The sequence below is a fragment of the Sarcophilus harrisii genome, chromosome 4, assembly GCF_902635505.1.
Source record: "Sarcophilus harrisii chromosome 4, mSarHar1.11, whole genome shotgun sequence".
NCBI classification, from domain to species: domain Eukaryota; kingdom Metazoa; phylum Chordata; class Mammalia; order Dasyuromorphia; family Dasyuridae; genus Sarcophilus; species Sarcophilus harrisii.
The window spans coordinates 372,897,364-373,016,827 of NC_045429.1; the positions used below are offsets into that span (position 1 = coordinate 372,897,364).

Here is a 119,464-nt window from a genome sequence, read left to right on the forward strand (position 1 = left end):
ATATTTTTGAGAATGGACAGGGTGAAAGGAGAAAGAGAATAAGATAAACAGATAAAAAAGGATGGAGAGAAATACATATTTATCATACCTGTGGAAAAAAAATTCATGACAAGTTTTTCCAATAAAAACTTCATTTCTTAACTATGTAGAAAAGTGAGTAAAATTTGTAGTTTGATTCCTCAATTGATAAAAATGGTCAAAGGATATGAAACGGAAATTTTAAGTCAAAGAAATAAAAGCTATCTATATCCATATGAAAAATGCTCTAAATCACTATTAATTAGAGACATTAAAATTAAAACAAACCTGAGCTACCATCCCACTTATCAGATTGGCCAAGAGGACAGAAAAGGAAGAAGACAGTTGGAGGAGATGAGACACTAATGCACTATTTGCGAAGTTATATATTGATTCCATCATTCTGGAGAGCAATATGGAACTATGCCCAAAAAATGCCCACTATGCACCCTTTGACCAAGCAATAACACTGTTAGGTCTAGATCCTAAAGAGATTTAAAAAAAAATAAAAGAAACAGGATCTATTATATGTAAAAAATATCGATAGCAACTTTTTAGTGATGGCAAAGAATTGGAAGTGGATGGGATGTCCATAAATTGGAGAATGACTGAACAAGATGTAAATGATTGGTCGAATACTATTGTGTCAAAAGAAATGTTGAACAGGATGCCCTCAGCAAAACCTGTAAAGATTTACACGAATTGATATAAAATGAAATGAGCAGAACCAAAAGAATATTGTATATAGTAACAACTATATTGTGTAATGATCAACTGTAAATGACTTAGCTATTCTCAGAAAAAAATATGATCTAAGATAATTCTAAAGGACTCATGATGAAAAATGTTTTCAATGAAAAAAAAATTCTCTTTTCATAGAAAGAACTGGTAGAGTCTGAATGCAGATTGAAGAATACTTTTTTAACTTTATTTTTCTGGGCTTTTTCACCTTGTGTTTTCTTTCACAATATGTCCAATGTGAAATATGTTCTGCACGACTGCACATGTATAACCTACATAAAACTGCTTGCCTTAATAAGGGAGGGAAGAGGAAGAATGAAGAGAATTTGAAAGTCAAAAATTTTAAAAAGCAAATGTTAAAAATTGTTTTTCTATGTAAGTAACATGGAGGGGGAGGAATAAAATATTAAGTAAAAAGAGAATTCTCTTCCTAAATATAACTGTAAAAAGTACATCTATCCATTGTGCTCTAATTTTTTTAAATGGCATAACTTTCATATTTAGGTAGATAACAATGCAGAAATTATTATGGTATGGATATAAGTTACTAAACATTTTTTTTTTTTGCCAAACTGTTGTCCAGTTTTACTATCAGTTCTTGTCAAATATACAGTCCTTCTACATGACCTTTCAGTAGCTTATATATTTTAGATGATCAAACACCAGACTATCAAATCCAATTCTTTATCATTCCTGTTTACCTATTTTTACAAAGACCTATGGATTTGATATCTAATGCTTTATATGTAGTTTGAGCTCTCAACGTACTTCTTCAATTTTTTCAGTGTTTCCTATGAAATTATAGAATTTTTTTCATTCAAAATAAATATTATATATCTTTTCTAGCTCTATAAATTAACATGCTAGTAGTTTGATTGGTATAGCACTAAATCTATGAATTCATTTCAGCAGTATCATCAATAGTTTAACTATAAAAAATAATGTCTCCATTCATTTAACTTTTTCTTCATTTCTATAGTGTTTTTTATCATTGCATTAATGTCTTTTGTTATGTGTATTGACAGATTAGATCCCAAATATTTTTTGCATTTTGTGTTTTCAATAAAATTAGTCTTGTTTCGTCTTGGTTTTTGTTTTTCCTATTTAGAAAGGCTGACTTTTTTGTGAATTAAATCTCACTTCTTTTTTGAATGAATAATAATCTCAATTTCTTTGCTGCTTCTGTAACCTTACAACTATGAAAGACTTGGTTCTTCTCAGTGATTCACTGATCCAAGGCATTCCCAATAAAATCTGGGTAGAAAACATCATTTCCATTCAGAGAGAGAACTAAGGAGACTGAATGTAAATCAACACATGCTATGTTCACTTTTTTCCCCCTTTTCTTCTGTTTTTTTTTTTTCTTTCATGATTTTTCCTCTGGTTCTGATTTTTCTCTCCCAACAAAATTCATAAAGAAATGTGTATTAAAAATGAATGTACATGTACTAAAAAAAAAAAAAAAAAAAAGAAGAAGAAGGAAAAAAAGGGGGCAGATAACACAGTGGATAAAGCACCAGCCCTGAAGTCAGGAGGACCTGAATTCAAATCTGACCTCAGACACTTAATATTTGTTGGCTGTGTGACCCTGAGAAAGTTACTTAATCTCAATTGCTTCAGCAAAAAGAAAAAAAAGAAAAAATTGTTTTTTTGTTATTTTTGATGCATTCAGAAAGTGTTGTTACCTTTTCTGTGTATCATGAACTCCATTTGGCAATCTAGTAAAAGCCTGCACATCATTTCTCAGAATAATGGTTTTAAATTTATGAAAAAAAATACATGGAATTACAAAGGAAACCCAATATACTGAAATATGGATGTACTTTTCACCATCCAAGTCCATGAAACCCTTGAAATATATCCATTGACCCCATGAAAATTTGCAGATCCCAAGTTAAGAATTCCTTCTCTAAGCCTATGAATTAGAATGCTGGTACTAATCTACATTGGTAGAAGGAGTTTCAGCAATGGTAGTCCTTTAAGCCATTGAAATTATATATTCTGTTTTTAGAATAAAAAGAAATTATGAGAAAGGGATACATTTTCAAACTCAATTTAACAAACATTTATTAAATGTCTATATTATACTGGTATCATGTTATTAGATGCTAAATTAATAAAAATATGGAAAAATGTGTTTCCAAGTAGCTTACTTATTCTACTTGTGCAAATACATATACAGGTATAAATAAATAAATACAATACATAAAAATTAATCTTAAAAATAGGAAGTGATAACTGAAGGGATCAGGAAAGGTTTTAAATAGGAGACAGTTCCTTAACTGAGCTTCAAAGGAAATTAGAGATTCTATCAGATAGAGGAGAAAAGAGAGAAAAGAAACCTTTCAGACATGGGGAATTACTTATTCTTCATACAAAGAAATAGGAGATGGAATGTGTATCTGAGAGTTTAAGTGACTCATCTATGGTCAAACAGCCAATTTCTATTAGAGAAAAGAATTTAAATCTAGCATTTCTGATTCTGGGACTGTTATGCTATGTAGAAAGTAAAACGGTCTCTCCAAGACTATAAAGTATAGAATAATTGATCATCTTCATTAGTAGAGTGTTTCCTTATTGGGAGTTCTCTGTGCTGATGACATCATAGATGCAGTACCTCCCTCTAATATCCTCCTTCCCCAACTCCTGCCAAAAAACCATTAATGATGCAGGAGTCTTTATTTTATCACTTCCTAGTTTAGGTATCAGCACCACATTTGTCTGATGAAAGAAATTTTATAGTTTGCTTTCTTTCCCTATTATTAAGAATAATTTGTGTAATATAGGCATTAATTGCTCTTTAAACATTTTATGGAATTCACTTACACACTAATCTGGACCAGAGTTTTAGTCACACTCTTTTTTGATAGTAACTTGTTTATTTATATATTTCATATTTTAAAATCAACTATTAATTGGTTGATTTCCTTAAAAGTCTCAGTATTGCTAGTATGAAATGGTATGCAGTAGATCTTCAAAATTCTTTTTATTTCTCTGTTATGAATTCAACTTATGGTTTTGTATTTTATTATTAGACTTTTTAAAAAATAAAGTCAACTAAGGTTGATTGACTTTATTAGTCTTTTTACGGAATCCACTTTTAGTTTTGCTTACAATTTTTATGGTCTTTTTTGTTTTCCAGTTTTTAAATTTTTATTCTAATTTCCAAGATTTCTTCTTTTATGTTTATTTGGGATTTGTCAATTTCTGAATTCCATAGTTTTTAATTGCAAATTTAGTTCCTTAATCCTCTCTTTTTCTATTTTGTGAATGTATCATCTTATTATTACAACTTTTCCTCTGAGGAGTGTTTAGTTGCATCTGCCTCAAGCTGGTATATCATCTCATGATTATCCTTCTCTTTCACATGACTATTTATTGTTTTGATGACTTCTTTTTTAACATACTCATTATTCTGGATGTCATTGCTAAATGCCTATTTCAGTTTCTATATTTTACTTCCGTTCTCTGCATTAATTATGCTTTCTATTGTGATATAGTTTGCAAAGGATATATTTAATATTTTTGCTTTTGTATTTATAATCTTACTGTTCTATATCATATGGCCTATTTTTATATAATCACTATGTCATACTGAGGAACATTCTTTAATGCTTCTATTCAAATTTAACTTCTTCAAAGATCTTTTCTGTTCTTTATTTTTCTTTTTGTTTATCTCGTAGTTGTATCCTATTCTGAGAAAGCATCAATAAACTTTTCTCCAATTATCATGTTATTATCTTTGTCTTTTTGTGATCCAAATTACCTTTCCTTTATGAAATCAAAGTCACTTAGTACATATGAATTTAATATTAACATTATTTGGTAACTTTAAGTACACTATAGCTTACCCATTTGACTATTAATAATATGAATTTTAATGGTTGCTTTGACTGAGAGCACAACTGCAACAGATATTTATTTTTAAAAATCACCTGGTATATAATAAAATGTTTTCTAGAATCTCCAGGGGTCCTCAAACGTTTAAAATAGGAGGCCAGTTCACTGTCCATCAGACTCTTGGAGGGCCGGACTATAGTAAAAACAAAAACTTTGTTTTGTAGTTTCTTTAAATAAAGAAACTTCATAGCCCTGGGTGAGGGGGATAATCGTCCTCAGCTGCTGTATCTGGCCCGTGGGCCGCAGTTTGAGGACCCCTGTAAAATACTAGACTCTTATTTTCATTCTGCATTGTTTATATGTACTTTTGTATATGGCACATTTTTTCCCATTGTCATTCTGCTTTTCTTTCTATTACATTATTTAATCATTTTTACCTTTAAGGTTATAATTATCAGGTTTGTATTTTCTTCTAATTAGTTCTTTGCTACTGATTTTATATCCCTCCTCTTTTAAATAAGGACTTTGTCCCTATAATTGTTTTTGCTTATATTGCTTTGATAATACTGTATTCCCACAACCCATTTTCTCTATTCTTCAGCTTACCTGCCTTATCCTAAATTCCTTGAATTTACTTAAATGCTAATTATTTATTTATTCATATATGTATTTACTTATCTCTTGGGCTCGCTTTCTTCTTTTTGAACTTTTTCTTTCCATGCCTAATGAGCTTGTGATCCAAAATCTTCCCTCCAAACTCTTAACTTAAATAACATTCTTTTGTGGTACTCTTTGCCAAAGTGCCCTCTAGTTCTTATCACAGACAGACATCTATCCCTTATCATACCATGGAAATACACTTTAATGGTACCTTTCCATTTCCCTTCTAGAGTAAGAACCCATCTATTCCAATTTGTTTTCTCCATTTCTTTTATCCCATTTCCCCACAATCTCCTTCATTTATTGAAAGACTAAAAAGATTCTTCTTCCTTCTCTGTGGGCTAGAGATTCATTTACAATTTCTCTCTGTTTCTTGCCTCTTTTCTTCCCTGCATTGCTCCTTTCATAAAAGATTAATTTACTTATAGCAGAACATAAGATATAGTGCAAAGAAGATTAACTCATCTCTTCTTTCCCTGATTATTTTAAAATATCCTGCTTTATCATTAGACGGTTAGATCCTTTTTATTTCTTAATGATTCCTCTTTATTCCTCAGTAATTTAAAATAGCCTGTAAACATGAAGGAAATTATTTCATGAATTAGTCTTTTCTTAATTATTAATTCATTTGTCTTTTTGTATTTCTCTATTTTGAAATATTTATGTGGAATGTTCTGTTTTCTGTTTTTTTTTCCCCCAAGAATCAGGTCAAATGATTCAAACCAGTTCCAAATGTTCAGTGATGAAGAGAGCCATCTATACCCAGAGAGAACTGGGAACGGAGTATGGGTCACAACATAATATTTTCACTCTTTGTTGTTGTTTGCTTACATTTTACTTTGCTTCTCTTTTATTTTCTTGTGTGGTACAATAATTGTATAGATATGTATACATATATTGGATTTAACATATATTTCTATCATTTAATTAATAGATATTTGAAGTACTTGCCATCTAGGGGAGGGTGTGGAGGGAAGCAGGGGGAAATTGGAACACATGATTTTGCAAGGGCTAATGTTGAAGAATTGTCCAACGTTTTGAAAAATAAAAATCTTTAATTAAAAAAAAAAAAAAGAATCAGCTCAAATCCCACATTCTCTAAGAAGTTTTTACTAGTCTCTCCAAGTATCAGATGCCTTAAGTATCTTCCATATAATCTATATAATTATGTATCCATCTAGTTGTTTACATATTGTTCTTCTCCTTTAGAAGATAAACTTCCTAAGAGGGTAGACTATGTTGTTATTCTTTGTACAGTGCCTATCACAAAGCAAACAATAAATGCTCGTTTGGCTGACTGGTAAATGTCTCAATACTTAGTAGCCGTGACTCCAGCAAGTCACTTAATGCTGTTTGCCTCAGTCTCCTCATCTGTAAAATGAGCTGGAGAAGAAAAGGACAAACCACTCCAGTATCTTTGTCAAGAAAACTCCAAATTAGGTTACAAACAATTAGGTCTGAAATGACTAAAAAGCAACTAATAACTAGGATCATGGGAAGAAAATTTTCGGAGCTAAATTTAAAATTTAGAATTAAAAGAATCAAATTCTGAAACACATTTCAAAGTTTTCAAGTTTCATTCATTAAAATAAATGCTGGGAAATACAATCAGAGTACCGTTATTCCCAATTTATATATAAAGAAACTGGGATTATATTCCATTGAAACCTGACCAAAGGCTGAGATACATATAGCTTAAGAATTAAGCAAAATAGACCTGAAAAGGTATCTTACAACTTGTACAGATGAACTGACTGGAGGTAGTTGTCGATTTATTTTGCTACTGCAGCTGACTTCCTCTGTCCTGTTTAGGGTAGTACTTTGAAGGTAGGAGAAATCTGGGTTTGACTTCTGTCTTTGACACTTAATATCTGTGTGGCCATGGAAAGAAGTTAACCAGCATTCATTAAATATCTATGTGCCAGGCAATATCCGAAGAGCTCTGGATAATAGATGCTATTAGTATTCCCATTTTACAGCTGAGGAAACTGAGGCAATAAGTTGGGACTTGCCTAGGATCATATCGTTTGTAAGTATCTGAGGCTTGATTTGAATTCAGGTCTTCCTAACTCCCAGCCTTTATCTTCTCTCCCAGCCATTTAACTGCTCTAAGTAAGTCTTTTAACTTTTCTGAACCACTTGTAAAATGCAAATAAGAACACTTGTGGTACCTACCTTGTTGGAGTTGTTGGGAGGCTCAAATGAGATCAGGTATTTAAAATGTTTTAAAATTATATTACTTGTGTGTATATATACATAGAGATGTAAATATATATATATATATACATACATATATTTACTGAAAAAGACACAGAGAGACAGAAACAAAGAAAGAGAGATGGGGAGGAAGAAAGAGAGAGAGAAAAAGAGGAAGGGAGGGAAGGAATCGGGGAAAGAGAGAGAGAGAGATTGTTCTTCAACAAATAATAGAGCATAATTTCCAACTGTTTCAGGGATTGTCTCACTTTTGTCTTCCTGCCCCCTTTATCTAGCACAGTGTCTGGCACATAGTAGGAACTTAATAAATGCTTATTAATAGGTTATAACTGTGCTTTCCATGTCCATATTGGCTCATTATCCTGTTTAACTAGGATGGTCTCTCACACTCCCCTAACCTTTATTCAAGTAACTGTCGACTTTCCTCTCCATTTTCTGATTCTAATTGGTCTTCTCTATCCACACAATTACTTTCTTGATCCTCTCAAACAGAACAGTTTGGAATATTTACTTTATTCTGATCTCTGTAACTGTCTGATTCCATCCCCAAAAAGTTGGGCACTGCCCAGGGCTTAAATGTCTTTTCCCTCATTCTGTTCTCAGTCCCAAAGCTAGAGAACTGATCCTTTCTCTGTTCAACATCCAACAACTGTATTCCTAACTGGTGAATTAGCTTGAAAATGGGGGCTATTGGTCACAAAGTGAGACTGGCTGAGAGGCTTTAGATGTATCCATCATTGCTACTGGAGAAAATGTTTTAAGACATATTTCCAATAATATCAGGTGAGAATTGCTATCTTTCCAGATCATGAATTAGGATAGAATTATTGCTGTTTTTATTTTCTTATGACTATTGTTATTCATATTAGGACGAAAGGCAGCATGATTTGGTGGAAGGATCTTGGGCTTGCATTCAACACAGACTTCTGTTTGAAGTCTATTTCTGACAAACTGTATAATCATGAAGGAATAGGACACTTATTGCCTTCAAGCTTGAGTTTTCTAACCTGTAAAATGAAGCTGTTAATACTTATTGTACCTATCTCACAGGGTGCTTGTGAGGGACACATGATTTAAATTTATAGTGCATAAATATGTAAAGTATATGTAGTATAAACATAAGAATAACTATATAAATGTATGTGAATCATCCTTAACAACAATGTTATTTTTAAAAATAAGAATAATAACAATAGCCTAGAAGAAATAATATAACTTTCAAAATGGTTTTAGTGTATATACAGGCAGTGTCTTAAGACCTGAAGAAATGTTTCAGAGAATAAAAAACTTAAAACAAGTTAAGTTGTTTTCGCTATTGGTTCAGTGAAATGGTTATTAGGCCTGAGGAGGATGCTACTTATCTAAAAGATTGTGTTAAAAGTAAATATGAAAAAAAGAAGTAAAAAGAAAAGAAAAAAAAATCATGTAAATGTATGGTATTTATCAGGCACATCCTTACCACCCACCTCCTTCCTAAATAAGATATTTAGCAGAATAGCATTTGCTCATTTACTTTATTCCCCAAAGTGTTAGATCTTAAATTAGAGGATTTGGATTTGTCATAGTTTTGTTACTTACTGTCTAACCTTGAGTAAGTCTCTTAAAATCTGTGGGTCTCATAATTTCCTCATCATTGTAAAATGAGAGGGTTGGATTAAATGGTCTCTCTAAAGTCCTTTCTACCTCATAATCCAATAATAATGAGTCAGTAACCTCTAAATTTGCTTCCAATTTGATAAACCAATCAAAAAGGATTGTATTATTTTTTTAAATTACTTTATTGACATATTTTACATCATTTTTACTTTCTAGTATGTCATAATATTTCCCACATACACATTGATAGCCATCCATTATAATATTCCTTTAAAAAGAGAGAGAGGGGAAAAGTAGGTCAGCAAAACTAATTGGCATTTTTCAAGTCTTGTTGAATATGCAATGTTTTATACCCAGTGTCCTTCATAATTCCCTTTCTGCAAAAAGAGAGAGATTCAACAAGGACTTATTAAATATCTACAATGCTCCAGATACTGTGCTAAGAGCTGATCATAAAAGTACAGAATGAAAACATCCCTACTTAAAAAGCTCTTATATTCTAAAAGGCAAGGTGAAGTATGACAAGAAATTGTTCTTTTTGTTCAGTCAATTCAGTCATGTCTGACTCTTGGTGACCCCATTTGGACTTTCTTGGCAAAGATATTGGAGTAGTTTGCCATTTCTCTCTCCAGAAGTACCTATTTAAATATAAAGTGAATAAATATAAATATATACAAAATAATCAAGTACAAGGTAGTTTGGGAGGGAAGGTATTGGAAGGGAAAGGAAGGTATCATGGAAAAGAAAATGCAATTGCATCTTATAAGAAAAGAGGGACCCCATCATTCCTCAGATACTTTATTAGCTGCATGACCCTCAGCAACTCATTTGAGTTCCCTAATTTTAATTTCTTCATCTATAAAAAAGGAGAATAATAGGATTTATCTCACAGGATTGTTGTGAATGAAATATCTGTGTATCACTTTGCAAACCTTAAGACACACAAATGCTTTTATCATTATATTTATTCCTAATATCATCTGAATCTCATAACCCCATGTTGGAAATAGTCTTATATTAGTGGTATATATCATTATTCCCATTTTTCAGTTGAGGAAACTACAGGTCTATAGGGCTAAATAATGTGTCCAAATTTGCATAGCTAATAAGTGGTGGAATCATGACTTAAACCAAAGTTTCAATGAGTTTATTTATTTTTTTGTGTGTGCCATACTTTCTCATGTTAAAACAGCACACAGAAACTAGGGGATAATCTGATTCCCACAACTTTGATACTCAGTCACTTTAAATTGTCAAATTTAAATTGGGCAAAGTTTGAGACATCGAAAATAGTAATGCACATTATTAGTAACAACAGGATATTATGAATATATAATATAGAAGGAAGAGAGGCTTAAAAACATTCCTCATTTGCTATCTTTCCCAAATCCCTGTAACCCCTATAAATCTATTCCTTCTTAACTTTTTTTGAAACCTAGGAGTAAGAGGGAACAACAGAAAGAATGTTAGATTTGGTATCAGAGGATTTTAGTTCAAATCCAAGCTCTACCATTTTAATTACCTTTGTAATCTTGGAAAAGGTTTATGCCTCAGTTTATAGGCTGGTCACTTAAGTAACCAGGATTTTGTAACATGAACTCTAAGGTCCTTTCCAATTCTAAAACTATGTTGCAAAATCTCAGTTGGATGATATAACAGAAGCTATCTAGTTCAATTAGTACCTGAACAGTAACCCTTTCCACAACAGCCCCAATAAGTAATCATGAAGGGAAATTCAGCAGACTTTGATTCAGATGACCTTGATTCAAATCTGACCTATAATGCTTACTACCTGGATGATGATTTACATGTCACTTAATTTCATTAGGGTCTCAGTTTCCTCTTCTGTAAGCTTAAGGTCTATGATCTTGTGAATCCTACTTTTGTTTGTTTGGTTTTTAAGTTTTATTACTTCTGATAGTCTATCTTTTTGGTCTTTTATTATTTATTTTTTTAACTGAAAAAAATTGAGCTCCAAATTCTTTCCTTCCCTCCCATCCACTAAAAAGGCAAGTGATATTATATCAATTATACATATAAAATCACACAAAAATATTTCCATATTAGCCATATCACAAAGAAGAAAATGAGAAAATGGTAAATCAATTTGCCCTCAGTTCATCACTTCTTTCTCTCAAAGTGGATAGTACTTTTTATCATGAATCTTTTAGAACTGTCTTAGATCATTGTATAAATCACAATAATTAAGTCTTTTACAGTTGATCATTATTATAATACTGCTGTTAATGTGTGTGAATGATCTCTTTGTTCTGCTTACTTCCCTAGGTATCAGTTCACATAAGTCTTTCCATGATTTTCAAAAAACATTTCTTATAGCACAGTAGTACTCTATCACAATCATAAGCTACAATTTGTTTAGTGATTCTCCAGATGATAGGCTGTCCTTCCAATTCTTTGCCACCACAAAGAGCTGCTACAAATATATTTTGAACATATGGGTTTTTCCCTTTTTCTTTCATATCTGGAATATAAACCTAGTAGTGATGTTTCTGGGTCAGTGTGCACAGAAAATGGAAAAGTTCCAAATTGCTCTACAGAATGATTGGATCCATTCCCAACTTTACCAGCAGTTCCTTAGAGTTCCTAGTTTTCTTCATCCCCTCTAGCTTTTATCATTTCTGATATGTATGAGATGGTACCTCAAAATTGTTTTAATTTGCATTTCTCTAATCAACACTGATTTAAAGTATTTTTATATGACTATATATAGCTTTGATTTCTTCTTTTGAAAACTGCCTGTTTATATTCTTTGACTATTTTCATTCTGCTATACATTTCTGCTTTAAGGATGAGTATATCCTATTCACATCACAGTTATAATAAATGTGTATTTTCCTCCCTCTTATTTTTTCTACTTATTCTTCCTTCTTTCTGTCTCTCTTTATCCTGTCCCTTCTCAAAAGTCTGTTTTGCTTCTGACCACTGCCTCCCTTAATTTGCCCTACTACCTTTGATCATCACCTCCCCTTTTTCTTATTTCCTTCCTCTAGTTCCTTGTTTGGGCAAGATAGATTTCTTTAGCCAACTGAGTATATGTATATATACTCAAAAAACATATATATATATATATATATATATTTGTGTGTATGTATATTCTTATATATATTCTTCCCTCTTTGAACCAATTTTCATGAGAATGTAGTTCATTGTCTCCCACATATACCATCATTTTACTCCACTGTAAAAACTTTTCTTTGCATGCCTTTTTTTATGAATTAAATTTTCTTAAATTATCTCTCCTTTTCCCCTTCTCCCAATGTACCCCTTCTTTGTCACCATTTCATTTTTTTAGATCCCAACATAATTGACTTAGACTCATGCCCTCTGCCTATATAGACTTCTCACTGACCTAATAATGATAAAATTCTTAGGAATTACATGTATCATCTTTCCATATAGGAATGAAAATGGTTTAACTTTATTGAGTCTCTTTTGATTTCTCTTTCATGTTTACCTTTTGTGCTTCTCTTGAATCTTGTATTTGAATATGTTTTTCTATTTATCTCTGATCTTTTTATCAGGAATGCTTGAAAGTCCTTTATTTCATTAAATATTCATTCATTCATTCTCCCCTGAAGGATTATACTCAGCTTTTCTGAGTAAGTTATTCTTGGTGATGATCCTAGCTTCTCTGACTTACATAATGCCATATTTCAAGCACTTTGCTTTTTTAGCATGGAAGTTGCTAAATCTTGTATTCTTCTGATAGTGGCTCCACAGAATTTGAATTGTTTCCTTCTCATTGCTTGCAATATTTTCTCTGTGACCTGGGAGTTTTGAATTTTAATGCCATTATTATTGTATTAATATTCTTGAGTTTTTATTTTGGGATTTTTTCAGGAGGTGATTTGCAGATTTTTTCAATTTTTATTTATCCCCTCTGATTTTAGGATAACAGGGCATTTTTCCTTGATAATTTCTTAGAATATGATGTGTATACTCTTTTTTTAAAAAAATCACAATTTCCAGATAGTCCAGTAATTTAAAAATTATTTCTCTTTGACCTATTCTCCAGACCAATGATTTTTTTTGATTACATATTTTACATTTTCTTCTATTCCTTCATTCTTTTGATTTTGTTAGATTGCTTCTTGATGTCTCAGAATCATTCACTTCTACTTACCCAATTCTAATTTTTAAGAAACTATTTTCTTAAAAAAATAAATTATTAATATTTCCCAGATTGTTTTTCATTAGAAATTCTGGAAGTATACAAGAAAAAAAAGAGGAATTATTTTCTTTCTTGAGTTTTTGTACCTCTTTTTCCATTTAGCCAATTCTACTTCATAAGTTTTCCTTTTTGGTGAATTTTTGTGCCTTTTTTGCCATTAGGCTAATTCTATTTTTAAGGTATTACTTTTCTTCAGTATTTTTTGTGCCTCTTTTACCATTTACTTTGAATTTCTTTATATAATTTTCTTTTATCACTCTCATTTCTTTTCCCAATTTTTCTTCTACCTCTTATTTGATTTTTAAAATCCCTTTTTAACCTCTCCTAGGAATTCTTGTTGGGCTTAAGCTTAATTCATATTGTTCTTTGACATCATTATCTTGATTTGTCTTGATCTTTCCTGTTACCATAGTAACTTTTAATGGTCAGGATCTCTTTTTTTTTTCATTTGATTATTTTCCCAGCCTATCTATTGACTTCTAACTTTATGTTAAAATTGGGCTCTGCTTACATGGTGGAGGGAGTACTATCCCAAGCTGCAGGTTTTTCATGCTGCTATTTTCAGAACTAATTTGGGGAGAGAGTTCAGTTCTTCCAAAGTGGTATGAGCTAAGGAGAGCTGTGGCCATTGTTCTGTGTTCTGGCTTTTTAGACAGGAAGAGACCTTGTTCCCCTACAGCCAAAAGGGCTAGTTCTCTTGGCCTGGGAATTGAGACTAGGTCCTCTGTTCTCCTGCAACTCCATGCATCAGTCTCATTTTTGCCTTGGAACTTAGACCCCTGCTTCCTTTGTGGATGACTGAAAGCACTCTTGTACATCTGGAACCATGACCAGAACCTCTATCCCTCTGTGGTCACAAACACAATAGGCTTTATATTATATAGGCAATGGAACAGGGTTCTGAAGCCTGCAAAGGGCTCCCAACTATCTCTTTCTGACCAGTTATCTAAACTCCTTACAGTCTGTGGGCTGAGAGCTACCAAAGCTGATGCTACCATTGATCAAGAACCTCCAAGACCTGATACTTGTATTGCCTTGACAGGCCCAATGACCACCCGTGTGATAAATCTTACAAACCTATCTTAAGGCTAGAAAATTGTTTCACCTTGACCTTCAGTTGGTTCTCCCACTCCAGAATTTTATTTCAGGTACTATTTTAAAATTGTCTAAAAGGGAATTCAGGAGCAATTGTTCTACCCCCTAGCCCTTCTAATTCTTTTCATATTTCTTTTCACATCACTCTCATTTCTTTTCCCATTAAGTTTTTCCAAGAATTCTTGTTAGGCTTGAATCCAATTAACATATTTCTTTGAGGCTTTGGATATAGCTGTTTCCAAGTTCTTTTTTGTTGTTTATTCATTTTTCCCAGACTATTTCTTCACTTTGAACTTTATGTTAAAATCGGGCTTTGTTCACTTGTCATGGGAAGGCACTGTCCTGAGCTTATTCTGGGAGTTTTAAAGTTTTTGGTTTCAAGGTGGGGTGATCCAGGGAAAGATATCCTTCTGCTCTCCTGATTTCACTCTGATGTTTACCCACAAACAGTCCCTGTTCTTCTGCAGTCACAAGTTCTTCTTAGCCCTGAAACTTTGACCAGAGTCCTTGATTTTCTGCAGCTACAGGTGTTAATACTCCTCTCTGCCTTGGAATTGCAACTCAGAATTGAATGTGGGCAATAAAGTTGTCAATCAGGGCCAGCTGCACCCAGCACCAGACAAAAGTCCTTTGTAATCTCTTTCTGACCAATTACACTACCCTCTTGCCATCTCTGGGCTGAGATCTCCCAAAAGTTCTTCTGCCACTGCTTATCCCTAGGTTCTAGGCTGGCCCTCACACCAATTACAAAGCTGGCCTCCTAAATTGTCTCAGGCTGGGAAAATGTCTCACTCTGACCTTTGGCTGGCTCTACCACTCCAAAATTCTAATTGAGGCATTATTTTAAAGTTGTTTGGAAGGTAATATTGGGAGAGTACAACTGGGCTACTGCTTCTACTCCAATACTTCTAGCTCTGTTCTCTGAACATTTTTATTATTTCAATTAACAGTCATTCCCCGAGATCTCTCCCCTCTGACCTCTAACATTTTAAGACAACAAGAAATAAGAAAAACAAAATTAAAAGAAGGGAAAAAAAGAGAATATGAAACATCTCATCAGAAAAACTGACCTGGAGAACAGATCGAAGAGAAGCAATATCAGAGTAGTTGCCTGAAAATTATGGTTAAAAAAAGAAGCTTGATATGATATTACAAGAAATTATCAAGGATAATTGTTTTGAAGTTGTAGAATAGGAAGGCAAGGCAGAAATAGAAAAAATCCTCTGATTATCAACTGAAAGAGATTTCAGAAGGAAAACTTACAAGAATATCATTGTCAAGTTTCAAAGCTCCCAGGTAAAGGAGAAAATATTGGAAACAACAAGCAAAAAATATATAAATAATAAGTAGCTACAATAAAGATTACACAGTACCTAGCAGCTACTATGTTGAAGAGTTGTAGTATTTGGAATGCTATATTTTATAGAGCAAGAGAACTGAAATTATGAGAAAGGATAACTGACCCAGCAAAGTTAAGTATAATACTGAATGAGAAAAAAGGATATTTAATGAACTAAAAGACTTTTAGTTATTTGTGACAAAAAAGCTAAACATAATGGAAAATTCAATATGTAAGATTCAGGAGAAATATAAGGTAAACAATGAAGACCAATTATATGTGAAAGTATTATCTACTTTCATGATTATCATCATTATTTGAATAATTTGAAAGAAATACTTTGGCTAAGCTAAGTATGATAGGTGATTATAAAACATAAAACTGTGTAGGGAAATATTAAAAAGGAATAATTATACAAATGAGGCATAAAAGGAAAAATTAATAGAGAAAAAGCTAGTGGGGGTAGGTAGTACTGGAACTTTACTTTCTCATCAGGAATATCTAGATGGGGATATATCTAGAAGGGGATAAAAATCTAAATTGAGAAACAAATAAGAGAACAAGGAGATGGGCTTGGGGGGGATATGGGAAATACTCTTGGAATGATAAATAGGTTAAGGAATAGGAAGGCAAGGTAGTGTTAGAAATTAATGAGAAGAGTGAGGAGGGGATACAAATAGGTTGAGAAAGATAGTGAGGAAAAATGGGAAGGAAGAAAATACAAGTGATTATTGGTTAGAATGTGACTGGGATAAATTTACCCATAAAATCAAAACTTATAGCAGATTAAAAATTTGAATTCAACAATTTGTTGTTTTCATAAAATGCTATAAAAATGAGAGATACATACAAAAATAAAATAAAGATTAGGAGTAGAATTTGTTATATAAAAAGTAGGGGATCATGATACAAGATAAAGTTAAAGCTAAAATAGATTTAATAAAAAAAAAAGCAATATGAGAAAACTATGGAGAAAAATAGTACTTGATATTGACTATTTAACTACAAGTATAAAATACCTGAGAACATACTTGCTAAAACATACACAGGAATTATATGAACATAAATATAAAATACTTTTTATATAAATAAAGTCAGATCTAAATAATTGAAGTGATATTTATTGTTATGGTTAGGTAAGGCCAACATGAAGAAAAAATGACAAATGCCATCCCAATTAAATTACTAAAAAACTATCTAAGTATAGGAAAAAAAATTATAACAGTTCATTTGGAAGAACAAAAGGTCAGGAGCTTCAAAAGGAAGTTTGGGGATAAAAGGGAGAGGGGAAGGCTGTAAAAGGAGCAAAATCAGTAGTATAAGACCTTAAATTATTATAAAGTAAGAGTATTATTGAGTATAAAATGGATAATTTTGATAAAATTTTAAATTAAAATTTTCTTGTATGCAAAGCCAACTATGTACCAGAAAAAATAGGAAATAACTAAAAGAGGTAAAGCATTGAATTGAGGGAAACTTTCTGTATAAAGTATGTTAGTTGGAATCTAAAGGAAGTCAAGGAGGTCAGGGAAGGAGAGCATCCACATATGGGGGATAATTAGGGAAAATCCCTTGAGTTCAGGTCTTGTTTGGTAAATAGCAAAAAGGCCAGTGTCATTGGATCAGAGTAAATGGTGAGGAATAAAGTATAAAGAGATTGGAAAGGAAGAAAGAGGCTAGATTATGAACAGTTTTGAATTTTGTAGTTGCTCCTGGAGTCAATAAAAAGGCACTGGAGTTTACACTTAACTCTTATAAAGTCTTTTCTAGTTGCTTGCTTGTGCTTACCATTTTATTTTTCCTTTTACTTCCATGTTTGTATTCAAAGTTTCTAGTCACCTCCTGTTCTTTATCTGGAATTCTTGGAAATCTTCTATTTCATTAAAAATCTGTTTTCCCCCAGTTATCTCTTCAGAATTTCCCCATTGCAGTTAATTAGTTTTATCTCAGGTTGGCATAAGAAATTAAATGGGAATTTTGGGGGAGTTTTTCAAGGCCATCACAGATAACACAGAAAAAAATTAGAAACTCATAAATGTGTGTGTGTGTGTGTGTAGTATTGCATAGTGTTAATGTATTTTATCTTTTAATATCATAATAATTCATACTTTTTTTCTGGTGCTAATGGAGGGTCAAAATATTTTACATGAATTATGCACATTGAAGGGAGCACCAAGCCCCTAATCCCTGCAATATGGAATAGATAATAACACCTTAGCTTTTGAGGATGAATTATTCTTGGCTGTGAAAATACTGAAACATAATAAGTCAATATCATACAAAATTTAGCAGTTAATCCAAAAAAGAAGTGGAAAGGAAGAAATATAATCTCCCAAAAGCAAAAGATGGAAGCTTACAACCAAGAATAATAAGATAAAATATGAAATAATAAGATAAAATATTTTATCCCTCAGACAATGGGAGAAAAGGTCAAGGTGGGGTGGAGGCTTCTGAGTTTAGGGTCTATTTAATCTTGTGTTTTGCAGTTTGCACTCCTGTACTGACACCTTGTCTATTAGGAGTTGCCCTTTCTCTGGAGATTGTAATAAATCCTTTTTTTTTGCTTTTTAACTTGAGAGTGTCTGATTTTAATTTGGGTAAGGGTTGCTGTCCCATACATCTCTGATCCAGTACTGTTCCATGATAAGACAATGCATCTTTTGATGCCAGAATTTTCTGTGACTGTACCCATTCCTGGAATTCTTTCCCTCATCATTTCTGCCTCCTGTCTTCCCTAGATTCTTTCAAATCCCAATTAAAGTCCCGTTTTTCATAAGCCATTCCCAACCCTTTCTAATTCTAGTTCCCTTCCTCTCTTAATTCCTTTTTTCGGGGGATAAAATTTTTAATTTAATAAATAACTATTTATCCTGTAGTTAGTTTATTTCCACATATGTTTTTGCTTATTGTCTCCTTCATTAGATTATGAGCTCTTTGAGAGCTTTTTGCCTTATTGTAGCCCTAATGCTTGGCACAGTGCCTGACACATAATAGGCATGCAATGAAATTGGGATAGCAATTCCTAGCTGGAAAGAAACATGTGACAAATTCACAATGGACACTCTCTTTGCCAAAAGGCAAGTTTATTTAAGGGAATAGATTATAGACACCAGTAGGAGGTAAAGTGGGCATCAGGAGCGGCAAGCATGAAATAAAGTTAGGAAAGTATATAGTTAACAGGGAAAAAGACAAGTTTCTCAGGGGAATTCACAATTTAACCTGGAGAAAGGAAATACTCCATGAGATAGGAATAAACCATTGACTGGCAGGTTAAACTGATTAGAGTTATCAGAAAGGTACCATTAAAGGGAAGGCACTATGAGGGAGAGAAAGAATCCTTCATAGTGGGCTTAGAATTGAATAAAACTTAGCAAATATCTTCTTCATAACCAGATCTTTTATAGTGAAAGATATTTGCTAAAATTTTTTCAACTTTATTAATTAACCTTATTTTTAAGCCCCTTATTTAATACAATTTATATTTAATATATTATAATTATATTTAAATAAATATATTAAATAAAATTTAATAATTTAACCTTATTGAAGCCCTTTATTTAAGTCCTAAGTCTTCCCAGGAGCAGAGACAAGAGCTAGAAGGAATGCACCTGGCAGACCAGGTCCCAGACCTGTCTAAATCAATGTCTCAATGTCTCAAAGGTTGTTTAAAGATGTACAGAGGTTTGAGAGATAGAGAAAGGAGGTCCATCTGCACAATCACAATTATTCTATACAACTGGTTTTCTGGGAATTAGTTTTATCTGATAATGGCAAAATGGTCTTCTTCCTGACAAAGGAAGATAATCAATTCATGTCACATTTATTTATTATAATAAGTGCTTATTGATTGACTGGGTGAGAGTCCTTGCTTTAGGACCCTGTGGAAGATCCCATTTCCCACTCCCACTTCTGGTCCTCATGGGGACTAAGTCCACGATCAAGTACCCAAAGGTTTCCCTGAACTCATCAATCAGCCAATATGTCTCTCCAGATAGATCAGTACAAAGTAGATACTCCCCTGATCCAAAGCCAGTACTTCCATGGTCTTACACAAAAGTCAAAAATACAACACATTATAGTTATTATCGATGTTTCCACTTTTAAAACATTCAGTGCTATATTAAACCCATAACTTTTACAAATTGTATTTCAGGGGTGTGTTGTTTGGGATTCAGCTCTATTCTAACTGAGTTAATTTAAAATGTTTTCTCTCAAAAGGCCAATTCCCTTCCCAACTTTGATTTCTGCCTCAGACTGTATTATAATCATTGATTTACTCTGTTGCTTGCTAGCTACCATCTCCCCAGTGGAAGCTATCTCTTTCAAAAATTCCCTGAGGCCAAAAAAAAAAAAAATCTCCTTAATTTGAGAGAAATACAGAAGGATTCTAAACCAGTTTTGCAAATATCATTTTTGTTTTTCCTTTTTCTCAGGCTCCCTACTTTCCATTTAAAAAGAAAGAATTAAAAACAACAACCAAAAAAACCCCAAACCAAACAAACCAACCTTTGATTCTCCAATCCCTAGGAAGCATCTCATTGTAGTTGTGGATGGTGAATACATTCTTTTCTTTACAAACAACAAAAGGGTTACTGTATAAGGCAACCAAAGAGGAAAAAATGCAAATTAGACTCTGGGTGTGATTGACTCCCTAGGCTGTGGCCTAAAGTGCTAACTTGGCTTTTTCTCTTGGGGCCCAATCTCTTGTTTTCTATTGTGCATACCTAGGTAGTGAATGTCACAGCTTCAAAGAAAGGGCATTCAAGCAAAGCCCAGAGTCACCCTTAGGTCTGTCACAGTTCATTTCTCCAGTGAGGCAAAAAAGCAGAGCATTGTTTTCAGAATACCCAGCAACCTGAGAGGGGAGAAGTGTCTTACATAGAATTATAGAATTGGAAGGTACCTTCCTTAGAAATCACCTGATTCAACCTGTACCTGAACAAAGGGTCTTTTTAGAAAAAAACTTTTCCTAATAGTAAATTAGTTAATCTACTTTCTCCTGGAAATCTCTATGTATGTGTGTTATGTATATATATGTTTGTGTATATATATATTATATATATATATGTGTGTGTGTGTGTGTGTGTGTGTGTATAGATATATAAATAGGATATCTATACTTCCACAGACACTTAACTTTTGATTTCATCGCTATGGGGAACTCCCAGGTGAGGAAATTCCATCTATCAACGTAAGAACAGCACTTTCCCTGAAATTTATAGTCTTAAAGAGTTGCTTAGAGTAATGGAGTCAAAGTCAAATAGAATGGGGGACATTAAACAATACATAAATATCCTTTATGGTGGCATATTGACTTAGAAAACCACATATTAGCATTATCTATGTTTTATTATATTTTCATTTATTTTGCTAAATAGTTATCAATTCTACTCATTTACTAAGTCAGTCAATTGACTAAGTGGCAAAAATGAGGAGGAAGTGAATGTTAGGAATGGAATAAAGTCACATTCAACTAAAATGCATACATTTTTAAAGTGAAAGTCAATTCCTACTTGTACCAGCAGGCCGACCCCAGAGGTCAGTTACTTCTTCCCTTTGGGTCTAGGGGCAACTCTAAGAAACTTTCCTACAGATAGCAATCAATAATGAACAAGGGAAGCCTATCAACTGGCTATTAAGAATTTCTTAGTTTTTAGACATGAGCACAAGAACAGTTGGTACAAAATCATCTGCAAACTTGGGGCACTCTCCCACAACTTTATCCGGCTCTCAGGGGGAAAGAGGGCTCTATACGGTAAAGGGGTAAACTATTAGTGCCTAGTTCTAGAAACCCTATTCCTCTTTTTCCTGAGTCTTTATGTTTCCTTTAATTATACAGCTTTTTAATGGATTCCTTGTGGAGCCCTTAAAACTGCCTTTCCCCCATGTTGCCAGTTTTATTTTGGCTCCTTATGTAGATATTAACATTTTGGGTTCCCTGCTAGGGGTGTCTATAAGAAATACAGATTTTTCTGACCTTTTGAAGTTCAGAAGGCAATCCTCCGGCAGAAAGAAGCTCTTTTCTTCCCCCTCAAGCATTTTCCTCTCAGGCTCTGGGCCAGAACTGTTTCTAAATATATAAATGAAGAGATAGGAGAAGACATCCATAATCTGTCCCTTTGTGGATGGTCCTTGGATGTTAGATTTTTTTTTTTTTAATGTATCAGTCAGTTGCACTATCTTTTTTTCCAAGAAAATTCTATTTGTCATATAATGATGAGGTCTTCAATAGTGTGTTGGAGGGAAAGAAACAAAAAAATTGATCCCTGAGGCAGAGAGGGAGAAGGCTCAGATGAGAGATCTGTTTAGCTCCATAGTCCACCCTCTGGGGAGGTCATCCAGTCTGAACATAAAACATAACCAAGTTATGTCAACCCCTGGAGACCCACCCTCTGTAGAGGTCTCCAGCTGTGTCACATTGCCAGGCCCTGTCAGAAATCCCAGTCATGTCCCTGAGGTTAAATTTTCCCTATAAAATCTACTTATGGGCCATCCCATGGCTGTTGCCTTCTTTTGGGTCAGTCCTTCAAGGCATTCTGCCTCTGGGTGTCTTTCCCCTTCCCCTTCCTTATGCCCCGTGGTATCTCCCCTAATTCCATTAGGCTTCCTAACCCCAATTCTCCTCCTTACAACTAACTCTTTTAAGGAGTTAAGTCCCTTTCAGGATTTAGCTGATATGCTCTCCCCTCCCCTCCCCCAGGATGTTCTCGTTCTTCTGGATATTTGTGATTTTCACTGAGGAACTTGTCTTTATATGCTCTTCCACTCTCATATTTACCATTTCTGATATCTATTGTATCTCTTCATTTTGTCTGTAATCTATTCCTCTAAATTAATATAATATTTGTAAAAATTATTATTCAATAATAATAAAAATAAATAATTAAAAGTGAAAAATAAATAAAATAAAAATTTTAATAATAATAATAATAAATAATAAAATAAAACCTTCCGCCAAAGAGAATGGCCATTGTGAATTCTCCAGTGACTGAAAAGTTCTTACATCATCACCCACATCACTTTGGTCCTTGAACCACATTATAAAAAAGATGACCCTGAAAGAGTGTCAGGAAGAGATATATGGGATACTATCGTGATGCGAGAAACAGAAAATATCTACAAAAGGTTATTTTTAAAGACAACAACAGTTAACTAACTGCCTGTGTAATATTGTAGCTCTGCCTCCTTGAGTCTCACCTGTAAAACGAGTTAATTAATACAGTTGATCTCTTGGGCCTCCCCCAGCTCTAGGTTATTCTGTGAAGTTAGTACATTGTTTCAGGGCAACACTTGGCCATGTTGTCAGGGATTCCTCAGAGAGGAATCTGGAAGCCTTGTGACCTTAAGTACTTAAGTGACTAGGAATCTATGTCAACAATTTGAGCAACAGATTTTTCAGTATCTTTTAAGAAAAAGAAATAAACTAATGTGAAGGCCTTAGAAAAAGCTAGCCCAATTTACATGGCAGGGACCTAGGAAATATAGATTTTATCATAGGTAGGGTAGCAAAAGACTGAAGTAGGAATTATTGCCTGGAGAGAATAGGCCTGAATAGAATAGAATGCTACATAATGGAGGGGATTGTGAGAATGGGTTATGGATGGAAGTAAAACTAAGGAATTTATCAAACCTTACTATCCATAAAACAGAGAAGAGCTTCTCTGGTTTTCTTCTTCATACCAATTTCTTCTTCTGACTTGCAGTCTCTTAGAGTTATAAAATATAAAATAGAAAGGTACTCTGGAAGACTAAAAATAATATAGTAAATTAAAAAAAATACAAACACACAAATGGAAATCACCAGTTATCCTTGACTTGAAAAGGTTGATTCAAAAAGTATGAGTTAAAAAAAAGAAAAGGAATACCCAATTCCGTGAAATATTCACTATAGCATAGTTAACATACAGAGGATAGAGACAGTCAGGGACATTGTATCACAATGTAGGGGTAAAATTTGCAAGGAAGAGGGAAAAGAAAGTAAGAAATATAAAGTGTAAGAAAAGAGATGGATCTAGCAGGTATTTTAGTTGAACTATAGTATATTTAATATAGTATGGACTATATAGTATATATATTATAGTGTGATATAGTATATTATTCCAATAAACTAATATTGGAAATTAGAACATATAGTAATTTTCCTCAAATTAGAGGTTAAGAGAGAAGATTAAAACAGAAAAGCCAATGAATAGGTTATGGCTATGAATGTAATGTAATACTATTGTTCTAAAAGAAACAGGCTGATTTCAGAAAAACCTAGAAAGACTTAGATGCTGAGTGAAGCAAGCAGAACCAGGAAAGCATTGTACACAACAGCAGCAAGATTGTGCGATCCATCAACTATGGTATATTTAGCTCTTCTGAGCAATTCAGTGATCCAAAGCAAACTGTGGATGGAAAATGCCGTCTGCATCCAGAAAGAGAACTATGGAGATTGAATGTGGATCAAAGCATACTATTTTCACCATATTTTTTTCCCCTTTTGCTCTGTTTTTTTTTTTTTTTCTCATGGTTTTTCCCTTTTGTCCTGATTTTTCTTTCCCAACATGACTAATATGGAAATATGTTAAAAATGAATGTACAAGTATAACTACCATGATTGCTCATTTGGAATGGGAGGGGAAGATGTGAGAGGGAGAGAGAAAAAAATTGGAACTTGAAATCTTATAAAAATTAAAATTGAAAACCATCTTTACATGTAAATGGAAAATAATATACTATTAAAAAAATAAAGTAGCAAGAATCACAGTGGATAGGGCATTGGACCAGGAGTCAGTAAAACCTAAGTTTAAATCTAGTTTTTGCTATTTTAGCCTTGTGACCCTGAGCAAATCATTTAACCTTGTCTATTTCATTTTTCTCAATTGTAAAATGGGATTAGTAATAGCACCTACTTCCCAGAGCTATCAAGAAGATAAAATGATATAATATTTGTAAAGTGTTTTACAAACTATAAGTGCTAGCTATTATCATTAACAGGTTAAGGAAGATGTGGCCAAACATCTTTGGCTTCCCTACCTGTTTATTGGTAAAGTGCCTTTTATATTTTGTGAGCCCAATCATTAATAAATAATTATGGAATGAGGGAACAATGATGAGACACATTCAGGAAAAGCAAATGGAGAAATTATTTTGATGAATAGACACTTTGAGATGTTTCTGTGATGGGAAGCCATTATGCTGAAGATAACAGCATTTTATCTACTAATTCTTTCAGTTGCAAAGTGAGTTAAGTCATAATCCTGCTCTGCTCAAGCAGCATTTACCAGCTTGCTAACTCTGCAGGGAACCCAGATCAACAGAAGATACAGTTAGTACTGCCAAAGAGGTGATAATAATAATAAAAGTAGGTGACATCTATGTGGTGTTTTTAAATTTTACATTATCTCATTTAATCTTCACAATAAATCAACAAGGCAGGTAAACATATGTATCATAATTATCATTTTACTGATGAGAAAACAGAAATTGAGAGGTGATGCAGTATTAGAATCAGAATTTTAACCCTGGTTGTCTTATGTAAATGCAAAGCTGTTTTCTCTACTATAAACTCCTGTCACTGTTGGGTATTTTGGTTTGTGCTTGGTTCCACCTCTGAGGTCAAGCTTCTGTGGCTAACTGGTATATCCATCACAAATACTTCCAAGAGTTAAGCAGTGCTAAGAAATTAAGCAGAAAAAAGAGGTAAAGGCAAGAGAGGCCATTTTCTTGTTTCAAATAAAACAACAAAGACAGAAATAGAAAACCATGCCTTTGATATGACTGAAAAACCATAGGAAAGTGTTGAGGGAGCAGATTCCCAGGAAGGTTAGTCAGATAAATCTTTCCCCATGGATAAGCAGACTTTGCTCTTTCTCCTTCAGTTCCTTATCCTTGTCCCCCACTGACAGGTTCTCAGGGTTGGAAGGAGCCTCAGAAATCATATAACCGACTGTATCCCTAAAGGGCATCAAATCTATTCTCTAATCTTCCCAACACAGGATCATCCAAATCAGACTTGATTCCCTCCAGTGAGGCAAAACCCATCATGGTACAGGATACTATGATAGCATGGAAAGAACATTGCTCTGTGCTAGAACACAATTTTGCTGCTGATTTGGAGCAATCCCACTTCACCTCCCTGAAAATCCATTTTCTCATCTGGGGCTTGGATTTAATGTCTTCTAGAAAGGTCCTTTCCAAATATATGGTAATGATCTCACAATCTCCCAAAGTTAGCCTATTCAATTTCTGGACAGCTGTTTCCTTTTCAACTGACTTTTTTTTTTCTCTGTGAAGTATCATTACAGAGTTGGTTGGGTTCTAAGAAGTTGGAATGACCTCATTTTGCAGATGAGATCCCAAGGAGGTAAACTCCCTAGAGTTGGTGAACACAGGGAGTTGAAGTAGAATAATATATTCAGAAAGCTTTTCATTGAACCATATCATTAGCTCCTGGGTTCTGCCTTTGGGTCCAAACGGAAGTCTATTCTCTTTCCTGTAACATCCCTTAACTTACACTTACCTGGTTTTTCATATCAGGCTTTGACACCTTCCTTCAATTTGTCACATCCCCCTTAACCTGTTATCAAGAATAGCTAGCATTTATATAGCATCTTACCGGTGTGCAAAGCACTTTATAAAGCATAGGCAAAAGAGAAATCGAGTCATTGACTAATACAATAACCAGCTACTAAACCGTTCTCCAAAGTTCTCAACCAGTTAAATAAAACCCAAAGCAAGAGTGAGTACTCCTCCCTCCCCCTCCCTACCCGTCCTTTTGGGCTCTCGAGCCCTACTGCTGTTGCCCCCCATGCTACTGCCGTGGCCCCCTCACCCCCACCCTTTGGCCAGCAAACAACGTGATGGAAAGAGAAAGGATGGTTGGTTTTTGATGGCTACATAGGGCTCTGGAGCAGAAGGGGCCCGCACTGCTGCTGCCCCTCATCCCCACCTTGACCAGCAGTGTGATGGAGAGGGCAGGGGGAAGGAAGGCTGGTTTCTGGGGTGGCTGCTTGGGGCTCTGGAGCAGAAGGGGCCCGCGCTGCTGCCCCCTCCCCTCCCCTTGACCAGCGCGCCGCGATGGAGAGGGCCGGGAGAGTTGGCTTGCTGGTGGCTGCTGGCCCGGGCTGCTGCTGCGGCTGCGGCTGTCGCTGGCCCCTTCCTCCCCTCACGGCCAGCACGCGGGGATGGAGAGGGAGCAGAGGGTGGCTCCTCTGGGGCCGCTTTGGGCTCTGAAGCAGGAGGACGACGTGCGGCTGCTCCGCCGCTGCGGCTGCGGTTAGGTTGCCAATCGCTGACAAAGGCAGCCTAATGAATCACTCCGGCAGCGCGCGATCATGTGGTGCCGGGGCCGGCGGACCCAGGGCAGCCAAAGAGGAAGTGCGAGCTTGTTTTCTTTCAGTTTCTGAGCTCCCAGCCTAGCAAGATGAAAGGGGGCGGCGGCCGGAGCAGGAGCAGCAGCGGCGGCAGCGGCGGCCGGAGCAGCAGCAGCAGCGGCAGCAGCAGGGGGAGCAGCAGCAGCGGGAGCAGCAGCAGCAGCAGCAGCGGCGGCGGCGGCGCCTGCAGCCTCCGCGGACGCAGCAGCCCGAGGACTCCATGAAGTCCGAGCGGCGCCTGCAGCCCAGTCCCGCCGAGCCCTCGCTTTTCTGATGGAGGTCCCTCAATGGGACCCCCTGAGAAATGACTCCCTGCCACCCACCCTCACTCCAGCCGTCCCCCCCTACGTGAAGCTCGGCCTCACCATCGTGTACACCATCTTCTACTCGCTCCTCTTCGTGTTCATCTACGTCCAGCTCTGGCTGGTCTTGCACTACGGGCACAAGCGCTTCAGCTACCAGACTGTCTTCCTCTTCCTCTGCCTCTTCTGGGCCTCCCTGCGGACCATCCTCTTCTCCTTCTACTTCAAAGACTTCGTCGCGGCCAACTCCCTGAGCCCCTTCGTCTTCTGGTTGCTCTATTGCTTTCCCGTGTGCCTCCAATTCTTCACCTTGACCTTGATGAACCTGTACTTCACGCAGGTGAGGTGGGGGGTGGGGTGGGGGTGGGGGTCCGCAGCCCCCGAGGGGCGGGAGAGCAAGCCTTGAGGGGCTGGCAGACCTGTCAGTCAGTCGGCATTATTCAGCATCTATTATGGGCTAGGCATTCTGCTAAGTGCTGGCGTTACACAGAAAAGCAAAAAAAACAAGGGGCTCACTGTTCGCCGAGATGCGGACAATCATGGACAAACAAATATAGATGGAGGATAAAACTGTCTGTCTGTTAGTTTGCACCTGTCCAGCTTCCCTGTACACCAACTCACTAACCCAACCCTTCCTGAAAAACAGGGGCAAAGGGCATAAGGATTTCAGTTTCAAGATTTGGTTTCTAGGACAGAGGAATGAGCGGGTAAAAAGGGAGCTGAGTGTGTTAGCATTTCTGCCATTCCACCGGTAACCCTTCTCACGAGGCTCCCCATCTTTATCCTATTCCCCATTCCCCAAGAAACGAATAAAGGTGTGGAGGAGAGTTTATAGGTATAAATTATGTTTTCCCCTTAACCATCACTCTTGACAGTTTAGTTGTTTCCCAGGACTAACCTCAGGATCTGAGCTGAGATCATTCTGGAGCGGTTTAGGGGCATTTCCCACTTTGGGAGAAGAACAGATTCAAGGGTCAAAGTTGTAGCTTCTTGAAGGCTAGAATCTGTTTTTCAAAAGTTAATATATTTTTGTGTCCCCTGGAGAGTATTTCTGGTCTCCCTTCAATACAGAATTCCTCCATGAAGTTACTCTTGTTGGGGGAGGGGGGAAACAGAGGGGGCTGCTTCCATTTCATATTCTAAGTCCAAACTCTTCTCCTTGGGAGCATTTTATCACCTTTTACCAAAGGACTCTTAATGAATTGAGACCTACAGGCTCATTCCCCACTGATTGCTACACAACCCTGAAGAGCAGTAAACACTCATCTCCATACCTAATATGAGGTTAGGCGGGATGCCTGAGTAAGGACCTGGTTTCCTCATCATAGAGGCCAAGGGAAAAGAACTATAAAATTTGGTTGAGAAACTTTTATAGGAGCACAGGACCAATTTTTATGAGACTTATTATTAATAGCCCAATTTAAGGACATGCTGGTTGACCCTGCCATTGCTTTGACATCAATTTAGAATTAATAAAAGTCATTACAAAGCATTTTCCAGTTAGCATATGAATTGCTACAGATAGACATAAAAAAGTGACTCCATCATAACCATCCCCTATTATTTCACTAAGGCACTAATATTTCCTCTTTCATTAAGAATCAGACCAGAGAAAATGACCATTCTCTTGTCTTCTGATGAGGTGATGAAAGGTTATGTTGTCTAACAGGCTGAGCCTAGTCATTTCAGCGAGTTCTTCCTTTGGTGCCATTAACTTCTTGACCAACTCTTGTGTCTTTAAATACAGAAATGTATAATAATAAATAATAAAATTATTTTTTATGGAATAGAACTTGTCATACCTGCCCTTTCTCCTGTCTTCTTTTCTCTCAACCTCCTTCCACTCTCCATGTAGTGAAAACAATATTTGAATGAAACATTTTTGTATGAGAAGTACAGCATATTATTAATATCTACTAAATATTAAGGCCAATGATCAAAAGGGAATTATTCTTGGTACCTTTCACTGGTCTGTTCATTCATACAGCCATTTATTTATTTATTGATTGATCAATCAACAATCATTTGAATGCCTACTATTTGTCAGGTACTGTGTTTAGTGTTGGGGAGAAAGAAAGGAAAAAAGGAAGAAGAAAGAAAAAAGAGAAAGAAAAGAAGAAGAGAAGAAAATATGTTCCTGAGGCATTTATAATCTTTTGGGGATAGTTTTAGCTTATTTTTAAATTTTAAATTCAATTTTATTTTCAGCTCCAAATTCAGAAGTTTACATTGCATCATGGAAAACAAGATGTACAAATATAAGTAAATACAGAATGAAGACAAAGCAAATACAAGGAATTTTATTCTTGAAGGAGGACCTGGTTGGGAGGCCTTATCTCGTTCCTGGCACGTGACCGAGCTTTCAGAAAGCTAGGGATTCTAAGTAATTTGGGAGAGAGTAGAGAGTGTAGGGGGACAGCTTGTATTATGGCATGAAGATGGGAGCTAGAAAAAGTGGCAGGTTATTAGGACCAGGTTATACTAAAGAGTATAAATACAAAAAGTAAGCTAGGCCCAGATTATGAAAGAACAAAGGAATTTTGTATTTGATTCTAGAGATAATAGAGAGTAATTGACACTCCTAGGACTGCCTATGGATTAGATTCTTTTGGTTTCTCCAACTCTTCAGCATATATTTATTGAGCATCTGCTATGTTTATACTACTGTGATAGATACTAAAGAAGATTTTGTTGTTCATTTGTGTCCAACTCTATATGATCCCATGGACATTTTATATGAAGTTTTCTTGGGAAAAGTACTGAAGTGGTTTGCCATTTCTTTCTCCAGGGCATCCCCATATTACAGATAAGGAATTAAGGCAAATAGGAGTTAAGTGACTTGTGAGGGTCATATAGGTAGTAAATGCCTGAGGCCAGAATCAAACTCAGATTTTCTAGACTCCAGGCCCTGTGCTTTGTCCACTATAATACCTAGTTATCCCCTACTAAAGAAAATACAAAGTTAATAATAATTGATATGGACATGGTACTTTTATTTTATAAAGCACTTTATTTTTTCTGAGCTTCACCATAAACCTTTGTACAGCTACCACAGGTATTACTATTCCCAGGCTCAGAGATATTATCTAACTTGCCCTTGGTCACACAGCTTAGAGAGTCAGGACTTACATCCTGATCTTTTTGATTCCAAATCTAGCACTTTGTGCAAAACTGAAGTCCTTTTGGATTTCAGTCTAAGAGTGTTAAATGATATATATATATATAAATTATGCACAAATGAATAAAGAATACAAACCGAGATGAGTTCCAAGGATGGTAGGAAGGTCCCTAATGTCAAGGAAGGGGGACCCTTAAGATAGGCTTAGGATCATAGCTTCAGAGCTCAAAGAGATTTTAAAGGTCATCTGGTTCAATCATTTTATGGTTGAGAAAATGGAGACCCAAGATCACACAAGTAGTAATTGAGAAAATTGAGATTTGCACTGAGGTGATAGGTCTAATAGTTTTAGCAATCTAAGAATCTTTAGAGGTAATCAAAGCTAAATCTTGAATTTTATGGATCAAGACTTTCCCTTTGCCTTTCCCTTGAAGCACATTGCCTCCCTTTCTTGGTAGAAATGGCACTTGAACTAGAGGAGTGAGTGGAGAAAGGACTTTCAGGGGTTTGAAACTGAACAAAGTCCAGAAGATAGAAGTGCAGGGGATCATGTACACATTTCTTTGTCAACATATGAACTGTATGTACTTTGTCCATTCAAATACTATGCAACCCATACATATAACCTGTAAATAAAAGGCTATTAAATAAAAAAAAAAAAAAACAAAACAAAAAAACAAATACTATGCAAGTTCACAAAATTAGAATGTGGGACTTGGTAATCATCAGGGCCTCTTCTGGCTTTAAAATTATATGTTTCTATTGTATCATAACTTTAAATGTCCTTAATATTAGAGGTATTATCGACTTTTTGTTGGGTTGCAAAATGAATTTGAGAAATATGGAGTTATGTAGGTAGATATTACTGTATGGAATGGTGGATAGAATGCTAGCCTTTCTTATTCATTCATTCAACAAATACACAAAGATATATATATATATATATATATATATATATATATATATATTTATAACACAGTAGAAACTTAGGTACTAAGGGAGATGGCACAACTAGTGGGATTAGCACTAGCAAGAGAGTTGGGGACCTGACATTGGCCAAGTCATTAAAGTTCTTTTAGCCTCAGTCTTGTTGATATTAAATTATCAGAGCTTCTTAATTTTTATTTCTCTTCCTTTCTTCTTTTCCTCTTTTCTTTTTATTCTTCCTTCCTTCCCTTCCTTCCTTCCTTCCTTCCCTTCCTTCCTTTTCCTTCCTTCCCTTCCCTTCCCTTCCTTCTTTCTTCCTTTTCTTCTTTCCTTCTTTTCTTTTTTCCTTCTTTCCTTCCTTTCCTTCTTTCTTTTTTGTGTGTCATGGACCCCCTTGGCTGTCTGGAGAAATCTATGGAAGCCTATGAACAATGTTTTTAAAGAATTGAAGTAATGCTAAATTTCAATTAGAAGTTAGTGAAAATAAAGATGTCATTATTTTTATTCTCCAAGTATGTATGTTCCCTGAATTCTGTCTTTGGATCTCCAGAGAAAGGGAAAGGGGTTCTGAGAATTCTAGATCTGATACATGATCTCTAAGATTCCTTTCAACTCAATAAGCCTATGACTCTTTTAAAAAGCTTTGATATAAAATTCAATATATAATTCCTTCCTCCCCACTTTTTTAAGGGGGAAAAAATAGTGGAAGGAAAAAACAGGAAGTTAAGGTTGCTTACTAATGATAATATGGCAAGTAAACCTGAAGCATGATGAGAAAGAGCTTGTAGGTCTTTGCTGCACCATCTGCTGGTTAATAAGTAAATACCTGGCCAAGGGAAGAGTTCACACCCATACGGTGCTTTCTTTGGCTGAAGATGTAGCTGGGCAACAGCTCTCGCTTGGGAGGGAAGCTTAGGGGGGTCGTGCTTTTGACTCCTGTTCTCCTAGGTCTGCAGAAAGCATTTAGCTTGGTAGCAAAGTACTTATCAGCCTAAAGCATAGTCACTCCCTGATTAAAGGAGGCGGCATCTCAGATTTCTTACAGATCAAAGGCATTTCTTAGTTTTTTAAACAGATAATTCAGATTGCTAGAGAGTTGTTTAAAGTTGTTTACAAGCACTAGGAAGAGAGCAGTGTTGATTGTAGGGTATATTTTCTTTTGATTCCCTTAGCCCCAATTCTGGGTAGATTTTTGGGTCTCACATAGAAGGACCATTGTCTTATATTTAGAATAGAATAGTAGTTTCAGAGGTTGAAGTGGTAAATACATACACTTCTGAGATGAGGAAAGTAAGACCCAAGAAATAATTGTCTAAGATCATTCAGTTAACGACAGAGCTGAAATTAGAACTCATTTATATAGTGTTTTGAGGTTTGTAAACTGTACATCTTATTTCATTTGATTCTTATAACTCTGTGAGTTAGATACTATGCTTGTTTTTCTGATGGGAAAACAGGCGGATAGAGATTGACTTGTTCAGGGTTACACAGGCAATAAGTATCTGAGTCTAGATTTGAATTCTAGTCTTCCTGAACCCAAGTCCAGGATTCTTAAATGTCACCTCATTAACACATGTGTATATACACACACACACACATTTTAATGAGATGATATTTACATATATTTATATGTGTATATATACACATATATGCATAATATGTATATGTATATATACACAAATCTAAATTTTTAGATATATAATATTTTAAGAATTACAAAGTACTTTACAAATATTATCTCATTTTATGATTATATATTGAAAGATAGGTGCTATTATTTTTATTTGTTTTACAAATGAGCAAATTAAAAGAGATAGCTGTTAAATAATTTGTACAGAGGTCTGAGAATAGATCTCTGGGTCCAGTGCTCTATCCACTGTATCATGTAATTGCCGATAACAGATAGCATTTATGTAACTAGCACTTTTTTTTTTTTTTTACAAACATAACTCCCTTTATCCTCACAATAACCCTGAGAGATTGATGCTATTATTATGCCCATTTTACAGATGAGAAACCTTGAGGCTCAGAAAAATTAAGTAACTTGTTTGAGATCACACAGTATCTGAGGCTGGATTTGAATTCAGGTCTTCTTAACTTCAGGTCCAGCTCTGTATTCACTGTGCCAACCAGTTGCCTCAGTTTCCAAAATCCCAACTTTCAAGTTAATTATGCTTCTTTTGCTTTTATTATCATGTTTGTTCCTTGTAGCTTTTATGAGGTAAATGGATTATTTACCTTCTATAGATGGAAAGAAACAATGAGGAAATGAACGAACCAAATAAACATGATTTTCATTTTTATTCTTTCAGCAAGTACTTATCAGTAGTACCTTATCATAAGTATGTCATATGAGAATAAGGAGGTGATGAGGTCATATGGGGAAATAAACTGCACTGAAGGTCAACAGATTGTAGGTTCCACTTCTAGATGCACCTTGGATTAGTTGTATGACCCCAGGCAAAGTATTTCAACTCTGTGAGCCTCATCTCTGAAAGGAGGAGTTTGGATTAGTTAAGCTATAGGATCTCTTCCAATGAAAATTAAATTCCATTATTAGTTGTATAACCCAGACCCTGCCCCCCAAAACTACATAGGGACACAAGATAAGTATGAAGGAATGAATACATGTTAAAAAAAAAATCAGTTGATGCTACAAGGATTAGGAGAAGGAAAACCCTGGGATTTTGAGGTCAGAGCAGCCTCATGGAAAAGATGGATCTCAATTTGGATGTCTCTCTCTCTCTACTCACAGCTAACACCAGGGTAATTCAGGGCTTCATCTGCTCTCATTTGGGTTATGATAACAGCCTCCCATGTATCTGAATTTTTATATTTGTTGTTTCTTACAATCCAGACATATTCTTCAAATAATTGGGCATTTACTCTGTTTTCAATTCTTTGCTGCCATAAAAAGTACTAATGTTTTTTTGTCTTTGACTTCTTTGAAGGTAGGTGCCTAATAGTGAGGTCTTTGGGTTAAAAATAGAGGAATTTTAGTTACTTTTAGGACATAATTCTAAATTGTTTCCTAGATGTTGGAAGTGTTTCACCAATCATATATTTATATGCTTGTCTCCCCTACAGCACCCCAATACTAATTAATATTTTATCGTCTTTTCTGACATTCTCATTGCAAAATAAAGCCTCAATTTGCATTTCTCTTCAGTGATTCAGAGCAATTTTCAATAAGGTAATCAATAGTTTACAATTCTTTTGAGAACTGTTCATTTCTTTTAACCACTTATCTATTAATGAATAGATCTTGGACTTATATGTGGATTTATGATTACTAACATATCTTGGATATATAAGTCCATTAGTTATGGATTTGTGATTACTGACACCTTGGATATAAATCCATTATCTGAGATTTTTGTTGCAAGCTTTTTTTTTCTTAGTTGGCAGTTTCACTTTTTATGCTAGCATGATTAATTTTGCTCACACAAAAGATTTTCGACTTCATGTAATCAAAATGATGTTTTATGTTTTGTGAGCTTCTCTATCCCTTATTTGGTTAAGAAATTTCCCCTTAGTCATAATTGTGAAAGATAACTATCTATTTTCTTTTTATTGATTTGACCTTTTATGTTTGGGTAGATTATTTGTTTAGAATTCACTGTTATTCAGTATATGGTCTTAGGTGCTACTCTAAACCAACTGTTTACCAGTTTTCACAGGTATTCTCAAACAGAAAATAGTTTACCAGATAGTTTGTTTTGGGGTTTAACAAATACTGGGTTACTGAGTTCAGTTGTTTCTGGCTCTTGCTTCATTGAGCTAGTTTTCTGTTAATTAGTACTCCCAAATTTTGATGATTACTGCTTTACAATATAACTTAAAGCCTGAAAATGCTTTCTTTTCCATTTCTGCTTATTTTGTTTATAGCCTATGAGAGTTAGGCATTTTCCCTTTTTCAAATACATTTTGTTATTTTTTTAACCTAATTCCACAAAATATCTCTTTAATACTTTGATAGACTTAAAATAAATCAAATTAATTTGTGCATATTAGTCATTTTTATTACATTGACTTGACCCAGCAATAAGTGGTGAATAGCTTTCAAATTATTTAAATCATTCTTTATTTCTTTAAAGAGTAGTTTCTGTGAGTATATTTATAGAAGTCTTGAGTATATCTTGATAAACTGACTCCCAGATATTTTCTGGATTTTGTAGTTATTACAAATGGGATGTTCCTTTCTATTATTTCCTCCTATTTTGTTATTGCTGTGTATAAACGCAAACAATTTTTGCAGATTTATTTTAAATGTAGCTACTTAATTGAAGCTATTGTTTCATTTAGATTTGTTTTTTTTTGATGATTCTCTAAGATTATATGTATTTAAATATAAAATGGCCAGTGAGTGCCCTATACATCGATATCAGTGTCTAAACTCCACATTTTTTTCTTCCTTGAGAAAGATTATTTGCATCTTAAAATTTTCACTCCTAAGAACTTCCTATTCTTCTTAGTCTGACTTTTCCTGGAGTATTTTCTATCACAGTCTAAATAAAAATCTTTGCTATCTTGTCCCAAATAGACTATTGTAATGCCTTTAACCTCCAAGACCAAATAAATCTTCAAGCAAAAAGCTATGTATGCAGTTTCCATCATGGCTTTAGCTCAGGTTCTTTCTGGCTATGGTCTGAGAATGACTCAGACCAGTATTTTAATCAAGTAGAGATTTAAAAAAATCATTCCTGAGGGGCCACCATTCCGGAAAGGACTCACACAACTTTTAGCAGTCACGGGTTTGTTTCTTCAATGGCTAGGAAAGAACCTTCTCCCAGACCCCTCAGACTTAGTGAGTGTTTGAGACTAGATACAGCAATAGAATGTGTTCAGCTTCCTCAAAATCCAACTTGCCTTCAGCCTCAGGCCAAGTATGACAAGTTCTTGCCATTATAGACAGTAACTTTAGAAAACAGTGGAAAGCTGAAAAATCTTGATGCAGAATGAGGAAGTAGTAAGGGTAAATGTACTAAGAGTCAGGAGATTGAATTATTTTGTCCTAATTTTTTTTTAAATCTATACACAGTCACTGTTAACTGAGAATACTCCATAAGGACATAAATAGTTATCTTCCTTTTTTTTTTTTAAACTGGAGACCACTGAAACAAGTTCAAGGCAAAATTAATTGTATTAATTTCAGTTATTTTCCTATTTTTAAAAACAGATCACTGAAACAAGTTCAAGGCAAAATTAATTGTCTTTAATTATATAATAAATTCATCTCATATACCTGAGGTTAGAACTTGATTCTACCCAGAAGCTTCATTCACTGTTTAGCCATAGGACTGACCTACAAAACTCCCAAGATCTTCAAAATGCTTGAATGCTATCAAAATCATATTAAAACATAACTGGGAAATATCTTAACAAAATAATACAACATAAATAAAGTTAATTTGTGGTTTTCTAAGTCAATATTCTGGCTGGCAGGGATCTAGGTTTGTTTGACACTTTTGGTTTAGATATAGCTATTTAACTGAAACTGTTGTCTCATTTAGTTTATTTCTTTTAATGATTCTCTGAGATTATATGTATTTAAATATAAAATGAGCAGTGAGTGCCCTATGCATCTACACCAGTCTCTAAAGAGTTCCTCATTTTCTTCTTCATTGGGAGAGATTGATTAGATCTTACAGATTTCATTCTTAAGAACTTCCTTCCTACTCTTCTTAGTCTGGACAAAATGTTTTGTCCAAATTCTAATTTCTGACATAGCCAGGATCTCAAACCCCTTTTACCATAGTGTACTAGTAGGAGAATTTGGCAAGCTCTCAGTTAAGAACATCTTCCACACTTAAATTCTAGTGCTAGGGAAGGACTTGGAGAATATTTATTTTAATTTCCTTATTTCAAATGAGCAAGCTGAGGTCTTTAGAGTTTAAGCAACTTGTCCAAGTTCATATAGCTAATGGATGGTAAATTTGAAATTAAAATCTGTTTTCTGATTCTCATTTCTTACTGTAGCATGCTGCATCCACGAGACTTCAAAGTAAAAACTAAATCATCCAGGCTATGTTATTTCCCCATCAGAAGGGGAACAATCTAGGATTTGGAAGTGACCTTAGAGGCCATTTAATCCAACCAATTGCTACAAGTCATGTGAATACAGATTATGTCTAGTCTTGTCTTTTGTTCTTTTTGCCAATTTGCAGATGTGAGGTAAAACTCAGGGTTGATTTGATTTGTCTCTTCTTCTTAGTGTTTTGGAGCAAGTCTTCATATGGATGTTAGTAGTTGGGGTACACTCCACCAGACTCACAGGGCAGGAAACTTAGTTTGATACCTTGAGCATTCCTGGGCAATTCCCCATTTTGTCAACCAGAATTAAAATCTCATTTCCCATTACAAATCAATTAAGTAAAAGCAAAGTCTGAGAGCTGCCAGTCTAATCACTGAAGGAAAACAACTAAAGCCCAGGAATTTATACAGACTTTCACAGCTCATTCTCACTAGTGCTTACCTGTCTGCCCACCAATCAGGAGGCTGCTTTGCCTGTAATTCTACATACCATGACAGTTGAGGTAAGATTTCTTTTTTTCCTTCACTATTTTCTCCTACTTCTCCATAGTACAGACAGGCAGGAATTAATGTGTAGGATAGGGAGAGAGAATCTTATTTTGGATTGACTATCTAAGAAGAGCTCCAGACCAATTTAGAGAGACCATTTACAACTAGAATGTTAAAGTTCTGCCATCTGGCAGACTTTTTCCCTGCACCATCACAAATAAGATTATTATGTTATTTTAAATTTTCCATTAGTCTGATCTTGAAAAATGTCAGCAAACACAAACATTTCAGTATATAAAGAACAGAAAAAGAAGATTGTATATGAAACTGCAAATCTCCATTATGGACACCTTGGATTTTTTAAGTATAAACTAAATTCAGCACACTCATTCTCAATCTGTCCTGCTTAGTTGTTTTTTTTTTCCCTTCTGAACCTCCTTCTGTTCTATTTCTAAAAATACTTCATTGAACTTTTTTTTCTTTCTTTCTTTTTTCTTGGCATTACTATAACCTTTCCTTCCTCATCTCCCCCAGCAAAAACAAACAAACAAACAAACAAAAAACTTTCCATTAAAATAAAATAAAACAAGTTTATACATTGGCCATGTCTGAAAATATATCTTATTCTTTATCTCTAATCTATCACCTCTTTGTCAAAGATGTGGGAAGGATGCTTCAACAATTGTCTTCTGAGTAGTGATTTATCTATATTAATTAGAATTCTTAAACCTTTCAAAGTTGCTTTTTGTTTTTAAACGATGTAGTCATTGTATAAATTATTCTTCTAGTTTGGTTCTTTTTTCCTGTGAAAAACTACTTATTCAGGCCCAAGGACAGGACACAGACTTATATTAAAACCTATCCCTACACCTCATTCCCCCTCTTTTCCATCGCTATAGAGACCCCAACTCCAGGCAATGGATTTTCCTCAGGTGTCTAGAGCCAGCTTGGCTATAGCCCTTCAGGAGCAAAAGCCTGCTTAGGGCTGCAACTCACCAGTAGCATGCTGAGGGTTCTGAACCTCAGGGCCAGAGAGAACTGAGAGACAGAGGGAACAGGACCGACCACCAGGACAGAGCATCATGTGCATGGGGATGAGTCCTGAGGTCAGCTGGAGCCAGTTCTGACCATCCAGATGCCAGCTGGAATTAACACTGATAAACCATGAATTTCTCTGAGCCACTTTGAGATTCAGTCTCCAAGGTTGCCAACTCAAGATGCTGAGTGGTTAAATTTAACAATTCAATTCAGAAACAAGTTTTGCAAGCCTTCTAGAGAAAGATCTCCAAATACAAAGAAAAGACATTTGAATAAAAACCGTCTATTCCATAGTCACTAGAAAAAGGAGGAGAGAAGGGAATAATGTTTCCTGAAGCTCAGGATGACTTATCCTGAAAACGTGAATTTAACCATACAGAACAAAAGATGGACATTCAATAATAAAGATTTTATTTTATTTTTTGAATACAGGGAAGATTTATTTTACATTCTTACAAGAATGGGTGCCTCGAGGGGTATTCACTTTTGAAACTCCAAAGGCATCATTTTATTTCCTATCCTAAAGCATAAATTTCTCCCTGATTCCCCATTATATTGGATGTTACAAAAGTTACACATCATGAATCTCCATCCCTCCAGTCCCTGCCCCAAAGGAACTTCCTTTCTACAAGTGGGGGAAGGTAACAAAGGAAGACCAAGGGCAAAGAACAAAAGATTGTTTTCAAATCTCAGACCATTACCCAATAAAAAAGACTTTAAAAGATTTTGAGAAAGAAAATCAGATCAAGAGATATTAGTTTTCTCTTGAACACTCCAAACAAAAGAAATGCAAGAAGAGTGAATAAATGCAAGCAATCAAAGACAGGAATAATAATAAAGTGACTATAAAAAGACCAGTAAGAGATTTCTTTTTAAATGTACCCAAGGAGATAGAGAGATCAAGGAGAAAATCTGAACGAGGTAACAATGAAGAGACAGACGGGTATTATGAGCAGACCCTGGCAACATCCTGCCTAAAAGTGAATTGCTTTTTTTGTGAGACTAGATTATAACATGGGAATAGACATTGCTCTGGAAATGGGGCACAATGAAAAGAGGGAATCCATGGAATGAGCCCTAAAAGGCAGTGACAGAAAACAGCTAGAGGGGAGACCCTAGAATGGATATCTTGAAAATTTTGATAGTATAGAGAATACAGAAGAATATATATATATATATATATATATATATATATATATATAATCAAGATGAGGGCCTAGAGTAAACAGAAGAAGATGGGCATTGAAGAGAGTGAGAGAAATCTTTTTGGAAAATGGTATAAAAAATGAGAAATTTAAGAACTAAGGAATAGGATAGTAGAAGGGGAGGAAAGGAAGGAGGGCATATCAAACAAGAAGAGGGGTTCAGGGACGAATGAAAGAGAGACAATGGGAAAAGACCCATATTTGAAAAAAAGATTAAAGTAAAGTAATACAACATAATTGTATCCAGGATAAAGAGGGAAGTGGTCAAATTGGAAAAAAAAAAAATCTTTGTATCAGATTTCTCTGATAAGGGCTTGATATACAAGATGTATTATATATGTATGACTAATAATGATTTCCCAATGGATTAATGGTCAAAGGATATAAACAAACCTCAAAAGAGCTATATTTATAACTGCATAATAAAATTTCCTAAATAACTAATGAAAGAAATGCAAATAAAAACAACCATAAATATTTAGATAATATTTTTATCATATTGATGTGATTAAGGTATGAAAAATTAATATCTCCCCCAATATTTAGATCTATCTTTATTTCTTTCAAGAGTATCTTGTAATTATATTCATATAATTATTAGGAATGTTTTGGTAGGTAGGCTACCAAATATTTTATATATTCCATAGTTATAAATGAAATTTCTGTTTTTAACATTTTGGCTGGGCTTTATTGGTAATATGTGGAAAATTTTATTTGTGTTGATTTATTTTATAACCTACTTTGTTGAAGTTATTGCTTGAATTAATTTTAGTTGATTCTCTAAGGTTTTTTAAATGGCACGTTTGTGTAAAGTGGCAATTTACTCTTTGCATGTTTATTACAATTCTCTTTTTTTATCTTATTGCTATAGTTAGCATTTATAGAACTCTATCAAGTTATAATGATGGTAATGGACATCCTTGCTTTACTTCTAATATTATTGGAAGGGCCTCCTTTAAGTTTTATTACACATGATGCTGGCTTATTGCTTTAGATACTTACTAGTCAGTATATTAAGAAAAGCTTTGGTGCTGGCGCTTTTAAAAAATGTTTTAACAGAAGTGGATATTGCATTTTATTTAACGTTTCCCCGTATTTATTAACCTAATCATATGGTTTTAAAATTATTTTGTTTTTATTATAGACTATGTTTGTAGTTTTCCTTATATTGACATAGCAGCTAGATGGCACATTAATAGAGTGTGGGCCTAGAGTCAGGAAAACTGGAGTTCAAATGTGGTTTCAGATCCTTACTACCTGTGTGATCATTGGCAACTCATTTAATCCTGTTTGTCTCAGTTTACTCATATATAAAATGAACTGGAGGAGGAAATGGCAAAAGTACTCCAGTATCTTTGCCAAGAAAACCCCAAATGTAATGCAGAAGAGTCAGACATGACTGAAACAACTGAACAATACTGAATTAATCATTTATTCCTGTTATTGATCCAATCTGATCACAGTACATAATGTCTTGAATTTTACTAATATTTTATTCAGTATTTTTATGTTACTATTCATTAAGGATGTTGGTCTATAGTTTTTCTTCTATAATTTGCTGCTCCATGATTTGGTTATCATAACCATATTTGTTATTCTAGAAGGAAGGTGATAGGAGTCCTTCCTTTTCTATTTTTGCACAGAGTTTATGTAATGTTAGAATTAATTGTTCTCTAAACACTTGATAAAACTAACTTGAAAATCTAACTCTTCTCGGGAATATTCTCCTTGATAATTCCTTAAAGGCTTTTTTCAGTTTTTTTCTGAAATTAGGTTATTTTAAATGGTTGTCTTTTTACATCAGAAAAAGTAGGAGTTTAATTGCTTAAAAGAATGAAGAGGTGGATAAGATATAAAAATAAGAATATTGAAAGATGTTTGTGAATATATTACCAAGATTTCTTTGGACATTCAGAAATAACAAAAAAAGCTGATTGAATGTGATGAAGCTTCTGATTAAAAGTGAAATGGTCTCTCCAATGTTTTTTTTTTTAATACACATTTAATCAGTAATCATTTATTAAGTACCTAATATATGCTAGACACTATGCTAGACATTGAGGAAACAAGACAAAAATAGAACAGTCCTATTTTAAAGAGATTATTAACTGATAAATACTAATATGTTATATATACTTGTTATATATATAAAATGTATATGAATATAGATAGATATATGTAATTGTAGTTTATAAGGCAATTTAGGAGTTAGACACAACAAATGAGGGAATTCTGTAAGGATTATATTATCTAAGAGTTACATATTATATCATATAATAGTATAGCATTATGTAAGGGAAAACAGATTGTGTGAATAGATACAGTAAAGAAAGAAGAAATATATATAAGTAAAAGCAAATAGACAAGTTTGGAGAAAAAGTGTAATTAACCTGTAAAGATAAGCTGCAGGCAGATTGTAAATGGTTTTAAAGCCACAGAGGAGTTTGTTTTTTGACCTAGAGCCAATGGAAAACCATTTGAGTTTTTTGAGCTGGTTCAGTGACCTAATCAGACCTTTTGTGTGGAGGATAAACTGAAAAGAAAAGAAATGATCAATGTACCAGCCTATTTATTGCCTATGAGAAACATTTAAGATAATATATTTACAACTATTGTTATAAATTTATAATGTATTTTTCTATCTTATTTTATGTGTATATTATACGACATTCAAAAATAATTTTTTTCCTATTTAAGAAAAAGATATAAGGTGCAAAACCAACAATTTTGGTCACTGGAAATTGCCAATTATTTTGCAGTACTTTATTATATTGAGAATATTGTCTTTCTTGAGCTTTTAGATAGCTACTGAATGAATACAAGAGACCCACTTGGGTTTTAGTTGGGATTTTACATAGCTTGCATTTTAATTCTTTGGTTCTTTGCTGTTTCTATTAATTTATAGCATTATTTTAATAAATGTTATAACCCCAATTTACCAAAAAAAAAAAATCAGTGCTTGATATAGGGTGATAGCCTAGGAGTAGAGAGAAAAGAACCAATGTGGAAGATATTGGGTAGATAGAATCACCAAGACTTGGTGATGTACTGATAAGGGATGGAAGTAATAAAGGGTTGAGAATCATTAAAATCCTGAATAATGAATAAATTCTGCCTTAGACTTATTGAGATATTGAGGGGACATCCAGTTGGAAACGTCCATTAGGCACTTGTGACCTGGACTGGATGGGACTCAGGAAAGATAATTGAGAAACATCTACTTGGAGGTGATAGTTGAGTCTACTAGAACTGATGAAATCACCAAGAAGGAGATAACAGAAATAGAGAAACAGAAATCTGACCTGAGAAATAACCCTGGGCAGTATCTTAAGTATTTCATGAAATAGGTTAACAAATAACAATAAAGGGACTTGCTAACCTTTCACTTTATTTTTATTCTGTGTAAGCTACAAGATAGAATATAACCTGAGCTATATCTATCTTGCCAAAAAGGTAATTTCTTGAGATTGTCTTCTGAGAAAAAAGGGATGTAGCAAAATACATATACACCTTCATTTACACAAACATACACACACCATAGAACTTACTAGTTTTCCTTCAGAACTTTCAAACAAAGGGCATTTTTTTGCCTCTGTCCCCAATGATTAGAGATTTATTAGGGATAGAGGCAGTCTTCAGAACCAGAAATACATGAATTCAAGATTCTGATACATACTAACTTTAATATTGAACAAGTTAACTTCTCAGTGATCTAGGTCAGTGTTGTCAAACTCAATAGGAAAGGACCCGTGTGGATCACATATTGACTTAGAAAATCACAGATTAACTTTATCTATATTTTATTATATTTTAATTTATTTTGTTAATCATTTCCCAGTTACATTTTAATCTGTTTCTGCTGCAACTCAAGGCCTGGATTTGGCATTTCTCATCTTGGTATGTCTCTTAGACTGAGTTGCAGCAAAGTTACTGACCCACACTGGTGGAGGGAGTTTCCTCATGGGGAATTGTCTATATCAGTGAAATATCAGGTCCAGTCCTTGCCAGTTCCTGGCACACTGCAGCTATTTAATAGCTATTTCTTGACTTGAATTGTGTGAAAATTGGGTTCAGGAATTCATGCTACAGAGAATAATCTCTGTTAAATCATATGATGATCAAAAAGCCTGTTACCAGTGTTATTCAGAGACACAATTCTATTGTATTGAAAAAGGGTCAAGACAGCAGGAATGAATGAACTGGATGCCAGGTTCCAGGATGGTGAGGCTGAATCAGTCAGTGATACTTAAAAGAGATTTCTCCATCTTGAAAAAAGGGTTTGTTTTCTTTTTCTTTTTAAAGCAGCCCATACTTTACAGAGCATGCTATCTATATAATACAAAAATCATATTGTAAGAAGCATTGCTCTTAATAAATTAATGCATCATTATAAATGGTCACTGTCTTTGACTTTGCAGGTAAATGACTCCATACCCTGGGATGGGTCACTGGGCTCTCACTCTCAACAGCTGTTAGGTAATATGGCCTCCTGTAAATGGCCTGTAAAGTGTGACTGGCACCAGCAACTGAGTGGAGTGGGTTGTCTTGTGATCAACACTCATTCCCTTGAATGAATTGAAGATCATACCCCAATATTGTCTTAATTATTCTGAGACCTAGATTTGTTTCCCCCCGACTTGATAACTCATATATGTCCGTTCTAGGATTTTTTGGCTTTCTTATAGTCCAAAAAGATTTTGTTTCCTTTAAAATAAAAACAATGATGAAATAACAAAGTCTAGCAAATATAATGAGCAAAATCACTCAGTTGAAAATATCAAAAGGATGCTGCAGATAATGAAAAGGTTAGGGTTGGAAGGAATCTTTGAGTTCATCTCTTTTGGCTTCCTCAAAATGAAAATGAATAAACTGAAGCTCAGAGTGTTATAGAATATTGTTCAAGGTCATACAGCAGAGTCAGGATGTAAAGCCCAATCTTATAACTCAAGTTGAATTTCCTTCCTTTCTCCCTCCCTTGTACCCTCCAAAGTAAATATATTATTGTCGCTATCAAAAACAATACTTGCATTTCCCAGTATTTCAGTCTCCTTTTACCTAATGAAGCTCTTCCTTGTAACAAACAGAATTAAGCAAAACAAATAACCTTGACCATGTCTAAAAACAAATTCCATGTTTTGCACACATGATCCACCACATCTTTGCTGAGATGAGGGAGGTGTGCTTTGCTGCCAGTCCTGAAGATATAGTTGGTCATTGCATTGATTAAGAGTTCTGATGACTTTCAGGATTGTTTTCCTTTACATTATTGTGGTTCTAGTGTAATTGTTTCTTTGGTTCTACTTATTTTTCTGTTAGTCTGTGTAACCCTTACTAAGGTTCCCTGAACTCTTCATATTCATTATGACTTATCATCCAATAGCATTCTACATATTTCAATATTTCACAGGTCATAGCATTTCAGCCATTTCCTAATCAATGGGCATTACTTTGTTCCCAGTTTCTTAGCTCTAAAAACAAAGAGCTACTATAAATATTTTTCTGCATTGCTCAGTTCCACAGGAAGTGCTTCACTCCAACTCCCTCTTCCTCCCACATGTATAAATGGGACCTTCTTCTCTGATTTTAACTTCCTTGGGGAAGTTTCCACTAAGTGTGGAAAGTTTTCAGTGGAAAGTCAAAGAAATGAATTTACTAGTTCAACCAAATGCTATCTTTTTTAAAAAGAATACTTTTTCATTGGGAAGAAGATGGTTAGTACCCTTTTTAAAATGTGTCAAAACCAGATTAATAACTCCTGCTTTATTTTTATTTTTGCAATTTTTTAATTTTATCACTTTGGCATAATGAATAGATTTACAAATTTCAATTAATGATCTGTATATCAACCAATATCTACTACAAAGATTTTCTAATATTGCTCAATGAAATAATTGAGGAACAAGATGGTCTAGTTTGCCGTCTTATAATTAAAAGCAGATAGTTGGATGTCATAAGGAGAAAAATATACTTCTGTGGTTCATTGAAGCAGGATCCAGCCTGTACTTTTATTTATTTTTGATTAAAGCTTTTTGTTTTCAAAATATATGCATAGATAATTTTCAACATACACCTTTGCAAAACCTTGTGTTCCAATTCTTTTCCATTTTTTTTCTTTCCTTTCTCCCATCTCTTCCACTAGACAGCAAGTAATCCAATATATGTTAAACAGGTGCAAATTCTTCTATATATATTTCCACAATTTTCTCACTGCACAAGAAAAATCAGATCAAAAAGGGGAAAATGAAAAAAAAAAACTAAGTATACAGTAACAAAAAAGTGGAAATACTATGTTATGATCCACACTCAATCCTTCTCTGGGTACAGATGTCTCTCCATCACAAGACCATTGAAAGTAACTTGAATCACCTCATTGTTGAAAAATGTCCATCAGAATTGATCATTGTATAATCTCACTCCTTCACAAATCTTTTGGAATTGGTCTAATGACCTCTATGTTGAAGAGGGCCACATCCATCAGAATTGACCATTGTATAATCTTGCTGTTGTGGCGTATAATGATCTCCTGGTTCTGCTCATTTCACTCAGCATCAGTTCATGTAAGTCTCTCTAGGCCTCTCTGAAATATCATCCTCTCGATCATTTCTTATAGAACAATAATATTCCGTAAAATTCATATACCATAATTTATTCAGCCATTTTCCAACTGATGGGCATCCACTCAGTCTCCAGTTCCTTGCCACTGCAAAAAAGCAGCCTGTACTTTTTTGGAATAAAATAAAGAATTATTGAGATAGAAAGTCAGAAGAGAAGATTAGATATTAATTGTCCATATCCAACCATCTCTTTGGTAGATGCAGAACATTTTCTCCTTATGACATCCAACTATCTACTTTTATCTATATGAAGGCAAACTAGAGCATCTTTTGTCTCAGTTCTTGCACTGCATGGGTGTTTCTTTAAAAGGCTGAGGACTCCCGCTGCATCTGAGGCTATCACCAGGCCTGCGGAACTGTATCTTACTACAGGACTTTGTAATCTGACCCTGGAGGAAAGAGTGACTTTGCACAGTTCTGTGTCACTTAAATCTAATACACTTGCAAGACAAGACATCACTCTGCTGCTGTGATTGGCCCTCTTCAGCAAAGGACAAACAACAAAATAACTTTTACCTGATCAGCACTGATCTGTTTCTAGAAAAACCTTGGGAATGTAAATCTAATTTGGTGTTAATTGGTCAGGGATTGGGGATATGCAGAATATTCTTTTCCAGTCCGGAGCAGCCACAAATAATATTGAAATATCCCCAGTATTTAGGTCATTTTCCTGATAGTTAGTGGGAGTTAAAGAAAGGAAAGGAGACACCATATTAATCTCTGTTTTAGGATTATCATTTAGATTAGATCAGGAATGGTTTAGAACCAGAACCAGCCTTACGCTTCAGATCATATTTCACTCTTTAGTTTACTGTGATACAAAAAGATGCCCTTGGAATTGGGAAGGAAGGAAATTTGATGCCCCATTAAATTTGATTTCTTGCTCACCTGCCCTATCATTGACTAGCCTATGGCCTTGAGGTGACCATTTCACTTCTTATTTCCTACTTAGTTCTTTCTGTAATACTCAGATTAATAATTAAGGCCTACCTCTGAAACAGTAAAGTGGTAGCCTCTTTCTTAAGCTATCATGGATGAAAGATTGCCTATCCGTGCATCAGACTGGTAGCATCATTGTAAGTCTCACTGAGATTGCTGCAATTTCAGTTCTTAATTCATTCTCCGGTTACTCTTCTGGCTGGCCCTCCCAATTGTGACAACGAGGTTATGTTTTGCATCTTCAGTAAATTCAGTCCCTTTGACATTTGTGGGTGTTAACTGGCCAGACAGGGAGAAGTTAAGAATGAGATGTTTTCCATAGCAGACTGGAACTACCTGGCATGACCTAATATGAGCCACCCATTAATGATGGTGAATTATATAAGAATTACATAGCAAGGAAACCTTGTCCAATTCAATGCTATCTGGCAAAACAAAGTAAACTAACATGTGTTTAGCACGTTAAAATATATGTTAAATATATGAAAAAGCTGAAAAATACATGCTTTTTCAATTTTGATTCTTTTAAACTTTAATTTTTTTCTATTAACAAGCATTTATTTTCTCTTCCTTTTACCTCCCTAACCAATACATATGAAAAAAAAGAAAAGAAAAGAAAAGAAAAACAACCACAAATCCATATAACATGGTGAAGAGGATTCTGGGAATATGGTAGAGTAGGTTGATAACTTTCAAGCTTTCCAGATTTCTCCCACAAACAGAACATATTTGTTCCTCAGGCAAACAAAAGTGAAAAATCAAGAAGACTTGAGGGTTTTCCTGATACAATGGGAATCTGAACAAAGACCCTGGGCTGGAGATTAACTCATGTGAAGTCCAAACATCTCAAGGCTATCTCAGCTAAAACAGCAAAGGGGACCCTTGGGTTAGCTGGGAGTGGGGAGAGTCTTAGCAAGAACCACAGAGACTTTCACCTCCTGGGCTGTTTGAAGAGTCAGGGTTTGAGTCCTCTCGCTGATTGGGAACATCAGGTCCTGCTGTGCTGCTGAGACAGGACCTGGTCCAGAAGGAACCAGCACTTGGTGAGTGCAGGAGCAGTAGGCAGGAACACTGCTGGCTGTGGGCACTTGCTGAAGGGTGGAACTCTTGGTTTGGGGTTTCTGGTCAGAGCAGAGGTAGGATTTCCATGATTAGAGATGCTTACACTAATACTCTTACTTAAAAGGAATGAACCAGCAAAGAAGAAAGAATCCTATCATTGAAACATATTATGGGAACAGGGAAGACCAAGTTCATCTTCAGAGGAGGACACTTGAATAAAAACAAATTTCTACCCCAAAGAGCAACATAAAAAGACTCCCTGCCCAGAGAGAATTTAGAGAACAGCTAAAAAAAAGAATTTAAAAAATCAAATGAGAGATTTTGAGGAAAAATTAAAAATAAACAAAAACCATCTGAGAAAAACAAGAAGATTATGAAAAAATTGTTAATCAACTAGAAAAGGAGGTACAGAATCTCAAAGATGAAAATAGTGCTTTGAAAATAAGAATTGGGCAAGGAAAAGCCAGTGAAGGTATGAGACCAAGAAATAACAAAACAGATTATAAAGAATGAGAAAATAAAACAGAATGTGAAACATAAGAAAAAAGAGAGATCTGGAGAACAGATCAAGAAAAGAAAAATGTAAGAGTGATTGGAGGGCCAGAAAGTTGTGACCCAAAAGAGAACCTTGATAAATAATTCAGGAAATAATCCAAGAAAGTTCTGAAGTAATAGAACATGAGGGGAATGTAGAAATAGAAAAAAAAATCCATAGATCACCACCTCTAAGAGATCATTTGTGGAAAACATACAGGAATATTATTGCTAAACTTTGAAACCCTCAGATCAAAGAGAAAATTTTGCAAGAAATAAGAAAAAAAATTCTTCAAATATGCTGGAGCTACAATTAGAATTATACAAGACTTCTCAGCAGTTACAATAAAAGACTGCAGGGAGGAACAGAGAGAGAGACAGAGACAGACAGACAGACAGAGACACACACAGAGAGACAGAGACAGAGCAAGACAGAGAGACAGAAATAGAGAGCTTTTTAAAGACATCATACCCCATACCCATCATTTTCCTCTTTGTTTATAGTATAAGCCTATTTCTAATATCACTGGGTCAAAGAATGTTCAGTTTAGTTATTTTAATGGGTATAGTCCCCAACTTTTCCAGAATGACTGGAACCATTCCCACCACCACCAACAGTGCATTAATCTGTCCAGTTTGTCACAGCCCCTCCTATATTTATCATGTTTCCTTTCTGTTGTCTTCTTCATTTTTATTTGTGTGAGCTGAAATTTAAGTTACTGAGAATTAGAGAAATGCATATTTCTCTATTAGTGATTTCAAACATTTTTTCATGTGTTTATTGATACCTTGGACTTCTTCCTTGAAAACTACCATTCACCTGCTTATATCTTTTGTCACTTGGGAAATGGCACTTCTTATATATTTAAATTCAGATATTCTATGTATTGGAAATGAGACCTTAATCAATGAAATGTACAGCAGAAATTGTATCTTGGATGAATGAGAATATAGAGTGATGACTTGGACACACTATATTAATTATTTAAGGCACAGAATGAATACATAAATATATAAATATGTAACTATTATTTTTGGGGTGATTATATTATTTATAAATATATAAAATATATAAACTTTAAGCTATTTAATAGAATACACAGTTCATATGATGATCCATTAATAGACTCCTTTTTTCAGATCTTCCTTCCCCAATAATAATAAGAAATTAATAATAATAACAATTCCATAATAGCTATATAAAGTACCTAATAATAATTGTAATAATAAACTAGGCAGCTTTGTTAATTATTAGCCAGTTCCTAAATGGCTGTCCTAGGGAAGGCCAGCATTGCTATAGATGCTCCTTTTTTAATAGGCTCCTTTTTTTCAGGCCTCCCTCCCCCAATAATAATAATAATAAATTAATAATAATAACAATTCCATAATAGCTATATAAAGTACCTAGTAATAGCTCTAATAATAAATTAGGCAGCCCTATAAATTATTAGCCAGTTCCTAACTGTCTGTCCTAGGGAAGGTCAGCATTGCTATAGGTATTCTCCAGAGCATTTCTAGTTTATTTTGTTCTTTGCTTTAGACCCTCCTAATTTGTCATATTTAATTCAATATTGTTCCCCTTGGTAGAATCCATGATGTAATAGGAACACTAAATTCCAAATTGATATTTAAATTAGCACTTGGTCACTTGCTACCTTTTAATAAGAGGTTAAATTATATAACCTACTTGGATCTTGGTTTCCTCAGTTCTAAAATGAAGGCATTAGCACACAGTTTAAGGGTTCTGGACTTTGGGCCCAGGAATTTATTTTTTAAAGAAATATTTTTATAATTTTATTTCTACTCCAGCGTTCTCCCCTGTGCCCTCTTCTTTTAGATTATCTCATTTGATGAACTCATGAGCTCCTATTGGATTTAATGATCCCTCCATGCTGATTGATGATTATCAGATCGATTTATTTAACCCAAATCTCCAGATTTTTATCTCTAGCCCTGTTGGAAATCTCAATTGGATGCCCTGAGGAGGGAGGGATGAGAAGGAAATATGCACTTACGTAACACCTACTATATAGCAGGAACTGGGCTAAATACTTTAAAAAAATATTATCTCATTTGGCCCTTACAAGAATCCTGGGAGGTACTGTTATTATTATTTTCATTTTACCATTGAGGAAACAAGTGATTTGCTCAATATCACACAACTATTAAGAGTCTAAGACAAAATTTGGATTTTGAATTGCGACCAGTGTCTCTGATTTACATCTCTCCTCATTCCAGTCAATCCTCCATGCAACCATCAAATAATCTTTCTAGAGTTTAGTTCTGACCACATCAATCCCCTCTGTTCATTAAACGCCAATGGCTTCCTATCATCTCCAGAATAAAATATAAAAATCTCTGTGAGACGTTCAAAGCCCTTCATAACTCGGCCATCTTCCACCTTTCTAGTTATCTCATACCTATTCTGCCACCACGAATTTCTCGTTCCCTGAGATTGATAACAATTTAGTATTAATATGATTAAAATAATTGACCAAAGTAATGTTAAAATTAAGTTAATATGATTAAAGTAATCAAAAATAATAATCATTAAATATTTATTTAATAATAATGGCATTTTATTATTAAATATGTATTTAATAATAAATAATATTTTATTATTAAAACAATTGAACAAAGGAAAATGGTCAGTAGGCTCAATTAGCACAGAGGGTATTTGTCAAAACTAGAGTAATTTCACCAAAAGAATCTTTGGCTGATGTTATTGGGATGGGAGTAGAGAAGGAAGAAGGGAGAGGGAACACTACTGAGGTTGAGTCATTCTGATACCTTGAACCTCCCTCCTTTCTCACGCTAGACCTTGGGGAAGAAAGTACTGGCAATCTTCTACTTACAAATGCCCAGTCTTAGTCCTCAGGTTCATGTTTTACCTTCAATGGGACAGAAGATCCAAATTGTTTTTCCTTAGTTACCACTGCTGCTTGAAAACAGCTCTTTTAATTTCTCAGCCCCTTACCCATCCATTCTGCATCCCCATATTTACCTTTTCCACCTCTTCTTGGCTTTCACTCTACCCTCACTCAAACCCACTTTACAGCTCCTCATTCTCTGGCCCCAGATTTTGGCCACGTTAGAGGGGCTGTGCTGAGGAACCCCCATTCCTTCTGTGAAGTAAATAGGAAGCTTGGACTGAATTGGGCAACCTGAAATTGGTGCTGAAAACCAGTGTTTCTTTTATGGTTTTGTTGATTGGCTAGATTTAAGAAAGTATTGGGGAAAAAGTTAATAATGTAAATTAAATAAAGATTCTCTTAGTGTTGGGTGAAATAAGCAAAGGGAAAGCCTACATTGTGATTCCTGAAGTGATCTGTTGTAAAATAATAATTATTAATAACTCATGATTATAATATATATATTTAGAATAATGTAAATAAAATCTAAAAGTGTTTTCCAGTTACTTTTTTGGAGATCCAGTAAATGTTAAAATTTACTAGCATATCCCTGCTCTACTCTCAGTCAGGAGAGATGTGCCTAACATTTTGAGTACCTATCATAAGTGGTGATTAGATACTATTAGTATTACACTTCAGATAAAGGTTTTATTATAATAACTGTTTTTACACTCTTAATATAATTTATTAATATATTTTTAAAGAGATCACTTTCACTTCCTAATATTAACTCTTTCCTCTCTCCCCTGCATAAAACACTCCCTTGTAACAAATCAAAACAAATCTCCAGATCTTTGCTTCCATGATTCTTTCTGAACACCTCTAATATGGCCTGAAAACACGTATTACTTTATGCTCTTGACAGTTTTCACAGATGTTTTTATTTGATCCTGCAAGGCAGGCAGAACAATTATTTTGCTTGTTTTATGGATAAGAATAGCTAACATTTATAGAATTTTTAAAATGTAGAAAGCATTTCGTCTTAATTAGTTTATTTGAGGAAGCCAATAACCCTTTGAGAAGGAAGATGCTTTCCTCATTTTAAAAATCCAGGCTCTGTGGGTCACACAGCTACAAAGTATCTTAGATGGAACTAAACTTTGCTGATGACCAAATGTACAACTCAATCTAGCAAGCCAGGCTGCCTTTCAGAAAAAAGTCCTGAGGTTTCAAGATCTCTTAATCTTCCCTGAGGTCCCAGGACTAATGAGCAGCAGAACTCAGAATTTCTGACACTTACTTAGGTGTGCTTTCCATTTGTTGATTGCTTTGGAAATGTATCAACCACTTACGTCTTTGTTTTTATGGGAAAATATATTTCACAGTTCCAAGCAACCTGATTTACAATAAGCTTTTGAAGCATGACTCATTGGTAAATTGAGGACTGTTTATACACGGAGTCAGCATTATTTAGTAGTGTGTATGCTTCTATAGTTCCATACAAATCCTTTGCTTTTGCATAGCTTTTTGCAAGTGACTCTGTAACCCAAAGGACTCAGTAAAAATTAAGAGAGAGGGGAAAAATATTCAAGTCATGGAATGGAAAATTGGGAAGACAGTTTCTTATACAGAGAAATTCTGTCAAATGACCGGAAATATTAATCTAAGGACATCAAGGAAGTTCATCTGTCTGAGGAAGACAGTTGAGCTCATTTTAGAGAGAAGCTACTTTTAGTTTATCTCCTAAATCAGGACAATTCCACTGCCCAGTCAGGTTTCTCTGGTTTAAAAATGGACTGAAGCTGAAAGACGAGCCTTGTCTCCTATACTAGACAGGTGTGTATGTCTGGCAGGTTGAGGATGAGACTGTTCATAGAAAGGCCCCATCAGGCTGGGTGTCACTTCTAAGTAGAGAGAGACATAAGAAGAAAATTCATCAGACTGAAATGCCTAAGACATCTCACCTCTCATTACCATGTTCAGGTGATCAGTGCATAGGACTTCAGAGACTGTGGGAAAAAATGGTATCTATATTTAATATATATTGGACTACTTGCCATCTAGGGGAGAGGGTGGAGGAAAGGGAAGAAAAATTGGAACACAAGGTTTTGCAAGGGTTAATGTTGAAAAATTATCCATGCATATGTTTTGACAATTAAAAAGCTTTAATAGACATTAAGAAAAAATAATAACATTTAATTTTAAAAATAAATAGCAAAAAAATACCTGTCATAAGACTGTCAGGATGGTTAGAGGTAGAGACCACATTATAGGTGAATCTTTTGTCATAAATAAAGGTACTTACTTAGCCTCTGTGGAAAAAAAAAAAAAAGAAAAAATGGTATCCTTTGGTTTTTGAATGGTTTTAGTCATGTCCCATTCTCTGTGACTCCATTTGGGGCTTTTCTTGGCAAAGACACCAAAGTGGTTAGCCATTTTCTTCTTCAGTTCATTTTACAGATGAGGAACTGAGGCAAATAGGACTGAGTTACCTGACCAAGCTGACACAGTGGCCACATTTGACTTCATGAGAATGATTCTTCCTAATTCCAAAGCCAGTGTTCATTGCACCACCTGGCTGCTCCTTTGGCGTGGCTCCTTAAATTACAGAAACAATTGTATTTCATTTTTTTACCAACTCTCATTTTCATTTCCAAATATATCGTCCTTAAATATATCCAAATATATAGTCCTTAAAAGACCTACTTTTGCAGTTTTTCAAAAGCAATCTAGCTTTCTCTTTGTTTAGTCTAGAACCCAGTTCATCATACATTTGCACTGCATGCTTAAGATACATGCATGATGAATCAACCTCTAAGTTGTTGACTGAATAGCATAGCAGATTACTAGATAAAGCACTTATTAAGTTTTATGCTAAGCACTGAGGATATAAATATAAGCAATCAAGGTAGTACCTTCATTTATATTCTTATGAGGAAAGAACACATGATGGAGATCTGGGAAGAAAGAGAATGGCAGGATGAAAAATTGCTGGCAAAGAAGTAGAGATATTCAAAAAGTAGATCGAACCAGATGGGAAATAAAAAAATTTTAAAATGCCTTCTTCCTTCCTTTCTACCTTCCTTCCTTCCTTCCTTCCTGCCTTCCTGCCTTCCTGCCTTCCTTCTCTCCCTTTCTTTCTCTCTTTCTTTCTTTCTCTTTCTTTTCTCTCCCTTTCTTTATATTGTCTATAGTCTAGAAAATATATTTGGCTTTTCATGTGTGTATAGGTAGATCAAATTATCATATGACTATTGATATTTCAATTCTGAGATATTCTGGGCCTTCATATAAGCAGCCTAGTATCATTTACAAACATAAGTATCTGTAATATTTTAACTTTAAACAAATATGTGGATAGTACCTAAAGGTTGTTTATAGTATTTTACCATTATAAATAAAAATAACAAATGAATATTTTTGTACAGTTATGAGTATTTTTATGTGAATATATTCTTTTTTGTATTTATTGATATTTTTCAATTAAGTTCTAGTAATAAGATGAGTTCCAAAAGGCATGATCAGTTTAACAAATCTATTGGATCTTTCCAAATTGATCTCCAAATTATTTATTTGTGCACTTCTCTCAACAATGTGCAAAAGCTTATCATATTGCAGCCCTGCTAAGGTATTTTATTGCTTTTTGCTATTTTTGCCATTCTTGTTAGTATAAAGTGATATTTTAATGTATTTTGATGTTCATTTTTCTGATTATTAGGGAATATGATCATTTTATATGTTTTGAACACTGTATTTTTTTTCTTTTTTAAATAATTTTTTAACTTTAAGTTTAAATATAAAATGAGGAAAGAAAAGATTATCATGTACACAGCAGATCATAAGAAAGATTCAATATAAAACATTATATTTCCATTTCAAGAAACTGTTGTCCAGCTTTTCTTTGCTTCCTTGTTGGTTTTCTTTAGTTCTCTGCTGTGCTTTTTTTTTATATTATTTTTTCCTGTTCTTTCCTCTACTCTAAAGAAGGCCACAATTAAGTGTGAATATATATGTATGATTATATATGTGTGTGTGTGTGTGTGTGTGTGAGAGAGAGAGAGAGAGAGAATGTGTGTGTCTGTGTGTATAGTATATATATATATATATATATATATATATATATATATAATTTTTGGTATATACACATTTATAAGCATATTTCCATTGGTCATCTGTTTCTCTGATGGTTGATTGCATCTTCCTTCATTGGAACAAGTCTTTCCAAATTTTTTTAAATCAACCAGCTCATCATTTCCTACTCTTCCGCACTTTTCCAACTGAATCACATCCTATCTGAGAGATTGATTGTCTGTGAAGGTTCCTTCTTCCCACCCCAGTTTTCTGCATTTGTTCTATTTTTGGCTTCACAGGTTTTATTTATATAGGATTTTAATTTGAAACAATCAAAACTATCCTTGATATACTTCAACAATGCTCTCCCTTATAATATGGTTTAAGGTCTGATGCTGCTGAATTTAGTTCTTCTATTTTTTTTTCTGATTTCTTTGAAGTTCCTGGTCTTTTGCTCTTCTAAAGGAAATTTATTATTTTTTTCTAATTCAGTAAATTAATTTTATAGTAATTTGAGATAATAGATTAGCTAAGCAAAATTATTATTTAAAAAATTATATTGGCTTTTTATCTATCCATGTGTTTTCTTTTTAGAAAATTATCTTTTCTCAGCAATACAATCATCCAAGACAATTCCAAAAAACTTGTGATAGAAAATGCCATCCATATGCAAAGATAGAAAACTATGAGTTTTGAAAGCAGATCAAAGCACACTATTTTCACTTTTTAAAAATTTGATTTTTTTCTTTCTCATGGTTTTTCCTTTTTGTTCACATTCTTCTTTCACTACATGACTATTGGGAACATGTTTTATAAAATTTCTATGATGGCTTATATCAGGCTGTTTACTGTCTTGGAGAGGAGAGAGGGAAGGGAGGGATAAAAATTTGAAACTCAAAATCTTATAAAAATGAATGTTGAAAATTATCTTAACATGTAATTTTCAGAAAATACTATTGAGGGGGAAAGGAAAATTATTTGTTCAAGTGCTTTGTTCCATTGCAGGGTCTTTTCATTATAAAATTCCTCAGAAATTCTGTATGTCAGAGCTTTAATTGATATATTTACTGAAAATATATTTACATCAATCTATTTCTTTCCTTTTAACTTTTTATTTATTGCTTTTTGTGATGTAAAATCCTTTGTACAACAAAATAACCTCAGAAAAATTCTTCTTCATTGACTCATAAGAATATTCTTCTCTGGAATTGAAACAAATATATTATTTTAGGTTTTTTCCCCCATTTTATTGGATAATTCAGTCCCTTACATTTAGTTTTACAATTTATTTATTTCAAAGGAGCATATATACTTTTGTACTATTTTTGTTATTAATTTAAATTTAACAAAACCACTATAAACAAAATTATCCTGTCAAATTAATAACTATATAGGTTTCTTTAATGTGGACTTCCTCTTATTCAGAGATAGGAACTTAGTTTGTGGATTACCCCCATCTTGTTTCCCTTCTGTTTCCTCACATTTTTCTCCTTTCCTGAAACACCTTTTTAAAACTCTTATTAGATTTAGCAATTTAATCAGTACAACTCTGAGAGTATTCTTGCATTGTTTGCAACTGGTTTATCTTGATTTTAATTGCCTTGAGTACTTTCTTTTTGGCTGCTAGACACATGTTGTTGAATATTTACTAGAAAAGTTACTTATAGCTTCATGCAAACCTTTCATATGTCTCTTTCTTGCTTTGAAACTGTATAGTATTTGCCTAGGCTATTAATTATTCGTGCCTGGTTTATACTATTCAGTTTTCTTCATTTGCCCCTTGTCTTCCTTAAGAAGTCATCTATGATTCTGATTAATATTCCAAATTAACTCCTGTCTTTCATCAAAGCTTGATCTATTTTCTCCTTAATAATATAATATTAATGTTTAACTATAGCATATATAGGAATATTGACTTTTGTGATCTTTTTTTTTCCTACTTCAGAATCTTTGAATTCTTTATTTCATCTAGGACAGCTTGCTTTTGCTAATTTTTGGAAGTTTTTTCTTTGATCTCATAAAATATAGTTTTGTGTTTGTTTTCTTTTTTCTAAAGTAGCTAAGATGCTAGAAATCCTAACATTTCAGCATTTTGGTGAATCCTCCAGGTCTGTCATTTGAGTCTGCATGATTCCCAAATCTTTGGGTAGATAAATCATTGATTTTTATCTTTATTGGCTATAACTCTTTTTCTTCCTCCTATTAAGTCTATAATTAGTTGATTCTGTCAATTCTTAAAAAATTTCCTATCATTGACCATTTTCATTCTCATCTCAATTTTTTAAAAGTATCTTTTAATTATAGTTTAAGTTTATCTTAAGATTGTTAAACGTCCTCTGTGGTTCTTTTTCAAAACTTCAATTTAATAAACATTAATAAGTACTGGACTAGGTAATGAGGATATATAAAGACACAAGTCAGCCTTTAAGGATCTTAATTCTCTTGGAGGAGTTTTTTATTTTGTTTTCTTGCCATTGTAAATAATGACTTGACTTTCAAAAAGTGTCATGTTTTATTTGGGAATTTCTCAGAATTTCTTCTGTTGTTCCTTTTTCCATCTGTGGTTGTTTCTAGAATTTTAATTAAATTAGCTGCTCTATAGTTTTTGTATTTTTAAATGTGTTAAAATTCTCTTTGTTCATTTTCTATTTCGTATTTTTGTTGCTTTTAAAAATATTTAACTGCTCTTCTCTGTTGTTTTTCTGGTTATTACTGTTTGAAAAAAAGTTTTTATATCACACAGTATCTTGTATATAGTAGGTTCTTAATAAATATTTATTGCTGAACTGTTTTTTGAGGGATATGTGAAGATCCTGACTTGCTTAGAGCTCTCAGTCTGCCATTCTTATTACTATATCTAGGAAAGAGGTATTACTTAAGATGAGACTTGAAAAAGAGTGTGCTTCCAAAAGAAAGGTGGGGACTGATGTAAATGTGCCCTATTCCCAAATCTGACTGAGATTGCTGAGGTTTATCTTGTTTGAAGATTGGAAAATAGATTAGATGACCTTTGGGAGAGCTCTTGTCTCTATGATTTCTTGATAGCAAATAAATCAAGGATGGTTTTGCCTCTAGGATAACCTGAAACTTCTCAGCCCTCCATAGTCTGACTTTGCTCTAATTTTCCAACTTTATTTCTTATTTCTCCCTTTTGTTCCCCTATTCCAGTTAAACTGGCTTACTAGACTTTGTACATTTCATATCTGCAAGGATGAAATTTATATTGTTTTTTCTACCTCATAAGCTCAGTTCAGGTGTGTCCCCCTTCTCCATAAGGCCTTTCCTGGTCCTCCAATAATTAGCACCATCTCACTCTTAACATTATTTTCCTTGTGCTTTGTCTATACATATATTCATATATGTTGTATTTAGTTGACTGTAAGTTTCTTGAGGACAGGAACTATTGTTTTTTTTTATGTACTTAGAAGTATCCAGTACAATGACAAAAAATGTTGGCATTTAATACTTGTTTCTTAAATTTAATTAAATTGAAGTTTTGAAAATAAATATTTCTTTCTTTTTTCTTCTCCCTTGCCCTTTCTCTTTGTCATCCTCCCTCCTTCCCTCCTTCCCTTTCTTCTTTCCTTCCTTCCTTCCTTCTTTCTTTCTTCCCTTCCTTCTTTCTTTCTTTCCTTCCTTTTTTCCTCCCTCCCTCCCTCTCTTCTTTCCTCCCTTCTTCTCTCTTTCTCCCTTTCTTTCTCTTTCTTCCCAAAATTATGATTTGAATGCATTTCATTGGCATTTCACTTCATTCCTTCATTGAGGAAATCCCTACTATTAGTAAAGACAGTATTTTTAACTATAATTTATTCTTAGAATAGGGATTCTTTCTCTGTGCCCCATAGACACCTCCCCCAAGGAGTGCATTATATATATCAAGAAGTCCACGGAGTTGGATGAGAAAACATTTACATCTTTATATCAGTATATCATTTTCTTTTGTAATCATATGTAGTTTATTTTATTTAAAACTATTATTCTAATAAGGGATTCATAGACTTCATCAGATTACTCACCAACGAAGTTCATCAGATCTTTAAGAATTGCCTGGAATCCTGAGAAGTTAAGTGATTTGCTCACAATTGTTCAACCAATGTTTGTCAGAGGGGAGCCTTGAAGAGTGGTCTTGGCTGAGCTCAAGTCAACTCTCACATTTATGTGACAGTCTGTTAAATGAGTTTCTTTTATAAGTATTATCAGCAAAGCTACCATTTAAAACCAAGTAATCCAGGGGAAAGTTATTGAACTCAGAGTGTAGAAAATTACTTTTATAATATTATTCTTCAGAGTTTTTACTATAGTAAAGAGATCTACAAACTGGATTTGGAGATGTAAAATGCATGTTTGTTCTCAGCTCTGTCACCTGTGAGGTCTTCAACAAGGCACTGGATTACATCCTCTGTAAAGTAAAGAAACTGGATATTTAGGATTTCTTGGCTTATAAACTCCAGAAGAGAGTTAATGAGAAAGATATAAAACAATAGGCTAACATTGTCTAATTAGGCATGGATTTGAGATTCCCTCAAATTGAAAAAAAAAAAAGAAAAATATCTTGTTCTACCTTTTAGATGGGGGAAGTGTGGAGCTGGGGAGGGGAGAACTAATCAGACATCAGTCCTGTACAATAGCAACACACATTATTTAAGCATCTATTATGTGTAGAGTATTTTGCTAGGTATATATGGGTGTTAGGGGCCTACTACAAAATTTAAATAAGACTATATTCTTGTCCTGGAGACATAGTTTCGTATAGTATGACAATAAAATAGATAACTAGGCATGACAAGTATATAAAGAGCTTCTGAGTAAAAAAATGAGAATCATGAAAGACTTTTAGAGGAGATGACATTTGGGCTTTAAAGGATGGGTAGAAATTCAGCTACTGAAGAGGAAAGAAAGAAGTAAGATATTTGAGGCATAGTGAATAATTTTTAAAATTTATTTTATTAATATCTTGTTTTTATATCATAGTCATTTCTTAAGCACATATATACATATATGTCTTAAATTTGATGTGAGTGAACTCTTTTTTGACCTGAGTGAACTCTGTAAAATTATGTAAAATCACAAAAATCATTTCCCCTTTGATGTGCAAAAAAAACATAGACACCAAATGCTTTCACATCCTTTCAGAGTGAGATAAAGAAAACCATTCAAGGGCAAATCAAACTCCTAGTGATCTTTTAGGGAATCACATCCTCAGGAAAGATTTCACATTCAACTGAGAAATCCTGGATTTCTCCAGAAAATAAGTCTTCTGCAAATCACCATTCTGCCTCAAAATTCTTCCATTTCCCTAGAATAAGATGGAGATTAGGATATTTTATTCTTTATTCTCTTGGACCATTATTGCTTTTCAGCCAATGTTCAATTTCTTTTTAGTGAATTTTGGATCACTGTGGGCATTGTGCATATTTTCTGAGAATAGTTTGAACAGAAAAATCAAAGTACAGGGTGTGTTGGAGGTACATATGAGTTAATTTCATGAGAAGGCATAAAGAATAATATAAGATAAAGCAGGAAAGATAACCTACCTTCCCCCCCAAAAAAATTATTTAAATCCTTTGTTGGGGCTTCATTTCCAAATGTATACATCATCCCTCCCTAGAGAGACATTCACTGTAACAAAGAAGAAAAAACAGGTCAGCCAAACTAACCAAAACACATTAGGTAAATTTGTACATGTGTGTGTGTATTTTTTCCATATTCACTCACAATTCCCTCCTACTGGAAGAAGGAAGGTATGTTTTTTAAATCTCTTCATTGTGGCTAAGCTTGGTCATTAAATGAATAGTTTTCAGCTTCTTGGGGATATTTGTTGCTGTTCTTTCCATTTTCACCGCTGAAGCCAGCCAATTTGACCCTTTACTTTTGTTCTTTATTTTTGTGTCATTCCTTCCTTTCTTGGACTGAAGGCATAGTTGTTGGTGTTCCTGTTGCATAGCAATTGCTTGATGAGCCTTGACTCTGACTTGAAAAGTGGGGAAAATTTAATGGTTAACCCAAACTTCCAGTCTTGTTAAATTATCTCCTGTGATGTCATCCCCTTCTTTCATAAACACGTAGCCAGATTTTTAAAGTGGTCCTGTGCTCCAAACACCAAGATACTGCTAAAAGAAGGAAGAAATGCTATATTTACATGTACTCTGCCACTGACTGCTTTCTAACTGGTCCCTTAGTTAAATGAAGATAAGAATCTCAGAGACTAAGTGTTAGGTACATACTGTGTCTAGTAATTACTTGCTGATAGATGAATATAGCTAAGATTGACAGGTAAACTTGGACCTTATAAAAGGCCAGTCTTATTTTAGAAAGAAGAAAACAAACAAAAACAATTAGTATTTAAATAATCTGTTCTTAAGAAGATCACAATCTAATGGGAGAGACAGTATATAAACAACTATGTGTCTATGTACAAATAAACTGAAAACAAGAAAATAGGAGAACATGAGAAAGGCCTCCTGTGGATAAGGAAATCCTATTGTTTGTCCTACATTCTCAAACAGGACCATGAGATCAGGAAGGTGATCCATGACATGCAAGTGAGTGGATTTACGTGAGGGAGGGCTGGGCAAGGTCACCTGCCTTATGTCCCCCTCCAGAACCATCTGGGACCAGTGGCCAGATAGAGATTTTAGCTAGGCCAAGAAAGCCAGGAGGCAGGAAAAAAGGAGATATCAATGTATTCCAGGCATGGGAGGAAGCGAGCGAAAATTTTCAGAGTTGGGAGGTGGAATGTCCCATTTGAGAAACAAGAGATTGTAGAGATGAAGGAATGGGAATACAGTAGAAGTGTCAAAAGACTGGAAATTGGGGAGTAAGGGGCAAATTTATGAAGCATTTTGAATATTAGGGGACTTTATATTTGATCCTAGAGGTGATAGGCAATTATGTATTTATTGAATGAGCAGAGTCTTGATGGGAACCAAGAGTCAAAAGTGAGGAGAATGGCCTTCTAACTATGGGAGAAATCTTGGGGAAAGGAATAGAGATGGGACATGGGAAGTTGTGTATGGGAAACCACAAGAAGGCCAGTTTTGTTTGAACATACAGTTCATAGGGAAAGATAGTGTATAATTATCCTGGCAATTTAGGTTGGGGCCAGATTGTGACGAGGTCTAAATGTCAGGTAGAGACAATGAATTTTTTAAAATAGAGGAATGACATGGTCAAAGACATATACTTTAAAAATAATAATTTGGTGTAGGGGATAGAGCATCAGCCCTGAAGTCAGAAGGACCTGAGTTCAAATCTGGCCTCAGACACTTAACTCTTCCTAGCTGTGTGACCCTGGGCAAGTCACTTAACCCTAATTGGCTCAGCAAAATAATAATAATAATAATAATTTGGCAACTGTTTGGAGAATGGTTTGGAGAGTAAAGAGATGAGACAAGAAGATCAGTTAGAAGCCTCTTGCCAGAATCTGGATGAGAGGTCACTGAGAGCCTGAGTAGTTTGGTATAAATAGTGATGATGATGATGATGATGATGATGATGATGATGATGATGATGATGATAGTGATGATGATAGTGATGGTGATGGTATTGGCCAACATTTATATAGCACTTGCTGTGTGTGCCAGACATTCTGCTAAGCACTTTACAAATATTATCTCTTTGGATCCTCACAACAACTTTGGGAGGTAGATGCTATAATTATCTCCATTTTACAGAAAACTGAGGTTGAGTGATCTCTCCTGGGTCACACAGCTAAGCCCAGATTTGAACCCATCTTCCATAGGCCTGGTGCCTTGCACGGCCTACACTACCTGGTAGCCATATGTAAGGAGAAAGATCAGATGTAGTGGAGGTAGAATAGACAAGGGAAGGGAAGGGAAACTGAAGAATCAATGAATGAAAAAGCTTATTTTGCACTGATATACCGATACAAGCTGACAAGATTGTTCTTGCTCTCAGGAGCTTATATTCTAACAGAGACAGGCTTCCCACAAAAAGGAGCTAGAGGGCTGTAGGCAGTACAATCAGTGAAACTATAGAAACTATAATTTTTATTTTTTATTTTTTTATTATAGCTTTTTATTTACAAGTTATATGCATGGGTAATTTTACAGCATTGACAATTGCCAAACCTTTTGTTCCAATTTTTCCCTTCCTTCCCCCCACCTGTCCCCTAGATGTTAGGATGACCAATACATGTTAAATATATTAAAGTATAAATTAAATACAAAATAAGAAACTATAATTTAAAAAACAAAAAGGCCCAGCTCAGCAGTGGCTTTAAGTACCTTGACTTCTCTTTATGAAGCGTTTAAGCAAGTTGCTCACATAGGGATTTCTTGAATCGCCTTTCACCATCTTAAATACTGCAAAGATTTGTTGTTGTTTTATCAATCATTCTTCAAGAGGAAATGTCATGACATCCAAGTAAATTGGATTTAAATGAGGGAGGCTGTTCGAGGTCTCCTGCCTCACTTTTCCCCCCAAAGCCATATGGGTCCAGTGGCCAGAGGTCGATCAGGACAGGAGAGGGCCCTGGAGGTAATGGGAAATGTGAGCTTTTTTAAGCTCAGGACTTTAAACAGATCTCAGTTTAACTAGACCCATTCAGTGATTAAGGCTAGGTAGCAATTGAGGCAAAAAAAAAATCCCCTCTTTTACCTAATCCCCTCAATCTAAATAAATTAATAAATCTGAGAGAAGAAGATCCTCATTTAATACCAGGGGGATACCAAGATGGTCCATGGTAAGAGAAGAGGAAAACCCCAACTGTCATGTTCGTTTTAAAGGGGTTTTATGGTTTAAAGTTTAAAAAAAAAAAAAAAAAAAAGAACAGTTTCCTCCCTCTTCCTCATTACTCTGAACTCAATTAGGCCAGTTAGGGGGACATTCACCAACTCTGTCTTCAGTTCAACCAACAAGGAACTGTGAAAAACAAAATTAAATTTTCAATGATAATTAAAATGGATCTTGTCATTGCAAAATCTCATTATCAGTGACAATAATGATGACCCGGCTTTTCTAAGAAAGTGTTTGAAATGAAAGGGAACTTGCTGGTTCTCAGGGCTTAACACAGTGCCTGATTCAGAAGAAAACCTTAATAAAGTTTTGTTGACTGGTTTACTGATGGAGAAGATAGGTTTTGGAGTCCCTCCTATGAGGGGAGTTGTTTGGATTTTGTCCAATTTCTTTTAGTCTTAATTTTCTCTGTGGAAAGGATAGTGGCTGTGGGATCTGAGAACCTGGATTCAAATTCCACCTTTGACTTTGAGCAAATCACTCCTGATTTCCACCAATGTAAAATGGATTAGATGGTGTCTGTACCTTCCAGTTCTAGATGCTGGATGGGAGAGGGACATATTCATTGTGGAGTCTCTATCCCAAACATATACAAAAACTCCAGATATACCAGTGGCCATTATGGCCTAATACTTTATTGCCATAGCCATGGGAGCCATTTTGAAAAATTTGGAGGGCCCCCCCCCCTTTTTTCAAGCAATTGTAGGTCCTGAAATTGAGAAAGAAAGAAATTACTCACATTTACTCCACTTACTGTTTCTGGGCAATCTTTTTTATTCACTTCTTAATTAACTTCCTGTTGCATTCAGTGCTGCAATTGTTTGAAACCTTCTCTATTCTCCCAAACTCTAGCTCATCCCTCAGTCCCATTTGTAGCAAATGACATCATCCCCTGTTTCACTGAGATCAAGGCCATCCAATGGAGACTTTTTTAATATCCTGCTTCCCTACTTGAAAAATTTCTTTAATTCCACAGTCCTCTCCCTGTATACCTCAAAGGAATGAGATATGCCCAATTTCTCTGTATTCATCATTCCATGTCCTCCAGAAATTATTTCCATTGTCTTTTTCTCTTGTTTCTCTATTTTTAATTCTCTCTACTCAAAGGGCAGCTAAGTGGTCCAGTGGATAGAGCACTGGGCTTGGAATCAGAAAAACTCATCTTCCTGAAGTCAAATGTGACCTCTGATACTTACTGAGTGAGTCACTTAACCTTGTTTGCTGCAGTTTCCTTATCTGTAAAATGGAGGTAGAGAAGTCAGTACTTTTGCCAAGAAAACTGCAAAATGGGTTCATGAAGAGTCAGACCTGGCTTAAACAACTTAACAAAAACTTGTTTTCTCCTTGTCAGCCCACAATCATTCGCTGCTCTCTTCAATATCTAAGTTTGTTTGTTTGTTTATTTATCTGTCTGTCTGTTTATTAAATTAATTAATAATTAAATAAATAATCAAAATTAAATAAATAATAATTTAATTAATTAATTAATTAGTTATTTGCCAGGTATTCACTTTGTCATTGTGGGTCTCATTCCTCCTTTGGTATATGGCTTTCTTTCTCCTTAAACAGTCCCTCAACCCTCTTTCTCTTGGAGGAGTCATTTCCTTTCAAACTGGCTTTCCGGAGAAGAGATAATAATGGCTGCCGAGCCCCTGCAGCATCACTTGACTCATTTGGATGCCAAAAATAACCCCAGTGAATTTTTCTCGTTGCTTTGAGAAGTTGTTAAAAATAAATCAATAGCGCTCTCTCTGTGTATACTGTGAAGAAGAAACCCCCAGCGAGAAAGATAAAGCAGTTTTCAATCTTCTTCCTCCTCTCAGTTCTTTATTTGTTCTATTCAATATAGTACTCAATAATAAAAGGGAAGCAGTTTAGCAGGTTGATTGATCTATAGTATTATCACATTTAGTAGCCTTAAGAAGTTAAGTAAATGCATTTTGTTTTCTTATTCATTTTCTTTCCTTATGCATCTGATTTTTCTTGTGCAGCAAGATAATTGTATAAATGTTTACATATATTGAATTTAACATATATTTTAACATGTATAACATATATTGAATTGCTTGCCATTTAGGGGAAGGGGTGGAGGGAAGGAGGGGAAAATTTGAAACACAAAGCTATGGAAGGGTCAGTGTTGAAAAATTATCTGTGCATATGTTTTGAAAATAAAAAGCTTTAATAAAAAAGTAAAGTAAATCCTAAAAAAAGAAAAAAGGTAAATACCCCTCAAGCCAGTTACACTTAAAACAAAAATAATTCTCTTATCACCTGGAAATAACTTTGCTATTCTCCTTTCCTTTATCTCCAAACTGCTGGAAAGGATGACCTAAATTTATTCACTTTATTTGCTCATCATCTGCTCATTCCTTATTCTTGAAATTTGGCTTTTGTCCCTGTACTTCCAAGATCCTAGCCATCCTCTCTTTTTCTCTGTCTCTGTTGCTCTCTGTTTCTGTCTATCTTTCTGTCTCCATATATGTGTATATACATATATATGTATCACATATACACATACATTATATATAATATTCACATGTACATATATATATATAAATATATATTTATATACACACGTTTCTTGGTAATTTTATCAGTCTGAAAAATATCAGGGAGTTTTAGTAAATTGTAAGTTCTAAATTAGTCAACAATGCAACAATCAAAGCTAAGGCTATCTGAGGCTGTTAGGAGAGGCAATACTTTTGACTTAGGAAAGAAGGGTCATACAGGAATCAGTTGAAGAAACTGGGAATGTTTAGCCTGGAGTAGGGGCGCAAGATAGCCATCCTCAAGTATTTGAAAGGCTGTTCTTGTGGAAAAGGTTCAGTTTGTCCCCAAAGGACATAATTAGGAGCAGTGGAATTTACTAAGAGACCCATTTAAGCTGGGAAAGTCAGGAGAGACTTTTTTTTTTTTTTAAACAATTTGGAGAGTTTTGTAAAAATAGAATACACTGCCTCTGGGCAGTCTCTGCAGTCTCTAAGCAGAGGCTGGATGGCTACTGGTCACATGTGTATTAGAATTCTTGTTCAGAAACATGTTGGAGCTGATAGCCACTGAGGTCATGCAAATTATTTAACCCCTATTTGCTTCAGTTCCTCATCTGTATAATGAGTTAGAGAAGAAAATAGCAAAGCACTTCAGTTCTTTGCCGAGAAAACCCCATAGGGTTACCCAGAGTCAGATGTGACTGAATACATCTCCCTACCACCAAGTAGTCTTTCCTTATTTCAATTCCTCTTGTACATTAAAAGTACTGCATCTTGTTTTTTTTTACCAAAACTTTTTACTTTCAAAACATATGCATAGATAATTTTTCAATATTGACCCTTGCAAAACCTTATGTTCCAAATTTTCCCCTCTTCCCCCACCATCAACTCCCCTAGATGGCAAGTAATCCAATATATGTTAAATCCAGTATATATTTATACAATTATCTTGCTGCATGAGAAAAATCAGATCAAAAAGGGGAAAAAAAAGAGAAAGAAAAAAAATGCAAGCAAACAACAACAAAAAGTTAAAATACTGTGTTGTGATCCATATTCAGTTCCCACTGAATCTCTGGGTACAGATGGCTCTCTCCATCACAAGATCATTGGAACTGCCCTGAATCATCTTGTAATGTGATTTTCTTAACAGTCCCCAGCATAGACTCTCAGGCAAGGCAGCTGTAGCCCACCCAAGTGGTGGCTTGTCTTTTCAAAGCAAAACACAACGACTTTTCCCCCCAAAAGCCTGAATTTTTCTACTTGATTTTATTTGACTTCCTGTAATTCTGGCAATAAGATTAATTTGTGTTAAACATTCAAGGCCTCCATTTCCTTTTTTCTCACTCTTTTCTGAACCCTATTCAAACTGGCTTTTTGCATCATCTCTCAATTAAAACTGATCTCTCTAAACTGAAAAATCTAATGGCTTCTTCTCACTTTTTGACCACTCTGCATTTGGCAGTGGAGACCACCTTTTCTTTCTAGATTATCTTCTTTCTGGACATTCTGAATTCTATTCTCTCCTAGTTCTCCGATTTGTCTGGTAACTCCTCCTCAGTCTAATTATGACGTCATCGTGTCATATTCACTAACTGATAGATGGATACCTTGGCTCTGTCCCAGGCTGTTTTTCTTCTCTTTTTTCTCTGTACTATTTCACTTGGTAACTTCATTAGAGTTTAAATTTAAACAAATAATTTACATATTCCCAAACACTGGCCAATCTGCCCAAATTAAATCCTAAAGCAATTTTTTTTTTCTGAGTGTCTCTTAATTATAAAGAAAAAAACATTGTTCAATTTGGACAAACACCTAAAATATGACTTTTTTAAAACCAGAAATTAATGTATTAAATTGAAAGTCTACCTATCCAGCCCTAGTCTGGTAAATTCCTTAGACACTGGCCAATCTAATCTGCCCAAATTACATTCTAAAGTAATTCTTGTTTTTCTGAACCTGTCTCTTAATTATAAAGAAAACGAATGATCTAATCATCATTGTTCATTTTGGACAAACATTTTAGCAAAGGTCTAGTCCCACATCACCAATTGCTTATTAGACATTTTGAATTGGATATTGAATATTCAATATGTCCAAAAGCAGAACTTAGTATACTTCCCCCAACATTTACCCTTCTTCCAAACTTCCAAATATTATTATTGAAGAGAATACCAACTTTCCAGTCACTTAAGTTCCCAATTTCATTGTTCTTCTTGGGACACCTGTCTTGAACTCACTGTACATACATCCTCCCATAGCCAACTCTTCAGACCTCTCACCTGGGCAATTACAGTAGCTTCCTATTATTTTTCCTTGTCTCAATCTTCTCTTCATACAGTTGCCAAAGTGATTTTCCTCAAATGCATGTCTGATCATGCTGCCCTCCTACTCAACAAACTCCCTATTGCCTCACAGATGAAATATAAACTTCTATTTTATTATCTAATGCTATTTAAAACCTGGCCCTTTTTTCAAGGAGAAATTTGTCTTCCTGAAATGTAGACACACCTCGATAGTACTTTTTAAGACATTTAATGCTTCAAAATTATACTTTTAAATACTTCTTATATCTTCAAACATATTGTGAGACAAATGAAATACTTAATTTTAGAATGTTAACATAAGACTTTAAGGATTTGACATCATAAAAAGACTTCCAATGTTAATATAATAATTTCTATAGTTTTTTTAAAAAAAAGTTGTATTAAAAGTGTTTGTCCAAAATGAACAATGATGATTAGGTCATTCTGTTTTCTTTACAATTAAGAGACAGGCTCAGAAAAACAAGAATTGCTTTAGAATGTAATTTGGGCAGATTAGATTGGCCAGTGTCTAAGGAGTTGACCAGAGCAAAGCTAATGACTTTTTTGTATAAACTGAAACATTCAGCTTTGCTTAAAAAATAAGTAAATTTATACATATATATATATATATATATATATATATATATGTTTTCATTGCCATTAAATAAACTATTTTATTAATCTTAAAAAAACTGGCCCTTTCCTACTTTTCCCTGGCTTTATAACATAGCCATACTGCCACTCCATCACCTTATACCCTATCCTTTTTTCTCAGTCCCTTTGCTCTAGCTGAAATATACTTCCTCCTTACCTTCGCCTCTTGAAATTCCTAATTTCCTTCAAGGCTCAGTTTAAGAGCCAGCTTCTTCATGAAGCCTTTTATGGTCTCCTTCCTTGCCACTACCCTCTCCCCAAACCACTCTGCATTTATTCTGTAGAGATTTCATTGTTGCATGTATATTGTTTCCTCTGTTAGAATTTAATCTCTTTGGGGGCTTCTGCCTTTTTATCACCAGTGCTTAGCAGAGCACCTAAAATAGACTAAATAATAAACATGGAATGATTTCAAAACTTCAAAGACTTCTGGTTGGATTATGGTTATTTTGAATGCATAAGTTGTCTCACTTTATAAAATGTAGACTCGTTTGGAGTACTTCGTTCTTATCCCTATATCAGCATCTGGCACAGTGTCTAGCACATAATAGATCCTTAATAAATCCTTGCTGATTGTTTGACTTAATTTTTACCATTTTTTTTAACCTGATTTCTTTTTAGTATCCTGTGAGATGATGTTCATTGAGAAAATAAAGGTTTTTATATAGGATAAGGGAAGAAGGTGATTTTTGAGTGATCCAGACAGGGTGCCATGACATTATGAGTACTTTGGTTTAGTTACAATTAAATAAGTTTTTGTGCACTAGTCTGGGAACTCTAACCACCCCCTTGGAACTTCATTCCTATGAGTAAATGTATTCAGAATTCCAAACAACCTACATACAAACTAACTTTTGGGATACAAATGATTTGGAAGTTGGTGGTTGCATATATGTATATCTGGCCTAATTTGACCCTTAATAATTTATAAAACTGTGCTACCTTCTTTAGTCTTGTTGGATTTTTGTGGTTTGTGTGTGTATTTGTGTGTGTGCTGAGTAGGAGACTATATATATAGATATAGATATAGATATAGATATAGATATAGATATAGATATAGATATATAGATATATTTGGAAATAACATTTAAAAATACCAAGAAAAAAATTATTAAATTGAAAAAATAAAATTTTCTAACTCAGGCTAGGGGGTACGGTATTGCTGGGCCTGGAATTAAGAAAACCTGAGCTCAAATATGACCTCATATACTTACCAATTGTGTAAGACCTGGGCAAGACAACAAATATTTGGTACTGAAAAGCAGCTCTGAGCCACCTTTGACATGGAAGAAAATGTCTTAAGAGAAGCTGAATACATTAAGGTCAAGTAAGATGTTGACAATTATTTGAAACCTCAAATTTATTCTGTAATGTCACTGCAAAGGAGCTGTGTTCCCATCATTCTATGAAAAAGTCTGATGGAGTAAAGGGCTAGCAGAGAACAATAGAACCCAAAGCAAGCCCCAGCTGATTCCATCTCAAGGCCACATCCCTTTTCTGAGAAAAGATGGAATCTCCAGATAAGGGGATAGCCTAATATTAAATTTGCTTGATCTCAACTACAGGATAAAGAAATGAGATGATAGTTTCAGAATAAAAGGAAATAATTAAAAAAAAACCATAAAATTTTCCTCATGCAGATCTTTATTTCTCATGGTTATAATTTTTCGCTAATATTTCATTCATTCAACTAATTACTCAAAATATCTTAGAGATTATGCTTTTGTTTATCAGGTTTATTTAAAATTCCTGAACTTTCCACTTACAGTATTAACAAAATCAAATCCCTTTATTTCAAGGTCATTTTTGGCCTTTGAAAATAAAAGGGCATCAAAGTTTGGGAATGAATCTTTTTTTTTTTTTTTTTTAAATAATGTTCTTTTCCCTTGGTGGATTGACTAAGTTCCCAGTGACCTCATTAAGGATTTATTAGTTCATAGAACTGCATTTTGTCTCTTGGGACTAATTTCTGTACTCTGGGCCTGCCAGGCAATCTCTTATCAACTTCCTAGATCTCTTGAATAGTTTGTATTTTGCCTTTTACTGACATCAACAAGAATTCCAAAAAGAGAGGAAAGAGATTAGCTCCACCGTTGAGGGAAAGAGGCAGTTAGACAAAGAGAATTACTTTTTAAATATTTCATAGGGTTCTGACAGCTATTTTCAGTATTTAATTTAAATTTCTTTTTCAATCAATGTATGGGAAGAGTAGTATCTGACTCTTCATGACCCCATTTTTGGGGTTTTCTTGGAAAAGATACTGGAGTGGTTTACCTTTCCTTCTCCAGCTCATTTTATAGATGAGGAAACTGAGGCAAATAGGGTTAAGTGACTTGTTTGTGTCTTACATAACTATCAGATTTCAACTCAGGTTTTCCTGATTCTATGCCTAGTTTTCTTTCTTTCTTTCTTTCTTTCTTTCTTTCTTTCTTTCTTTCTTTCTTTCTTTCTTTCTTTCTTCCTTTCTTCCTTTCTTCCTTTCTTCCTTTCTTCCTTTCTTCCTTTCTTTCTTTCTTTCTTTTTTTCTTTCTTTCTTTCTTTCTTCTCTCTCTCTTTTTTCTTTCTTTCTTTTCTCTCTTTCTCTCTTTCTTTCTTTCTTTCTTTCTTTCTTTCTTTCTTTCTTTCTTTCTTTCATATAGATAGTTTATGCTATACTATAGCATCTAGCTGCCGTTGATTTAAAAAGTTATTTCTTAATTTAATGATTTTTTTCTCTTGATATTTTTAAAACATTCTATTTATTTTCAAATATATCCTCTCTCTGTACATATCATCCCCTACTCAACAAACCTTGAAGCATTTTTTTAACCCAAATATCCATGATCTTTTATCATCATCACAGTTTTACTTACAATAGGCATTAGGGATTATAGGATCAAAGAGTTTATAAGAATGGTTTTTAAAAAAAAATATGGAACAAAGGTTTTGGAAGGATGGATATTGAAAACTTTCTTTGCATGTATTTTGAAGAAAAAATTATCCGACCTAAAAAAATGATTAAAAAAGAAAGGTAAGATAAAAAGCAGAACAGCAAAGCTAATCAACACATTAGCAGTGTCTGACAGCATTTGTAACATTAAATATCCATAACCCCCCCACCTCTTTATTGAAGGGGGATGGGAGTGCACTTCATCAGGAAATAACACATTTTTATGTTTTCTATTTTATTTTTATGGGGAGATTTTAAATTTGAAATGCTCATTTCCATTTGCAATGAGCTTTTTACAGATCATATAATAATGGTGTCTTTTATATCCCAAGAAGACACACCCTGGTGACATACTATTGTTAGTAGAGTGTGGGACTTGAGGTATTTTTTTTTCTATGGGATTTGCACTGATGACTCAGTGTCTCCCATATGACTGAGAGCTTTTGCAAAATGAATGGCTAAATTAGGATTGCATTCTAAGATTATAGAACAGGAGGGAGCTAATTGGCCTGCTTTGAAACAAAACCTTATGAACCTGGAATTTTCTTGACCATTATGTTCTAACCAGATGAGCTAATCTATTTATTCTGCTCAAGATCCACTCTGGTAGTGCTTAGTGTCCTGGAAGTGTCCTGAGTTCCTGAAGTCCATGACAGGAGGACATGCCCAGAAAGGTCCAGCCAAGCAGGAAAGTGCAGTCTTGCTGACTACGTGTCTTTTGTCCTGGGACTTACCTAGCTAAGTTCAGAGAGGCTCATTGGCAGAATGATGGCTTTGACTAAATAATGCATTGTATTTATTTTTGACCATGAAAACTCATGAAGATTAAGGTGTGGAGGATTATAGAGTACCAACATGTACAAAATCACAGACATACTGAAATATTTATTAATCTACTTAGTAGTCGGCACCATATGTTTGGCATTTGAATATTTCCTAAATTGCATTTGCATGACAAAAATAAAACCAATATTGAGATAGTATATCATTTTGTATATATTCTACATACATCATCCCATTTCCTCTTCACAAATGCCTGTAAATTATTATAATTCCTTTCCGAGAATCAATGAGGTTAGTTGATTTGACCATTGTCACATGGGTGGCAAATAAGATTCTTCAGCTGTCAGGTATACCTTAGAGATCACTTAGTCAACTGCCACCATTTTCAATATGAGAAAAATTTATTCTGGAGGAGAGAAATGATTTGTCCAAGATCATATGCATAGGAAGTCACAGAAATAAGAATCAGGCCCGGATTTTGTAACTCCAGATCTTTTTCTTTTTCTCCCATTCTGTTTTGCCTTTGTGACTTCATAAATGGCAAGCTCACCTCTTCAACAAGATCATAAGCCCTATAGATTTAGATAGAGGCATATAGATTTAGTTTTTCCACATGGCTAGCAAATGCTAGGTATACATAGCAAACATACATTCAATCCAGCAAGCACATATTAAGTGCTTGCTGTATGCTAGAAACTTTGCTAGGTGCTTTGTAATATAAAGGGAAAAAAATGAAATAATTCCCACCCTCAGAAAACTTACATTCTGGGTCTAGGAGGGGAGGGGAAATGGGGAATGAATGGCATGGAGAAAGTTGGTGACCCCATTTGGGGTTTTCTTGGTGAAGAAACTTGGAATTTTGTCATTTCCTTCTCTGGCTCATTTTACAGATGAGCAAACTGAAAGATAACTGACTTGTTTAGGAAGTGTCTGAGGGCAGATTTGAACTCAGCAAGATGATTCTTCCCGATTCTCTCCTGGTCTGGTGCTCGGTGCACTATGGCGCTCCCTAATGGCCCCTAATGCAAAATACAGACAAAGTAAATAGGAAAAAGACTGAACTCAGATTGGCAAATGGTAAAATGGTAGGTCTTGGACTGTATGGCCAATGAGGCCCTTTAGCTCCAGACCTGGTTCTATCATCCTAATTTCATAGGGATGGTGAGAGTCTGCAATAACAACCTGAAGTCACTGAGCGAAATTACCAGATGTGGCCTATGAATCATGCTAGAAAGTTTCCAAGAGATACTTTGTTTCATTGGCAAGGGAGAAAGCAAGATTTTGTTATTAGCTCTGTCTCTGTGTGTCTCTGCCTCCGTCTGTCTCCCTTTTCTCTGTCTCTGACCTCTATTGTCTGGCTTTCTCTGTTTCTGTCTGTGTGTCTCTCTGCCTCTGTTTCTTCTGTCTCTCTCTCCTTCTCTGTCTCTCTGTTTTTGTCTCCCTGTCTGTGTCTCATCTGCTTTTCTCTTTGTTTCTCTTTTTGTGCCTGTCTGTCTGTCTCTCTCTCTCTCTCCCCCTCCCTCTTTCTCTCCCCCTCTCTCTTCCTCTCTTTCTCCCTCTCCCTCCCTCGGCCTGTCTGTGTCTCTGTCTCTTATCCCCTCTCCCTTCCTTTCTTTGTCTCTCTCTGTGTGTCTCTCTTTCCTTTCCTCTCTCCCTCCCTCTCCCTCTCTCTACCTCTCTCTCCCTTTCTCTCTCTCTCTTCCTATCTCTGTCTCTCTCTTATAAACCTGTGGAATATTATCTCGGGCATCAAAAGCCCCCAGCTGTTTAGCTTATAAAGCTCATATCAACATTTCCATAAGTTCATATTACATTTCAGTAGCACAACTTGCAGTCCCATATATTAATATTCTTAGGTTAGATTCAGTTGACTAGTAATTTGACTCTTGTTTTTTCTGGAGCAAAGAAAACACCAAGTGATGAAATAACTTTCTTCATGTTGTGGGATTTGTATGTGACACATGGAATTGAACTTAACTCAGAGATCAAAAGCCCTTCGATCACCTCATCTATCTCTATTAACAAAATTGATCTGTCAGCAATACCACTGTTTCCTTAGAATGACTCAGTATTAGGTGGGCAGCATGCTGTAACAAATTGATTACTAGACTGGAAGTCAGGAAGTTTGTTGTTGTTCAGTTGTTTTTCAGTCATGTTCAATTCTTTTTTTAATAATAGTTTTTTTTATTTTTAAAATACATACAAAGATAAATTTCAGCATTTACCTTGTAAAACCTTATTTTCCAAATTTTTCTCCCTCCCTGCCCTAGACTACAAGTCATCCAATATATATTAAACATATGCAATTCTTTTAAACATATTTCTACATTTATCATGCTGTACAAGAAAAATCAGATCAAAAAGGAAAAAAAATAAGAAAGAAAAAATAAAGCAAGAAACATGTTCTTAATGACCCCTTTGGGGGTTTTCTTGGCAAAGATACTGGAGTGACTTGTCATTTTTTTTCTCCATCTGATTTTACAGATGAGAAAACTGATGTAAACAGGACTGGTGATTGCTTAGGATTACTAAACAACTATTAAGTGTCTACAGCTGGATTTGAACTGAGTCTTCCTGATTTCAGACTGGGCATTCTATTTTTCCACCTTCCTGTCCAAGTCAGGAAAACCCAGATTCAGATCTGAAATACTTGCTTACAATCTGGGCGAGTCCTTTAGCTTTCCTGGGCTCTCATTTCCTCAATTGGCTAAATAAAGTTGGACTTCCTAGCCTTTAAGGTTCCTTCCAGATATAAATCTCTGATCCCATGATCCTTAATATCTACTGGAAGTAAAGCTCTGACTGTGATGAAAGGTCATGGATATCTGGGTTAAAAATATTTTGGGGCACATGGATTTTACTTTTTAATTCCTAAAAAAAAAAAGCCTTAGATATTTGCCAAATGACCCAGGAAAAAACAACTCAAAGGCATTTTCTTATGTACCTGATTGCTTCCTGCCATATTTTTTTTATTCATTCAGCAAATATTTGTGGAGCTCATGCACTTTGTCTAGGATTATGTCCTAGGTGCTTCCCTAAATCAGTGCATGACATTGGACAAGAAATGACTGTACCCTAGTTCTCCCATGAGAAATGTCATCAAAAAATGCTCATCTTCTATGAAGCCTGGAATTGTTCTTTCTCTAGAATTTCTTCCTCCTCCTTATGCCCTTAGTGCCATTCTTCCTTTGTCTGAAGAGTTCTTGAAATTCCACTTTCTCAGTGAAGCTTTTCCCGGCAAGCTGACCGTCATATGGCAGTGAACACTTGGATCTTACTGTACCCTGACATATGGCCCACATCCCCAGCACACAAAGTCCTTTTGTACTTTCAGCCCAGGGTGAGGCTCACATGCATCTTGTGGTCAGTGGAAGTATGGGTCTCCCATGTGGGTTTCTTCTAAGTTGAGTATGTGGGGAGGATACGGGAAGGAATAGGAGTGGGGAGTAGGGAAAGGAGGGTGCTATCAGGAAAACAGGCTCCTCTTCTTTTCAGGTGTAGTGATTTGGGGCAAGTTATTTCACTCCAGGCCTTAGTGTTCCTCATCTGTAAAATGAAGGGGTTGGATTAAATGGGATCTAAGATTCCTTCCAACATTGAAATTCTTAGCCTTTGGAATATTATTTTACTGCACCAGGAAAACTTTAGACTATGTGGCTATGCTATATAGAGCTAAATTTTGATTCAGGGGCCAATTAATCAGCCCTTTACTCATCTACTTTATTTTTCTACAAAATACTTGTAGGACTCATCAGCACTACCACCAAAAATCAATTTTGCTGTTTGTTAATAGTTGTTTTTTTTTGTTTGTTTGTTTTTTTCCCTTTTCTTTTAAGGATTCATTGAGGGTTGGGGAGTGTTAGGTAACTAGAACCCTAAATTTCTTTACATGTTTTATTTATCATTATCAGTGAAAATTTTAAATTTACCCTGAATAATATCTGATAATAATCAAATATCTTAGGGGTATTAGTGATTGCAACACACTTAAGGACATTGGATCTGATATTCATTCCTTCTAGATGTGACTTTTTAGACCTCAAGCTTATCTCTAATACATGTATTAACAAAATAGAAAAAGAGGGGATCAGCGAATTGATAATGCATTTAGAAAAAAATTGGAAAACCCAAAAAATCAGCGGCTATTGTCTATCAAAAAGAAAAATACAAAAAAATCCTTATATTTCTTTTGTATATACCTATATGTGTATGTATGTATATATGTGTGTATATATACATATACACTCTCTCTGTATATATTCTATTTTATGAAGCCTTTCCTGATACCCCTTCCCTTCTTATACCCAGGGGAAAGTAAACTTTTCTAAAATTTCCTATAACACTTTGCTTTGGACACTTTTATACTTATCTCACTTGCCTTTGTGTCTTAATTTTCTATGGAAAATTGACTTTTTTTCCATCAAGGCAAAATGCCAAAACCACTGTCAGAAAAAAATCCAAGTGAGCCTGTAAAGTCTAGATATCTTCATTAAACTGTATATTGTATTACTATATGTATATTGTTATATATATATATATATATGTGTGTGTGTGTGTATGTAAATACACATGTAAATGTAAATACACATTCTATATGTGTATATACACACATATAGGTATATGTGTATATGTTGTCCCTGACAAAATAAATGTGTATGTATGTGTGTGAATATACATAAAAACACACACTATATAAATGTAGTGTGTGTATGTATGTGTATATGTTGTCCCCTGATAGAATAAAAGCTCTTTGAAAGCAGAGACTGTTTCATTTTTTACTTTTTATTGAAGCCTAGCACAGTGCCTGGCACATAATAGGAATTTACTAAGTGCTTGTTGGTTGATTTGAGTAATCAATTGGTTCTTCTATTTGCTATTTGTGTAATGTTGAGCAAAACACTTAAACTCTCTGGACATCAGTTTTCTGACACCTATAAAATGAGAGGATTGAATTTAGTAACCTTTAAGGTTTTTTTGGACCTAAATCTATGCTCTTTTGGCCCTAAATACTATGCTAGATAGTAGGAAGTCAAAGATAAATATGAATGCTTTCCATTTAAAATCTGTCCTGTAATTCTGTACATGAAAGTACCAAAAGATTACTTCATAGAACTAGACATGAAATTCATTTGGTAGGGCAAAGAAAGAATCTTAAGAGAAGTAATGAAAAGAAATGGAGAATGGGTGCCAAAAAGTACCAAATCTATACTACAAAGCAGTGATTAGCAATATACATATATCATTGTATGTAATATATACATATATGTCTATATATATATATATATAAAACAATATACATATAGTAATACAATATACAGTTTAATGAAGATATCTAGACTTTACAGGCTCACTTGGATTTTTTTCTGACAGTGGTTTTGGCATTTTGCCTTGATGGAAAAAAAGTCAATTTTCCATAGAAAATTAAGACACAAAGGCAAGTGAGATAAGTATAAAAGTGTCCAAGGCAAAGTGTTATAGGAAATTTTAGAGAAGTTTACTTTCCCCTGGGTATAAGAAGGGAAGGGGTTTCAGGAAAGGCTTCATAAAATAGGTATTTGAGTTGGGCCTGAAAGGAAGGGAGAGATATAAATAGATGGTGGCTTGGAGAGGAGTCCATTCCAGTCTTGGAGATCTTTGTGAGCAAAGCCATCGAGATGAGAGGGCAGGATAAGAAGAAAATGGGAGGGGGGTATCTGAGTGGGCTGGAACCCAAAGTATATTGCCCAAAGGAGAATAGATGGGTAAGCTGGAAGTTAATTGAGAAGAGCTCTGAACACTAGGGTCAGGAACTGATACTTTATTAAGCAATAAATGGGTAGTTGCTGAAGGGTTTTGACTAGAATAAAATAGCAGAGCATTATAAGTATTGCTCAGGCAAGATTATGGAAACTATACTGGAGTTATTGCCATAGTGTGGCTGAGAAGAGATGAAGACTAAGGTGGATGTCGTGGGAATGAAGAGGAGGGAGCTTATCAGGGAGAGACTGTAGAGACAGAAATGACATTACTTGGCATTTGATTGGCTTTGTGGCTTAGGAGAATTCTTGCTCAGGTATAAGTTGCAGTAGATGGCTCCTGAGGACCATTTTAGCTCAATGATTCATGACAAGGAAGAATTAATGATGATTCCCAGTTTCAGACCTGGAGGATGACATTAATAGAAAGAGAGACACACCTTAGATACTTGTTAGGTTGAGTGATCCTGAATAAATCACTTAATCCTGTTTGCCTCAGTTTCCTCTGTTGTCAAATGACCTGGAGAAGGAAATGGCAAATCCTCTCAATATCTTTCCCAAGAAAACTTCAAATGTATTCATTATCAGTCCAAATAATTGGACATAATTATTGAAATAATTGAACAAAGTCAGCTATATAAGGCACACTTCTTCATCCAGGGCCATCCCCAATTGTGCTGATCTCTCTCTGGCCACTGGACTCAGATGGCTCTGGAGGGGAAAGTGAAACAGGTGACAGACCTCCCTCACTGAAATCCAATTCACTTGCATTATATCATGGTCCTCTTCGAAAGAAGGACAAACAGCAACAACAATAATCAGCACCTCAGATCCCAAATAAAAAAGTAAAGGGAAATTCCTAAATATATTATTGAAAGAGTGTTGTATAATGGATAGAACAATAGAGGTGGAGTTCTGCATACTTCAAATACTAACTATAAGATCCTGAGCAATTTTCTTAATGTCTCAGCCTCAGTCTCCTTCTGTAATATAGGGATAATTAATAGCACCTACTGACAGAGATTTTGTGAGGATCAAATAAGATTTATATTATATATCTATATGTCTACATACATATAGATATATAGATAAAAATCTCATTTGATCATATATATGAAATATTTTACAAATGTCAAAGCACCATATTAATCAACAAATTTAATTCGTTGAACTATTATTGTTTTATTATAGATTTGCCATATGGAAATACAATTATAGCTTAAGAACCAGATAGAGCTTATGTTTCTCCCAAAGAAAACAATCTGCTTTAAGGGCACTGAAGTCAGGAAGATTTTTGTTATTTCAAAATGTGCTGTAAGGAGTAAAAAATGTGTCGACAGACAGTTAAATCACATTGAAATAACAACAGCCTGAAATTCCCACACTGGTTTAATGCCCACTATTGAATCCACTTAGGTCAGTGAGCATTTTGAGATCAGGTCAACAGTAGAATCTGACTCACTGAAAGCACACGATAAATTTGAAATCCTAAAATAAAAGAGAAGTTGTTAACCTATAATTCACTTAAAATTTTGCTTTTATAATTTCACTGTGTATAAAATATTTAGCCTAAAATACTCAGAGTCAACCTCTCAAAATTTGGCCAAACAAGCTATGGGTTTCTCAGTGTCTCAGAATTCACATTAAATATGTGTGTGTGTGTGTGTGTGTGTGTGTGTGTGTGTATGTATATATATAGTGGATGCCATTAGCATCTATTGCTGAACACTCACATGATGTCATTTTTCTCTGTCCTTACAGGTGATTTTCAAAGCAAAATCAAAATACTCTCCAGAATTACTTAAATACCGGTGAGTATCTTTTTGAAACTTCTCAACAATACAAGATAAAATCAGTCATTTTCTTTCAGCATACATTAAAAAACATATTGACACTTTTTATTTTTACATTATTTTTAATTCCAAATATGTCCCTCCTACCCACCTATCTAGTGGACTATTGCTATCACAAAGAACAAAAAAAGAAAGAAAAAAGTTCCAAGAAAATGATTACTACTACAAATAACTAGTATTTATATAGCATTGTAAGGCTTGCAAAGTGCTTTATACATATTTGGCTTGACCATCACTTACAAAGTAGGTGCTACTCTTATCCTCCTTTTACTAAGACAGAATAGTTAAAAGACTGGGTCAAAGTCATACAAACACTGAGTATTGGAGACAGGATTTGAATTTAGGTTTATCTTCATCCCTATCCCAGAGCTTTATCTATTTTAGCACTGAGCTGCTTTTCTCCATACACACATCAATGGCGTCGGATTATATGTAATACTCCATCTGTGATTCCCCCATGTCTACAAAGATTTAGAGGCACTTTTTCTCTTCTTTTTGTCAGGATCAAGGTTGGCCATTATGATTAGACATCATTCAGTTGTACTTTTTGTTATTCTTTACATTTACATAATGGCTATAGTTTTCCTGGTTCTTCTTATCTTATTTGTATCAGTTCGAATAAGTCTTCTGCTGTTCTGTCATTATCATATTCATTGTTAATTCTTATTAATAAATGTTTGTTGATCTTATGAAATAAGTAATTTTCAGTTATGTGGTACAGTGTATGAAGCTACTCTCCTGCAGTCACCTGGCCTTAAAGCACTTAGCTAGGTATGTGACCTTAGGCAAATCACATAATTTCTGCCTCTATTTCCTTGCTTGTAAAATGGGTATAATAATAGCACCTGTTTTTATAACTAATTGTAAGGATTACATGAGATGACATTTTAAAGTCATTTTGCAAACCTTAAAACACTTTATGAATGCTAACTACTCCTATTACTATTATATACCATAATGTTTCAGTTTCCTAGTTTATGGACATATTTTATTTCTAGTTCTTTGACCAGACAGAAAGTTCTTCTAGCAATATTTTGATGTGCTGGGAGGGGGGAGTATTTTTTTTCCTCTGTTTGACTTAGGGTACCTAGCAGTGGGATCTCTGAGTTCAAAAGTATGGAGAAGCTGTCGTACATTAACTCTTATGTCTGGGTTTCTGGTTAACACTTATTAATCATATACTAATATTAGCTACCAGAAACAATCCCAGCCATATCAATGTTTGACTAAAATGATCAGTGTACCCATCTCCCAGCAAAAGTTTGCTCATGCTAATTAGTTACTTGGATTTTTGCAATAAGTATATATTCCTAGGGGTACAAAGAACTGGATTAACAGAAAAATGAGCAGGAGAATCATGAGCTAAAACGGGCAAGTATTGATTGTTAAATATTGTCCATAAGCCTGTGTGGGAAATGCTTTTGGAAAGAATCCACCCACTGAATACAACATGTGCAGTAATAGATTCTGGACTGCCATTTTTAACATCCAAATGCTCTTTTTCTCTCTTAGTGTATCTAGTGCCCATATTTAGGAAGAGCAGCCATGCCCCTCATTATTCTTTGTTAAATTGGTCTTTCCTTTGTTTCCCAGAATTCCACAGCTTTGCTCTAGTTCTTGAATCTTTGCTTTCTGGAGATCCTTACAATAAACAAAAAAGTGAGGGAAATATAATTTTTCTTTTTCTATTCTTTTCTTTTCTTTCGTGTGTGTGTGTGTGTGTATGCAACTGAAATTAAGTGACTCATCCAGGATCACGCAGCTAGGAAATGTTAAGGGAAATACAATTTTAAAAATGAGATTGTTCATGTAAACTACTTTGCAAATCTTAACATGGCAATACAAATATGAGGTATAATGATTAATTATTATTTTTTCCTTTGCTTCTTTTTAGCTGAACACATAGCCTGTTGGGTATTTCTTTCATTGATTTGTCAGATATTTGTTAAACATCTCTGTTATGTCTAGTTCTGGTGCTGGTAGGGCTGGAGCTTGGGAGATATTAAGGCTAAATACGTAGGCTTGGGAATCATCAGAAGAGAGATCATTCAATTCATAGGAACTAATGAGATTGCCAAGAAAGGTAATATAAGGAGAAAAAAGGGAAGGACCAAGGACACAGCTTTGGGGTGAATTCATGATTACTAGGGATGGAGATTTAGCAAGAGGCAGAGAAGGAGCATTCGTACAGTAGGAGAAGAATCAGATGGGAACAATATCAAGAAAACCTAGAGAGTAGAGAGTGTCCAGAAGAAGATGATTGACAAGGTCAAAGACTACACAGAGTTCAAGAAGGATGAGGATTTAAAAAAAAGGCCTTTAGGATTAGCTGTTAAGAACTTATAACTAAAGGAGACTAGATCTTGGATTTCATTGGCAGGGGGAACTTCCAAGTGAGATAACTCCTATCTGTGCAGGTACCTACTTATGCAAAAAGTATAAGACTCTTCCAGTCTTAATAGAGTTGCTTAGGACACTGAGTGATTAAATAGAGTTATACATATAAGATAGTTCTCAAACTCAAGTTTCCCTGATTTTCCACTGTATCACTTTGCCTGACAGATTCTTATACAATAATAAATAAAGGGGCGGATAGGTGATACAATGCATAAAGTAGGATACTGGATTCAGGAGATACTGAGTTCAAATATGACCTCAGATACTTACTAGCTGTGTAACCCTGGGCCGGTCACTTATCCCTATTTCCCTCAGTTTCTTCATCTGTCAAATGAGCTGGAGAAGGAAATGGCCCACGCTTCCAGTATCTTTGCCAAGAAAATCCCAAATGGAGTCACAGAGAGTCGGACATAACCAAAAAGTCGACATAACAACAGGAATAATAAATAATAGCTAATGTGTATGTAATGCTTTAAGACTTGCAAAATACTTTATGTAGGTTATTTCATTTGATCTTCATAATAATCTTATAAAGTAAGTGTTATTATTCACCCCATTTTATAAAGGAGGACACTGAAACTGAGACTAGAGAGATTGTGATTTTCCTAGCTGGGAAGGGTCTGAGGTAAGATTTGAACTCAGATCCTCCTGAATCCAGGACCCACAAGTGTGTGAAGTCAGGTTTGAACTAGGGAAGGGGAGTCTAGCTAGACTCTGTGCACTATGGCGCCACCTGGCTGCCCAGCTTGCTTTCCATAATGATGTAAGGCTCTAACCCCCTTTCAGTGGTTCTCAAAGTATGGTCTAGACTGGCAGGGGTCCTCAAACTATAGACCACGGACTAGATGCAGCAGCTGAGGACGTTTATCCCCCTCCCCCAGGGCTATGAAGTTTCTTTATTTAAAGGCCTACAAAACAAAGTTTTTGTTTTTACTATAGTCCAGCCCTCCAACGGTCTGAGGGACAGGGAACTGGCCCCCTATTTAAAAAGTTTGAGGACCCCTGGACTTAGAGAATCCTGGGGATCTCTGAAACCCTTTTAGAGGGTCTACAAATTCAAAAATAGTTTTTATTTCCAATATGGTAAATGTCTATAAATATAACCCAGATAAAAACGCTTTGGAGAGATCCTCAATAATTTTTAATAGGATAAAGATACTGAAAACAAAAGTTTGAGAACCACTTTTAGATCAAGTCAGGAAGTCAGAAAAAAAAAAACAACCCCCATAATGGGTATGGAAAATTAAGAAAGGGTATTGGTGATACCTTGGCTAATTAATGGGAAAATTTGCTAATTAGCATTAATTGGATGTTAACTGGGGTAGTTGGTTCTCCTGTAGTGATGAACTATGAAACAATAAGCCAGTCCTAAGATTCTGTCAGCTGGGAAGACTCACTCCTGCTTTCATCATGAGCCCAGGGATAAAAGTTTTCCTTTAATTTCAAGGGATACGTTAGCTGGGCCAGACCAGCTAAAATCCCAGTGGCAGAAAGGCTAGCCCACTGTCCTGTTTGTGGAAAAGCAAAATTAAATGGAGAGGGTTGACTTAGACAAGGTGAAAAGTTTCTAGAAGTCAGCAGATTGAAATGTAGATGGGATAGAGATTGTGGAGTTAGAGTGGGGGAAGCTAGAGTTGTTATGATTCAAGAACATGAAAGCCAAGTATAAGGACGGCTGAGGAGTTATTCATGTTCATTCACATCCTTAATCTCATCCATTCAGCTCCTGTATCATTTCATTTAAACCAGACACCAGGATGGATGTTTTGTCATGATTTACTCCTGGCCATGCTTTGATATGTTATCCTTGAAATAAATACAGTAGCTTGTCCAATTTAATCAACATTCAATTTAAATGGAACAAATGCATTAGCTGGAAGTGTTTGAAGCTGTCCAAGCTGGCCCTATAGCAATTTCTGTGTTCCTGAAAAGGTAATTTATGTACAGGCCAGCCAGCATATCCTCATTTTTCACTTAATTCCTTTTTTTTTTTAATTAAGTGCATCTGTTCAGAGTGTTGGAATCTGTGCCAATTTAATTAGGTTTTTCTCCTCCTAAATCTTTTCTTTCTAATCTCTTCAGTTTTTAAAAAAACAACCACTCCCAGAGGCAATGGATGGGGTTACCTAACAGAGCTTTGTTTCAGGTGTTTTCAACAATTTTTCAAATGCCTTCTTTTCAGTGGAATCAAAAATACTTTGGGCCAGGTTCTGCTTTTTCTTTTTCTTTGGGAAAGGCATGTTATTCAGAGAGATATGTAGCTTGCTGTTTAGAATTCATCCTTCACACTTCAGCCACAAAGCATGACTTTGAGAGAGCTGCTTTATCTCTTTTTCTATAAGTAATTTAAAAATCCAATTTTCTTTCTCAAAAAAAAAAAAAAAGAATGATTTATCTATCTGTGGTGAGTCGTGACATCCTGCCCCGTCTCCCTCAGCAAAATCGTTGAAGAGATGAGCTTACATGTTCCCATTCTTAGAACTAAAATCAGGTTTTGTTTTGGTTTTTCCCTAAGAACCAAGATTGCTGGCACTCAGAATAAAACAAAACAAAAATACCCCTATGCAAAAGTGTTTCATTTGGTCATAAACAAAATCCCAAGTATAGTCAGTTTTGAAAATGAGTAATAATGTGTCATCTCACTCTTTAGGGATTCACTGAAGGTATGCTAACACATCCAAATTGAATCCTTCAGATGAATTAGGTCCTAGATTGGGCCAGTATTGGTCAAAGCCAGGGGGATGTGTTGGCTCGGGATCCAAATGACTCAATGTAAATAAAGAAGGAAGGGTAATTGTTGCTGTTAATAATTGTCTGGAGTGTACTTATTCTATGTTACTGGGAAGATGGAAGTAGAAGAATAAAATACCCTTTAGCCATAGGAGTGGGCACTAGAGCTGTAATGTCATTGGTCTGGGGATCATATAGGGGAAGAAACTTCTACTTTTCTGAAAATTCAGAACCCCAATATACCTCAAAATACCCCAAAATATACCTCTGCTTCCCAAGTAGCACCCAAAGCAAAAAATTAAAAAAGAAAGTGAATAATTAAGTAACCAACATGTCAACTAAGTCTGGCAATTAAAGCAACTTTCTGTACCCATAGTTTCCTACTTTTGCAGAAGGATGGTATCTGTAATGGCTGTGGTGGTGGTGAGGGACCGGGGGGTGCCTGAAAGAAAGAGATAAAGGAAGGATGGCTTTTATAAGTGGTCTAAGAACTGTCAGCAATATCTGGACATTGGATTGTGGTCACAAGTACAGAGAAATCTTAGAATTTCGGAGTTGGAAAGAATCTCAGCAGCCACTGAGTTTCAATTTGCATGAACAGGAATCTGTATTATCCCCATATAAGTTGTCAGTCATCCTGCTTCTGCTTGAAGGCCTCCACTGAAGTGGACCAGCTACCCACTAAAGCAGCTCATTCTACTTTTGAACAGTTCTATTAGGAATCTTCCCCTTGTACAAAGCCTGAAATCTGGCCCTCAGCAACTTCCACTCATTAATTCCAGAGGCTCTTTCAAGGAATGAAAGTATCTATCATCTCTAACCACTCCCCTCTTCCCCAAGATAGTACATTCTTCCCCTAAACATGTCCAGTTGCTTTAGGTGATTTTTGTAAAGTCTAGCCTTGAAGCCTTTCGCTGTTGTGGTTGCATCTTTCTGGATGTGCTCCAGCTACTCCTTCCTAAACTGTGGTGCCTCAGACTGAACACAGCTCTCAGATAGCTCATTTTAAACAACATATCTCTCTTTTTTAAAAAAAAAAAAAAATTATTATAGTTTTTTATTTACAAAGCATATGCACGGGTAATTTTTCAACATTGACCCTTGCAAAACCTTCTGTTCCAAATTATCCCCTCCTTCCCTCCATCCCCTCCCCTAGATGGCAGGTAGTCCCATACATATTAAATATGTTAAAATGTACAACATATTCTCTTAATGCAGATTGCATTTGTCACTTTGGTCACCAGGTCCCACACTATGGGCTCATTCAGATTGCAATTGAAATCTTTTTCACTTATCTAACCATAAAGCCCCCATCCCATCCTATTCTTGTGAAGAGGAATCTTTTAAACCCCAATGAAAACTTTCATTTTCTCCCTATCTCCACCTTATTATATTGAATTAGGAGATAATATCTTCTATTTTGTCCATAGTCTACATCTGGAAACCCTAATCCCCTGTCACTTTATGGGATTATTAAATAGATATATTTAACTTTATAACTTATCTCCAGGAATTAATATGACAGCATACTGAAACCAAGAAGTAGATTGTGAAAGAACTCTTCCAGACACACATACACACACAAACACATACATGTGTGTATATTTATATACATACAAATGTATACATACACATATATATGTCTGCATTGTATATGTATATACTATATATAGCATATCTATACAACATATTATATGCCATAATATAGTATACTAAGCATATTATTATATATATAAAATGTAATATGTATATCATAATATATAATGATGAAATATATTTAATATATATGTAATATATTATATATGAATAACATACATTATAATATACTAAGCAATATATAGCATACACAAGCAATCTGATATAGGTATACATGTACAATCATTTTTAACATTTCCATACTAGGCATGTTGTGAAAGAAACATCAGAAAAAAAGGGAAAACCATGAGAAAGAAAAAAACAAACAAACAAAGGTGAAAATAGTATGCTTCAATCCGCATTCAGTCTCCACAGTTCTTTGTCTGGAGACAGATGGCATTTTCCATCCCAAGTCTATATTGCTGAGAAGAGCTAAGTCTGTCCTAGTTGATCATCACACAATCACACAAACAACAAGCTGTTACTGTGTACATGTTCTCCTGGATCTGCTCACTTCATTTAACAGCACTTCATTTTACATACACTTTTTAAAAGCTTACATTAAAGTGGAAGTGATTAAAATTGTGCCCTCTTCCAAACTTTTAGTTTCTTCTTTGGATTTTCTAGATCTATTTTCTTAACTTCTCTCTCTGAGAGAAGTTCTTAACTCCTTCTCCCTGAATGTCCTATCAGCATCTCCAACTCAACTCAGCATGTCCAAAGCCAAACTTAATTTTCTTTCTTCCAAATCAGCTTTCCCTCTAACTTCCCTTCCCTCTTATTGTCTTGACCCAGTCATATAGTTTAGGAATAGCTGTTGTCTTTGATTCCTCCCTCTCCTTTACCTCCTCATATCCAATAAGTTGCCAAATCATATGATTTTTAATCCTTTCAGCCTTTTCCTTTCTACTCCTAGTCCAGGCTCTCATTACTTCTTACTTGGATTATTGCTGCAGCTTCCTAATGGCTTCTAAGCTCTCCCTCGTCCAGTTCTACATAGTCAGAGATATAATAGGAATTATGGTCCCTAGAACAACCATAGTGGACAGCCAGATAGGAAGGAACCCTTGGGGAAGAACAAGAAACCTGCTGCCAGATGAAGAGAAGAAGGTAGAGTTAAGGAGGAACACAGCTCCTCTGGAGCAGTTCTCAATCTGGGGACCATCAGCTTTCAAATTGGATAGGGAAGAAAATCCATTATTATTTTCACTAAGCTCTAAATGAAATGTAGCACTGACTTTAGTTATGAATGTTGTGGCCTTTTTTATGAGTGTTTTTTTGTCTTTTGCTTTGAGGAAAACCCCAAATTAACCAGATTTTAGGACTAAATAGCAGTTTCTCTTAGTCTCACCCCTCAGCCCACAGTGTAACTCATTTGCATTGCAGGCAGGATGACTGGCAGTGTTGGCAAGCCATGGGAAGTGGTGTTTAATTGCAAACCAGACATGCTGTAGCTAGCTCATAGTTCATGCTCATTTAATTGATTTTTAAATAGCATTCATGATGAGACTTATCCTTAAAAGCCCAGATAATTCTATTTCCAAAGGCCAGTTCGGGTTACAATGGGCTACATAAAAGCATTTGTGCAAGCAGTGAGCTAGCTTTTTATATCAAGACAATGAGGTTGATTCATAAGCTCGACCCATGTTTTCTGGATGTTTCCAGCTTGCATTCTTTACTAAAATGTACTGTTATCACTAAAATGCATTGGGAAATAGTACTTTTAGAACAACAGGTCTCCAGAAACATGGTGCTCCTGATCCTACTCCTCACATGGCATCTCTGGACACCAGTGTATGTGTTTCAGTATATTCAATTATTCATCCTAATCCCATTCAGAGTCTGCTGCATAAGAGGCACTTAATAAATTATTGTAGAATAATTGATTGATCTTGCCATTGTATCTTTGATCACATAGTAGGCACTGGGGAACCGAATGGAAATAGAACCATCCCTACTTGCAAGAAGCTTACATTCTAATTGAGACACATTAGTGGAAAGTGAATATATGCAGAGTAGTTATAAAGAGAAATAATACAAATACAATCAAAACAGTTAGATTAAGGTAGTTGGGGAATGAGGACACTAGCAGTTGGGGGATCAGAAAAGATTTTATTCCTACTTACCATTATTTATACCTATGCTGTCTGATTGCTAAAATCCTTCCCATCCTGGCAGGTTGGGTTAAATTTGTATGTGGGCAGGAGTTCTGAGTATGGAGTCAGATGACCCAGGTTTATTATTTACTAACTCTTGGACTTTTGGCGAATCACTTATCATCTCTGGACCTCAGTTTCCTCAACTATAAAATGAGTGGATTGGACTCCAAGATCTTGATGGTCTCTTGATCCCTAAATCTAAGATCCTATTATCTCCCTAATGTTTCTCTCCCTGACTTATTGATTGCAATTACCTTGCCTTATTAGCAATATGACTAAGGGTAAATCACTTAAAATGCAGATAATACTAGCACCTAAAGCAATAATTGTTGGGAAGGGTCAAATGAGATAGCTATAAAGTGCATTAGCAACCTCAATGCTAATTATCATTGCTATTGTTTTATTTTTGTTATTAGAAATGCTAATTATTGTTTTATTTTCATTATTATTAGAAATGCTTATTATCATTATTGTTGTTTTATTTTAGTCATTATGTCTCTGCTTTAACTCTCTATTCTTAACATATGGTCTTGTGTGTAGAAGGAGCTTAATTTATGTTTGTTGAATTACATATATTAAAGTAGGACTGGATATCATGTGGAGGATGTGAAAAGGATAGGATCCGTGTCATCCAAATACTAACAACACATAATAGCCACTGTGTAGAGCATAGTAGAGTTCTGGGTTTAAGGAACATAGCAGCACTCAGACATCTGTATAGATGTTGAACAAACATAACTACTTTGTATTTAACATAAACAAAGGGTAAATTATTTTGTGGGTATCTAGGGGATGAGAAAATTGTGATTTTTGACTAGGCAATCAACTATTCAATAAATGGGCATTTATTTAGTGTCAACTATGTGCCAGGCACTGGGATACAATGAAAAAATGAAATAGTCTCCTCCCGAAAAGAATTTATATCCTGTTAAAGGAAATGATGTGCATATTTAAGTATATGCCTCCAAAAAAAATACAATATAGTTTTGAGAGGAGAGTGACCAGGGATCTTGGGAAGATTAGGAAAGCCTTCAAATAGAAGGAAAAGCAAGCTCTAAGAATTCTGAGAGGGACTGGTGAGGAAGGTGTGAGAGTGTGAGAGCTGATCTCAAAGTACCAGATAGAGTTTTATTTTTATCTATCTCCTCAACCTTAGCATGGTGCTATACTCCTAGTAAGCAGTTTTAAAATGTTTGTTGAGTTAATTAGGCAGGAATGAATCTGGTAAAAACCAGTGTATCTTTCCTAGTTAGCCAGAAAATAGCCTAGTTATAGCCAGCCTACTTGTAAGAAGTAGGAATCCAGAAACTATTTGAATGAAAGAAGCAAAAGGAAGTATATTCCACTCACACGTTGCATAACTTAACATAGTACCTAGTATTTAGTAGATGTTTAATAAGTGCTTATTGATTGTGGTCATCTAAAATAAAACTCGGGAGGAGATAGAGGAGACTATTGGAACTGTCAGGGTGGTCTTGTGCGGAGTGCTGGGGATACAAAGAAACAATGAAAGAGAGTCAATAAATAACTATGTACAGACAAGCTATTTATAGGAAATATATATATATATATTTATAGAAAATATAAATACATATATATAAATATATATATATGTATATATATATATATATATATATATATATATATATAGGAGCAAAACAAACATTTATTAAGCACCTGCTATATTAAAGGCATTGTGCTAAATTCTTTACAAATATTGTCTTATATGATCCTCACAACAGTCCTAGAAGGGAGGAACTATTATTATCTCCATCTTACAGATGAAGGAACTGAGACAAAGTTTAAGGGGTAGTTCCAGAGCAGAGGCAGCCCACCACAAGAGAAGAAAGGTTTTTAAAATCAAGGAAGTTCCACGTATCACAAGAGAAGAAAGGTTTTTAAAATCAAGGAAGTTCCACGTATCATCATTATCAGATCACTGATAAGGTCTCAGTGTCCATTGATGTGAGCACTAAGGAGATGGAAGAGTGATATGCACAGAAATAGCAGTGTTGGAAAGGACCTTAGGGGCCATTTATGTTTTGAAGCATTAAGCTATTTTCTAAGAGTAGATTGGTTCCATAAAACCTTCCTAGAGTGTCTCAACTTGCCACTATTCAAAAGTAACCCTGAGTTCTCAAAAATTCTGCCAATAGAATACAAGCCTTCACAGAACCTATCAAGCCATGAAGGATTTCAAATTGATGTCCCAAATTTTGCCTTATTTTTTTTAAAACAGAACCTACAACCCTATTTTTTAACTTTTAAGTTCCTTAATTTGGGGTTGCTTCCTCACAAGAAGGGAGATCTCCTTGGTGTGATGCAGTATGTATTTAGCAAAACAAGTACTGTTTGTTTGAGCCTGCGGCTAAGTAATTCAAACAGTCTCTTTAGGATCTGAGTCACAAGTGCCTGAAAAGTCTCTCAATCCCTTCAATTTTTGGTAGTTTTATATCCAGGCACGATTCTTCAGTTCTATCCTTTGCCACAGAGAAGACCAGCTTTTGGATTTCTGCCCATGGATGACATAGTGCCCATTACTTTCAGAAATAGAAATCCTTAAGGATTCAATCTGAAGCATTTATTATGTATTAAATATTACCAAAATGTTATTAATTTTGACATCATAATTAAAATTGTAATATTAATGTTAATTTTAAACATAATATCCAAATAATCAAGATTGTTGTGCTGCTCAAGTATAAATGTATAATTGACCAACAAGAGGCTTTAATTGAATATGCATCAATCAGTCAAGAAGTAATATATTAAATTATTATTAAAAGGAAAGTATGTTTACAAAAAGAAAAATATAATCCTTTTTTTGTTCTTGTTATCTGGAAGTAAGTAGCTTGCTGTAGTTGTTAATTTATTTGTCATTAATAGAAACCTATAAGAGAAAGCTGACAAATGTATAAAATTTTTGATGAAATTATAGTTGATCATGTTTGTATCTAAGTCATTGTTATAAAATAGAGTTGCATGCATTTAAATTTATGGCTGTAAATTTGCAACTGAAATTTATTTTTCTTGATTGTCATCCATGACTCCTAATTGACAAATCACAACACCACTCGTGTTTATGTTAAAAAAAATACCTTTATATTCATATCTCTTTTAATTTTCAAAACAACTCTGAGAGGAAGGCAGAAATTATCCTTGTTTTATAAATAAGATAGCTGAGGCAATAAGAGATCGTCATTTATCTTAATGTATATAATAATTTAGTGATCCAGAACTTATATCTGCAGACTTTCTGCATCACTTTCTGCCCAATTTACAAGAGATCATCAATCAATTAATTAAGAAGTAATTTATTGAACATCTATTAAGTGCCAGATACTAGTGATACAAAAACAAAAAAGAAATAGTTCCTACCTTTAAAGAACTTATCTCCTATCAAAGGAGATTAGTGTCAAAATAATTGACAAAAGGTATAGATTCTTTATTTGTACTCATCACATCTTGCCTTATATTATATTCTTTTCTGCACATCTTATTTTTTCCTCTCACTCCTCTACCAATAAGAGCAATGAGTGGAACATTTCATCTTGGTAACCCCTAGACCTTATACATAATAGGTGTTTAATTAATGTTTGCTAAATGTTGGGATTATAATCATACCCACTTCCCAGGGCTGTTGTGAGAATCAAACAGGATAATGGATGTAAAGCATTTTGCCAACCAAAATATAGTGAATTATATAAAAGCAGAATATGTTCTTATAGAATGCTTTTAACTTGAGCCATCAGAGACTTTAGAATCTGTATCTAGTGAGGGACATTAGCTTTATCCTTTGAAATATGGAAAAAGTGAGACGCATAAAAAATTTTATTAGAGTCACTGTTTTCAGTTAGCCTATTCATGGGCTTCTCTTCCCAGTTTTATCTTATTGCAGTTGTATAGGTATGTCTGTTACCTTTCAAGTAACTGCTCTGTAAAGTCATTATCTGGAAAGTCAAATTTATGATTAAGCCTTGGCTAGTGCAAGAACATCATTGTTTATACTCAACTACTACTGTCTACTTACAAGAGCTGAGAGGGAAAAATGAAAAAACTTCAAAAGCAGACATGCTTCCCAGGAGCTATTTGGAAAGCTTTCATAGGCTTTAATTTTGGAGGCATTCAATAACAAAATGGAACCCAGCCCTTCAGAGCAGCTGCAGGAATTCCCTACAGGAGAGAATCCAAAATGGCAGCCGCTTCCTTCTGGTAAAAAGCCAACAGGTCCTACAAAACCCTTTTTGTTTGGCCTGGGGACTTTTATTAATGTGGCTAGTGATAATATTAGTCTCTAAATTTACCTTAAAGTGCTCAGAGTAGCACTTTGTCTGATTCCTCCTAGAAAGACTAAATTCCAATGATTCCCTAACCCTCCAAGATGAAATACAAAATGCTGTTTGGTGTTCAAAGCCCTTCATCATCCACTCCCCCAACACATGTGCCCTCCAGCCTACTTATACCTTAAACGCCATCATGAACTCTTTATTTTTTTATTAGAGCTTTTTATTTTCAAAACACATGATATGCATGGATAATTTTTCAACATTGATCCTTGCAAAACCTTGTGTTCCAAATTTTCCTTCTTTTCCCCTTACTCCCTCCTCTAGATGGTAAGTAATATATGTTAAAAATATAATTAAATCCAATATATGTACACACATTTATACAATTACCATGCTGCACAAGAAAAATCAGACCAAACAGGAAAAAAATGAGAAAAAATAAAATGCAAGCAAACAACAACAAAAAGAGTAAAAATGCTATGTTGTGATCCACCCTCAGTTCCCACAGTCCTCTCTCTGGGTGTAGAGGGCTTTCTCCGGGTGTAGAGGGCTCTCTCCAGCACAAGATCATTGGAACCATCCTGAACTTTTTAATCTAGCAACATTGACCTGCTTGCTGTTCCATGAACAAGATACTCCATTTCTCAGCTCTAGGTATTTCCTCTGATTTGTCCCGGACCTGAACACTCTCCCTCTTTGTTTTCCCTTCCTGCCTTCTCTGACTTCCTTCATGTCCAACTGAAATCCCATCTTCTACAGGATACCTTTCCCAACCTCTCTGAATTCTACTGCTTTCCTTCTCTATTTATTTCCTACTCATCTTGTACGCAACTTGTTTGTATGTATGTGTTTGCTTGTTGTATCTTTCCCATTAGATTGTAAACTCCTCAAAGGCAGAGACTGACTTTTGATTCTTTTTTTTATATTCTATGGTTAGTACCTTGTAAGCACACAATAAATGTTTTTTTTTTTTTTTACTAACTGACTGAAATCATGGCTCTGTTACTTATTTACATGACTGAACAAGTCATTTACTATCTCTGTTTTCTCATTAATAAAGTGGGAGTATTGGACTCAAATCTCTCTACGAGTTCTTTTCCAACTCTGAATCTGTGAACCCAAAATCACATACCCAAAACTCAAATTTTTTCCTTTTCCCAAAAACTTCTCATCCTTCTATTTCAGTGGTAAAAATTTTCATTCAGTTTCCCTTTTTGGCATTGTTTTTATGGATTATTCTCTGTTTTTTTCTTTGTACCCACAAGACCTAGCAGAATTTTTGATATATAGCATGTGCTTAATAAAGGCTTGTTGCATTGGACTGTTATCTTTTTCTCACTGTTTTTAATTGTTTAAGGGAGTTAATATGGTGCAGTGGAATAGGTGATGAACTTGGACCTTAGTTCAAATCCCCTTATTCCTTGTATGACTTTGGACTAGTGATAACAAATCTGGATCTCATTTTCATCAATTATGAAATGGAGAGATTGGACTACAGGATCTCTAAGGTTCCTTCCACTCCTCTGAAGTCATAGTTCTATGAATCAGGTTGTTGACACACTTGGAGTCTGTCTAGAAAAATCTGACTTTAAACACTGCTTCCAAGCTTTCCTAGCTTTGTGAACCCTCAGCCCCAATTTCCTCATCTGTAAAGTGAGGATAATAATCATATCCACCTCCCAAGTCTGTTGGAGATTCAAACAGGATAATGGACCTAAAGCATTTTGACAACCATCAAGAACTATGTAAATATTAGCTATTGTTATTGATTCCATCTCTGGAATATCTCTTACACCTGTCCTGACCTTTCCACTCCACTCCCACACCCAGTCTAGGTTCTCATTACGACTTTACTAGACTATTTGTCTAAGTCCTTATTATGATCTTACTAGACTATTTTATTTTTTTATAAATTCATTTACATTTTTTGTTAAACATGTCAAAAGTATATGTTAAATCCAATATGTGTGTGTGTGTGTGTGTGTGTATATATATATATATATATTTATGCAATTATTATGCCGCACAAGGAAAATCAGATCAAAAAGGGAAAAAATGAGAAAGAAAACAGAATTTAAGTAAACAACAGAGTAAAAATTCTATATTGTTAGAATATTTTTAATATACTAACAAACTTTTCCCACCTCTCCATCTTCTCACATAATATTTTCTTTCCTTCCCAGTCTATCCTTCACAATAGATCTTGCTTATACATAGATCCGCTCATTTTCTTCCTTCATCAAAAATCTTTAATACCTCCTCTTATCTGTTGAATCTTCAAGTCTTAGTAATTAAGCTTCAAGTCTTTCCATAACCTATTTTTTAGTCTTACATAACAATAAAGGTATCTAGGTGGCACAGTTCATAGAATGCCAGTTCTGATGTAAAGAAGATTCATCTTCCTGAATTCAAATCTGGCCATACACACTTCCTAGCTGTGTGACCCTGAACTAGTCACTTGACCCTGTTTGCCCTCAGTTTTGCCAACTATAAAATGAGCTGGAGAAAAAAAATGGCAAACCATTTCAGTATCTTTGCCAAAAAAAAAATCCCCAAATAATGGTACAAAGAGTCAGATATAACTGAAAAATGATTTAAAAAACCAAACACAATAATTTAGACTCATAGTGTTATAATAATCATATAATAAAGTATTATAATTACATGTGATTATGAGAATAGTGATAATAACTAGCATTTGTATAGAGTTTTAAAATTTGCAAAGCACTTAACAAATATATTTATGTTATTTGGTATTTTATATTATTCCCATCTATACATTCTACGGTACAATCAAAATGGATGATTTTCTCCTTAATTGTCCTTTGGGTCCCTGTTCCTGTGTCTCTGTTCTTAATTCTTCCTATATTTGTGAATATTTTTTTCAGAATCTAAGGTAGGGTGAGAAGCATTTCCAACATATACTCAACTTCTTCCAAAAAACTCATGCCAGAAGTAACAGATTGAGTAGGAAACCAAAAAAAAAAAAAAAAAAAAAAAAAAAATATGTCTTTCATGCTTAACCTTTTAGTGAAAGCCAGCAAAGCTGATATTTAAAACAAAAGACTGAAGCATAAGTTCAAACCACTACTAGCCCATCTTCTTGTATTCCTGAGGCATCCTTGTGCCAGACAGCCAAGAGTATATATGTTTGGGGTAGAATTTGAAGAGAATACTTTTCAGTATTCAACTTAATTGATGTTAATTTACTTCATCAATTTAATTCGACTTAAAGATGAAAATGATTTTGCTTCCATTTTAAAAGAGTATGTAACAGAGTTTAGGTTGGAATCATAAAGATATTTTTTTAGAATTTTTTTTTTTTTTACTTTGTGAAATAGTCACTTGGAGTCAGGAAGATTGGGTTCAAATTCCACCACCTGAAATACTGAAAAGCTGTGAGACTCAGGGCAAATTATTTAATCTCTCTAAGCTTCCATTTATTTATTAGTAAAAGAGAAATAATAATAGCACTTTTAAGAATTTTTTAAGACTCAACCAGCTATGCCCAGCAAAAGAACTCTGGGAGATGACTAAGAACCATTACATTGAATTCCCGATCCCTATATTTTTGCCCGCCTGCATTTTGGATTTTCTTCACAGGCTAATTGTACAATATTTCAGAGTCCGATTATTTTTGTACAGCAAAATAACAGTTTGGTCATGTATACTTATTGTGTATCTAATTTATATTTTAATGTATTTAACATCTACTGGTCATCCTGCCATCTAGGGGAGGGGGTGGGGGGTAAGAGGTGAAAAATTGGAACAAGAGGTTTGGCAATTGTTAATGCTGTAAAGTTACCCATACATATAACCTATAAATAAAAGGCTATTAAAAAGTTTTGGTATATGAATGTAATGGAATCCATGATATTGTTCTATAAGAAATGATGAGTAGGAAGATTTCAGAAAAACCTGGAAAGATTTAACATGAATTGTTGCAAAGTAAAATGAGCACAACATTATACACAGTTACAGCAGCATTCTATGATGATTGTATGATTTATTTTGTATTTAATTTATACTTTAACATATTTAACATCTATTGGTCATCCTGCCATCTTAGGGGAGGGGGTGGGGGGAAGGAGGAGAAAAATTGGAACAAAAGGTTTGGCAATTGTCAATGCTGTAAAATTACCCATACATATAACTTGTAAATAAAAAGCTATTAAATTTTTTTTAAAAATTAAAAAATTAAAAAAAAAAGAATTTTATAAGACTCACATGAGATAACATATGTAAAGTACTTTGCAACCTAAAATTCTGTGTAATTGTGAAGTTATTATCCTTCTCCCCTTTCATAGCTGTTGAATTCCTATCCATCCTTTAAAGCCTATCCTAAACTACCTGCTTTGGATCTTATAGGATACTTTTTATCTCATATGAAATTATATTATGTCTTATTTGTATGCTAACATTAGTTAGCAATTACAGTTATTATCTGTAACCATAGATACAGCAGAGTCTTTAGCCACTTCTAGCTATTTGACTTTGAGCAAATCCCTTAATCTCTCTCAACCTCAGTTTCCTCATCTGTAAAATGGGGACAATAATAACATTTACTTCCCAGGGTTGTGAGAATCAAATGAAATAATATCTGTAAAGTACTTTAAAGACTTTAAAATAAGTCAGCGCAAATTTGAACTATTCATGCTTAAATATTATGCTAAGACTTTTGAGACACTCTATATTAAATATTCATTGTTGTTATTGCGGCTATTGTTCTTAAGCTTCCTGAGGACAGGATCTAAATCTTTTCTCTCTCCTAGTGCAGTGGTCTATACTTAAGTCACTTAATACTTGTCAAATTAAATTATTGGAATTAAATTGATCCTTTCTGGGTAGTCATTGCTTTTTCAGGAGGGTATTGTAGGTTATTGATGTTAGTTTTCAGGAACCAATGGAATCTCTATTATCTTCACACATGGTGCTCCATTCTTATTTCTGTGATTTTACCCTGGAAGTCCCCCATGCCTAGAATGTACAACTAGCCTCCTCCCCAGTCTCATAAAATCCCTGTCTTCCTAACACAGTTGAAATTCCAGGTTCTACTTGAAGCTATTTCTGATTTCCCCCTGTTCAACAACCAGTTGAGCTTCCTAATTATATTTGATTTAACTACTTTCTAGCTGGTTTGTATTTATTCTGTGTATATATATATATATATATATATATATATATATATATATATATATATGTGTGTGTGTGTGTGTGTGTGTGTTGACACATGTACATGTATACATACATTCATGTACACATACACAAAAGTATATATACATTATATAAATATATGTATCTATTTGTATTGAAAGCACTTGGAACAATGATTTGACACATACATGAAGCTATTTCTGATTTCCCCCTGCTCAACAGTTGAGCTTCCTAATTATATTTGATTTAATTACTTTCTAGCTGGTTTGTATTTAATCTGTACATATACACATACATGCCCACGTGTACATACATTCATATACATATACAGGTGTATATATACATATATACATTATATAAAAATATATGTATCTATTTGTATTGAAACACTTGGAACAATGATTGACACATACATGAAGTTATTTCTGATTTTCCCCCTGATCAACAGCCAGTTCCCTTTTTCCTAATTATATTTGATTTAACTACTTTCTAGCTGGCTTGTATTTATTCTGCATATATACATATATATGTACATAAATACATGCATTCATGTATACGTACACACATGTATATATGCATGTATACATATATGTATATATTTGTATTGAAAGCACTTGGAATATGATCAACACATACATGAAGTTATTTCTGATTTCCCTCTTTCCTAATTATATTTGATTTAACTACTTTCTAGCTGGTTTGTATTTATTCTGCACATATACACATACATGCACATAAATACATGGATTCATGTACATACATACTGCATTTATGTACCGTGTACACATTATAAATACATGCATGTGACTATTGAAAGCACTTGATATATATAGATAAATATATATAGAGAGATAGATAAATGCTTATAGATTAAGGCTAATTGTTATTGAAAGACATCAAACAGCCCCCACAGCAACTCTGTATCCCCTCTAAGTTACTGTATAAAATTTCAGGAAGAATAGACAACGGGGCATCTTTCCAACTTCTGTAAGGGTCTATAACAGATTTTTAAAAGTCCATCCCACTATAAAATAAGGAGGTTCCAAGTTCCTAATCTTAGTGGGGCTGTTGTGGGGAATTAAGTAGGAAATTGGTATTCTGAGCTCAATATTTATGCAACATTTTTTTCATTCTTTCTTTTCAGACTTCCCCTCTACCTGGCTTCCCTCTTCATCAGCCTTCTTTTCCTGTTGGTAAATTTAACCTGTGCAGTGCTTGTGAAAACAGAAAATTGGGAGAGAAAGGTCATCGTTTCAGTGCGAGTGGCCATTAATGACACCCTCTTTGTTCTCTGCGCCATCTCACTTTCCATCTGCCTCTACAAGATTTCCAAGATGTCCTTAGCCAATATATACTTGGAATCTAAGGTAGGGTGGGAAGCATTTCCAGCACGTACTCAACTCCTTCCAAAAAGCTCATGCCAGAAGGAGCAGATTGAGCGGGAAACAGAAAATACCAGAATGTCTCTCACGCCTAACCTTTTGGTGAAAGCCAGTAAAGCTGTTGTTTAAAACAAAAGACTGAGGCATAAGTTCAAACCACTAATAGCCCATCCTCTTGTATTCCTGGGGCATCCTTGTGCCAGACAGCCAAGAATATATTAACCAGCATTCAGGGTAGAGTTTGAAGAGAATACTTTATCAACTTAAAGATGGAAAATGATTTTTCCTCTATTTGAAAAGAGTATGTGATAGAATATTTCTTGGAGTACATGGGCTCCCATCTTGCCTGTGACTCTGAATTAGCCGTATGGTCCTGTATAAATCTCTTTGCTGTCCCTGGGGCCAATCATCTGCCAGGAGGAATCTGCTAAATTAAAGGCAGATTTTGATCTGTGTTGAGTGGAGTACTTCCCCCACGGGTAGTTCCTACAGTTAAAAATCACACATTCTTCTTATATTCTCATATTTACAATTTTTAAAAGACACTGGGGATTTTTTGAAGGTTACTTGGTGAGTCAGGGGGAACTCAGGGTGATCTAGTTTCCAAGGCCATATTTTTTCCCCTTGATCTGCAGATGACTAGAGCCTTATTGCTCCTTAGGGACAAGTGCCCACAGAATTGCCCTTCTGCTTGCCTTTTTAGCCACATGGTGATTTCTTTTTACAGAGAAAAAACTAGAATTAAAGGTCGAGAGGAAGTTATAAACCAAATCCATTCTCTACTACTCTCTTCCACCCTAGAAACATCAATCCTTGCCACTTTGGATACTTAGGAGAAAATAAAATAAGCGTATTTGAGACCATAGGACTAAATTTGCCTAAACAGCTGGTGTAGTTTTTTTCACAAAGCAGATTGCTGAGCAAAGGAGTGTTGTGTAACTTTTGGCAGGACAGAATATTGACATCAGAGCAGGAGAGTCGGGCCTCTGCTCCCTTGTCTACTAGTGATTTGCTGAGTGCCCTTAAAACCCATTTGTTTAATCTCTTTATTCTGAAGACAGGGGCCAGGTGATGGGAGTTTGCATGGGCCAATCTGCCATGCTCAGAAAGCAACCAATCATGACAAATTGAGGGATAGCTGCCAAGGAGGGCCTAGGGGAAAGATTCCTTAAAAATCCAAATCCTTGCCACCAAGCACCATTTTGTTTGCCGACATTACCTTGGAGAATTGAACCTTACAGACAGTGTGCTAGGGCAACTTTTCATTTACATGCTTTGCAAGGAAATGTCAAACTTGATTTTGTCTGAATTCCCTTGAACATAATCTCTCCTCTACATGAGACAGTTGGGGATTTTAAAAACAGGGAGAGGGAATTTAACAGGAAGGATTAAATTGTAGCTTTCTACTGAAGCACTATTCAGACCTCCCACAGGGAAAATAATAAGCATAATTAACAGCCATTGAAACAATTTAATAATACCTTGGATTTATTTGATAACTCCTTCCTGGAAAAAAAAAATATCAAAGCAGTCTCCAGATGTTCAGGTACAACAGCTAATATCCTGTTTATCCCTTGATGTTCTGATTGGTTAGAAAAACTGACCATTTATTAAGTGGAGAATTTTCATAACTACTGACAAGTCCCGAGTCCAGCCAACAAGTATTTATTAAACACCAAATGTGTTACTGGTTCCAAAAATCCTCCAGCAACTGAGCTTTGTCCACAAAACCATCTCTTGCTGTGTGCTTAATCATCTCACTGGGAAAAGTGGCCAAAGCAAACAACAGACCTAGGGGAGTTGGCAGCTTCTGGGACTATTTACCACTGAACTGGCCAGCAGTGTGCAGGGAGAATTAAAACAAAGGTCCACATCACTGTAGTGGCCTACAGTGGGCCCTAAAACAGCATAGCATACCCATTTGGCTTGGACCGCATGGAAGTATTTCCAAACTAATATTGCTGCCATCTCCTATCCTAGGAGGAAAGAAAGTACAAGCAGGTTTGGGACTATATGACCAGATTCTTTAAACTGAATATACATGTACAGGGTTACTAATATCCAGAGGTGTCTGATAGAATTTCCAATAGGGCATTCAGATGGGGCAGTGACACAGCTAAGCAATGATGGTTGCAAAGAGGACTAAGGGATGGCAGTTGGCTGATGTAGCACTAGTCCTGCCAGGGAGTTGGATTGGACTAAAGCAATTTTCCATCTTTTCCAGGGCTCATCTGTGTGTCAAGTGACCACCATCGGGGTGACAGTTATCCTGCTTTATGCATCCAGAGCCTGTTACAACTTGTTCATATTATCCTTTTCTCACAATAAGAATGTCCATTCCTTTGATTACGACTGGTACAACGTATCAGACCAGGCAAGTGAGGAGCTCATCAACAAGGGATGTTTACCTGGGAGAATTTGCCAGGACCAAAAATGTTCAGATTTTTCAGTTTCTGGAGAACTAGCTCTCCTTATAAGAGATATGAGAGTACACTAGAGTAAAACACAGAATACTTCCAGTCTTGCTTGGGTCTGTATCCTCATTAGCCTTCTGACGTCGGGTGGGCAAATTATTTTACTTTTTTTTATTAAGGGCCTCAATATGCCACATATCGTAATAAGCCTTTATATGATTGTCACAAATAATCCTTTTCCTCCTAGAAAGTCAATAAGAATTAAATGATCAGACCGATGTGGCCAAAGCCTTTTCAAAGTATTTTGGAAATGTTAAAATGTTATTAAGAGTTAAAGTTTGTAATGACAAAAAGAATGAAAGAAAACTTACTCAGGTTTCAGAAAACACATGCCTGAAATTTTATGAAGTGTTCTGAGGTTTGGTCAAGGTGTTTTAAGGTTATTTAGAGGGTTGCAGAGTGAACAGAGAACTGCTTTGGTATTAGGAAGAACTGAGTTCAAATCCCACTTAAACAAAGCTTAGTAACTGTGGATAAATTATTTAATCTTGAAGTATTAGGCAATCCTCTGGACAGAGCTGCTGATCTTTATCAATAGAAAGAGTTTCCCTATCTGGATTCAATTCAATCCCATTTAATTAAATAAATATTGAATATTTCAATAAATATTAAATACTTACTCTGTGCTAGGCAGGGCAGTCAAGTGGTACAGTGGATAATACTGGATCTAGAATCAAGAAGACTCATTATCTTCCTAAGTTCATGTCTGAACTCTGACACTTCCTAGCTGTGTGACCCTGGGTAAGTCACTTAACCCTGCTTGCCTCAGTTTCCTTATCTGTCAAATGAGCTGGAAAAGGAAATGACAAATACTCCAATATTTTTGCCAAGAAAACCCCAAATGGGATTAGGAGGAGTTAGACAGGACTGAAAAACAACTGAACAGCAATGTGCTGGGCACTGTGCTAAGAAAAACAGCTCCTGCCCTTGAGAAACTTATAGTCAAACACAGAAAACAATGCTGGAAAGGACTTCCCCAAATAGATACAGTAAATCTGATCCTCCCCACATTATATACTCACAGCATTTGAAGAAATCTAGATTAAAAGATGACTGCTGAGATGTTTTTAGGCTTTGGAAAGGTCTTTTTTTTCACTGTATCCCTGTAATTTAGGCAATATCACTTGTATGATTCCCATTGTGCTGATGGGAAAACTGAGATCTATCTTGTATGACTAAACAGTAGAACAGAAAGTAGGACCTGCCTGGCTGTAGAAGCAGACCGGAGAATCTGAATCAGGCCAGTGACATGGATAGAAAATGAGTGGCTATAGAAAATAAATATTCAAAAAAATTTAAAATTAAAAAAAAGAAAATGAATATTTAAGCCACCCAGGATACTACATTAGAATGACTGATGCTTATTTCCTTGTGGCTCACTTAGCCTCCCCAATCTGAGTTATAGAAATTGTGCATCCTTTCTATCACTTGGACTTTCTTAATTCATTTGGAGATCACATGGTAAGAGAAACTATAGAAGCATTCTGTCTTTTGCAGACTCAGACCCTCTATAATCTCTGTCATTTCTTTTGCTGACAGAGAATATCTTTGTTTATGGAAAGGCCCAGAAGATGGAATGGTTGAGATTTTTTTTCTTTTTCTTTTTTTAGCTTTACTGTTGCCTTTTGTTTTTACATCACATTCATTTCTGAGAAGACAACTTCTTCCTCTTCTACCCAACCAGCCTTCCCATATAATAAAGATTTTTTTTATATAATCACATTTCAGCAAAACTGACATATATCGACTATGTCTGTCAACATGGGTAACATTCTATACCCATAGTTCCCTGTCTTTTCGAGAAAGGAAGGAGGTGAAGTGATTGATTTTAGTCAAGGGAAATCCTAAATTTAATTTCTTATTCTGGTTAGGTATCATTCAGTCTAAAATTCAATGAATAATGAGCTTATATTTAAGGGGCTTAGTTTGGCAATGGAAAGAGTGTTTGATCTTGAATTAGTAAGAACCTGGATTCAAATCCTGCTTCCATTGTTTACTGGCCAGAGGCAAACCATTTAATTTCTCTTGGTTGCAGCATCTTCATCTTCAAAGTGTGGAGAATAATTCCCTATAGAATCCTAAATAATAATAATAACTAGCATTGGTGTAGTATTTTTAGGTTTTCAAAGTATTTTATGTATGTTATTACATTTTATCTTCACCACCATGTTACAGATGAGGAAACTGAGATGAATAGGGCCATATAACTAGAAGTGTTTGAGACTAGAATTTGACTCAGAAAAATGAGTCTCCCAGACTCTAGATATTCTATCCACTGTATCACCTCACTGCCCTTTGTAAACTCTAAGACACCATATAAATGTCAACAGTTTATTTTTTTTTTGCAAAAATTTATTATTATAAGGAATCTTAGAAGTCATCTGGTCCAAATATTTTATGTTACATTTGAAGAAATTGAGGGCCTAAGACTAAAGAGCACTGTACTCTAAAGAGAAAAGGGAGCCTTTCATCTTCTCAGTAACAGAGACAATATTTTCCAGATTAGCAACTACTAATGGCACTAATTGCCTTTTCTTTTTTGTTCATTTTGAGAACCTGGAGCTCCCTGTAATCAATAAAATCACAGAGCCAGTCTCTGCTCTGTCCTTTTCTTTAAAGTAGGTTTATAGTCATCCTGTTTGTAAATGTAAAATAAACTTGGCGAATTGGACTAATGAAAACAGATGGAAATTCAAAGATAAAAACAGGGCTCACTTAAACCACAAATACACGAAGAGGAGAAGGTGAGCTGACTCTACAACTTTACTTCATGTCTACCATTGGATTGTGAGCTCCTTAAAAACAAAGAGGGTCTTTGCCTTTTTTTGGATCTCCAGCTCTCAGCATGGTGCCTGATTCACAGTAAATGCTTAAGAAATGATTGTTAAGTGACTGGCCTGCCCAACTTTAAGAATATAAAACATGAAAATCAAATTTTGCATTATATACAAATTAGAACTTTACTGAATAACAAAAAGTGTTTTTGTTTTTTTTTTTAAGGATTCAACTTTAGGTACAGACAGTGCCGATACATCATTTAAAATGTAGTCAAATTTTGAAAATTTGAACTTACACATAATTTTAGGGCATACTTATTATGTAAAGTTGAGTCCACCTAAAAAGAAGAGGAGGTGGATCAGGAAGGCAGAGAGTAGGTGACTGACACAAGAGTTGACCAGAAACTCTCCATGAATCATTGCTATAATGCAGCTGTGGAAAAACCCCAGCAGAATATTGGGACAGATTCCAAAGAAGCTTGACATGCAGAGATTAGGAAATTATTCTCAGAAAATTAATACAACCAGTTTTGGTTGTCTATATAATAATAATTAACATACAGATAGTGCTTTAAGGTTTGGAAAACATTTTATATGGTTTATTTTATTTGATTCTCACAAAACCCCCTTTGAGGGAAGGTATTATTATCCCCATCTTACAAATGAGGAAACTTATGTACAGAGAAATTAAATTATTTTCCCAGATTCACACAGCTAGTAACTAACTGTCTGAGGCTAATTTTGAATTCAGATCTTTTTAACTCCAATTCCAATATTGTGTCTACTATGCTATCTAGTTACCTCAATGTTATAAAATAAGATGGAAAAAAGGCTGTTATAGTTTTTTTCTTTTAAAAAAATTCTTTGAAATATAAGATTAAAATAAAAGTATAATTTAATAATTTTTAGAACATAGTTTTATCTATCAATAAAAAGTTATAATAAAAAATTAATAAACAAAATAAATAAAATTTTTTTAAAAAGAACATAGTTTTAAATTGTTTTCCAGAATGGAGGGAATAGTTTATAGCCTTTTAAATAATATATTGATGTTCCTCTTTTCTCAGAAGCTCTACTGTCATTTATTATTTTTCTTTTTTTATCATCTTTGCCAAGCTGGTGAGTATTAAGTGGAATGTCAGAATTTCTTTTAATTTCCTAATAATTAATGAAATGGATCATTTTTTCATATGGCTATAAATAGCATGGATTTCTTTCCTTGATGAATGCCTTTTCATATGCTTTGACATTTATGAACTTTTGGATGGTTCTTTTTTTAAAATAGATTTGAATCTGTCTCTTCTATATCTTGAAAATGAGATCTTTTATAAGAAAAATTTGCTCCAAAGATTTTTTATCAGTTACCTATTTCTCTTATAATTTTAAGTGAATTGGATTTACTTAAACAACAGTTTAATTTTATGCAAATAAAATCATCTATTTTATCTTTTATATCATCTCTATTACTTTTTTGATTATGAACTCTTCCCCTATCCAAGGATCCGAAAGGATGTTCTTTTAAGTTGATTATGCAATGCTTTAGTTAGGTCAAGTAATCATTTGGAGTTTTTCTATATGGTGTGAATGTTGATCTAACCTTAATTCCTATCAGATTGCTAGTCTATCCAGTTTTCCTGGAAGTTTTGTCAATCAGTAAATCTTTACTCCAGTATCTGGAGTATGTGGGTTTATCAAACCCTAATCTACTAAGTTCATTTACTTTTGTATGTTATATACCATTCCACTGATTGATCTTTTAAAAATTTTATATAACTTGTAAATTTATAAAATTTTATAATTTTCAAATTTTATAACTAGTACCAAATTGTTTTAAAGATTACAGGTCTGTGGTATTATTTGAGATCTGGTACTGTTAGGCCCACTTTGTTCCCCCTCCCTCTCCCCCCCTCCCCATCATTTCCCTTAAGAGTCTTAACCTTTTGCTCCTCCAGGTAAATTTTGTTATTATTTTTCCTAGTTCTATAAAATACTTCTTGTGGAACTCAATAAGCATATTGATTTAGGTAGTGTAATTTTATTATATTGTCTCAGTCATAGTTTTCCAACTATTTAGGATTGTCTTTATTCCTATAAACAATATTTTGAGGTTGTATTCATCTAGTTCTTGTGTGTGTTGTGGTAAGTAGATTCCCAGGTATTTTCAATTTTCTGTAATTATTTTAAACAAAATTTCTCTCTCTCTACTAACAGTTTACAGAAATGCTGAAATCTCTCTATGTTGGCGATTTACAAAGATACTGAAGATTGGTGGATATTTATTTTATATCCTGGAACTTTGCTGAAATTATTGTTTCAATAAACTTTTGTTGACTTTCTAGGGTTCTCTATACACCATCATATCATCTGCAAAAAAATTTTTTTTTCCTTTTTTTGCTATGTTATTTCTATGTAGATTTCTTTTTCTTGTCTTATTGTTATAGCTACCATTTCTACAATTTAGTCAAATAGTAGTGATGACAATGTATATCCTCATTTTACTCTTGATTTCATTGAAAGAACTATAATTTATCCTTATGACATTAAAGTCTGAATCTCTGTTTTAGACATATATTATTTACCATTTTAAGGTAAGGTCTATTTTATTCCTAGATTTTCTAGTGTTTCATGGATATTTTATTTTTACAAAAACATTTGTTGCAGTTATTGAAAAAATCATTATTATATCAATGGTATAGAAAAAACTACCTATTTGTTGTTTTTTTTTAAACACTGCTATTTAAGGATAATTATTGAACATGAAAGGTTGAAATGATCGTCAGTGTCCCTCAGGAAGCTGGCTAAGATTCAAGGTCTTGTCTGACCTTATTATGGTATGATCCTATAGTTTAAATAGATATATTGAATGGGAGGACAGGGAGAAAAGGTTCAGGAATACTGTCAGAGTTATTATGTAGTACTCACTTTAAATTAAGCATTATCCATCTGTGACTTTATCCCATGTAATCAGGTCCATTTCTACAATCTTTTTTTACCTTAACAGGCAGATCTGAAAAGTCAGCTTGGAGATGCTGGATATGTAGTGTTTGGAGTGGTCCTTTTTGTGTGGGAGCTTCTGCCCACCACCTTAGTCGTTTACTTCTTCCGAGTTAGAAATCCTACAAAGGACCTAGTAAGTAAATTGATTTGTATTTCATTGAGGGGAGGGAGGAAGGGGACTCTTTTATAACATAATAGTGAATAATAGAATTTTGTATACTAGTGTATACTAGAAACATAGATTATAATAGTATAATAGTCAACACTGGAATTTTTAATTGTGGGATTTGCTTTTGAGGAGTATTGTTTTATCTTTTTTGGTGGGGATTGCCATTCAGGATCTAATTTTTAAACTTTAAAATTGTTAAACAGAGAAAGTAATTCACCATCCCTTGGGACATTGAAAAAAAATCTTGTCAGCTGGATATGGTAGATCATGTCTGTTAGCTTTCCAACTAGGGAGGCTAAGGCTAGTAGAACATTTGAACAACTTTGTTTAAAATGAGTTTAATTCTGTGATAACTGAAGAGAAATAAGTGTTTTTCAATTGGTAACCACTTTATTGTTATTAGAACTGATCTGAGTCATGAAATCTGAATTTACCATCTTATCTTGCAAACCTTTTAAGATGGGAATGCAATATAATTCAACTCCCTTCCCACCACCCACTGTTGGCAATGGTTATAACCATTATTATAATGTATCTCCTGAAAGTAATGCATGTAGCATGTCACTGAAAGAGCCATAGTGCTGAAGTATCTCTAAGGTGTTACTCAGATTATTTAAGTGTGTTTGGGGCCCAGCTTTTGGAAGAAACATCCTCAGAGACCTGGACCAATACAGTATAAGGTCAAGGGGCAATAATTTTGGTAGTTTGGAGACAACTGACTGGAGAGCTAAGAGGCTCGATGTTTTGCTCTATTTTGTATAAAACACCTTTCCCAAGGCTGGGAATTAAGCCACCAGTATTTTGACCCAGTTATAAGGTATAATTAATTGTCATCTATCAGAAAGTAGAGAAGACAGGGCAATTCCAGATATCTGTGATAGCCACAATTAAAAGTTGCCATTTCAGCCAAGAGAGTAACTCTTCTCTGAACCAAACTGGATGGAAATCTATATCAATACTGAGGTTTACTTCAGTTTTACCCTCCTTTCTCTTCCCTGTATAATTTCACTGAAAAAGTTAAGAAGAAAAGGCAAGAAAGCTGGTAGTTGGAGAAGCCAAAAGGCTCATGATATTAACATTTATTTAGTATATATTCTGAACACTATGGTATAATGGGAAAGACATTGAACTTGGGGTTAGAAAATTTGGGTTTAAATTGATCTTTCTGAATCTCTATCTATAAAATGGGTACAATATTTCTTCCATTATTCCACTAACCTACTTTATATGGTAGTGGTGAAGAAAGCATTTTGTAATATGATTTTGCTATGTGAGCTATTTCTGGTTTTTGCATACAGAACAATGTACTTGGTATTTTGGAAAATATAAGAGACACAGACCTTCCCCTCAAATAATTTATAATCTAGTGCCTTCACCTCTCATATTACCTTTTCTCTCTCCATATTACATATGTGTGTGAGTATATATATATATGTATATATATACATATATATACACACACATATATACATATTTATACATATATCGTATGTACCTAGTTTTTGTCTTTCTTTGTATCCCTAACACAGCAGTGCCAGAATTTAGTAATGATTATTGAATGATTAGGAAGAAACATGACATATATGTAAATAATAACCTTCCTTCTTGGATCTCAAATAGCACTTTATTTCTGTCAACTTTCTAATGATTGATGATGCAATATTTTGTATTACACCTGTCTTTGTGGATGTCTTCCCAGGGACTGTGTTTTACTAAACTTTTATATCTCCTCCTAATTCCTAACACAGTAATCTGTTTGTTGAATAGCAAATGAAATAATGTATGTAAAGCAATTTGCAAACCTCAAAGTGCTATCTATATAAGGGCTAAGATTCAGACACAAATGCTATATTTAGGTACACTTTAGTTCCAAGTCATTTATTCAATGCTGGTTGATTTGAATCAAATTGCTTCATTTACACAGCAACAAAAGAAACATATTTACCGTTTAATCTTTGTCCCCAAATTTTGTTGCTCAAGAAAAATTGTTGGCCATTTTAATCATATTTCATCCAGTATTTGCTTCAGTAGCTGTGTTCATCACATTACATTCTAAATGTATTGCCAGTTTCTTAATGCATTTGTTACAGCAAAATCGTCCCCTGCTGGCCTGAGCGGACATCAGCATCTAATTTATTCACAGAGAAGGGCACAAGTGGAGAAGGAATGTTATTATATGTCTTAGATTTTCTTTTGTTTGTGCTGCATTTAAAAAGTCATGTTGACACAGCCCCACGAATGAATCATGGCATTCCACTCTCAGCAATTGGTCTTGCTTGGCAGAGCATGGGCAGGGGTATAAGATTTCCTTGAGTAAAGCTACTGAACAATGACATAGGTAGGTCTAGGGCAGGAACATCCTCTGGGATCAGGAGGCTTTAGAGCACAAAAATTAAATTCCTAAAAATAGAAGAAATAAATATATATATATATATATATATATATATATATATATATATATATATATCCTGCTAATGTGAAATTTGCTCAGGAGAAGAACAGAGTCCAACTTCCTTAGACTCTATATGGAAAAGAGTGATTCCAGTTTGTCTCGTTCTCCTTGTCTATTGAGCAGCACCCTAGGATAGCATAGCAGAGGAAGTTTCTCAATTGGGTCTCATTTGAGTTGGAAGTACAGTGACCATTCACAGATTTAATCCCAGTGCTGACTGGCATAGAATATTTAACCTGTTCATTTTTCCAACTCAGGCCAATTTACCCTTCCCTAGACAGCCTGGCAATCCATTGGTCCTGGGGTCTCACTAACAGTTTGCTTCCTTTAGCCTTCCTGCTGCTTAAAACTCTGAAATACAAGGGATCTATCAACCTCCAATTCCTCCTGTACCAGCGGATGGTGTTCCAATTTGTTTTGACCCTCTTAAGGATCCATTTGGATGACCTAATTGCAGAATCCCTCTGTCAGATTCATAAGATTCTTTTTTGTGGAAAAAAACAACTTACATATATCATAAGTGTTGGAGAGGATTAACAGCACCCAAATTTTATATATAGCAGAAGATAGGTTAATTGGAAAATTGCATGTAGAAGCAGCCTGCATCCAGACAAGAAGGAAACCTAAAATCTCTATTGATCTTATTTTTTAAAAATTGATAATATTTTAAAAAGCATAGCAATTACTACTTTTGTTCTTCCATTCCCCCATCATGGGAATCTTCTTTTGTTTCAGAGAAACAGGTAAATTCAACAAATAGATGTCAGCCATTTTTGGCAACTCATACATTATTTTGTACCTATATTATCCATTGACATTGCTGAGAGCAGAGAAATGTTTCATTATCTGATTGTTTTTCCAGACAAATCCTGTAATGGTCCCAAGCCATGGATTTAGTCCTAGATCCTATTTCTTTGACAACCCTCGAAGATATGACAGTGATGATGATCTCGCTTGGAACATTGCCCCTCAAGGGCTTCAGGGAAGGTAAGAGGAGGAGAATCTAAGCAAGGGGTGAATGAGAAAGAAAGATCCTTCTCTCAAAAAGAGTGCCGCAATAGGAGAGTCCCAAACTGGAAAATTAGTTTGTACAATCTCTGAGGATTAGGTAGATGAGATACATGAAATGAATATCTAGGTATGAGGACCTTGATTATTGCACCGTCATCCCAAAATGTCCATGGCAAAGAAAAGATTGACACATGGAAAAAATAAAGTCACCAGGACATCATTTCTTATAGACATCTTTTTGTTCAGACGGGGATTAATTATGAATAATTAATCAGATTAATTACCAATAGCAGGGACAAAGTGTTAAAACTTTTCATTATTACACACCATAATTGAAAGTTAATCTTAAAGGTATGGGGGATGGTAGTGGGGGGTTCAGATTGATAATGTCTCTTGGTTGAAATAATATACTGGTCCAATAGACTCAAGGCTAGCCCTAAACAGAATTGTGAAATATGCAAAGGATTTTTTATTGATGTCCAGTATCAATGCCTGGAAGTTACATTGCCCTAGTTCTTCTATCCCTTGTTAAATCATTAAGAATGCAAAAATTAATAAAAACTAATGTTGAGAATTTCTGATCAAATTAAAAGATATCCGGGGCAAGTGAGGTCCCTCCCTTCAGCTATAAATTTTTTCTTAATCTGTATGACTATGAATTAGTTATACACACATATGGTTCCTTTCACTTTCACATCTGTACAAGAGTATAGATGTAGTCTCCAGTTTAGGAACAAACTTTTTAAAAATGTGCTTAAATTGGTCAGTTGGGATTTAAAACACATTTTGTCATAGAAACTACATTCTATATAGTAATTAGATTCTTTGGTTATCTTACCAAAAAACTAATCTAAAGGATACCCTGAGGCGGGTAAGTGACACAATAGAAAACTCAATCTGAAGTCAAAAAAGACCTAAATTCAAATTCAGCCTTAGACACTTGCATGACCTTGATCAAGGCACTTAAACTGTCTGCCTCAGTTCCCTCATCTGTAAAATGGATAGAATATTAGTACCTACTTCCAATATAATTATGTAATAATTATAAAGCATTTAGCAAAATGCCCTGGCACTAATAAATGTGTGCTATTTTAAAGTGTCATGTTTTAAAGTGTTATGTAAATGTTAGCTATTAATATTATTCTTATAACTATGTCACTAGGGCCAGAATAGAAGAAAAATTGAAGAATCTCTTTTTCTGAGCACAGACTTGGCCCTACAAACACACACACACACACACACACACACACACACACACACACACACACAGGAATGAAAAGAAGGCACATTTCTTGAAATTTCACGTAATTTTGCCTCATTTAAACCTCCAGTCACTTAACTCTCTGTACCTGTTTTTCTCATTTGTAAAATGAAGGGATTGATTTGAAAGAACCCCTTTAAGCTCTAAATTTATGACCCTATGACTGTATAATCAGTAGAAGTGATTGACTAAAAATAGATCTGACTATGAGATACTCAGATATTGTACTGAGAGAAAATAAATGGGCTTATTCTTGTACTCTGGCAAAACATTTATGTAAACAACATTTTGATTTGTGCCTGGGGAAGGAGAGTTGGGAAGAAGGGGATGGGTAGAGGGAGCATTGAGATGTGTAGACTTTTAAAAAATGGTCCACTCCAAAATAGTTGCCTACAAATTGATATGAGAAATGTAAAAGAAATGTTGGAAAAGTATTCTTTTTCTTTTTCAGCTTTGCGCCAGATTACTATGACTGGGGACAACAAACTAATAGCTTCATGGCACAAATAGGATCACTGCAACAAGATTCTACATTGGATCCTGATAAATCCAGCAACGGATAGCCTCTATTAACAGTATTATAGCATTTTACTCCATGGTGAAAAGTTTCAGAAAAACAAACTTGGGGACAGCTGGATGTTTAGGGCACTGTCACATGAAAAATAGGATTTGACTTTGTTACTTGCTACAGGTTTCTGATGGCTTCAGTGGGACTAAGCAATAATTTAGATGGATAAAACTTTATTTTAGTTAGTACTAAAGAAATGAGCCTGGTTATTTCCCTAGGCATAATTTAATTTTTTTTATTTGTACTTTTACAGAAGACATATTTTATATAACTTAAGTGATAATGCTAAAGTATATTAAGGTTCTCTCCCAAGAATTTGTTGATGCAATGTATTTTTTAGTTTGCACAGATATTTTTATGTATAATTCACTTTAAAAATATACAACATATAGTTTAATGTGTCCTATATGGCTTGTTATAGATGCGTTTCTTAGATTATTAAAATATTTGAATTTAATTAAAAAGATATTTGAAAATAGATATCCTTATTAGAATAGAAATCCTTTTCAGGGCTTTACAGGAGAACTTCAGAACTTAATTAACAATGTCTAAATAGTTTCCATTTTCAAAGTTGCAATTGGATGAACTGTTTGTTGGAAGACTTCTGGACAAATGGCTTTTTCCAAGTGTGTTTAAATCATGATAGGTGGTTCTTCAAGGAAGATTCAGATTTTCTTTTTAATTAGGGGGACTTAAATTTTCCCCTAAAATTTTGTTATTTTGTTTTTGTTTTTTTAGCAAGGCAATTGGGATTAAGCTAGTAGGTATTAAGTGTCTGAGGCTGGATTTGAATTCCTGATTCAAGGGCTAGTGTTCTATTCACTGTATCATCTAGCTGCTCCATTTTTTTTTTTTTTTTGCCTTTAATAAGGCAAAAAAGAGTTTTTACAAAATTTTCATCCAATTTAGAATCTAACATCAATAAATTCAGAACTCGAGCCTCTGAAAACTCTTCCACATATCTAATGCTTTTTAAAAATTCAATTAGATGATATACATTTCTTAAACAGAATTTACAACATCCCTATTACTGGAGCTAACACCAAGGACCAATTGGTTCTCTGAATAACTTTTATTCCATCTTACCAATTGGAAAATATTAATTTATTTGGATTGATTTTGCAACAACATAATGAAACATGATTGTCTAGAAGGTAAGTAGTTATATATGGTACAATGTGACACACATGCCTCATAGCAAGGTACACCTTCTAGAGAATTATCTATCTCCTAGATAGAAAAATATGCCACAAAACCAGCTTCATTTGGAAGATGCTGCTAATGTTACTCACTCCTTTCATGGGTTTTTTCATTGCAAAAAAAAACATCCCTAGAGAATGTTAGACTGTCAGGCACGTATCTTATCAACAGATTAAAGGGGCAGGTTTTCTACAGAGCCAGAGAAAATTCAGATGTCATATAAAAAGATGTCTCATTCCTACTTAGCATATCTCAAGTTTCAGCCAATAAAATGAGCAAAATGGAAAATCTTAACTTTTGTTGGGTAAATCCCACCTACAATACAACTGCTCAATGATCTATGGTTTATAATTTCATTGTCCACTGCTTAATAACCCAGATGATTTAAACCTCTCTTGATGCTATGTAAAGTAAGGTTTTCCATTTAACTGAGTCAAAGGTATCAAACTATATCATTATGGGGATTTTTCATACAACTTGGATTCCTTTACCCTATCTAATGCAATATAGTTATGACTGACTTAAAGATTCTAAACTGATAAGGAAACCTCTACTGATTACCTCTACTTTTTAAAAAATTATTTCAGATGATAAGAGATCACAATCTTAATTTTCCAAACAGCCTTAAGACTGACCTGTCACTGTTTCTTTGTCTTTGAAGCCAGTTACAGATTCTCCATAGCTGAAAACTTCCAGTAAAAAAATCTCTGGACTTCTTTGTTTCTTCTGTAAGATGAAGGATGGGGAGGAGTAACTGGAAAATATAAACTAAAAGTCTCTACCACTCTCACCCCTTGGGGTTTGAAAAAGGGCTCCTTTTAATAATAGAGTTTTCATAGGCTCTGTAGAATACTTTCCTTGTCATTAGGACAACTAAATATATTAAATCAAATTGGATTTGTGATCTCACTGCTGTGACTGATACAGGTTGCAACTCATTCATGTCTGCCCATTCTGTAAAACTCCTGTTGATGGCCTTCCATAAGTCTGTCAGAGAGGGTCCACTCATCATGCCGGACCTTCCTCACATTCTGCTGGTATCATAAGGATAACATGAAGTTCATGGACTATCACTTATCACACTCATCAGCAGGCCACTTGTTCTGATCAAGGTATCCTTTGCTCCAGAGTAAATAGATTTAAAATATTTTAATATGAAAAATCATCCCATTATATTACTAAAATCAAGTAATGATCACAATCTTATGCTATGAATTAGAAACATTGCTTATACTTTTATGATTTTTAGGCAGAGAAATCTGAAATGCTGGTTATGTCACCATCGCAAGCCATAATTTACCTTTATATTAAAGCTGCTAATATTACATGAAGATGAATTGGGGAAGAGGGAGATATGGATGCACTTAGTATCTACTTAATATACTTTGTGTCTTTTGTTTTTGTAGTCATGTCAAAACAATGACAAAACCCAAGTCTTATAAATGCATACCTGCATATGAAATGTCTTAACTTGGAATTTGTACTTGAATGTACTAAAATGCAATCTTTCTCTGCTAGTAAATAAGTGTGCATACATTTTTGAAAGACAGAGGGGTGGGAGGGAAAATGAAGTTTTCATTTAGCTTCTTAATTTATTTTTGACTATTAACTATAATGATGAAGCTGCTTAGTCTATGAAGTCCTTAAAAATACTAAGGAAATAAAAAGAATAATTATCACTGGCTCTAAAATATTCTTACAAGCTATATTTGTTTTCTTTGTGTTAAAGCAATATAAAACAAACTCAAAAAATTAAAAAGTAAAGGCAGTGGAGATTTTAATAAAAGTTCTGAGCCAACACATATCCAAACCTAATACAATACCAAAAGGATATACTTACAAATGCTGGTTTTATATTAGCACATAGAACATAATTTACTTAACCATTAAAAAAATAATATTTATACAGACATAACAGCTTTCTTTTTGTAATTAATCTCTTAAGAATTTGTTGTATCAGTGTGACAAACATTTTACTATGGCATTTTATAGACAGCCCATTTAAATGGGTCAGTTTAGAAATAGACACATGAAATCAGTGTTTAACACAGGCCAAGAAATTTATGCCATAACAGACAGCATGGACACATGTTATATTTGCATGAATGAATTTAGGTATTGCTAATTACCTAGTACTTAGCACAGTACCTGGCACATTTTATGTGCTTACTAAATGATTGTTGACTGATTTATTGGAGTTGGGATATATTTAATATCTATGATGGTTATCAAAATTAACTTCTTTGATCAGTTACTATGAGAATAGGATCAATTCAAAAAGCTTCATCTTACATTTAAATTAAGTTTCCAGAAACTGTAAATGTAAAATACTAAAAATTACCCATTATAAAGGTTTTAAAAAAAAAAACAAGCATTCCCCTATCTAAGAGCTATCACAAAGGAGTGCTGCAAGAAATACAATCTAATTTCTGACAATAAGATCAAATTTATTTTAAATTTATATGGGTCTATGTATTTGAAGTTATATCAAGAATGCCAATAAAAGATACTTGATAAAAGCTCTGTACATGTTGTTCTTTCTTGCTAAACCACAAGAAAATACAAATTCTGCAAGAGATACGACCTGAGAAACAAATACTTGCATTACATTCTTCCAGTGTTTGTTTCTACATCATAATTGAAAAATAATATGGAGTTAGAAAAAATAACAATACAACAAAGAAAACATTTCATTTACACTATTTGGGATAGTAGGGCTCATGTAAGGACAAATCATCAGTTTTGTTTCTTTGGTCTGGAAAAATGAAACTTGAAAAAGAATATGATGCACTTATGTGGTATGGTAGTATCCATATTATAGAACAAGCAAAGTACTGATCCCTTCACCTTTCCCATCTCATAAACTTCTTTACTCTTTCATTAAGAACTCATGTTCTACCTTCTACTTGAAGTCTTTCCTGATCCCCTCAGTTGTTTGTGCTTTCATTCTAAAACAATTTAATATTTATTTTGTATTTGCACATATTTATATAGTTTTCCCTAAAAAACGTAAGTTTTTTTTTTAAAGCAGACTGCATAGTAATTGGCATATAGCAAGTATTTAAATGTT

General features: G+C 34.7%; 1 protein-coding gene and 1 long non-coding RNA gene across 2 annotated transcripts; one reads left to right on the top strand and one right to left on the bottom strand.

The window, feature by feature from the left end:
* Positions 1–9,671: 9,671 nt before the first annotated feature.
* On the bottom strand, positions 9,672–27,098 carry LOC105750344. Its single transcript, XR_004233952.1, has 4 exons — positions 26,632–27,098; positions 21,676–21,768; positions 20,205–20,290; positions 9,672–9,710 (listed from the first exon to the last, which is right to left on the bottom strand). It is a non-coding gene; the product is annotated as an uncharacterized LOC105750344 (long non-coding RNA).
* A 119-nt stretch (positions 27,099–27,217) lies between these two features.
* On the top strand, positions 27,218–115,642 carry GPR137B (G protein-coupled receptor 137B). The gene is made up of 7 exons (XM_003767808.4): positions 27,218–27,697; positions 81,651–81,700; positions 101,248–101,470; positions 103,710–103,859; positions 109,738–109,866; positions 113,217–113,341; positions 115,078–115,642. The coding sequence occupies exons 1-7, from the start codon at positions 27,329–27,331 to the stop codon at positions 115,187–115,189; spliced, it is 1,158 nt and encodes a 385-aa protein (XP_003767856.1). The 5' UTR covers positions 27,218–27,328; the 3' UTR covers positions 115,190–115,642.
* The last annotated feature ends 3,822 nt before the right edge of the window (positions 115,643–119,464 follow it).

Bases quoted from the DNA above. Each gene is read 5' to 3' on its own strand.
- GPR137B (XM_003767808.4), top strand. From the start codon at position 27,329: ATGGAGGTCCCTCAATGGGACCCCCTGAGAAATGACTCCCTGCCACCC. The intron at 27,698-81,650 runs GTGAGGTGGGGG...CTGTCCTTACAG, and splicing joins TGAACCTGTACTTCACGCAG to GTGATTTTCAAAGCAAAATC. The intron at 81,701-101,247 runs GTGAGTATCTTT...CTTTCTTTTCAG, and splicing joins CCAGAATTACTTAAATACCG to ACTTCCCCTCTACCTGGCTT.